At 38.8% G+C, this 137,631-nt stretch overlaps 2 protein-coding genes and 1 long non-coding RNA gene across 6 annotated transcripts; 2 read left to right on the forward strand and 1 right to left on the reverse strand.

Annotated features, from left to right (window-relative positions):
- The first annotated feature begins 4,418 nt into the window (after window positions 1–4,418).
- On the forward strand, window positions 4,419–23,051 carry LOC149806386 (uncharacterized). Of its 3 annotated transcripts, none has more exons than XM_089952497.1 (3): window positions 4,419–4,718; window positions 17,361–17,648; window positions 22,217–23,051. In XM_089952497.1, exons 2-3 carry the CDS (start codon window positions 17,421–17,423, stop codon window positions 22,538–22,540), a joined length of 552 nt encoding a protein of 183 aa, XP_089808623.1. In that variant the 5' UTR covers window positions 4,419–4,718; window positions 17,361–17,420; the 3' UTR covers window positions 22,541–23,051. The 3 variants fall into 3 exon arrangements, with proteins under 3 accessions (XP_089808623.1, XP_089808640.1, XP_089808633.1); XM_089952514.1 differs by lacking the exon at window positions 4,419–4,718 and adding an exon at window positions 6,905–6,955; XM_089952507.1 differs by lacking the exon at window positions 4,419–4,718 and adding an exon at window positions 15,660–16,204.
- Window positions 23,052–25,960: 2,909 nt separating this feature from the next.
- On the reverse strand, window positions 25,961–76,912 carry LOC149806387 (L-threonine 3-dehydrogenase, mitochondrial-like). Of its 2 annotated transcripts, XM_089952551.1 has the most exons (10): window positions 76,810–76,891; window positions 59,477–59,602; window positions 49,570–49,888; window positions 43,647–43,689; window positions 41,711–41,781; window positions 38,024–38,239; window positions 32,256–32,362; window positions 31,378–31,468; window positions 29,144–29,410; window positions 25,961–27,832 (listed from the first exon to the last, which is right to left on the reverse strand). In XM_089952551.1, exons 3-10 carry the CDS (start codon window positions 49,742–49,744, stop codon window positions 27,669–27,671), a joined length of 1,134 nt encoding a protein of 377 aa, XP_089808677.1. In that variant the 5' UTR covers window positions 49,745–49,888; window positions 59,477–59,602; window positions 76,810–76,891; the 3' UTR covers window positions 25,961–27,668. The 2 variants fall into 2 exon arrangements, with proteins under 2 accessions (XP_089808677.1, XP_089808688.1); XM_089952562.1 differs by lacking the exon at window positions 59,477–59,602 and having other exon boundaries at window positions 76,810–76,912.
- On the forward strand, window positions 51,869–53,292 carry LOC149806388 (uncharacterized). The gene is made up of 3 exons (XR_016420120.1): window positions 51,869–52,104; window positions 52,616–52,691; window positions 53,156–53,292. It is a non-coding gene; the product is annotated as an uncharacterized LOC149806388 (long non-coding RNA).
- Window positions 76,913–137,631: the final 60,719 nt, after the last annotated feature.

Consider the following 137,631-nt stretch of genomic DNA (forward strand, 5'->3'; position numbering starts at 1 on the left):
GAACTTCATGTGCATCTGGAATATGCCAGGCGCCTGTTGAATGAACTGGCCGCGGAAGCCATTGTGGAAGAAGGAAGGATGAGAGAGGAGGAGGAAAGAAGAAACAAAGAAGAGGAGGAGAGAAGATATAAAGAAGAGGAGGAAAGAAGATACAAAGAGGAGGAGAGAATAAACAAAGAAGAGGAGGAGGAGGAAAAGGAGAGAAGAAGAAGAAGAAATTTCAGAATCCCAGAGAGCGAAAATTGGGATTCTGAAGCCACATATCCTGCCTCTGCTCTCTCCCCCCAAAAGGTAAAAAGCAACTGGGGGACAAGATGTGTATGTGGCGCCAGGCCTGGAAGGTGCCACTATTAACCAGGTGTCCATGAAGTTCCAAACAAAAAAAAAACAGCCCTTTTCAGGGCTACCCAATACTCTAGAAAAGAAATAACCATCCATTTGCCAATGTGTGTAGCTAAAGTAGTGTGAATATAAACACTAACTCTTTATTGATAGTGCGAGTGTATGTGTTTGTGTGTTTGTGTTTGTAACAGTTGACGTAAGTTTGTGTGAATAGTAGCTTCTTTATTATTTCTTAGCGTATGTCGAGAGTATAGTTTTGGTTTTATTATATGAAATGAGAAAGTAGGGGATGTTTTCCTTCACGTCCGCGCGTTATTTGGTCATGATCTATGTAAGATGAATTATATGTTTTTAGGGGATGTTTTCCATCACGTCCGCGCTTTCACTATAAGAACCCACAAAGTTTGATGTTGGAACCATTCTAAGGAATAACTGAGACAAAATGACTCAAGTATCAGTTCTATTTAATCTATTGAGAGACATCTATTTCTGGATAATGGATGTAGAATATGTTTTAGGAAGAATAGAAGAGGAATGGAGGCATGGAGATATGAAAGACTTTGTAACGAGTCAAGTTCAAGGCCTAAAGACAGCAAGAGATATCATAGCAGGGATGATTGAAGAAGAAGTCAATAAGTCAAGAGGCTTCATTAACCCACCTTACTTCAGAGTGGGAAGTTTGAAGGAAGCATTGGATCATGTCATCAAAGTCCGGTGCTTCCTAGAAAAAATATTGTACTGGACAGAGTGGAGAAATGTAAAATGGGGATTGGAAAAGGTGAAGAAAGGGGAAGATCTGATGAGAAAAGTAATGGAGGAAGAAGTAGAGAAGATTAAAGAGAAATGGAGGGAAGAAAGAAAAGATGTCGAAAACAAAAAGAAAAAGGAAGAGTTTGAGCGGCTTAACAATAATTGGATGAAAATACAAGAGAAGTTCCGAGCCATGGGTCACCCGGACTGGATGCCGGAAACAGAAAAGAAGAAGAAGAAGAAAGGAATGATGGAAAAAATAAGAGGATGGTGGAAGAAGTTAAGGAGCTAGAAGAAGAAAAAAACCCAAAGGCCCTTTTCAGGGCCACCCATATTTCTCGAAAAGAGAATGACTTTTCAATTGCCTACCCCTTTTTTTAAATTTAAAGTTAAATTTAAATTTAAAAAATTTTTTTAAAAAAAATCCCATGTTCAATTCCCCTTGTCCCTAAACAAGCCCAAACTCTATTCCCCATGTTAAATTCCCCTTGAGGCTAAAACGACCCAAGACTATTTCTCCATGTTAAATTCCCCTTGAGGCTAAAACGACCCACGATTTTTCTCCATGTTAAATTTCCATTGAGGCTAAAACGACCCAGGGGTCTCTGTAATGCTAATTCCCACTGAGGCTAAAGTGACCCTATTCACTACTTACATTTTTATTCATATATGATAAAAAAAAAGTAACTTCGTATACGCAGGTCCGTGAGACTTTACCTAAAAACTTATCCATTATGTTATCATCAACATCATCCAAAGGATTAACAATTCAGATATTGATATCATACTATTTAAAGAGGTGATTGATAAAAGTTGTATATATTTTACCCATTTAACCTCAAGTATCAGTAGCATTATATTGGAACTGCACTATTTTATTATTGCTAGAAAACAAATCTTGTCATAGAAACGCCAAAACATTTATTTTGATTTTCCGCATATTAGAAATTATTAAAGTCTGATCTGTAATGTAAGACTCTTGATAAGATGTAGGTGAACCGAATTATTTTAACCACCAGAATCGGGGTCTTGACCTTTATAGATTAGACCCTGAGACATTTAAGTATCCCTTCAACGTGCAAACGGCATAACTAACAAACAGTAAATGAACGAATACTAAAGGCACAACGAATGCCAAATGAATGATAAGAAAACCCCAAACGAATGAAGGAAGAACAAACGATGCACAGTATATGCAAAACGATGCTTGTTGCAAGCAACAAACGTTCACCCATAAACGATATGCGGTGAATGATAAGTGTTGATAGATAAACAGTAACGATGAAGGAAATGGGATATTGAATACAGACTTTTCTTTTTGCTCCGAAATTGGTTGTACAACCTTTGTAAATAAAATGATAATAATAGAAGAAGAAAAATCCATAAATAAAAACGTTGTTGTTGTTGTTCTAGGGTTTAACGCCATTTTTCAGCACAAGATAGGCTATACATGACGGCCAGTATAACTTTTTTACTGATGTCGTAAAGGGTTGTTTGTTGTACCGTCCACTTTGTTTACTGATGTCGTAAAAGGTTGTTTTGTTGTACCGTCCACCTTTATTACTGATGTCATAAACGGTGGTATGTAGAAGCACGATATTTATCGAAACAAACTGCTAAAAGATTAAAAATATTAAATTAAACCGCTAAAATAAAATACCCAAAAAATATGTCATTCTGTTTTTAAAATGATCTTTCGCCTCTGATTGGTACGAATCGGAGTAAATCGAATCTCTTAAACACGTTTGCAAATGCATTTTTAAACGCACTCATAAATGTAAGTAAACAAGAGATGCCATAAACGATCAGTCTATGAACGGAAGACGATTATAAAGTTGAATTGAAAACACTGAGGGAAAAGAAATGACATTTCAAAAGCATTTCAAACGTATTTTAGTGTGGTAGAATGATTCAGCGTCTACAAAATTATCGATTGAGAGACAAAACAAAAGAGATAGATTGAATGCAGCTCAATGCATTAGATGTAAATAATCTACTTGACATAAATAATCTAACAATAATATTGATTTTAACTCTTTGTTTCTCTTGTTTTCGATGGGGATGCATAAGCGTGGGAGATTAAGGGGGTGGGGTAGAGTGGAGTGGGAGACAACTAATTTTGACGGAAACGTGCCGTGTCGCGTGTTAAGAAGGTTGGACAAACAGCAAAAATATCGGAAGAGTCTTAAATCATAAACCTATTCATTTGCTAGTCGCATCATTAACTTACATAAAGCTAACACTGGACAAACTAGTTAATAATAGCTCCGACGTTAACATATCCATGTTAAGACGTCATGCAACACGTGTGAGGTCGCATCGGAGTTATTCTACATCTCCAGTCCTGCAGGCGGGTAGAAACTACCCAACCGAAACGCACATTCCTGTATACTATCAAATGGGAAATCCCACCACCACCACCACGAGGGATTTTTAGCGTTTGCCTGATACACATAATAACACGGCGTTGATATTCTGTTCAGGACGCACGGTACTAATGGTATGGAAAAATGGAAACAAGCCTGGAAATGAGTGAACCTAAAATAGAGTATATATGGGTTTGGCTGACCAGGATGATTGTTGTTGTTGTTGTTCTAGGGTTTACCGCCATTTTCAGCACAAGATAGGCTATACATGGCGGCCAGTATAACTGGTGGAGGAAAAAACCCTGGAAAACCCAGGGAAGAACCACCGACCCACGAGAAGCTACTGGCAGGCTTTCCCACGTACCCATGCTAGCCGAGTCTTGGACTCGAACCCACGCAGACAGAGGTGATATGGCAGTGATCCGGAACGGTGAGCCCTTTAGACCACTCGGTCACTCGGGGCCGCCTGACCAGGATCGGTTAATAATGTAAGTTATGTTGTAGGAAAAAGAATCTTTTGAGAGCTTATCCTGGTTGTAAGTGAAACAAAATAGAGACATTGTTTTATTGATGTAACTTCAGTCCTTTAACAGTCTTGAGTTCGGAACACTCATTACTAAATTTAGCACCTGACTCTTTTGTGCGGAATCGAAAGCACATGTTTCAAACACATGCAGGTCCAGAAAATGCCGCGCCTCATATCCTTTCCTCTACACAGAAGCTGAAATCCAGGTTTCATCTATACTGATAAATATAGGTTTGATCATCAGCACTCAAAATAATTTAGTTATTTAATTTTTATTATCATGGTGTTTGCATAGGTTTACTATGGGAACTGAATTAGTACCGTGAGTTCTATACCCCACGTATGACCTTCACTCTCATTTTCCGAAACGAAGGTCCTAGGGTAACCCCATTTTCAGATTACATACACATGCACGTGACCTCACAAATCTTAGACCTGACGAAGTTAGCAGCACTAAATGGCTGGTTGCGGCAACATGCCCAACTCTTTGATTGATTTACAAGATGCCGTTTTCGTTTTGAGAAAATTACATTCTTTTGAAAGCCAGTGCTATTCGTGGTTGACACTATCGAGTAGAATATCCAACGGATTGCAAATTTATATTCGCCTTATCAATATCAAGCTCGAAAGTCTGACGTTCTGGCAGTTTCTCTTGTTAATGGGGATTTACCTTTCACAGAAAGGGGTGAAATGTGATCTACGGGTGAACGTTTAATACTTAGATCCGCACACAGGTAAGATATGAAAATTATTCACTTGTACCAATAATACACTGCATTAGTTTTGTTACATTCTCTTATTTCTTGGTCATAATTAGGCTGCAGAATATTCCTGTACTCGTGTATTTTTAAATAATTACTCTTTCTTTCATGTTGTCCACTATTTTGCCGACATATTTCATTATTAATATGCTAGTGTTTTGTTTTGTTTCTAATTTTCATAATATTGTTCTTCACCTTATAACAGTTTTACTCGTCATGCTTAAATTGAATCATGCAATTTTTTTATGAAAGGAAATAAAGACAGCGATACTGTTAACGTATAATATATAGATACACTATAATAGATATGCTCTCTCTCTCTCTCTCTCTCTCTCTCTCTCTCTCTCTCTCTCTATATATATATATATATATATATATATATATATATATATATATATATATATATATATATATATATATATATATATATATACACACACTGCTGTCGGGCATTTCTGCGCACCTAAGGGTTTCGTTTCCAATATTGAAGCAAAACGCATACCGAATTCGAGCGATTGACAAAAATAAAATACAGCGATGCTTACCATTTGAAAAGATGCAATTGTCACCAGAATATTCTGTTCAAAATAATATTAATTTTGGACACAGGGGATACCACCCCGATGTTTTCCTGACTCGCGATATGTCGGCATATTCTGCGCATAGCTTTGAAAAGGTGTAATATTTATCCATCGAGCTACAGAAATGAAATATATTACTTTGGACTGTTTCTGTCAGCACTTCAGTCGAGTAATTAGGTCAGGTTTATAGCTAGTTTTACAAAATTCAACGTTAAATTTCCATTAAATGGCAAGAGATATTAAGCAAACTAAACCGATCTTGTAAAAAAGTTAGTAAAGTTAAGCATTTTATGAAAAATAAGCTATTACGTGGAAAAGAAACAACAATAAATAGGATGTAATGTGATTACAACATCTTGTTGATGGGGAAAAATTACTACAGAATTTAGAAACAGACTATATGCCGGGGAATTTGTTGAAAATTTATGTTCTAGCGGCAAGTAGAGACGTTGGGTAGCAGATGATTTTGTACGTGTGAGACAACTTCTTGCAAAATTGGAAAATTGGATTAAAATACAGTTTTGTTTTAAGGTACACTTTTCCATATTTTATATAATGTATTTATTTGTATGATTCTTAAAGATGCATAGTAAATAGAATTTTCTGGGTTACAGGTTCAAGAAGGTCATGGAGTGGGTCTTCACGTTGCCATTTATAAATCACATTTTTATGTGCATTTCGAGTCTAAATGTGGGATATTTTTGTATACTTTATGAATATCACTTTTGTTAATTAATGTACGATTGTTCTTTCTGGATACAAAATGGATTTTTGACCCAAAATAGCACGTGATACAATGTTTACAGAAATGACGTATCGTTGCGCAGAATTACCCAACGCGCAGAATTGGCCGACATGGCGATATATATATATATATATATATATATATATATATATATATATATATATATATATATATATATATATATATATAAGCTGTATACATTTACTATACACTGCTGTCGGGCATTTCTGCGCACCTAAGGTTTTCGTTTCCAGTAATGATGCAAAACGAATACTGAATTCGACCGATTGACAAAAATAAAACACAGCAATGCATACCATTTGGAAAGATGCAATTGTCACCAGAATATTCTGTTCAAAATAATATTAATTTCGGACACAGAGGATACCACCACCCTGTTTTCCTGACCCGCGATATGTCGGCCTATTCTGCGCACAGCTTTGAAAAGATGTAATATTTATCTATCGTGCTATAAAAATGAAATGTATTACTTTGGACTGTCTTTGTCAGCAGTTCAGTCGAGTAATTAGGTCAGGTTTAGAGCTAGTTTTACAAAATTCAACGTACAAATGCCAATAAATGGCAAGAGATATTAAGTTAACTAAACCGATCTTGTAAAAATGTTAAGAAAGTTCAACATTTTATGAAAAATAAGCTATTACGCGGAAGATAAACAACAATGAATAGGATGTAATTTTGATTACAACGTCTTGTTGATGGCGAAAAATTACTTCAGAATTTAGAAACAGACTATACGCTGGTGAATTTGTTAAGGATTTATGTTCTAGCGGCAAGTAGACACGTTGGGTAGCAGACGATTTTTTACATGTGGGACAACTTCTTGCAAAATTGGAAACTTGGATTAAAATACAGTTTTGTTTAAGGTACACATTTCCATCTTTTATATAACGTATTTATTTCTATGATTCTAAAAGATGCATACTAAATCGAATTTTCTGGGTTACAGGTTCAAGAAGGTCATGGAGTGGGTCTTCACGTTGCCATTTAGAAATCATATTTTTATGTGCATTTCGAGTCTAAATTTGGGATATTTTTGTACAGTTTATGAATATCACTTTCCTTAATTAAAGTACGATCGTTCTTTCTTGATACAAAATGGATTTTTGAACCAAAATAACACGCGATCCAATGTTTACAGAAATGACGTATCATTGCGCAGAATTACCCGACGCGCAGAAATGGCCGACATGGCGGTATAGATATACCCTAATAGATATGCTATATACATAATATACTATATAGATATAATATATACATAATATACCATATAGATATACTCTCAACAGACGTTAAATACTTTAGGTATTTCAGCGACAATGGGTATTATATTTACATATTTACGGGAACATATTTAAAAAACAACAACACGGCCTTAAAGTGTTAGTTGATGGGATGAGGGACGGGGAGTAAAATCGATCATTATTGATCAATTGATAATTAGGGAGTTCTTTAATTATGCTGGCAATTGTACTGTGTCCCAATCTTTTCAAATTTAATTCTTATTATTCCAGTAGAAGACGCTTTCCAGTTCGTGTTCACTAAAATTACCATATAATCTGGAGGCAAAGGATTAATGTGTGCAAACAAAATCACACCTGACATAAAGCTAAAATGACACCCTATTAAGTATACGTGCAATGGTTTTAGCTATAACTTTCAGATAATTGAATGTAAACATTAAATCTCTTTACCATTCAAGTCATTTGTTAACATATTGGTAGTAGATATACAAAAGGAGAAATTCGTCGACTGTTTAGACTTCGGGAGTCTTTTGAAAATGAGAAACTTATTGCAGTGAGCTTATGATGTATACTGCCATGACAATTTTCAACATTTAACATACGCCCTAATTATTATCGATTTTTTTCTATAGAGATAAGAAAATTTCTTTCAATAAAATAGTGTAGTCCAACTTGTCAATTCCGAATCTGTTCCAAACCTAAGCATACAGTTCTGTCCCTGCAATCAAGTTGGTAAGTAATCATTTCTATTGACGGTAATGCGCTTCTGTAAAATGAACACTTATATGCAGCACAGACTGACGTGATCATTACTTTATGACTTCGTCGATTTGACGTGATCATTACTTTATGACGTTGTCGATATGACGTGATCATTACTTTATGACGTCGTCGATATGACCAATAGCAAAATTCTCATATCTTTCCGATGTGAGGCGAATAACTTCTACACTCTGATACAGAATTATAAATAATCGTAGCAACATTTGCACATTTTATTAGTGTTTGGTGGACGAGCATCATGTTTTACGTGCGAACAACAAATTCTTGTGAAATGATGGGCGTTGAAAATAACATTCTTCTATCAATTTAATACACATATTTTCAATTTTAAATATTTATTACTTTTACATTTTTTTAGAAGAAAAAAAAGTATGTTTCATTAGTTTCAAACTAATGCTTAAGCTGGTTTTAGTGATGTCGGCCATGAAATCTGGTAACGTCAATTAAGTTATTTTAACGTAGTAACACAAGGGATTTTGGGCCCGTTAAAAATAGCTAACAGTTTACAAACAAGGTCTTGTTCTTGCTTGCGACGGTGAAGGCCAAGGACGCTCCGATTGTAATATGATGTCACTCTTGAATTTTTCGGAACATAATAGTCTCCGTTTAATGCAACTCGAAGCTTTTCGACTCTCTGTAAGAGAATTGGAGGTTATCCTAGTGATACTTCCCTGTCTGGTATGTTTATGACTGACGAACAACCGACTAGATATGTGAAGAATAGATAATTATGAAATGACGGATCATGAAAAAAAGACACACAGGCGTTTCAACCATCAGTGAAATACCGGCAATTTAAATTTTTAATTTTAGATGAATAATTGTACATATCATTCAGTTGAATAACATCAAATTACTGATAACGTTGTATCAGTGATGACTTGTCACAGAGTTTCTCTGACGTCATGAAGTTATTATAACGTAATAACAACCACGGGCTTGACGGCAGTTCATAATGGCCACAATTTACATCCGATGCTTTCTTCTTGCATGCGACAGAAAAGACAAAGGACGTTCCGATTGCTCTTGCCTAGAATATCGTTGGCTGGAACCCTATGTAAAGTAAAACCAATTTCAAATGAGGAGTGTTTTCCTGAAACAATATGACCAGTCGATATGTGTGATACAACACTATTAACTCAGGTAATGACATGGCTGAAATTTCTGTCTCGTAATGAACAGTAAATTCTTTAACAATTGTAATAATCGTAGTAACAGTCCTACGACAGAAAGGAAAATAAAGTCAACGAAAAGTATACGATACCTTTGGAAATCTTCAGCGATATATGGATGTACGACCTGTCGAAAATCGGCCACGCATGCCTTCCGTTGCGGAAATTGATGTGATCTCCCTAATTGTGTCATATCGAAAAGGAATTCTTCAACAAGCACGTTTATTTGTGTAGTTGATAAAAAAAATACTTTAATCTTTAACTGTTGCAAATTTATTGAAGTTTTCAATTACTCAGTCAGCTGTTATTTTATGGACATTTAATAACAGACTATCTCCCGAAATTATTCTCTGTAAAGGCATTTAATGAAGACTGATATTAAATTGAGAGCTGCTGAAGAAATCACACATTAATATATAAGTTTTGAAATTATTCTGGATTGCTTCTACCATTATCAACTCAAAAATACTTTTGCTTAAAAAAACCCACCCCAAAATACCCCAACATTTCAGCAATTATTATTTATCTAAAGGGTGATATCAAAGGGTGTGGACCGCCCTCGAGCAAGGGTCTTGAAAATTAGGTTGATATACCCAAAGCAAAGGCTGCAAAAGGGACTTTTTTTAAATTGAATAATTTTAACGCGACAAAACAGTACATTCAAATCTTCAACTTGATGTATCTCAGGCATAATATTGACCGGTCCATATTTGATCTAGACCTGTCCGGGCCATGTGTTCGGACTGCCAAAGCAACTAGTTTATAGTCTGTGCCATCCGAGCCCTTTTAACCAAATGAAAGCAACTTTGACATTTGTGATCCCAGTAATTATCATTTTGAGCACACACAACCATGCTATATGACAATGTTTGTAAAAGTGAATAAAAGCTAAAAGTACGCGAGTTGTTTGAACCGATCGATTCCTCGTATCTCATAAATTTAATATCAAAAGGCGCTACTCCACAAGTTTGAAGTGGTTACAAGTTTAATTGGCGACATAGCTGTGTTACCAGGAATTGATGGAATGCGAAATATGCTAGTGTGGTTTACATTTACCCTGGGAGAAATTCGTTGCCCAGTGTAATTGTTTGTAAGAAAGATAAGTCTTTGAAGCTCAGAAGAGCTACTCTCGGGTTTCGAATGAGAAATAGGTCCCCTGTGGAGGGTTGATTAACGAACAGAACCTTTCAAAAAAAGAGAAACATGTCCGAAATGACGTCAACTAAATTATATAGTTTTACTGATTAAGCCTTCAAACGTTGCACTCCATCATACTTCTTGACTTTAAAAAGATATACCGTTTCACGGTATCACTGCTATGTATCAGGGAATGAGGTACTCGGGCGATGAGATTACTTCAACTCAACGTAAAGTAAAGGTTCTGCTCTCAGAAAACTTCTCAACCTTGAGTAAAAACTCCGCCCAGCGCTTTACATTATCATCATTGTCGAGTCTGAGACTCATGTCACCAAGAACAGGTTTTTTAAAACCTTCTTCTCGAAACAAGCTTATGATGCCTGATCTAGTATTTAAACATTTACCTTAAAATTGTCTTGTTGAAAACTCTTTGGTGGGCTAAAACTTAGCGTTGAGTACCTGCTCAAATTGAGAAGTTTTATATAAGCGGGCACATACCCCGATTTCATTCAACGTCTCAAAATGTATTTCGGGGTTTTCTCTCGATCTGTATAATAGTTAAATTAAAGAAAGGTCGTCAGAGTTTTTCCCGCATTTCTTTATTCTAAGTATGTGAGCAGGATCCTACTTAATATCCTGCTTGGCGTTCATAGTACCAAACTGTGTCTGTTTGAAATTATGAACGATATCTGGAACATCAGTATACTAAAAATATCAGATTGTCCCTCTTTATGCGAATAGTAAAAACATATAGCCCGTCTTGCAGTTGCTAATTTGCCTGTATGAGGGCCTCAGTATCTAGCCTCGTGATCCCCACTGCGTCCCTCACATTGCCAACTTTTACCCTGGCCTCTCACGATGCTCGAGGGTAGGCACACACCGTCGAATGGCCGATACCAATGGAGAAACTCAAGAAGGCGAAAGTAATGCAAAAAAATGCGTTAGCAATAAAGAACTAGTACATACCGTATCTCTCTCCCCCAACTCACACATAATGGCTAAAAATAACAGTACTGCCTAGTGAAACTTAAACATTCAACACTTATTTAATTAACGTAGTTTTGACTAATACAACAAAAACGCTGGGGGCGATACAGATGGAAATAGCTTCTTTAATGATATTTCTTTATTGCCAACACATTTTTGTATTACTTTCGTCATTTTGAATTTCTCCATTGGTACCGGCCATTCGACGGTGTGTGTCTGGCCTCGTGTGCGGGGCATCACGGAAGGCCAGAGTACTAGGCTACAATTTACTTCTCAGTCTGACCCGCCTTGTCATGCTCACAGTGACCTTTAATGTTCTCAATGTGCCTAACTTTCTGGGTCAAGAATGATTTCATCCAGACCGCATAAATGGCTCCGTCACATCTCCGCTGTGTGAGGGGTCTGGTAAATAAAAATACTTTTCTTGGTAACGGTAGAAAGGGGTTTTCCAAAATATGTAAAGGTGATTTGATTTGTTTCAGAAATGAGTACGTAATATGTCATGGTAAGCTAAGTTTGACTGGTACCGGCACAAACTGGCAAGCCTTTCGAGCACCGGAAGTATGACACAGTTGAGATGGCGTCAGGTTTCGCGTACTCAGTCACAGGTTCGTTGGCTGATTGAGACACGCCTTCTAGACTGAGTGTTTCATTTACAAAGTGATGTTAAATAATATAATTTAAAGCTGTCGATTATTTTCGCATCAGTGAATGCAGAAGTATGGTATGTATATGTGGAGGAAAAAATTGAGATAGAATTATTCTTTAAGCACAGTTCAAATAAACTCGTTGTTACAGAATAGAATTATGTTGGGAAGAGACTGACATTAAAACCATGTGGAATAACACACCGTCTCCTCCTGTCAGTTCGATTTTCATGGCTATATCCGTTTGTTCCATGATATCCAGCAAACAATCAGATGTGCCTTTCGCTCATTCGCTCATTTGAAAATCTCGATTTCTTTGATCATATGACTCGACTCAATAAACACTACCCTGCACATTGTTGGGGGTATTGTCAAATCACGCGTTAAATGAACTGAACGAGACATCCACTACAACGGGAAATTATTAAATAGTCTTACCTTTTTTATATAGATGATTGTGTCCTACGTGCATGTAACAGTCACGTGGTATATTCACAAACGCTCGAATTGAGTTACATGACCAAGGAAGGGAAACTTTGAAATGAACGAATGAGCAAAAGTCGGATCTGATTGGTTGCTGGATCTGATGCAACACCTGAATATAAGTATGAAGTTCGAAATGGTGACAGAAGGTGGAATTTTATTATTCCACGCGGATTTACAAGCTGACGAGCAGACGCTTTAATACGGAAATGCTATGTACATATCGCCAGAATGCCCATACTACTGACACTAACTAAGGAAATACCGACAGGTCTCTGTAATGTACACTGATATATTACTGATCGATCTGTCTACTTCGTATGCATGATTTCTTGACCGATCTGTTCGACTGCATGATTTCGTGACCGATCTGTCTACTTCGACTGCATGATTTCATGACCGATCTGTCTACTTCGACTGCATGATTTCATGACCGACCTGTCTACTTCGACTGCGTGATTTCATGACCGATCTGTTTACTTCGACTGCATGATTTCCTGACCGATCTGGCTACTTCGATTGCATGATTTCATGACCAATCTGTCTATTTCGACTGCATGATTTCATGACCGATCTATCTACTTCGACTGCATGATTTCATGACTGATCTGTCTACTTCGACTGCATGATTTCATGACCGATCTGTCTACTTCGACTGCATAATTTCATGACTGATCTGTCTACTTCGACTGCATGATTTCATGACCGATCTGTCTACTTCGACTGCATGATTTCATGACTGATCTGTCTACTTCGACTGCATGATTTCAAGACCGTTCTGTCTACTTCGACTGCATGATTTCATGAAGAGTTGAGATCTGACCCGAAACTCGCCTGTCAGAGTCAGTACAGGTCGGGGAACTGATTTCTTGAACTATGTTCCTGATGTGTATATAATAGAATATAGATTAATAACATTTCTTTTGAATAATGTTTAGCTGGTTATGTACAAAGCTAAGGTGTTAGAATAATGAATAGTTTGCTAGGGCCTGAGGATCGCAGTGTAACTGAGTACTTACTTTTGCTAGATGAGTATTTCAGAATTGATTTTGACTTATACGTTTACGATTGTGTAGCATTCAAATCCACCTTATACACACAGTTAAGTATTCAAAAAAGTACCACTTCACCCGTAATTGTCAAAACGTCTCTCAGCTGGGACGAGTTGTATATTTAAATGTATTTCGAGGGGTAGTTGTTACAAATTAAAAGTTATTTGATAGAGTGATTATTAATTTAGTTGATTGCAATTTTACTTATACTTTAAACAATATATGTAGGTCGATTTTTTTAAAGAACAGGTATTTTTCAGAAATAAATAATGCTTTATTAAATCCAAAAATTGTGTGTTTTGATGGCAAAGTGGTTTACTCAAGAAAGTGATAAAATGCTGAAATCATAGGAAGAAATGTCAAGCGTATATTAGGGTTCTTGAATGTAAATAATTTGTATACTAATGATGGAAGTCGAAAAAGGATGTCAGAAAGTGTCCGTAAGCCTATATTTGAATTAAAGAAACAACTAATCAACCTAGTGAAGAAAAAAAAAGAGTGAACATAAGAAGTTTTTCTCAGATCATCACTGCATCCAACGAAGAGCGGAACACATTTTAAACTTTTTAAATGCGTGTTTCAAATAATGAAATGATGAACGTTTAAATTTTCTACACGAGGAGGTTGAAAATTATATTCATGACATTTATGATAATTCTGTTTGTATCAGTCTTAATATACTATTGTATCAATCTTAATATACTATTGTATCAATCTTAATATACTATTGTATCAATCTTAATATACTATTGTATCAATCTTAATATACTATTGTATCAATCTTAATATACTATTGTATCAATCTTAATATACTATTGTATCAATCTTAATATACTATTGTATCAATCTTAATATACTATTGGAAGAATGAGATGATGATATATAAACTGAAGAAATTAAAAAGGTTATTCCAGAAACGACGAGGAAACGATGATTTAAGCAATAAACATATTGTTACAATCCAGGGGTTTTACTTGACCGAGCAGTGTCAAACCCTGGCGCGATTCCGCTAGAAGTTATAAGTTTCCCCTTAATTCCAAAGGCTTCCATTCAACTACCGTTGTAAACTAGAAGGTCCAACGTGTCCATTCTATAATAATTTTACTCCAATGAATACAATACCCCAGATCTCACAACTTCCAATTGTCTATCTACCGCACATATGCATGGTTTCTCTTTACTAACTTTTCGCAACGTTCCGTCAGCATTCCATGCCGTAAAACTGTACAACTTCCCCTAATACATGGAACTATTTTCTACTACGCCACCTTATACCAGTGATATCATGGTTTTAAGCCACATTTCGCCTGTAAAACTGCATCACATTTGCCACCATGGCAACATAAATAGTACCTGCCGACGATGGAACAGTCCCTTCTCGTTTATTCCACTGTGTAATATACCAGTTTCCAATCTTAAATACTGCACCTGGAGTCACACGATCAATGTACACAACCAGATTTTAATAGGGACTATGGAACTCCATCGACACTTATGCGACTCTGACCTGAATTCACCAAAATTAAACCATGGCATCATGGGAACTCATTAACACTTCACTCCGTGACGTTTGCTGATAGTAACTGGCTAATGATTTCGAGCTGAGGAATATATCCCCAGCAGCGACTTCCCATAATCAAACAAGTGGTCACAAAAATCTAAGAATTCCTTAAAACGAAGCGCTATAAACAAATGCACATACTCCAAATTTATTACAATATTATACATGCAAATTATGTTCTATCGCAACACCTAGTGGTAATTTTTCATTCTATCTCTCCTCATTGTCAGTCGCGTTTGGACTGAAATTATCATTGTTCATATTTTGAAGAAGGTAAAGCGTGAGGATCCGAAATATCAAAGAAGCAGTATTTTAGTCAACTGAATAAGTTGTTTTGCAAGTGTGGCGTAAAAAAGGGTCTGTGATAGAACACACATAAAAAGATCACGCTACAAAAAAGAAATTAATTTAATTCTTGTTACGTTCCAAAGTAAATACACAAGAGTAGTTAAATAAATACACACAGTATTTATGCGCACGTAGAACCGCCAAGCGGTCATTGAACTAAGTAATGTACCGCGCTTAGTCATTCGTTTAAACAGTCTCATTTTGGGCTATTTAAAATTACAATTTAGAGTCATGTTGTGAATGAAATCGCCTTGGAACACCTTTTCCAGTTGGCTTGGAATGGAGGGATTTTGTTTTCCTGTTGATCCAACTAAATTCTGCTTATCTAGTTGTGACGGACCGTAGTTATTAGCTGGATAGATCCCGTTTAATGGGCATGTGGCTGGAGGGACTGGTCTTTGAAGCAAGCTTCACATGTGTTTTTGTTCTGTCATTGATAGTTTGGAATCATAAGGTGGAAATACGTGAAATTATTTTAATTAGAATTCTCAAGAAGATGCAGCATTAATTATTGTTTGGTAGGGAACATCAAATATATTTTGGTTTGGAGTGCAGTAAATTCTCCTTTAGAATGCGATTTATGTTTCTAGATTGCATTACACAACACAATTTTGTGCTGTGGATTAATTTTTGGAAACGTAATTCTGATTAGCAGAAATAACTAAGAAAGTACATTATTAGGAAACTCAGTCTGCAGCAAGGTAAGTACATTTATTGTCATTGTTATTACATCTATAGATGAAATTTGTATTCCCTGTCACTTGCATACTCCTTGCCGGAGAGACCCCACCTACATGACCTGTATGACTTGTAGCATAAATCCAAACATTTTCTCAAATAAGTAAAAACGGGAAAATCGCAAAGCAGCTGGGGTGTGAGAGCCCATTCGCCAGCTGAAAATGCTTGTTCGTCATCTTGGGTTATAGACTTTGAGGCTCTTGCCTTTCTATCCAAACCAGCCTTCTTCATTTGCATTGTTTTTTAAAACTTAGTGCTTGGACTGACTTGTGAGACGTCTCTGTGAGCGACAAGGTAGCCCTTGGCCTTGCTATATTTTAACGACTTTAATGATTCTAACATAAGGAACATTTACTTTTATCAATCTCTTTGCATTTCTTTTCTCTATCAGTATGTTTAATAAATCATAGCTGATCATTTATTTCACTATTCCATCCTCTGACTAACATGTACTTATTATTAATCTGGGTTTCCAGAAAGTATTTGCACTTTTTGAAAGTTTCTGTGATTTTTAATAGTTGGATATATTTTCCAATATTTCTAACAGCTAAAAATAGGAAGCAATGAAAAACAATCAGTTTTGTGGTGTATAATAAAGAATATGGTTACACGGAGATAAAGAACTGGACGGAACACATTATTATATTTCACATTTTATACTTTACATTTTCACTGAAAGTGTGGAAGGTTCTCTTTGTGCCTCTAAGGGAATTCGGGCAAAATTAGATGGAGCACATTACACGTATCTCACCCCACCCCCCACACAAATTCCAGTACCTCTTTAACACACACACACGAGCACACACACACACACACACACACACACACACACACACACACTTGTTATACTTCATTTGTCGAAGATGATGAAATGTGGTGTGACATAAAAAGTGCTGCCATTGAGCAACTTTTCTCGTAAAATTATTTAAATTAGACACGCATATGATCATAAATTCCATAATTCATTTATCCTGCATCATCAGTGTCTCCATGTGAATGAAACTTAATTAGCTTCATGTTTTTTAATGTGTTTTTTAAGTTAAAATTTTCAAACACGTAAATGTTCACACACTCAAATATTGTAAACTTATAAGTGTTGATTCATATTTACATTACCAGAATAAACAAAAGGTCGCCCTGCCTAGTCTTTCGAACTTTTGTACTGATGAACCGTGCCGGATGGAGAAGGGTATAATTCCCCTCCGATATGGCAGTTTGCCGGGAGCGATTCGCCTGCCAAAGCGTTACGAACAGCTGAGTAACCGGAAGGGTAACAAATCCTCGTCGCTCAAGCGCGCAGAGGATGTGCACGTGCAGTCTTCAGCTGGGGACGAGGGAGAGAGCGCTTGTCTGACGGAGAGATTGGATGATCTCATGCAAGCCATAATCTGGGTCAAACAGGAGCTGGTAAGTGTGAGTCTCTAAATAATGTTTTGTTTCTGTTTCAGATATTTTTTGTATAAAAGTATCTACCCCATTCCTTACATTTAGTTGCGAAAAAGTAATTGTCTTAATGTTAACTAGCAGCACGTATTTATGTGATTTTCCAATTTACCCTCTAATCTACACCATATTTTAACATTATACATAGATTTGTTCCATAGCTTGAAAGAAGGACTCGGTCAGCGTGATATAACTGCTCTAACTGACTTCTAGCTTTTGATTAAGCTGTCAATGCATTTTGTTGTAAAGGAAAAATAAACGTTCAAAGAGGGAATTGTCGTTGTTTAAAACAGCTAGATCTGAATCAGAGAGAGAAAACAACATGCAACTTTATGCGTTAAATTAAAAGGATCAAATTACCTACTGACAATTTTTTTAGTTCAAAACGTATGTCCAGCAGAATATGTACCACAGAATGGCACAAGAGCCGTTCCAACATAAACATTTTAATGAGGCAGAAAAAGTCTATACAAATTATATCTTTGACTTGTGGTAGCTTGTTAAACCGACTGAGTTTTTCTAAAGTAAAGCGTATTAATGCCAATTAAAAGACAGAAACCGGCGAAAGCATCTGTGATATTGGCACCACACTATGATCATACAGTCTCATTTGTAAATCTGGAGTTTAATCGAGTATGTTTATAAGCATGTAAGCTCTTGACTTTATTCGCCTGTTTGGTTGGAAGATTTCCAGCAATACGATTATTTTTAATTTATTTATAGGAATATCTCAAGAACCTTTTTTTCAGTTTCGGTTTTACGCCATCTAAATTACATACTTTCCAGAATCTATATCAGCAAGAATTTTTTTTGGTCTCAATTGTTTTCGGGAGGGTGGGGGCAAAATTTAATAATTCCGTGTTTCCATATTTCGCAGTCCATGTTAGTGTGTGTTTGTGCGTGGGTGTGTCAGATTTGGATTTTTAACGTAGCTTTAACAATTTTTCAGTCATATCGCTACGATGTCCGGAGTGTGGCAGTTCATAGTGATGCCTAGCACTGGGGCATCACGTCGTAGATATGTAACATGATGTTCCACCCAGTCACATTATCCTGACACCAGACCGACCAGTCCTAACACTAACCTTTTAAAGCTGAGCGCCAAGCGAGGCAGCTGTGAGTACCATTTTTGTAAGTCTTTGGTATGACTCGGCCGGCGATCGAACCAACGACCTCCCGCATCCGAGGCGGACGCTCAAACCACTAGGCCACAGGAGCGGTACGTTAATAAAATGCTATGTCAAAGACAATGAGTGCGGAGATGAACATTCTCAACAAAAACGTATAATCTGATAAATAGGTATGATAAAGCTAAACATAAGAATATCAAATAAAAAGATGATACACCCCACCCCGAAATTTATACATGCCATATATGAGAACACATGCCATATATGAGAACACGTGATGCTCACAGTACAAAACAAGTCCATTCCCAAGGTGATAATTTTGAAAAACATTGTGTACTTATTAATAGCTTAGACCGTTCCGGTGGTCTAGTGGTTAGGGCGTCCGCCTCGGATGCGGGAGATCGCGGGTTCCAAGCCCGGCCGAGTCATACCAAATACTTATAAAAATGGTACTTACAGCTGCCTCGCTAGGCACTCAGCATTGATAGAGTAGTGTTAGGACTGGTCGGCCTGGTGTCAAGATAATGTGTCAAGATAATGTAACTGTATTGGACATCATGCTACATGTCTGCGGCATGATTCCCCAGCAGTTCTAGACATCACTATAAAGTACCAAAATGCAGACAGCTTAGCTATATGACTGAAAAAGTTTAAAGCTACGTGAAAAATACAAATCTCTCTCTCTCTCTCTCTCTCACACACACACACACACACACACACTTAAAAGCTTGATGCAGTACAAAATAGTTGTCATCTAGGCAGTTTGTGAGATATTCTACTTGAACTAACGTATCAGCTGCTATAAGTGGCTAGCTCTGCTTTCGAGCCGACTATTGGTATTTCACTGGCTACACAATGTGCAGTGATATGAGGTTTACATGCCTCGCGTGAATTTCAAGAACAGCAAAGCAGGAAATACCAAATTCACAAATATATCCATATCTTTTATTATTACACAGTAATAGCTGTAAAAGTCACACCATAACCTAAAGTTAGGAAACTTGACAGGAGCAAATTTACGAAACTATCCCCTGCCACCTTAGCGCTGTCATTTCCAACTTTGGTTCACCAACCCAGTCTTCGCTGTGTCCTTTCACTTACCACAGTAGAGACGTCACCAAAAGCAGTATCGTAACTACCATGGTAGCAGGTACAGCCGTGCTGTGGGGCCAGTACATGCTGGGATCCCGGCCCAACCAGGAAAAAAGTAAAAACTTAAAGTGACAGTAAGGGGATGGGGCGGTACAAACAAATTTGCTGTGGGGCCCGTGGTGAGATAGTTACGCCACTGACTAAAGGGTTATCCATAACATTCTGTCAGGGGAGTTTCACGAACTTGCTGTAATGCTCGTTACAACTCTGATGGAACGAGCCGAATTTTGTATCCATAGCAAGCGACATTGTCTCTAGGCATAACGTACATGTTTTTTTTATGAATTAATGTACACACGGCCTGCTTTATGATGTTGTGTATAAATAAATGTTCAAAATGAGTGAAGCGCAAAGGAACCAACAAATTCGAGAAATTTAACAGGATAGAAAAGCTGTCGCTATAGTTTTTTTTCACTAAAGAGTTCAACAAACCTCTTAATGCAGCATTTGCACATGTTATGTAATTGGTGCTAATGCGTTCACTCATTCTAATACATCTTTTATATATATATATATATATATATATATATATATATATATATATATATATATATATATATTGTGGGTGTGTTGAATATTTTCTTTTCCTTCGTTAATACCAAGATAATCCGTCGTGTGGTACCAAAAACATATTTTAACGAGTGGCAAAGCCATTAGTTAAAATATAGTTTTTGGTACCACAAGATGAAATATATTCGGTATTCCGGTATTAACGTAGGAAAAGAAAAATTTCATTTTATAATATATCAAACTTCCTCCAGAATGGAAGTTTAGAATATTCTGCACAACACGCTCCCCTACCCACTCTTCGTAAATTCACCTCACTCTCATGGCCTGATCATATAAATGACGTGACTTAAGAAAGCGGTAGGATCCGGTTGATAATATCTGTCACAATAAATTATGTTTTTGTCATTTTGTAAACTATTTTACCTTATCTGAAAACAATGCAAGTCCGAAGGAAGTAAAGGGAAATAACTTCAGCGAGACGCGAACGGTGTCTGGTCAAATTTCATTATAAAATATTAATTTTCATGTCGGAAATGTAAGGCACTTTCTATTTATTGATAATTTTTAAGCTCACAATGTACTATCTCTTTATCATTGCAGGTACAACTTTTGTAGGCACACGCAATCAAGCGTCGCATAGCATGATGGGAAATCTTATATTTTCACATGTGAAAAAAAAGTTTTTCATATGTGAAAATATAAGGATATATTTTTCTCAGATGAAAATATATAAATGAAATAAAGAATTATTTCATCAGTAAGACTCTGTATATCACACTATTTTGTATATGTGTCAACGTTTAAATTTTGGAGAATGCATCAATCTTTTGGTTTCGTTTGTAAATTTGCTAACCAGAGAAATCAGAAATAGGTCAATGGAAAACCCCTTTGTTGCTTTCGAATATCAATATGATCAAAATCAAGCACTTCTAACATAGCATGTATTAGAAAAGGGAAACTATAAAAGTCCATATGCAATAGCTATCACTGGAGAAATCTTGCATTGATACAGAATTCAGTTTTAAATGTATAACTCAGCTAAACGTTTGGCCTTGGGAGGATGATTGCACAATGATCAAGGTGCTGTATATATGGACTGAAGAGGCAGTCCGAGCAAGAATTACTTGACCATCGTCTTGGGTGAAAGACGCAGTCCGAACAATAATAACTTGATCATCGTCTTGGATGAAAGAGGCAGTCCCAACAAGGATAACTTGACCAACTGACTGAAGAGGCAGTCTGAACAATAATTACTTGACCATCGTCTTGGGTGAAAGACGCAGTCCCAACAAGAATAACTTGATCATCGTCTTGGATGAATTAAGAGGCAGTCCGAACATGAATAACTCGACCATCGTCTTGGGTGAAAGAGGCAGTCCCAACAAGGATAACTTGAACAACTGACTTAAGAGGCAGTCCGAACAAGAAGCCACTGTTTTGGGGCTCTTCTGCCGTTAACATTAAGCTACAAGTATGCATATATTCAAAAGACAAAGGACTGGTGGCTCATTAATTCAATATTCTAACTTACTCGAATGTTACAATTCATGCAATTTTAACATTGTTTAAGTAGATAATAATTAACAACGCGCGACTGTTTTACTGTGACAGATACCGGAACATTGAATAAGAGAGAAATAGATTACAACGGAGTTTGTTTAAAAAATAGTTTCTCTCGTTGCGTTTATCTTTCATTTATATTAAAGTATGCTATCTAATGACAAAGTTTTTTCGTTTCAGATTTTTTTAAGACAACACGATATACTCCTAAAGCGTCAGTTCTGTGATATTCAAGACACAATACACACATTACAGAAGACACGTAATGGAAAACTAAATGAGTTCTCATTGAGTACATCCGGGTTTCAAGGAATGGAAAGCTGGGATATTACACTGGACAATTATTTTTTGCGGTCGGCATCAAGCGCTACTGCCCTTAACGACGCTAATGATACAATGATTGTAGATGGTGAGGACGATTTCAGGCCGCGCACTTCCTCAATGAAAACAACGCGAGATCTCGCAGCTCTAGCTAGACGACGTGGCAGCAAGGAACTTATATAGCATATTTGTTTGTGTGCTTGTTGACGCTTGTCGTATTGATCTTCCAGTCTTGTATAAAGCCCCCCCCCCCCAAAAAAAAAAAAAGCATCGCTAACGTCGTAAACGTTACTCTCAAAGGCGATCCGATAAGTTGATATATAATTTACCTGTGAACATAAAGTTCAGGCATTAAAAACAGATGTCACACAACACCTTGTGACGTACTTTATTTACTTGCAAAACTAAGTACCTTGTATAGTCCACTGTACAAAATGGGTTTGAGGACAAAGATACCATTGGTCTTCGGACTTGTACTCACCATATTGGTAAACACATATCTGATATCAGTTTAATAAATGTGTCTGCATTTAAGCCGCTGCATGAAAAGAAAGAGCTTTTGTTATAATTATCTGCGTAAAATAACATGCTTTTAAATGTTGTTTACAAGTATCTTAGGCAGATATGCGATTATTGAATCATGGTTAAAATATTATATTTTCATTATTAAAATATTCATTGCCTATAGACAATATTTGCTCCGTTTGTCTGCTTTGTTACGGTAGGCATTGCTTTAAAAAATACAAAAACATTTAGCGAGACTGACGTCACAAAAGGCATAAAATTCATAGAGACCCGTCCTCCACAGCTCTCCGTCCTGGTTATTAAATAAGAACACTTATTGCCATTTTTGCATGCAAGTCTTTCATGAACTGTTTCATATTTTAAACAGTTTGTTTTAATCTTTGCAATATAAGTAACTCCTCGAGGATAAAAAAAAATTTTGCGATGCTCGATGCTCGGTGAAAAGAAATCATTTTCCTTTTCCATTTTTCATTGGAAAGATAGATTTTATTCAAGGCCATTTGATCCTGTTATGCTCCAGTCCGTAGGAACATGAAGGGTTTCATTGACTCCAGGCAAAGCTATGATTCTTTGGGGAACATCCTCAGTTACATATCAGTGGTCAAAATCCTGGATAAAAGAGTTGTCGTTTGTCTTCTTCACCCGATTAAAGCAGATGATTATATGAGACTCTTCAAGATCACCTCGATGCTACTGGTATCTTTGATTTGGCCTTGGTATTGTGTAAGGAAATAGATGCAAAGAGCGTTAAACTTAGACAACGGGGTAACAGGTAGATTCCTGTTGATACGTAGGTCTTTCCTTTGTTCTTCTTTGAGAATAAACTAGATAACACAAAATGAGGAATATGTTACAATTTCCAAGGATTGTGATTTGGATTTGGATTTTTAACGTAGCTTTAACAATATTTCAGTCATATCGCAACGATGGCAGTTTATAGTAATGTCTAGCACTGGGGCATCATGCCGCAGACATGTACCATGATGTCCCCCCCACCCAGTCACATTATCCTAATACCAGTCCTAACACTAACCTCTTAATGCTGAGCGCCAAGCGAGGCAGCTGTTAGTACCATTTTTGTAAGTCTTTGGTATGACTCGGCCGGGGATCGAACCCACGACCTTCCACATCCGAGGCGGACGCTCTAACCACTATGCCACCGGAGCGGTTCACTTTCCAAGGAAATATACGTCTCGTTTATTCAGTGAAAAGTCCATGACGATATGACCATCCGTTCAGGAGTAGGAGCAATAATACATTTTTTAAGTGGGCCGTGCAGTGGCCATATTGGCTGTTATATTAATAGTTTTTATGTGGGACTAGCAAGACATCATAGGTTCCGCTATGTAGTTAATAAGTACTCTGAAAGAAGGCTAAATACAAGTTGAAATTGCGTGCATCTGCAACGGGCACACTGGAGCCTTTGTTGACATAGCTCTATGATGCTTGCATGTCCTGTAAATGAATTTTTTAAATATGTAGTATTAGGAAAACGATACGCTACCTAAAACAAACAGATGATAGAAGGGAGAGAATGGATTTTCTCAGAGTAGACAATGCTAGCTTATAAAACCGTAATAAATGAATAATAAAATATAATTTATAAAAATCTAAAAATATTTATCGCCTCAGTTTTTCCAATTTACCTTTGAAGTATAAGAAGTGAAAATGACTAACCGGAGCTAGCAGTCTTCCGAATGATGCATATTTGAAGCAAGATCAAGCTCTATACACGCCCAGGAATCAAAGACTAAATCAAATTAAACGTAATTTTAACAATATCCATGATATGCAAGTTTTGTTTTAAATAGACAGGATTACCAATGAAGAAAATCTGGGAAAATCTATTCTTTTAAAATGAAACCCTGCGCAAAGGACGAAACTGCAGGGCGGATAAGTAAGTCTTTCACTAGAACCCCAATGTCATTGCAACCATCCGTTCAAGACGAGTAGTGATAACACTATTTTACCAATGATTGCCCTGACGGCCATATTGAATGTACTATTTGCAACAAAAGTTATAAGATTTTTAATGAAAACTCCATGACAATAAGACAGTCCATTTATAAAGCATACTGATAACACGACTGGATGTCCGATAGGCATAGCTTTTATTTAGAAACTACCTGACATCACAAAAAGTCTGTTAGTGAAATCTGTATGACCACCCGTTGAAAAGTAGTAGCGGTAACGCCATGTATCCTTCGTTTGATGGATACCATTCTTACCTAAGATGAACGAGACCTTGCAATAAATATGTATGTTAAGTTTGATGTCAATTCTTCCAGTAGCTTAAGTGCTAACTAACGACAGGGCATCGCACAAGTTCTTCTGGTATATGACTTGTAGAGCTAAAAAATAAATGTATGTACGTATGTGCGTACGTGTGTGTATATGTATGTATGTATGTATGTATGTATGTATGTATGTATGTATGTATGTATGTATGAATAATTTAGGTAGGTAGGTTTGTTTCCAACTATCCTTTTTTAACACCTTACACCATCTTTAAAAGAAGCAGGAAGAAATGGAAGAAAACACTTGTGATAGCTTCGAATTTATGGACATTTCCCTCATTAAAAAGCAACCCATTTTATTTGTATTTCGATAGTGAGACATAATCTGATTGTGTAAAAAAAAGATCAAAGATGTATTGACTGAGATAAACAAATTGACACGAACACGAGAAAAATACAAGATTAGAGGAGCGAACTCAACTTGTATTCTATGTGAACCGTGAAAAATAACTCAGAATAGAAGACTGAAAAAATATTACTGACTATTTCTTCATGCTGTAGCCATTGGCAGATCTCTGTAGTCTTATCACACATATTCAATCGTATATACAGTTTCTACACTTTTAAGCAGTGAATCGTCAATAGATTTAGTGAAAACAATTTTTATTTATTAAAACTTTATGTTAGCAAATCAGAAATGTTCATCTGAAATGGCCTATAGCTGGAAAGAACATGTTCAATGACGTCCATGTTTGTGAGTTCCATCTCACAAACTTCCCTCAGAAAGATATATAGATGTTGGAAACACGTGATGACAAAGAAAGGAAGAAAAAAAAAAAAATAAGATTTTTGCAGTATTTATTTTCACTCTTCTAAAAACAAGATCATAATAACACTGGCAAATACCACAGCCTCATTTCACTTGGAAACCTTAAAAATTATCAAATTCTTTATTTACATTTTTTAAAAACTTTGATTAAAAAGACACAAAATGATATTTTTGTCAGAAAAAAAAGCAAACCAGTCCTGTTATTAGTGGTCACGAAATAGGTCATTTGCTTGTATTTGTGTACTTTTCTTCTGATGACTGTGTTAAAATAGGGCATCTCACACAAAATGTCCAGTCCTGTGCAGCATATACAGGGCCCCATTTCAATAGCAAAACAATAAAAAGCACGTTAGACTTTTGATCTGTCTCTACAATGTGGAATATGGTAAAAGTTTCCACCACAATCTGGCATATGTATAATCATATTCGCAGATAAATATGTCAAATATATTAGCAATATCATTTACCCAAAAAAAGGAAAGAAACAATGTACCGTAATATAATCGCTTATAAGTCGACTTAAACTGCAAAATTCCTGATCTACCATCACGTCATGCACTTGCAGATCAGGGTCTGTTGTTTTTATATATACTGATCACTCGTAACAACCTGCACAGGCACATTATGCGACGGCAGATCTGGGTCTGTGCAGTTTGAAGCTGGACTTGTCTTATAAGCGAGTACATACGGCATTTACAAAACATGTTAGAGACATCAAATCTCACTCGATAATAAATTATTTTAATTGCCGTACCAAAAAAAAAAAAAATACGGTTATGGCATGTCACTGGTTGATAATGTATACTTCCTCCAATTTTCTCTACCATACAGAAGATCGTTTGTTAATGACTAGGACTTTAAATGATTCGTCGTATGAACTAATAACACGCATTATATTTGATGGTAACACTGTAAATAATTAATTAATAAAAAAAAAACTGCTACGTTTTATTCTCAAAGCTGATCAGCTACCTTTCTGATAAATGTAATGGTACATCATTTCAGAAACACTCATGTAATGCTAAGAAACAAGTGAATAATATATGTCGTCTGATTTGTAAAACACGGTTTCCTACAGATCTTCCACTCAAACACCTAACTTAATTCATAGTATGTCATGTTGTCAGTTTATAGCCATATTCCAAATGTCACGAACAAAGTCAAAAACAATGAATGTATCAATCTAAGTCACGAACAATGAATGTATCAATCTAAGTCACGAACAATGAATGTATCAATCTAAGTCGAAAGTATCCAATCACTGGTTGGCGACATATTTATTCTACCCTTATTATGCCAGTATCTTCATTACAAAGAGTAACCGTAATTTAGTACGGTTGTGACAAGGCACGTTCATATTTCTGTTTTTGATAATAATTAATTTGTATAATAATCCTTCAAGGATAATTATTAATTACTATTCAGAACATACCATTTCATAGATATTGACTTGTAATCAGTTTGATAAAGAATGTAAAACTCCTTGTGAATGGATGTCAGACTGCCTGTGTGTATTTTGATATTTTGACAGCGTCAGATATTGGTTGTCCGAAGTATTTGAAATTCGACTATAAATGTTCAAGTCCTATGTATGACCTTCAACAAATATTTCTAGGAACATATTTTGCAGTAAAAGATTATGGATAATTTTAGAAACTCCAATCTATAATGACAAACATCAACACTGCAGACTATGCCATCATTGCAAAGAGTCCCAGCTTTACACAGCATGTCGTGACGCACGTGCTTCTCGTTGGTCCGCCTGGAACTTTGAAGTAAGCCCTTCAAACATGACTTTGACTAGAGCCTTGAGGTCATAGCGGTGACTCCAGCCCCACTCGGCCCGTGCCCTAGTGTCGTCAAACCTCATGGGCCAGGAATCAGCTGAATTATAGTAAGACATACAAGTAAAAACTGACATTCGGTAAAATATGATTAAAGAATGTCAACAGTTCATTCTATTTTGAACTGAAGCAAGTCTTCATTCCTAACAACACTCCATCTTATGACTTATCCCATGTGATTCACATTCAACCGTTACATACAAGCATAACACTGGTTTTATATGTTTAGGCTCTCATAAACAGTAACAAGAAAAAGATTGAAGACAACAAGCTTTGTAAAATTTAACAAATAGTTTATTTCCCTAGAAAAACAAAATAAAAATGGGAAAAAAGAACTTACGGTTTTAAGAATCAAATCCAAAAATAATCCCAAAATAATCCAAGAATTAAAAATTAGCAGTCCAATTAATAAAATGTTCTAATGAATTTGAGTTCGAGTCCCAACGAAAATCCAAAATGGAAGGCGATGACGTATACTTTAGCCAGTATAGTATTAACGTGTCAACAGTTCTTTGTTGTATCACAGGAAATAATATTCCGGTATTTGAATTCCGAATAAAATTTCAATAAATGTCTTTGTCCAAGAATTCTGTATGAGCACTTAAATATTCCCAGGAAAATAATTAATCCTTTAGAATCCAAATAATTTAAAGAAAAATTAAAATGTAAATCCAACTGTTCACAGAAAAAACATCTTGATATCTAAGTGTTTAAAAGCCCAACTGAGATTATTTCTCAAAATATCAGTATTAAACCTGACTACTGTGCAATTCTGATAAGACCAGAATTTCGAAATAGAGGCTATTACATGTAAAATGTCACGTACACCCAGTACAGCCTCGATTTCACCCTAAAATCCCAGAATAAGAATGAATAAAAAATAAAAATTAAAAAAATGTTGTTTACTTCAACTGTTACTAATTTTGAATAAAAGTCAGGAACTAGGTCAGCATAAAGATACAAAGTTCTATTATTAGGTGTTTACGAAGAAAAGTAAGTTCAAACTAATTTCTGGAATGTGTCAAATTACATTAAACAAAGTTACATTACTCTAACATGTAATGGAATAAAAAAAATTAAAACTAATAAGCAAACAATTAAATTCAATCAAATATAAATTAAATCAAATATACATAGCACTAGTTGCACGCAGTTTTTATCGTTTCCTATACAGCTGTCAAATTCTGCTATAATACAATTTCCCCCTATTTATCTTACATTTAAAAAGTAATGATATATAAAGACATTGGCAAAAAATCTTAAAGGAATACATGTATTTTGCATCATCTTAAGCAATTTCAAGAGGATGACACCCTACGAATAGATCAACAAGAACGCCTGCCATACTTACCGATCTTTTGTCTCTCGTCAGGCTTGTATGTTATTTCCAATTTGGGAACGTAAAGTTTAATTTCCTCAAATAGCTCTTCAGGGGTGAAACTCATTGCCTGGACGTTGTATGTGCGCATGCCCAGATCTTGATTTGGAACCTCCATGAACTCTACCACGGATCTGAGACAATCGTCTATATACATCATCGGGAGCATTGTATCGGGTCTTAAGTAGCACTGGTATCGCCCTGTCCGCATGGCCTCATGAAATACAGCAACTGCGTAATCTAGAGGAAACAAAACCAACTGCTATAGTCTATAAATGTCAAGAACATGTCGACATTTTATGAGCATGCAAATAATGTTAAAATCAGTCAAGAATTAAGGGAACTAACCATAAACATTCTTGTGATAAAAGGTTGAAATAAATTATATTTTAAGATTCATTGTAAATTCATTGAACAGCCATTGGATGGACCGGAACTGACAGAACACACTGACATTCTGTATCGTGCATGGTTTGCTCAAAATCTGTTTCCAAAACTAGCTGCAAACTATAATCAACACAGAAGAGTACTTCACTACAGGTACTTGTTCTTTCTGTTTACTTTCGGTCAAAATCGCTCGGTGAAACAGAAGGTATATTACTATGTAGTGATCGTTTGCAGCGTGAGTAAAATGAAGACTATTCAGATAGTTTTTAGAATATCCGTTAGGCACGTATCGCCATGAGTCGCAAGCACCGAGAATCGCATAATTTCCAAAACGCTTTGGGGGCCCCGAGTGGTCTAAAGCTCTCTCCGTTACGGATCACTGCCATCTCACCTCTGTCTGCGTGGGTTCAAGTCTAGGATTCGGCCAATGTGGTTATGTGAGAAAGTTTGCCAGTAGCTTCTCGTGGGTCGGTGGTTCTTCCCGGGGTTTTCCCGGGTTCTTCCTCCACCATTAATTCTGGCCGCCATGCATAGCCTATCGTGTGCTGAAAAATGGCGTTAAACCCCACAACAACAACAACAAAACGCTTTGTCCTCTATTAGGTGCGTGACTGCACTTGTCTGTTTCGCGTTTGATAAAATGACCCAATGTTACGCTGAATCGGGAATACGAAAGGAATAGGAAATGAGAAATGAAAATAGATACAAGTTTACAGAAAAGCAAATGATTATGCAACCGAGCTGAGGATGGAGAGACATATACTTCTTCCCTAAAACATTGTGGGTGTGGCTTTGATTCTCGTTAATTATTTTCTACAAATGTTAACAAACCGTGTTTAAATTACTTAAAACAGGTTGTTTATGGAACATCGAGAGATCGTTTAATCGCATGAATTAAACTTTTTGGCTTTATAAATACAAGGAAGTTAAAGCTTCTCTCTAGAGTTCTCGAGCACCACTGAAAATGTGTCAGGCATGGCTATGATGTTTCAGACAGTATAGTGAAAGTTGGCAGATATGTACATGTATTTCACCTGTTGGGATTTACATTTATGTTTTATCACTAATATGACAATTATGTGCTGTAGGAAGTAGACAGCTGATGGAGGAAGTAGGAAGTAGACAGCTGATTCTGTGTGTTTGCTTGGGAAGTATACTTGAAATAGCACACACAGTACACTAACTTTGTGCATCCTTGAAATAGAGAAATGAGCGTTCATAGCATAGGCATTAATATTGTGTGAACAGACATTTATGAAACATACTAAGCAAATGTAAACAAAGAGTTATCAGCGTGTACATTCTTTAACCCTGAAGTTCAGAAAGTGAAATTATTCATGTAGATTTAGCCCCAGCGCTCACACACGCGCACACATAGACACACGCACGCACACACACACGTCTTTAACTAGGAAAATAAGTACGTCAAAGTCAAGAAGAACTTTTTATGATTATCAGCACGGCTCTATTTATAATATTTATCTATAAAAATCAACTTTGTGCTCTTTAAGAAATGTTTTGCTATGTAATAAAAATTCCTCAGTCTTTGAAAAACACGTCGAGAAAAATTCTCAGAGTTTGGAAGGAGATCATTTATTGCTCTGAATAATGAAATATATATTATTAGGGCTCCAAGAAGCGTAGCTTTCCTGAGAGTTCTTCACGTGTAGATCAGGAAACTTAGAAACACAATATACAGTGCGCAAGGAAGTTCCCGTCAAACTTTTGTTATGGCAAGAGTTAATTACTAGCATACTGTGTACATATCTTTAACAATCACTTTTGGTATATTTATGCTTCCAGTATATCGAAGTAGTTACCTGTAGTGCCGCCCCCAGGAAGCGAGTCATAAGAAATGATGCCTGGAAACCGTAGACTTCTGAAGTCCAATCCAAAGCGGTGATTGAAATACTGAAAAGACAGACAATGTTTGGTCAATAATTTCAGTGGCAAATTTAGAAATATTGTTTAGTTGGAGAGTTTAAACAAGTAGGCGAGAAATCTGTGGGACAGAACATCATGCAGGGGCCTGGAATAATCTGCATTGTAAGCATTTCCAAGCATTTCCAGGGCATAAATTTAAATCGTCTAATTATCAACGAAAAGTATTCGGAACTGTTCCGGTTGTTTAGCGTTAATTTATTTTTTTTTGTAGGGAGATATGGCTACGGGTTTGGGGTGGAAACCTCTTGCCGATTTTATTTCTTTTCTTTTTGTCCGATAATGCAATACATGTTCAGCCATATCATATATTTGCAGGTGATTCTAATCCGTGTAAGCCGGGTTATGAATATACATAATGTATACAGCCCAAACCCATCCACCCCAAACTTTAGCGGGGAACCCTATGATAGCGATAACGAGATCAGTCATGTGATAATGATAATGACATGATAATGATAATAAGATCGATCATATGATAATGATAATGAGATCGATCATGTGATAATGATAATGAGATCGATCATATGATGATAATAATAATAATGAAAATAATAATAATAATAATAATAATGATATGATAATAATGAGATCGACCATTAGAGGAAGAACCCTGATTAAGCGGGATTTTCTTCTTTACATCTATGAGCACTTAAAAAAATTGGTGAAATTTTGGCGCGCTCTACGTTCGATTGAAGTAAATGACCGCGCTAATAAATGTAGCCTTTCATTACTTATATCCCCACCCTATTCATACCTCGCCCAATAATTCCGCGTGTACTTTGGACACGCCGTATATCGTCCTTGGTCTTTGTATTGTAATGTCTGGGGTAGGATTCCGTGGCGAGTCAGGGCCGAAAGCACCTGTAATATAATTAATAATAATAATAATATTAATAATAATAATAATAATAATATGAAGAAGAAGAAGAAGAAGGCTTTACTACAAATAGTTGTAATGGTAACAGCAGCAGCAGTATCATATTTGTTCAAATTGTGAGAGAATGTATATGGTGAAGAGAAGGAAAAGGACAAATTATATTTTACGTGGATTGTGATAAGTACAAGTTTTCTTGTACAAAATCATAGAGTTTCTACACTAAAACAGCCTTGGCTTGTATATGTTAGTGATGATTGCCCAGCAATCTTGAAGGTCACAAGAGCGTTTGTGTAAATTTAATTCTGGAACTTTATTTGAGGACCGTAAACAACAGCGTCGTCGGCTTAGTACATGCGCTATGACGATGGTTTTGCTCATCAGCGAACGCACTTGCAAATGATTCACAGTTTCCGTTGCAATCAGCCGTGTTTGTTCCTAAGGATGTTGTCTAACAAACGGTGGTGGCTCATCTTGCGAGTCCTAATCCTGTAGTATATCTGTGTTTCGCATACCACATGATATGCTTTTTCCACGCTCTTGCGCAAATTGCTTAAGCTGATTCACAGTCGGCACGCTCGTATATAACGAAAACAAACATTATTTATTATTACACTCAAGTTCGCACTAGCCTTGTTGTGCGTGAGATACAGTTGACCTAATATCTGATCGAGTTTTTGGAAATCCCGATACAAATAACTCGTTTGCGTTGTCAGCAGATGACTTTGGAAAAAGGTACCTTGAACGTGCGAGTACAACATTGACTCAATCGATGAAGAGATACTGCGGAGTATTTCATTGATGACCAAGACTCTAAAATCAATAACAAACCCACACTCAGATTTGCCTTATAGATCGACATGTTGACATGTAGATATTAAGGAGATTGATGCAGATAAACGAATATTACGCATTGTATGCAATACCACGCCAGACATTGTGAGAATCACGACCACAATGCAAGTTAATCAAAGATATGACATCATCAGCGGCAGCAGCAGGTACCATCAGTATTGTATCTCCGGGTTACATATTATTAGGTTCTATCCGAATGTGGCTCCGGATCAACTGTTATTAAATCCGGTGGCACCGATATATCTTCCATGCCACAAACGCGGTTAAAGCACGTTCCTTTATCTCTTATTGACCTGAACCAGTGCTTATCAGATTTTCGTGGGTAAACTTAGACAATTCATTTGTAAATAAGATTTTGTTTGTTTTAGTATTTTTACGTAGCTTTAACACTTAGTCATATCTGCATTGTGGCAGTTATAGTGATGTCTGGCTCTGGGACATCATACCAATGACACAAAGCACCATGTCCGACCCAGTCACATTATCCTGACACCAACCCAACCAGTTAGAGTTAGGACTAATTCTAACCTCTCTATGCTGAGAGCCAAGCGAGGCAACCATTTTTATAAGTCTTTGGTATCCGAGGCGGACGCTCTCACCACTTAGGTTATCGGATCGGTCACTGTCAGCTCGATCTGCCATTTAATACGATGATAGTGAATGCGAGAAAACCCGTTCACGTGACTTATACGGAAATTGTCTTGGTGCCGATGTCAGGGGATTGTTTAAAGACGCGTCTAAGATAGTCGCAACCCTGATCTCACGCACTGAACCGATCGCTAAGCAAGTTACGACGAAGTCGTTGTTATCATCAAAAGTTATGCTGGGGATAGGTTGAAGAATCTTGCATCGCTTGGAATTCAAATGAATCGAGGTCGACTACGACGATTAGTGATTCAACAACCAAAGACGGTTGCGCTTCCCGAGACGTTACACAACATGAATGGTAACAATGCCATCCCCGGTTCGTAAAATCATCAATGAAGCCGCTCAACAACATCTGACCAATTCGATAAATACAAATATGGCATTGGGGACTGGATTACGGTTGTGCTGTAGAAGTAAAAGATAATAGATGAAACCTGTAAAGTATAAATGATGGAAGAATTTAAAGTTTTTCCTGATCGTCTTTTGACATGGGTGTGCCTGAGATGGTAGATCGCATCGTCAGGTAGTTTGTTTTATTTGTTTCGGGTTAGAGATCTCAAACCATTAAAAACAGAATCGTGAGTGAAGGATACATCGAGATTTTTGTCTTCCGTGTGAGGCTTTCTTAAAAATATATGGTAACAATTATGCCCCCAGTGCCAATATTGTCCAACAGCGCACGTTATTCCATCAACAGAAAGGAAATTGAAGCAATTCTCAACAACGTTGACATTGCCACGACGATTATTGGACTCGCCAGAAGTAGCACTGTTTATGCGAGATCCGCTGACCCATCTGTTTCCCAGGGATAGATAGGATAATGCAGATCCGCCCCCATATACGCATAGGCAACTTCAAAATTATGCAGGCAACGCTACCGCAGATGTAAACAATATGATTATTGACGTAAACTGAAATTTCAGCCTTGGATTTCAACAGCGCCAAGGACATCTTTATGGGACCTCATTGATGTATTCGTGTACGATTCCTCTCATTCATTTTGGGGGGTTTGCAGTGATATACGCCGAGTCCAAAACGTTGACACGGGTCTGATGATGTCCCCATAAGACTTGACTTGGTTATACCCAATATATTACTTGTCACTGGAACACCAGGTGTTGTTTAAGAAGTCCCTGGTTGACATGTGCTTTCATGCACGTATTAATCAGGCTGGTGCCAATTACATATGCCTGGCAGTGATACTCTCAGACAAGACCGTGTGATGGAGAGAACACGTGGCGAAAGAGGGTCATTCACATGCCCATGGAAAACTAGTTTTTCCATAACTGAATAACACCATGAAAATACTGTCATATCACAAAGCTGAGTTTGGTCTAAGCCAAAACATGCTTACGAAAATAATGAGCGAAATAAGAAACAGCTGCGAGATCACGCTAAATCTCCAGCAATGGTTAGCTCAATGCGGCTAAAAAAAAGTACACCTTGGAGACATTAAAGGTATCAAAGTAGGAGGTGACGCAAATGCAAAAGAACCGTGGGATATTTCCATTTCTCGTGGCGATTCCAGACAGAACTGTATCTAGTATGGCTCTGACATGGGCGATTGCTGAACGCATAGTGTCTCGTAGAAGAATTAAAAAAAAGTTCTTTGACTACTTGGGACGATTAGCACTATACCATTAATATAAGGTCTTCAGTTGTAGTTTTAATTTACTCATGATGTCGAATCCAGGGACGCATTTCTGTGGTGTCTTTATGCTTGGTGAACTTGTGTCGATTATCCCGTACATAAGAAAACGGAATCGTTGACCTTGATTCAACAGCAAGACGTGGAACGCACTGTGTTGCTTATATGGTAACTCCTCGACAGCTTTCATGTTTTGATTCATACGGGTTTGCACCGCTACGTGTAGTTGTTCATTATTTACACAGACAATATAGTTGTGTACCCTTGTTTTCTTCAACTCTGCAAACAAGGAATGGACAACCCAATATGCTGACATATCGGTGTTAAATGCACTCATGGTACGCCTGGCCCCGCAAGTACTTACTGTTTTTGCATTGTCACTTAGAAGCCAAGTTTGACAATACATGAATAAGTCTGATAGTACATGAAATGCTAGTTGACATTTTCGGACACCGAAGCCCAGCGACCAAACCTGGTGCTGATGTGGCTTTTACCAGGTATGCTACCAATCCGATATGACCGCATTAACCAGTCAGATTGTCGTTGATGTCGACCCAGGCGAGCTCGTGATTTAGCAAGATCACACTGGAAAGTTGCATAGTTAACGTAGACATCCGTGACGTTTTAAAGCCATGAAGTACCATCTTAAAAAACGGACTGAAATCAGATATGTCGGCGTGTCGACTGGTTTCATCAAAGACTACGTTGATGGGATGAAAAAGCCACTGAGGTGCTATCGACCGTGCACTCACATGCGTGGTAACTTCGTATACCTTAGTTCAAGCTACATTAATCAGCGAAGAACAGGGAAAAAAGGACAGGATATAAAATGGTCGATTTGTTTTTCTTCCTCTTATAAATGGTTTGGAAGACCTAAACTTCATATCTTAAAGGTACGAGTCCGTATCATATACTCACTAATGTTAACTTGAACTCAAATGGGTGGGGGTAAAGTGACAATATTAATAAATAATCTGCGGCATCTTGGTTTAACATCAATAACGCGCATCAAAAAGAAGGCACTATTACAGACTGTTTATATAATGAATATCGGTGCAGCTGGTCGTCGGAGATGAACCGACGTTTGTCCGATCCCGACGTTTAGTTAATCATCTTTGGTGTTTGTGTTTAAGATTTATCATTTCATATACTTATTGGATTCTGAACAGTTACGCGATGATGATTTTGCGAACTTTACCAGCAGACAGAGAAAGCTAACAGTGATGGCGATTTTGTGCCGCTTCTCAACCAATATCTTTGTGACAGTGGCATTAACAGACCTTTGCATACAATGAAATATAATCTTGTCATGGGTTAAATAGAAACCGTTTGTACCACAACAGTGCTATGCTAATACCAAGTCGAGACCAGCTTGGAATTATTGCATTAGCACGCGAGAGCGCCCAGACGCAGACTATGCCGCGAAGCGAAAAAAGCACCTACGGAATGTTTCTACACTGAATGAGTGCAATTCACCGACAAATTCATCCCGGTTCCATTTCCCGTTAATGAACCAACCAACATTGACTAAACCAAACATAGAATGACTTCGACTGTTATTCAACAAAGCGTCCTTGTTCATATAAGAGTTCTTGTGGGAAAGTGAAAAGAAATGTTTCTGACAACAAGCACGGGAGAAATTGCGTGTTTCTTAATGAATGTGGTGCTAAAACCCAGGAAAACACAATCACCAGAGACATACATATTTCCAAGAAAGATATTTTCTTTATTTGTATGGCCTTTGTACCAAAACAGAAAGGCATATAATAGATTCGAGGCGCGTTTGTGTCTTACAGCCGAACAAAGCCATTTTGTTAAGCATTTATGTTTCACAATAAAAATAATAATAGAACACTTGAGATGGACCCTCAGAGTTACCGACGCGAGAAAATAATCAAAGTGAACCAACAACTATGGGATGAAATCACCAAGAAAACTGTTTTATTCGCAAGATACAATGTACTGTATGTGGTTATAGACGGTGTTTGTGGAAACACCGGCACACCACCGATGACCTTGGCGAATCGGGGCCCCGAGTGGCCGAGTGGTCTAAAGCTCTCACCGTTACGGATCACTGCCATCTCACCTCTGTCTGTGTGGGTTCGAGTCTCGGATTCGGCCAATGTGGGTGTGCGAGAAAGCTTGCTGGTAGCTTCTTGTGGGTCGGTGATACGTTCCGGGGTTTTCCCGGGTTCTTCCTCCACCATTAATACTGGCCACCTATCGTGTGATGAAAAATGGCGTCAAACCCTACAACAACAACAATCTTGGCGAATCTACGTCCACATTGTTCAACTAATCAGTTGTGGTCGATTGTTAAGTATCAACTATGAGCGACACGATTTCATAGACTACTTTCACTTACGAAGAATTAGCTGCTGCTGCTGCTGATGATGATGATGATTGTGATGAGGAAACGAGGAACAGAAAACATGGGAATGATGAAGGGAGAATGGATGGAGGGAAGAAGGGAAAGAAAGACTAAATAAACATATACCGATAGTGCTGGGAACAAAGAGCTTGATCCCGTATTGGCGGGAAAGTTCCAAAATGTTGTGCAAGCCTTCTATGTTGACTCTCATGGCTAGCGTCACGTTCTGCTCTCCCACCGCACTCAAAAGGGCGCTGAAGTGAATGATCCAGTCCACGTTATAATTAACCACGATCTCCTGCAGGTTATTAAAGTCCAGAATATCCGCATAGACGTATGGACCTAGAATGAAGAAGAGATTCATACTACAAAAAGTTGACTTAAACAAGACAATGCTGGATAATGTAAAAACATTGCACGAAAGATTTGATCACCATGGATTTAATCCTGGCAAAGTGGAGCAATGCTAATATTATATTTCCCCTAATGCTTTACCGTTTAACCCAAACTTTCGAGTTTTTAAAAAAAATTATTATTATTATTATTATTATTATTATTATTATTATTATTATTGTTGTTGTTGTTGTTGTTGTTGTTGCAAAATGTACGGTTATGTCGTATAATAGCTACATAAAATGAACTCTTTGTTATGTTTATAAACAATAGGTTAGTATGAGAGATTGGTCAATACGGTTAATGCAAAATATATCAAGTATACAGCTGACTGAAAGACAAATATTACCCGAACAATAATGACAAAGAACGAAAAGAAAAATATGCAACCCCCTAAAAAAAAAACACCCCGTCCCCCCCCCCCCAAAAAAAAAAACAACAGCAACAACAACAAGGGTCTCATGGAACACTGTCTCGGCGCAGGCGAGCAGAATCATATGGATCATCGGGAATGCACACCAATCGGCATGCAAGCTTACAAGGATTCGTAATTGTGGATTAGTAATTGTCTCTATTTTGGCTAGAAACGATTGCATAGACCCATCCATGACTAGTACTTTTAGTAATTGTCTCTATTTTGGCTAGAAACGATTGCATAGACCCATCGATGACTATTTTGGCTAGAAACCATTGCATAGACCCATCGCTGACTAGTACTTTTCGTAATTGTCTCTTTTTTGGCCAGAAACGATTGCATAGACCCATCGATGACTAGTAAGTTTCGTAATTGTCTCTATTTTGGCTAGAAATGATTGCATATACCCATCGATGACTAGTGAATTTTGTTACTTGTGATGAAAGAAAATTTAAGAACCTACACTTCATGGTGTAATTGACAGTTATTACGGGCTTTGAAAGATAGATTGGAGGCCATTTTCAGTAAAAGGACTGACGTGAGAACTTTTTCATTATAAGCTGGCTGGAATGAAGAGAGACAAACCCACCCACCCACCCACTCCCAAAAAACAACCAAAACAAACAAACAAAAAAGTTGTTCCCCTAAGGGAATCGTGTAAACCACTGTGCGACTGAACTTTATTCAAATATTTTTCTTCTATTTTTGGATATTTATATCACAGCTATAGTATGCCTATTCGATACATAAGCACAATGTTTTGCTATAATCGAGGGTATAGAAAAAAGCTCGTCACCTATAATGACAACCTTATAATTTACTGTGGAAACTTATTCAAACTGTGGATCAGTGTTAAGACTATATGGTCTTAAAGTAATTAACAGGAAGAAGCGAAATCAAAAAGTTGAGCGAACTTAACAACTAATTTTTTTCTCTAAGTTACAATGTGAAAATTCAAGAGGGGCGTACAGTATTGTGAATTAAGTCCACAGTAAACCTAAATATTCTATCACAAGTCCAAACGTATAGAATGTTTCGAATCAATTTCAATATTGAATGTGCTAATGTGCCAGTAGTTTCGAATGTGCAATACTCTTGATGTATCGCAATACTATAATCCAGAATGTATTTGAACGAGTTCACAATAATTCAAAAGTAGTGTTTTAGTCCCAAAAAAGTCAAAAAGCACTTTGCAATTCCAATGAATAATTTAAATAAAATGATTCCTCTCAAATTATATCTGAACATAATATTAACTGGTTCCTCAATTCCTCAAAATGATTTTAAAATAGGAATGAATAATTGTTTGCCTCATCATTCATATATATGTTGGCATAATGAGGTTTGAGGTTGGGGAAATCAGAAAATCTGGAGAAAAACGCCAATCTGTGATGAGGGACCATGCACTTTTGCACATACTGATCCTGAGAACACAATCGTGAAAATCAATCGTGTTATCACTGCGCAATATGGGTGAATAAAAATTGACGCGGCACGAAGAGAAACATTTTCATTTTGCAGGATTCATACAATAATAATAATAATAATAATAATAAGAAGAAGAAGAACAAAAAGAAGAAGAAGAAAAATGAGGACATTGTATAGCGCTTACTCTTTAGAAGCTCTAAGCGCTTTACAACATTAGACAACACCTATAACATAAAAAACATATCTAATGATATGATTTAAAAAAAAAAACAGCATGAAATTAGAAAACATAAAAAACATGTTGGAATATTTAAGGTAGGAAACATTATTAGGTCTTTAAGTTTGTTCTTGCAGTCGAAATAAGTGAGTTTTAAGAGCACTCTTGAATGGGATCACTGTGTATTTGTGTCAAAGTTCAGTGGGCAATTCATTCCACGTTGCTGGGCCCTGGATTGCAAAAGAACGTTGTCCATATGACTTCGTTTTCATGTGTGAATATTGAGTATACGATTTTCAGAAGAGGAGTGTAAGTATCTTGCTGGTGTGTATACAAGAGTGAGGTTGAATAGGTATATTGGACTGGAGTCCGTCAGTGAAACGTAGCACAGAGAACAAATTTTATATTTGATTCTGGATTGAATGGATAGCCAGTGTAGGATACAGAGCAGCGGGAAGGTGCGCTCTGATCGTAGTACTCTAAGTATGATCCGAGCAGCTGTTTTTTGAACTTTTTAAGTTACTGGAGTAGAAAATGAGATGAACCAGACAGAGCTGAGTTACAATAGTCCAGTCTTGAAAGTACTAATGAACATACAAGTGTTTTAGTGGCATCAAATGAAATATACTTGCGAAAGGAGCTGATGCGTCTCAGCTCAAGATATGCAGCCTTGCATATGTTCATGACATGTTGGTGCAATGTGAGAGTACTGTCCAGAGTAACAAATAGGTTTCATACTGACTGTGTGAATTTAATGTTGGTGTTGCTGATATTTATTATTTGAGGTAAAGGATGTGAATGAGAAAGTATTTTGTGTTGTGACCAGAATGGACTCAGTTTTATCATCATTCATCTGCAGCTTGTTACATGTCATCCATGATTTCACATCGGATATGCACCTCTCTACACCTTGGATGGTAGCATCAACTTCCGTTGGGTGGCAATATTTGTATATTTGGGTATCGTCAGCGTACAATTGGTGAGACACTGGATGATATATGACACTTGAGAGCTGCTGAGCGTATATATTGAACAGAACAGGTCCAAGAACAGACCCCTGTGGAAGGAGCACCATAACATAGATTAACTGGGCTGGAGTTTATTCCATTTGCAAACACCATCTGTGTCCTGTTGACCAAGTATGACTTGAACCACATTATGGCTAAATCATGAATGCCAAATACATGCTGGAGACGGTGAAGTAATATATCATGGTCTATTGTGTCAAATGCTGCAGACAAATGAATATATATATATATATATATATATATATATATATATATATATATATATATATATATATATATATATATATACCACACACACACACACAAATATGCGTACACAAACTCTAGCTTACCACTTTTGTGCACAGGTTCTCTGGGTTTGACAATATCAGACATGATCACATTGTTCTTGCCATATCTGGCCCTGGAAGAACAGAAGGTCATGAAATGTAGGCCCGCACGAGCTTCTGTTCAGAACGCTGATTGCAATAGACAAGTTTCATGATGATACATTTCAAATTTTTCAAAATCTTTAATTCTTGGTAAAATTGTAACATAATATACGCAAGAAATCTAAAATGGAAGAGAAACTAATTACCAAGATTGTAAATGCCCAACATTCCGAAATGGCACAAATGTTTAACATTGTTTTACAAGAATCTCCAGATCAACGTTTAGTAAAACACTGAGGTATTGAGTAAGCTTTGTACATATAAGGGTATAATACTTCAGGGTGTCAGGATGTGTCTGTCTATCTGTCGGTGAGTCTGGATAGATAGATTGATAGACAGACAGTGAGATGATAGACAGACAGATGATAGATTGGTTTATAGATCTCAAATGTTCCGCTAAAAGTTTAGCAAAAAATGATAATATGGTGGGTATGTACATTTAATTATGTATGTATATGTGGAGCTAGATAGGTATGTAGGTAAGTCTAATATTTATTTCCATCGTACCACTGGTTCTAACCTCTAAAACAATATATTCTGGATGGCTCAGTTGTTATCATGAGAAAATCTATGAGTTGGAGGAAACCTACCTCCTTCAACAACTTACCATACATATGTTGAAACCAGTTAAAGAACTTGGACTGTATAATGTACCAAGCTATCGTACAGTATTCGGGTCCTTTTAAAGTTAGGTAAAAAGGTTAAAGTTTACCAAACATACTTCGCTGTCATGGTTCTTTTATTTTAATTTTTCGCTCATTATTCATAGCTGTTGGTTCCATTATCTCTGTTAGGGTTAGAAGGATTTAGGAAAACTTCTGCCTGAGATCTAAATATGTTTAAAATAATACTCTCGTATTGAGCCCTGAATCTCCTACGTGTAGCGATGAAGGATATCTTAACACAACAGACACTACCTACGTATAGTATGAAGGATATTTTAATACAGTGTAGATGACCTACGTGTAGCCATAGATATCTTAACACAACATAAATAATTTACGAGTAACCATGAAGGATATCTTAACACATCATAAATAACATGTGTAACCATGAAGGATATCTTAACACATCATAAATAACATGTGTAACCATGAAGGATATCTTAACACATCATAAATAACCTACGCGTAATCGTGAAGGATACATTTACACAACATAAATCTGTCCTACTTGTTGCAATAATCAAGATATTAAGTTATTTACAATCCTGGTCGAGATATTATTCCAAATATTTTTTGTGGTGTGTGTGTGTGTGTGTATGATTTAGATATTTAACGTAGCTTTAAAAAATGTTCAGCCATATCGCTATGATGTCTGCAGTCTAGCAGTTTATAGTAATGTCTAGCACTGGGGCATCATGCCGAAGACATGTAGCACATGTCTCACCCAATCACATTATCTTAACACCAGGCAGACCAGTCCTAACACTAACTTCTTACTGCTGAGCGCCTAGCGAGGCAGTTATTAGTACCATTTGTATAAGTCTTTCGTTATGACAGAACCAAGAGTTGAACCCGCAACCTCCTGCACCCGAGGCGGACGCTCTCACCTTAAGGCCACTGGAGCAGTCCCCACTATATATGGAATTTGTCAGACTATTTTACTGGTATGGGGGTCATTATTATATCATCATTAGGCTACTAATGATAGTATCCTGCCACCTTCCCCCACACCCACACACAAAATCTTTACTATTGCCGGTAGCCAACTGATGATAAGAGCATTAATAAAATGATATTAAAAAATAAAAGATAGGGAGATAGAAGAGAATTTATTAGAAAATAAAATGGATGAATGATATAGATTTTCAATTACTGACATGTGACAAATTTACCTGAGCATTCGCGCCAGTCCGGTTCCAAGTTGTCCCTGGCTGCCTGTAAGAATCAAAGACATATGGGATTACCCAGAAACTGTTCGATAAAGCTGGGCTGCAGTTTCAGCTGAGGACATGAAAGGACAGATTCGTGACCACATATGTCACCTTCTCCGTCAGTCCATGTAATGAATAAAAAAACGTACAATTTAATCATAGAAAACACAGAGGCTGCAGTTGAATTTTTCTATTAGGGTCTAAAAAAATCATCTGTAAAACTTTGCATGTGTCTTTGTTAGATTAACGCACATTCCGGTCTAAGCGTTGACAGTAATCATTCGCACAGCGGACAGGGGTAATACGGTATTATTCTTCTACATTCGTCGATGGACATATTTCTAGTACCAGATATAGAAATTTGCTTAAGAAAGTAGTTCATTAAAATATGCTTCATAAATATGTTCTCGTCCATTATGGTTTAATGTATTTTTTATATGGTGAAAAATGCGCAGCAGGCATGTAAGGTTGATAAAAAAAAACCCAGTTATTATACAGATGCGTCAGATCAATATAGTTTATTTGGCAGGTATCCTCTATTACCTGACCCAGTTAGTATAATCTATTTCTCTTTTTCTCGCATACTTAATTACCTTATGCTAATCTGAAATAAGGCTCAAAAACTCACTTATTCATAGAGATAAACTTACTTCACCCGACACTTATCCATCAGAGCTAAACTTACTTCACCCGACACTTATTCATAGAGATAAATTTACTTCACCCGACACTTATTCATAGTGATAAACTTACTTCACCCGACACTTATTCGCATTATGTCCAGATAATGATGTATTATAGTATTATATATTGCCTAAATTTACATGAATTTCGCTGAGGGTATGTTTGAATCACTTCTGATAATGTGGATTATCTGCAAGGTATTCCTATTTTTACTTTTACCTGACCACACACAGTAAATGACATAACATATATTCATGTAAACAGAGTAAATCAGTTGTCGGTTGCAGTTTTATTTATTAATTTCTTTAGCTTTAAAACTTAAATCACTCATGTCATGCATCTCAATATCCAGCCCCCCCCCCCCCCCCCGTCTTTTACACTGGAAACACAACGTGCATATGCAGTGTTAAATTAATGTCCATTTTCGTTATATACAATTCAATTCATATTAGAGTACAATATATATATATATATATATATATATATATATATATATATATATATATATATATATATATATATATATATATATATATATAGATATATAGTCATTCCAAACTTGAATAAATGGGTATTATGAAAGAAAAAGGGGTTGGGGGGAATCGGAATTATTGACATAAAGTTACATGGCCAAGCCGGTTTGGAACGTTTGTGCCATATTTGGTTTCATCACTGATTGCACATATAATACATTTATTAAGACCACTCGTCCCCATCCCAGCCCCGCCAGACAAAAAATAAATATTTGAATCGAGAACTACTTATAACAGATCAATGTAACGTGTACACCGATGCAAGGTCACTGACATTTTGATTCACCAATGAAATTACAGCTTTCATATTTATGAAATCTAGAATCTGTATTTGGAACCAACGATAACCTCCCACTAGAAATGCAACGCTTCATGTAAGTGGGACAAGAATTACAAGGTCAGCAGACCATGACAATTTATTGGTGCCAGTCGAATCTTCTTTATGAGGAATATCTTGGGTTTAGTCATAGATGCAAAACAACAAATACTGATTTAATGTTTTGTTTTATGGGTTTACCGCTATTTTTCAGCAAATGGTGGCCAGTAGATTTTGGTGGAGGAAAAATCGTGAATAACCAACATCCCACGGGAAGTGACGGGCAAGTTTTCTCGCATATCCACGTTTGATTCGAACCCATGCGGACAGGTGAGATGCGAATGATATGTAAAGGCGAGCGCCGTAGACCACTCCCTAGTGATTTAAGGTCAACGTGCACATGTTATGTTAAAAATGATCCTTATATAGTGCAGGCTTTTATAGCAAATAAATATGTTTCGGTTGACCTTTAATTGGGGCTCGTAAATAAAATACTAGCGTAGACAATTGAGTTGATTAGACATGCCACATACAACAGGCCTGTGGCTACATATACTTCCCAGAGGTTTTGACAGAGCCGCTCACCTACCTTTATTAATTTCCTCATTTATCACGATATCCAAATAATTTGACACAACAGCGTTGATATTTGGGTTTTATCTGGGTCATTCTAGACTTTTTATAATAAAATTTAAAAGACCATTTCTCTTAATCACAAATTATACCTGAATAAAAATAAAATTTATGATTATCAGAGGATATAGACATATGCAAAGCAACCGAATTGATCGTTAAATCAAAGACCGAATGGATAGCACACTTTCTGTTATCGCAATGTCCACCCGTTGTTAACAATTCATAGTTTGTGCTAATATAGCCGATTCAGTTTTCCGCCTCTATTTCCCTTAATAAAAATTTCATCTTTAATATCAGTTCCAGTTGGCTTTTGTAGGTAATGATAATTCTGGGGTAATTATAAACCAACTGAATTATGAATTTCGCTTGCGTTTTAATTAATATCAATTAGTTCATATACGGTAAATTCTAGATGTCTGCAGCGAGATTCACACGATTAAGGTCAATACGTAGTTTAATGCAGTTCATAAGATTTAGTTTCAGGTGATATATAAATGTGTGACATTAATTTATACGAATTATCTAAATATTACCAAACATTTTGTGAATTTCGGCAGCAATAATTAACTTTTTGGTAGCAGGTAATGCACTTGCTTGTCTGCTTATTTATTGTAACTTTATCACTAGGCGTAAAAAAACAACCCAAAAAAGAACAACCTGGCAAGCATGGCTAACTTATTGATGCGATTTACGAACCAAAACCACATTTAAAACAAATACTGCTAGTTCATAAAATGGGGACGTTTTACCTGGGACTGATCACTAATCAAGCCACGCGTTTTGCTAGAGTGTTTCGTACACCTTAAACTCAAGCTGACTTCCCCGTGATAAATCTAGATAAGTAACTAATTTTGACGTATGTAGGGCAAATAAAATTGATTTATTTTGGTCACGTATTTGGCCTTGTGATCAGCCTTGCATGTCGTAATTACCGTACTGCCTCAAACTAGTCTCTTGGTGGGTAGGTGTCCAATATAAAAGTTTGTCATTTATTTCGATGCCACTCAGAATATTTGGACAGATTATATCTTGCCTAAACTAATTAATGATAATTGTCTGTCTGCAATGTTATAATGACTGTAAGGACGGTGGTTCCAAAGTAATCCAGAAAATAACATCGTTGGAAATCCAGCCTGAAAAAATTTAATTTTACATAACATATGTATGTATGGCATTTTTTCCACCTTTAACATTCTATCGTGTTATTACTACACTACTTGATTTTATAAGGCCTGTGGTCAAAAACTATGTTTCCTTGCTGATATGCGTGCCGTCATTTTATATGTATACATAAAATAAATGTGCTGGTTGTATCTATATAAAAATTGAGGAAGGATTTTAAGTATTCCATTCAAACATCGATATGAATTTGCCATGATTGATGATCAAATGAAAGGAATCACGTTATCTTAACTGTAGAAGTACATAATATCCATGTTTGAAGATTTAAGAAAACACATACGTTAATACCCGATAATTAAAGAAATTTTGTGATTTTTTCGCTTTCATAAATTAATTTGTGTACTATTTTTGTAAATGGAATACCAATGATTACCAGGAAAGTTCTGAGGAAGCATGGGCAATGCTTTAGGACTTTATTGTTGGTTGTTACAAATGGACGGAGAAGGAAGGTACGCGTTACGTTTTAAATAAAAAACGTCGGAGAACCCTTCTAATACAAAACTGAATGTATGCTTTCCTTCATGGGGTCAGGTATATGTGTCGTTTCTTCTCTTCGTTCGATGATAACTTGCATAAATATAAACGCGATTTTATATGGAATTTTGAAAATGATTTTTCTCATGACATGACAAAGATTATTTATCAAAACATTACTGGCTTTTTATTTTCCATTCATCCGTTGTCACAGCAAGGAACGACACAATCTGTAATTTCCATCTAGTCAGAGGAATGGCGATTGTTCAGTGGTTAGCTTGCCGGACTTGTGACCAAAAACGTGTGGGCTGGAATCCCATTATTTGATCGGCCTGGGTTGGTTACAATGGTGCATCATTGTGGATGGAATTTTATTCTGTTTGTAAAGGCACTATATAGTGTTCACCTTGATTGCATTCACTCAACTTATCATTGTCTACCATGATGCCATTCATAGTTTTAACATTGTTCACCATGATGCCATTCACACAGTTTTAACATTGTCCACCATGATGCCATTCATAGTTTTAACATTGTTCACCATGATGCCATTCACACAGCTTATCATTGTCTACCATGATGCCATTCATAGTTTTAACATTGTTCACCATGATGCCGTTCACACAGTTTTAACATTGTTCACCATGATGCCATTCATAGTTTTAACATTGTTCACCATGATGCCATTCACACAGATTTAACATTATTCACCATGATGCCATTCACAGTTTTAACATTGTTCACCATGATGCCGTTCACACAGTTTTAACATTATTCACCATGATGCCATTCATAGTTTTAACATTATTCACCATGATGCCATTCACACAGATTTAACATTATTCACCATGATGCCATTCACACAGATTAAACATTGTTCACCATGATGCCATTCACAGTTTTAACATTGTTCACCATGATGCTATTCACACTGTTTTAACATTATTCACCATGATGCCTAAGTAAGCTAGTCAGGCAATACATGATCAACTTGCTTATCAGCGTATAACCGTTAGACCTATAGTAAGATTATCAAAGAGTTTCTGTAACTAATACAGTAACTAATGCTGAAGATATGTTATTTCCAAATTTTAACAAAAACACTTTATAACACTGTTCACAAACAAACGAGACAGAGACTTCAAGCAAAGCACAGCATAAAAACAAAATTTGACTTAAAATGCAAATACAGTATTTCAACATTCGTTATTACCGAAACCGCTGAAAAAGTGACTACTATACATACATACATACATATATATATATATATATATATATATATATATATATATATATATATATATATATATATATATATATATATATATATATATATCTGTGTGTGTGTGTGTGTGTGTGTGTGTGTGTGTCTAGCACTGGGGCATCATGCCGCAGACATGTACCATGATGTCCCACCCAGTCACATTATCCTGACACCAGTCCTAACACTAACCTCTTAATGCTGAGCGACAAGCGAGGCATCTGTTAGTACCATTTTATTAAAGTCTTTGGTATAACTCAGCTGGGGATCGAACCCATAACCTCCTATATCCGCTGCGGACGCTCTAACCACTAGGCCACTGGAGCGGTTCGACTATTATATATGTATCTCAACATGCTCACGCAGATGAGAAAAAATTACTGCTACACAAATTTCTTTATAATCCGGGAAGTAATCTTCAAGTTCAACATATTGGCCGTGAACATGATGGGTAATCGAGTCCATATAGATGGCGTTCTAGATAGGCAGCGCATTTCTTGTGTAAGTCGTCTTAATCAGCATGATCAATAAATACATACAGCTTGACTTTTCAATCAGCGTGTTAATTTAGGGCTTGACTGCAGCACAATGCCATATTACCCTTTACACCTTTCTATTAACATTTTTTCCATTAAATTTGCTTGCTAAAATATTATTTCCTTGTTTAATAATCATTGTTTTAGAGAGAGAGAGAGAGAGAGAGAGAGAGAGAGAGAGAGAGAGAGAACAAAGAAACATTGAGACGGATGCCAACACATTGGCTCTAGGAAAAAATATTCTGGACAACGTTTACTTTACCTGTGATTAATACGACCGGATGCTGTTCTTGGTGTTGCACGTCCGCGGGATTGTGGATGCATCTGCGGGACGTCAGTGTCATTAATCCCACCGGAATCTGACATTCCGTTGTTTGATGGGGCAAAAATGGTGCGGTTCTTGAAAAAACATTCTTCACGAAAGTTCTTAAAGCCATGCCAATCAGTTTTTAATTTTTGTTGTTGAAATAAGTGATGATATATTACGAGCCAAGAACAATTCCTGTTGTATATGGACGTGACTGTAAATCAGCAACGAGTAGATCAGCTCTGTTGCCGTCTGGATTTTGGAGACGGATTTTCTATAAAAAGAAAACAATACAGGAAATGTAATTCAAAAGTGATGAAGTGCATACATTGTATTATATATCCATATATGCATACATAAATACATACATTATATATATATATATATATATATATAATTTACCATATAGATTGCCTCTGGTAGTTTAAATATTGTATTCTAGTATAAGTGTGTGTGTGTGTGTGTGCGTGTGTGCGTGATTTGAATTTTTAACGAAGCTTTGACAATTTTGCATCCGTATCGCTACGATGTCTGCAGTGTGACAGTTTATAGTGTGTGTGTGTGTGTGTGTGTGTGTGTGTGTGTGTGTGTGTTCAACAATCAGTCAATTAGTTTGATAATCTGCCTATCGCATAATATTTCATGCAAAACTGATCGAGTAATGATGGATTAACTTGAAACTTTCTGAGCCGTTGTGACCTTCAGATGTATGTACATTTATCCTGAAATATTAAACCCAGAACGCCAGAAACATATACTCAAAGACGTTGGCACCAGATCGATTTCACCAAACATTTGAAGTACATATTTCAAAAACTTTATGACTGCGTACATTGTATCCAATAGTCTCAGGGACCGTTTGTGACGTGTCAAGATAACTTTGGACAAAACAACAGCTTCTGCCGAATATATCTGAGAGACAAGCACGTCCTAAATTTTTAAAGTTATGACCGATACAAAATCGTTCTGAATTTTGGCGTCACCTGCTAAATATAGTATCAGTCAGAAGTAAGGATGTTGAGCCTAAAATACAGTTTATCTCCAGTCATGCAGAAAATGTTCAATTCAAAATGTGGGCAAAACCGTCGATTGTAGAAAACGAATAAATAACCACAAAAGTCATAATCGCAATAAAATCAGTGCGAAATTCGCTAACTACTTCAACTCAGCTTGACGTTCAGTTGGGTCAGTGAGATGATATTGATTAAGTCTAACCAGGAGTGGACCGATCGAGAACGCCGCGTAAGCAATCATACTATATACACTGCACAGGAAAACTCTTGGGGAATTTGGTGTCAATTAAAAGAAATCTACTCATGTGGTGCGGTCTTATCCAAATTCCAGCCAATCATCAGTATATCACCCGTACGCAATACCTGCGACAATATTTATCCAAATAAATGTTCCTAAACTCCTTCATTTTTTTCTTCTTCTTCATTATCCCGCAGCATCATTTTCATTACACATTTCCTCGCTGCTTCCTCCACATATAACTTTAACAGATTATAACATCTTTAGTACATGTTGTAGACTATAACATTCAGTTGTTGTTCTAGGGCTTAACGCCATGGAGGAAGAACCCTGGAAAACCCCGGGAAGAACCACCGACCTACGAGAACCTACTGGGAGGCTTTCCCACGTACCCGCGCCAGCCGAACCTTGGAGTCGAACCCACGCAGACAGAGGCGAGCTGGCAGTGATCCTGAACGATGAGCGCTTTAGACCACTCGGCCACTCATGTTGAATCTATATCATTACATAAATCATGACCTTTATATTTAGATAACACATCGTATAGTGACTAGGTCATAACTTTAAACTCAATCATAATTTAATTTCATTAACCATTAATCGAACCAAAACTTTACATTTACATAGATTGGATTGTTGACAGGCTCTTGAATAGTGTCCATACAAAGGATATACATCAGTTTTAGGAATATTATTGTTCACGGATTTGCGTGGGACAAACCCAGGTTCATCAGAGCAGAATTTGGAACACTATTAACCAATCAAGAACTTGTTGTACACGCACCTTATTTACAATAGGAAGTGGCTCTTAACTTTAAATGCATGAAGCAAACGCAGTACCCACAAGAGGGACTTGATCGCTAATATATATATATATATATATATATATATATATATATATATATATATATATATCGAGAGAGAGAGGGACAGATAGAGAGAGACAGAGTGGATTTTTATTGCTCAATCGGAAATCATTAATATATTCATACTGTATAGACCATTCTTAATGAGATCCTCATGAATATTAATGTATCGCGAAAACGAGGCTACAGTAGGCAGACTGAGAAAAAAATATGGCGTCTTACTGTACATCGAGTAACGATCTGAGCTGTTTGCCAGATATTTCTTTTACATTCGTTGAGAATTTCATCACGGGTGTCTCCAGCAGTTCAAGGAATGAACAGATGACAAAAGGATTCAAGTATTACAGTGAGGGATATGTCCATTCTCTTAAAGGTAAGTTGATTTACGTCCTATCTTGAGTGTACTTTTTCTCTACTGCACACAAAACACAAGTTAACGATATAGAAATGAAACTATTTAAAGCATATTTTTTTTTCTGAGTAGGTCTGATTTAGATGTACAGCTGTCAGTCAGTACTGTGGTCAAAACACGCGGTCAAAATAAAACATTTACAAAACGTGCATAGTGACACAAACTGCCCTTTTAACCAACCACGCCCCCTTCCTCACCAATAGAGACTTTGTGGTGCGCTTTAAATAGTTTTGGGTGCATACCTTGCATTTTAATATGTATCAAAAGTACACAACCTGACATTTTTATATTTACCCATTTTTTTGGTAGATGGATGAATTTAACACCCAGTATGTAACTGCACACATTAGATCAAGTAAACATAATAGGGAATAATCGTGTCTAAACAATATAACATTTTGTCATTTTATGTATGGGATATTATGTTAATCTGTTTGTTAAACTGAGTTTCTCTTTTATTTTCATTTTATAGAGATGGAAATGAATGCCTTGTCAAGGGACGGTGTTTTAGATCACAAAAGAAGAACGAGTCACCACATGTTGTTGAGGTAAACCTGTCATTTTCATTCATATTTATATTATAAATTATTAAAATTATATTCAACATGCACAGATATTTTTAATATTTCAACACTTAAAATATTATCGAAATTCAGATCTTGCATAAATGCTGTCTACGATACAGTTTGGCCATATCATATTTCTTCAAATAAACTTTCCAGGACTGTCTATTTTCCTAAATTAGGATTGCTTTTGGAATACAAAATGAGTATGCTGTAAAGAAAAGAAGAAAAGAAAATTATCCGATTTGTATCCTTTTTAAAAGAAATTTCAACAACAAAAATTTGTAAAACCTGCTTAAGAAATCAAGGAAAATAATTTGTATTGCATAAATGACACCCCAGTGTGTAGGAACATTTTATTTGAATAAGAAACAAAATCACCTTTTAAATTATTGCGATTTATGATTTTGGTTTGTTTTTATATAAAAAAAATAACTTTTTTCTTCTAGAGAATGAATGACAATGTCAATCTGTACCCAAGTGGCATAATTGTGAGCCCATTTTGTCATTGGCTTGCTGCAACTCCTGATCGTAAAGTCTACAACCCCAACATGACCCCCCCTTATGGTTTGTTGGAGATTAAATGTCCAGTTGCAGACACTTTACTATCTCTGAAGTACCTTGCGGTCTCTAATGATGCCTTGAAATTGAAGACAAACCACAACTACTACTACCAAGTTCAAATGCAGTTGGCAGTTACAGGACTGGAATGGTGTGATTTCTGTGTGTGGTTGGAAAATGACTTTCATGTTGAGACTATTCTGTTTGACAGGGAATTTTGGCAAGCTGTCAAGGACAAGCTTGATCTCTTCTGTTATAGATTCTACCTCATTTAGTACGTTCTCCTGTTTGTATATATGCATATGAATGTTTTGTAAGATATATTAAAATGAATTTTCTATGCCTTTACATTATTAAATCATTCTGACAACTCCAAGCAAAATGGCTGCAAGTCATTTGCCAATGTGGACTTTGTTGCATTGCTTTTAAAATCTACTTACATAAATTGTCAATTTTAAATTCAGCGTAGCTGGTTTTGCTTACTATATATGTATATAGGCCGGAACAGTCACCCATAGATGCATTATAGAATTGTGTATCATTTTCACATGAACCCTTTGAATAATTGTGTGTGTGTGTGTATATATATATATATATATATATATATATATATATATATATATATATATATATATATATATATATATCGACATACACACATCTTACCAAAGGTATTTGCATGAAATTCAAGATGTCATTGAAATATTACACGATGTTACTAAAGGTGTTTTAAAAAAACTTGTATATTACTGAAATGTTAATAAAATGAACAAGATTCACACATCTAAAAGGTATTTGCATGACAAGATGCCAATGAAATGTGGCATGATTTTAAGGTCTAAAAATAAACTACTGAAATGTCAATAAAATGAACCTTATGTGGTACTTTCATAATGTCTCAGTATCTTTGTTTTCATTCACAAGTTCTACATGATACTTCCATGTCACAAAATGCTATTTCTTTTGTTTAATTAGTGGTCATTTGAACAAAGTCAGTACATTTGCTACTGTCCACAACTGATTTATTGACCCAGAAATTGTCAAAGGCACCACAGACTGTAATAACTTTGTATTCTTTCACCCTCTTAATGTATCTTTACACATGTATCCTCAGGCTTGCAATTTTTTGATTGGTTTCCACCTGGGAAGCTGTGAACTACCCATAACTACACCGAAAGTGTGGTGTTGCAATGGAAACACCAGTACCTTCTAAAACTTTATGTAAAACAAAACCTTTATCTGCCATGATTTGGTCCCCTGGTTCTAACAAATCTATAAGCCCTGACAGCTTTGTGATCTCCACATCACTCATGCATCCAGAGTACAAGGAAGACACACGTGATTGCACCGTGTGGGGCTATCCCTACCAAACCTTTTCAGGTGTTGTGAGTTTTGTAGTTTGAATAAGTCTTTGATGCAAGCACTAGAGATGAGGGTCTTTCTGTAAATATTTCTGTGCAGTCAATAATAATTCTACTTCCTGGGTAGGACAGTTGAAAATCGAGAGGCATATTTGCTTGAACCTGCTCACAACTTGGTAAGAAATACAAATAATTTGTCCACATGATTATTTTCCGACTTACAGAATACCTGTGAATATTAAATCGAACAGACATATCTTCAATCGGAAATCCACATCTAAATCTACACAAAAACATGAAAAGTTCATCCACTGGGTCCATTGCCTTTTGCCGTCCCCTGATGTTGATGTCATTCCCTGTGCTGTAATATAAGCTCTTCATTCTAATTGCAGTAGGTTTGGTGCTATTGAAGAAGGTTATAAAAACCTCATATGTGGGAAAACCAGTGTAAAATTCTATCATTTCATCATCATCTGTAAATCTGTTCAATCCAAATTTCTCCATGTTTATTTTTGTTTATTCAAATCTTGCAGTTGCCTTTCCTTCTCTTCCAATTCTGTTACTGCTTTCCTCAGTCTCTTCTCCAGCTCTGTAATTTTACTTTTGCATGCTATATGCAACTCACAGGATCTGAAGAAGATAAAATAATAATGTAGCTTTTCATCAACATTTGTTAACTATAATGGAGACAAAAAAATATAACTAGTAAAGTTACCAGCTTCACTATAATTTAAAATTATACAAGAGTTTTAACAGAGGCTGCTTTCCACTGATTGTCTGCTCTCTCTCTCTCTCTCTCTCTCTCTCTCATACACATAAGCACTGTGTCATGCACACACCATGAAATAAATGTGTAAAACAAAAGTTACAAAGCTATGGTTTGATTAAATATCAGTGCCATCTGGAGGAGAACAGCAAACAAAATAAACCCCACATAAATCAGGTCTTTTCAGAGTAAATAAGAGAAATTATGCAGTGATGTTTTATCAACAGCTTCATTAATTCTTATCCACTCTCTCTCTCTCTCTCTCGTAATTTCATTCAACTTGTACTCTCATCATTTTCATTGTACTGGTGCTATCTCTCTTCTCTATCGTGGTCATTTACATTCTACTTGTATTTTTAACGAGGTAATAACTTTACTTTTTCTGTACTTACTACTCCTACGCAAAATTCATAATTTCTTATAAAAATGCGCTGCTTGGAGGTACGCCCAGTTTTCGATGACCCCGTTATGTGGAATGGGACTAGGGGTAACATTTTTAGAAACCTGTCATTATAAAACACACATACATACAATCATTTACTTCATCGACAGAATCTATTTTGCGTTTGGAATTCTTATTCTTACATCATTCATTTGCAAGAAAATATAAACACACCAACAATCATCCAGTTTCTTACCTTAAAATTCAGCCCCTCATCACGACGTATTGCAACAATCCATTTTCTACGAAGCTCCATCTTCTTCACTGATGGGATATGGTGGAAGCTTAAATCTATGTGAATTCTAGCATTCCCATTGCACAACGGAACACAACAATAATTGTCACAATAATTGTCACGATTTTTTCTGTTGCCGGTATCAACTGTGGCAGCCATGGTTGCGAGGTAAAATGAAGCTGGTGCCTATATTAGCCTCGTTTTGGATTCGCTGACCCAGGGTCACATGAATATATGAATACATTCTAAGAATGGTCTATACTTCAAGCTGTTTCGCGTCATAATCGTGGATGCTCTTCTGGTAGGTACATACTTCCAAATTCAGGAACATTAAAGTTGTTTAAAATTTTACAAAATTACATAGTTTGAAAGTAAAATGTAACTACTCAAACAGAACTAATAACGATGATATAAAAGCGTTTTAAGGGATAAGGTATAGATATATTATTGATTTCCTGTTGAACTAACAATTTTTTTCTATAAATGAACCATTGCATGGACATATTCTTTTTTTTTTTCTTCATATATATACGGTTAGTCAATCAGTTCAATAATTGGTAGACGCAAGATTTTTGGCACTGCGCCAATAATCAGTAAATATACCATTCTAGTCCCAGCCAGTAATTGCTCGTGAAGGGTATGAATATGGTAGTGACGAATCAAATATCAATGGCAGTAACGAAGAACCATCTCCATGCGAAAAATTAAGTTTTAAATATATAAATTTTAAGTTTTTAAAATTGCACTTGCAATATTACAGAATTTTACTAATTTTCATCCATTGATAATAATATCTGGTTTATATCAAATGTCACTAGACAGAATTTTATCTCCAAAAGTGCTTAAACAAAATTAGATTGATTACACGACGATTATATATATGATCATAAACCCGTCAATTAATCTATCAAATTCTCGAAAACCTTTGTCACAGGAATTTAATCTCACTCCTAAGAAATCTGTATCTCGTGAATTTATAGGTCATGAATCATATCTTGAATAGGAAACGTACAAAAATAATTAGCTGCCACACTACAGTGTCTTTGCTTTGATCTTTTACTTTAGTGCTGATTGGGAAATGTAGTGCCTGGGCAAAACAAAACAAGCAAATGATAATCTACCCTGCTTCGTTAAACTATCGGAACAAGCGTAACTTAGAAACATATTTTCCATATTTCGCGACGTATGCTCGGGTAAAGGCGTTCTTTTGAAACGTCAGTAGTTGTTTGTTGTGACCGTTACGAAGGTGATCTCATCCGATACTGTCTTTACCGGTCCTGACACAATTACGACAGAAAAAATTAAGTCATTATACTTAATCTTCATATTCCAAAATCAACCCCCATCCCACCCACCCCCCACAAAAAATTAAAATTTTTATTAAAAAAATAACCACCAACACATTATTTAAGTGTGTAAATAGGTTAATACTGCTGAATGGGGTTATGAATAAAATGATTGCATGAACGATATAGACCCAGTTTTCACATAAGCTAATTGCGATATCATTTCGAACTACCGGATCTATAAGGGCCGTTATCGAACCGTGTGGCCATCCTGTAACTCACTCTACTATACTTTTTAATATTTTCATGTTGAATGATGACTATGCAGCAAACATTGAATTATATTATAAGTACAGGGATCCAGTCCTTTCAAATACATATACTTCTCCCAAAGTCATATCCATGTCAATAATTGCTTAGCCCGCCCCCTTGCAAAAAAAAAAAAAATACTTGTGACATGTACAAACAAGTGATATATGGGTTTCATCCTAAAGTTAGCATTCCACCGGCAAATATTAAAACGCACTCTTTGACACTAAGCTCAAGGTAATTGAAGTTTCTTTTTTGGGACAAGCGTGACGTAGGAGATTTGTGCTTTTTGACTTTGCATATGCGGGTTTGCGTAAATAGTACATAGTGTCACAAAATCGTAATCATTTACCGTTTTTACTTCTATTATCGAACGGTTTACACTGAAAATTTAGCTATGAAATAGTAAATATGTAAATCATTAGAACTATGTCTAGTTCAGTTGTTTAACCTTTTCAAATGTATGTACTTCCCACTAAGCCATATATATTTCATCACCTTTCATAGACCGTAGCGCGTGACGATGTATTGCACTTGCACAATGTTCTCTTTTCATTTCAGCGGGTCTGATCTGAGTGTATTTATGTGTCCATATGTTGCTTTTTAAAAAATATATATATCTTAATCTATGTTTGTTTTATATTTCAACCAAAATAAGACAGCACACAAAATCAAAATTCTATTGGTAGACATCTTTGAACATGCTAATTATTTTGATTTTAAATTGTAATGCCATTCTTCTTATAAAATTTGAATATTGAGATGTAATACATTTATGAAACGGTTGTTACCAGATACCTTGAATTACATATATTTATTATTCCTTGGGTTGACATTTAGGTTGTGGCGAAAGTTGCTAAACATCTAAGCCAACACGTACAGGAAATAATCACTCCGGTGGCCTTGTGGTTAAAGCGTCCGCCTCGGATGCGGAAGGTCGCGGCTTCGAACCCCGGTCGAGTCATACCAAAGACTTATAAAAATGGTACTAACATCTGCCTCGCTAGGCGCTCAGCGTTAAGAGGTTAGTGTTAGTTACTGGGTGGGCCTGGGTTCAGGATAATCATGCCAAATGTATGTGGCAAGATGCCCCAGTGCTAATGCATCACTATAAACTGCCACACTGCATATATCGTAGCGATATGACTGAAAAATTGTTCAAGCTACGCTAAAAATACAAATATCACACACACACACACATGCAGGAAATAGGAGAATTATTAAGAATTTTTGGTCCCAGATAAGTCGAGTAATCAATGATTTTAACAAGTGAAATATCGAAATACCACCTACATGTGTTTGTAATTATTACATCTATTCAATATGTATTCATTTTTTACCGATTTGCACTGGTTGGACAGCTCACCTATATACAGACATCATTATCGTTTGTATCACGATTAATTAATTGCAAAATGAACTGCATTTCCTTCTGTAAGTTACAACATACACTGTGTTGCTTTACTTGGAGGTTAGCGCACATGTAAGGAGGCGTGTTTCTATACCAAAGCTTGTAAGGTTGTCTAAACGGTATGCCCACAAAATATATTTGTTAATAATAATTACATTCGTATATATAAGGACAATTTAACGATTTTGTTAACCAGAGATGCGGCACGGTATTTATTTCAAACATATGTTCTTTAATTTGCGGGTCATGTGAAGTTCGGAGCTGTATGACTGACGGGAAATTAAGAGTCACCGCTGAGTGAACACTCACAATCAACAGCAACATTAAGTATGAATAAATAGTAATCTTCGCTCGTTTCTCAGTTGTAATAAAAATAAGAGTAATTACAAAGTTACTTACCAAACGTTCCCCAGGAGAAAACTATACATATGGAAACACTAGTGCCACCACGTTGTCCAACAACCGTACCGTCTGAAGCGAGAAGGTGAGCCCTTCCCTCCGACCTCCTTATTGTCCAATCAGATTCTAAAACCGGAAGGTGTGTTTCTGATTATTTTTTATGCGGAGGTTATTTATTCAGTAAACTTAAACTTGTAAATGGTCAAGCCAAGGAAGTAACATATTTGTAAGGATTGAAAATATAGATAAACGTTCATGTTGTCCTGGATCGAAGAAAAAACTGATCTTGTATATAAAAAAATTCTTGAATGGGACTTTGATTCGTTCGGATTGAAACAAAAAAGGGATGAACATACCCTCCAATTACGAAACTTAAAATCCACCAACAATGTAACTTTTTGATACACTCAGAGACAATATGTTTAAGAATTGTACAACTGACATTAAATGTGTTGAAATCGTTAACATCAACGTCAGGATCTGTGTTAAGAAGAGTCACATCATAACATTTATAAATTTGTGTTGCTGTTGCCATAGGGTTTAACGCCTTTTTCAGCACAAAATAGGCTATACACGGCGGTCAGTATAAATAGTGGAGGAAGAACCCGGGAAAACCCATGAGAAAACTACCGATCCACGAGAAACTACCTGCAAGCTTTCTCACATATCCACATTGGCTGAGCCTGAGACTTGAACCCACGCAGACAAAGGTGAGATGGTAGTGAACCATAACAGTGAGCACTTTAGACCACTCGGCCACTCGGGGCCTCATACATTTGTGTTGGTAATACTCGTGGAGTGATGTGTATCGTCATTGTCTGTTTTCAAAGTCTCTGTAAAGATATAAAGTAAACTTAGCGGAGGTTACTATGCGTGTACTTTTCGATCATTCCTTTTAGACGCGCCTTTGTTTTGTTTTGTCTTGTAAGTTCTTGTTGTTTACAATTTTTTGATTTCGAGAATGTTTTCCTTCAGTAATTGATATTATGAAGAACGAGGTTACTTTCATTCTTTACTTGCTTTTAGTCACTATTTAAAGAATAAAGTTCATTTATTTACCGTTCGTTGCACGACAAATTTAAAATGCGCTCTCAAGGGTTTAACCTTGGTCGTGGTGGGTTGTTCAAGATAAAGGAAAATGGAAAACTCAGAGGAAACCACTATTATTGAATGGTTGAGTATGAACCATTACTTGTGCCGGAATGGAAAATCGCACACAGGTACAAAGCAGTACCAATCGAGCGCTTAACTGGGTAACATAAATAGTCCTTCATACGTTAAAGATTAGCAGAGTATTTGAACATGTTCACAAAAAAGGTACAGTGTATACTTTCATGATATTCGGATTAACAGATGGTACAAATGCTTTGGCACAATGACCGCTGGTTAAAGTATTCCTATTGATAATATATTTATCTTCAAATAACAGTACGGTATACATGGGATGGGTATTTATAACATTAGTAGCTGGTAATAGAAACATCTTCATATCTGCAATTCAATTCAAGATATTTGAAAACAGGGGTTGGGTGGGGGTGAGTTAGGGGCTTACAAGAAAGATGACAAATCCTTTACCAGACCGTCCTTTTCTTTCACAGAGCGAGGTCCAATTATCGAAAACTTTTTATGTGAAAATGTAACACAACGTATCAACCAAAACACACACAATGCTTATAATCGTTAAACAAAATGATAAAAATACAAGCAAGTAAATATTTGCATTTTGAAATTAGTATATTATTAACTAGAAGATATTATGGAATGCCGAGAATCATAAGTAAATTGTAAAGCAAAATTATATCATGACAAGGTTTTCAAACTCATCCAGATGTGTAACGGAATCTTTGATTCCCGACAGAAACTGACCATATTCATTGAAGTACTATCGACAGCGTCGGTAGTAAAATTGGATTTGGTGTAGGTGTAGGCAAACTTATTATGCTTACGGTAGGTATCTACATTACCATCTAAATATTTATCTATACTCTGTTTATATGTCTGTCTGGCACATTGCCGTCAATCCCTCGGTGGACACTATTTTCAGTATTTTTGCTCTCTTCGTCTATTGGATATGTATCTGATTTCGTGTGCACTGTGCATTCCTTTATTTATCTACTGAACGTCTGCAAACGCACGTGTACCGCATTTGGAAAAGAGCGTTGGTGCTTAGACGTTTTGTGGGGATAACCACGAGGCAATTGTTCTCAACGATTAATCAATTAGTCAGGGTTCCTAAACAAAATACAATTAAAGATACATATATTAAGGTAATTGTCTTAAGATCTTAACAGGTTTTATGTCGAAGTTTTCTGTATAATGATATTTAATGCAATCATTTGGTATGATGCCAGGAAGAATGCCAATACTTGCATAATCTCCATTTGATATTGCGTCATGTACTTATTTATATCGATTTGGTTTGGTTTTGTACGGTTTTTGGCGGGTCATTAGTTCCCACATAATTTCTATGTCTTAGTGATAACCCACGCCCTGCCCTCTCATATTAACTGAGACTGAGTGGTTTATGTTCAGCATTTGCCCTTGAATAACCTTCAGATATAACGCCATTGCAGTGTTTTCTGCAATGTCTGCAAAGGTAAAACTATACTGTAATAAACGCCTGTAATATACTTCTATTTAATTAAATGCTTGCTTTTGAGTAAGAAGACCAACAAATATATAAAAAAAGAAAAAGGAAAAGATAAAAACAAAATATAAAACAAAACATTAGTATATTAGCCAGAGAAATCCACTAACTATGAATTACCAAACAATAATCTATACCCATTTTTTTGCCCATGCCAAGTTTTCAACCTGGTCCTAGCCACTTTGTAAATCTTTCTACCCAAGTGCAAATCGATATATTAATGCGACTTTCTTTCAAAACACGGCATGGAATAGCCTGCGTCATGGAAACATATATAGAGATAGTATTGATATACCATGGGTGGGCGCCATTTAGATTCATTAAAACAAAATAACAACAGAAACACCCGAAAATATTTGGAGAAATTCATCCTACGATAAAATGACTGAAAAGTCTTCTGTCCTGGTGCCTATTTTCCCCCAAAAATGATTTGCATTCTTAAATTAGCGACGACTGTACAGCGCAGGGTACGTATCTGAATGTGTACACACACACACACACACACACACACACACACACACACACACACACACACATATACATATATACTTTTTCTTCTTCTTCCGAATCCATGTCTAATGTTTGTATATGAGCACAGTCAGGTTTATGTTTGTATCTGAACACATGTCTATATGTGTATCTGAATGCACGTCTATGTGTGTATTTGAATACATGTCTATGTATGTATCTAAATGCATGTATATGTGTGTATCTGAATGCATGTATATGTGTGCATCTGAATGCATGTATATGTGTGCATCTGAATGCATGTATATGTGTGCATCTGAATGAACATCTATGCGTGTATCTGAATGCATGTCTTTGTATGTATCTGAATGCACGTCTAGGTATGTATTTTAATGAATGTATATATGTGTATCTAAATGCATGTATATGTAGATATATCTAAATGAATGTATATGTGTGTATATGAATGCATTCCTATGTATTTATCTGAATGCATGTATATGTGTGCATCTGAATGCATGTATATGTATGTATCTGAATGCATGTACATTTATGTATCTGAATGCATGTACATTTATGTATCTGAATGCATTCCTATGTATTTATCTGAATGCATGTCTATGAGTGTATCTGAATGCATGTATATGTATGTATCTGAATGCATGTATATGTGTGTATCTAAATGCAGGCCTATCTATTTATCTGAATGCATGTGTATGTATGTTTCTGAATGCATGTCAATGTGTGTATCTGAATGCATGTATGTGTATCTGAATCCATGTCTGTGTATGCATCTGAATGCATGTCTATGTGTGCATCCGAATGCATGCATATGTATGTAATTGAATGCATGTATATGTAAGTATCTGAATGTATGTCTACGTGTGTATCTGAATGCATGTCTTTGTGTGTATCTGAATGCATGTCTATGTGTGTATATGAATGCATGTCTACGTGTATCTGAATGCATGTCTATGTGTGTATCTGAATGCATGTCTATGTGTGTATCTGAATGCATGTCTATCAGTGTATCTGAATGCATGTCTATGTGTGTATCTGAATGCAGGTCTATATGCGTATCTGAATCAATGTCTACGTGTATATCTGAATGCATGTGTATGTGTATTTGAACGCATGTCTGTGTGTGTATCTGAATGCATGTCTATGTGTATCTGAATACATGTCTATGTGTATCTGAATACATGTCTATGTATATCTGAATTCATGTCTATCAGTGCATCTGAATGCATGTATACGTGTGTAACTGAATGCATGTCTACGTGTATCTGAATGCATGTCTATATGTGTATCTGAATGCATGTCTGTGTGTGTATCTGAATGCAGGTTTACGTGTGTATCTGAATGCATGTCTACGTGTGTATCTGAATGCATGTCTAGGTGTGCGTCTGAATGCATATCTATGTGTGTATCTGAATGCATGTCTATATGAGTATATGAATGCATGCATATGTATGTATCTGAATGCATGTATATATTTGTATCTGAATGTATGTTTATGTTTGTATCTGAATGCATGTTTATGTTTGTATCTGAATGCATGAATATGTATAAATGTGAATGCATGTCTATGCATGTATCTGAATGCATGTCTAGGTGTGTATCTGAATGCATGCATATGTATGTATCTGAATGCATGTATATGTTTGTATCTGAATGCATGTCTATGCATGTATCTGAATGCATGTCTATGAGTGTGTCTGAATGCATGCATATGTATGTATCTGAATGCATGTATATGTTTGTATCTGAATGCATGTCTATGTATGTATCTGAATACATGTATATGTATCTGAATGCAGGCCTATCTATGTATCTGAATGCATGTATGTGTATGTATCTGAATGTATGTCTATGTTTGTATCTGAATGCATGTATATGTATGTATCTGAATGCATGTCTATGTATGTATCTGAATACATGTATATGTATCTGAATGCAGGCCTATCTATGTATCTGAATGCATGTATGTGTATGTATCTGAATGTATGTCTATGTTTGTATCTGAATGCATGTATATGTATGTATCTGAATGCATGTCTATGTATGTATCTGAATGCATGTATATGTATCTGAATGCAGGCCTATCTATGTATCTGAATGCATGTATGTGTATATCTGAATGTATGTCTATGTGTGCATCTGAATACATGTATTATGTGTGCATTTAAATGCATGCATATGTATGTATCTGAATGCATGCATATGTGTGTCTGAATGCATGTCCATGTATGTATCCGAATGCATGTATATGTGTGTATCTGAACGTATGCCTACGTATCTGAATTTCTCAACTTTATGGATTTTGTTTATTTTAAACCACGTTACACGACTGCATGTTGTCATCTGAGTTACCGCGACTTTGATTATTTCGCTTAATCGGTTAGTAACAGAGATGGTATTAGTGAGTTTATAATATGCTATTGGTTGCAAAGAAATATTAACTAAAGGCGCGAATACATATTTTCAAAGCTTCAACTATAAGGCATCTAAACATGACACTAGTTTATCTTTTCTGTTAGTAATATAGCGAGTTAGTTTTTCTTTTCTTGTGTCATTTGAGTGGGGACCTCATCCAAATGCATTAAGTGCAAAAAATTCAAAGCAAAGGAGGACAACCACGACTCCTGTATCGTGTGTACAAAATGTACATCGTCGACGCTATAGAGCGTATGCAATGCATGGTTAGAGAAAGACTGGGCTTTAAGGAAGTAAAGACCCAGTAAGTCGAGGAAGGAGAGCGTTAACGTCTTCATTATACATCCTAAGACAAACTCTGTTGTGAGTCTTTTAGGAAACGCTGCCCCCACACCCACAGTTCATTCTTTGCAACCGTCGTCCACAGTCACATCAGCGGCAAGGGAGGAGACGACGACGACGCAACTCCTAACAGCAGGAATTTTTTTTACCCCTTTTTCCTCGCTTACTTTCGCACCTTTTTCTGACTCATTGGGGGAGTATTCCCCCAATTTTAGGCAGCCCAGTGGGCGTAAACCCCCTCCCCCTTCGCATGTCAGAGCATGGTCTTGTGTCCTGCAAGTCAGGGCGCATGGTGGCTTGTACCGGATACACTGGATCCAATTCATAATAACACTCACCATTACGGCTGTCCAGCCGTCTCAGCCTGGGGACCTTTTAGTTGATACATGGGGATCTTAGTGAAAGATCTGTCCGTCTAGCCGCAACGTTGGCAACTTACTTACCATTACTATTCTGAAGATGCCAGTGAGAAATATGTCCGTCCAGCCAGACCTTTGGAGAGGCCGGTACCATTGATAGCAGGACCATCTTCTATACCAGCATCATCCGGGCGACATTTTCGGCAAAGCCGGACTTAAGAATGTTCACTGTTTATCCACAAGAGACAGCTAGTGACATCTTCAAAGACGACCAACCGGGGTCATCGGTGCCACCCGGCATGACCTTATTCAAAGCAGCAATCGGACCCAGAAAGGGTCTCAACACAGTGAGTGTGACGAACCTCCGTCAAATCAATCATATCCTGATTCGATCATGGAATGACTGAATTCATTATTAAAGCCGTAGTCGAGACAATGTATCAGGTGTTGGCCACTTCAGAATGACTTCCACCCCCTATCGCTACTTGAGACGATAAAGTTAAAGCATCGGTATATTTCAGCGAAGAGGTAGAGACGCCGTCCTTCCGACTCTACCCTGAATCGGCCAAAATTAAAGAGATCAATGATGCGATATTGGGCAAGATCTGATTCTCTAGCCAATTTTGATCTCAAATCTCTAACTCTGTTCCCATAATGGAATCTGTTCTGGATTTTTAACATGGCTTGATTAAAAGAAATTTGAAATTTTACCCTGCTCTTCGCTAAATTCACTCTCATACAAAACATATTTCCTGAAAGCTTTAGCTTCTGCAGGCAGGGTTGCGAGATACATGCTCTTTCAGTCGACTCTAACTATCTTCATTTCAACTCGGATGGTTCGATGGTCTTCTAGACACAGCCAGGTTTTGTAGACAAAAATAGGTTATCGTTTGTCGGTAACCAAAGAGTAATCATTCGCTGTCTCTCTTCCATCGATATATCGAGAGCAACAACCATGCAGGATCCTGTTTACGCACTCAAGCTCTACTTGAAACTTGCAAAGTCAGGCCATGGTACGGGCAAACCCCTCTTTCTTCGGGTGAAAGCCGGAAAATATATCACCCCTCAAGCCCTTGTCTCGTGGTTGAATGGGATTATGCGCTCGGAGTACTCAGGGTCGCCTCATGAAGATTACCGCTCATGAGATTCGAGTGATCTCAATGAGCCTCACGTTCAAACGTAACATTGCTGTTGGCCGGCATGCAGAGTCAACCTTCTCGAGTTCTTATCTGGCAGGTCCAGTGGCGGCAGCACAGACAGCCACCAGACCCAATTAAAAAAATAAACATTCGTCAGTAAAATTTTGTAGGTAAGACTTCAATATTTATCTTCTCAACCGTATGTAAGGGCACAGATCATGTGACCCTAGGCGGTGTTGCTTATGTAGTTAGGAGAACGGATTTTCGCTCGCATGGGGAATCCAACAATCATTCCCTAGAAGGATGCCCGATGTCTTCGTCGGATGCTCAGCATTCCGTCCTCTCATTACCCATTTTCCTAATATAATGTGATTGGGGAGCGTATTTGAAGGAAAAAGGAAATATTTCAGTAAATTATGTTTCTCCTATAACACTGGTCAACAGTGAAATCATTACTGACTTGAAAAGGCCCTAATCTGTAGTATTTTGGTGTGCCGAACACGAATATAACCGTGAAAAATTTGTATTGGCTCTCGTTTTGAAGATATTCATATACCTCATTTTCTATGTTTCACTGTGTAAATTTCTCCAGTAGGACTGCAGCAACATCCGGAATAATGATGTAACATTGCATAATACCATCATGCTCACATCATCCACAGTTGATTGCATCATTTTCTGATGCAATGCAATACTAATGCCATGCGGCTGCTGAAGTAAGTTGACGTCAGCAGTGTACTATACATGTGTAGGCCTATTATACTAATGCCAGGCGGCTGCTGAAGCTGACGTAAGCAGTGTACTATATAAAGCCCAATCAGATAGGTTCAGCATTTAAAATATTTTAGACGTTGTGCGCGACAGTTCAAGCTACTGTTACATAAAACTTATTATTTTATCCATTTACGTACAATAAAGAACAGTAATGCCTCGAAAGTGTGTTAATACCGCGGACAATTTTTGCTATATTTGTGGGGAAGTGACATTTGCCAACCAGAAGAAAAGTATCAATTCTCAAGTGAAGAAGGCATATCATCTTTACTTCGGATGCAAGGTTGGTGACCAAGACAAGCCTTGGGCTCCGCATATATGCTGTGCTACATGTACAACACAGCTTTCACAGTGGTTGAATTGCAAAAGGTCATCAATGCCGTTTGCAGTCCCAATGGTGTGGAGAGAGCCAAGCAACCACCTAAATGACTGTTACTTCTGCTTGGTTCCTCCTCTTTCCGGCGGAATAACGAAGCGAAAGAAGTCGAGAATAGTCTACCCAAACATTCCGTCTGCATTGAGACCAGTTCCACATGGTGAGGGACTTCCTATTCCAGAACCTCCAGCAGAATATTCTCTTGATTCATCTGACGAAGACAAAGGTGAGTCGACCTGTTCTTCTCCTGGTCCATCAGCATGCAGTGATCCAGATTTTCACTGTGGTGCATCATCAACCCCACACAGAATAACACAGGAAGAACTAAATGACCTGATTCGTGATTTAGACTTATCAAAGAACAAGGCAGAATTGCTAGGATCAAGACTCCAACAATGGAATCTTCTAGAAGAAGATGTCACAATTACTGCATATCGAAAGCGCCACCAGCAATTGGAGCCTTTCTTCAGAAAGGAAAGTAATCTGATATTCTGTTCCGATATTGAGGGCCTCATGAATGCTTTAAAAATCACTCATGACCCACAAGAATGGAGACTATTTGTGGACTCTTCGAAACTGAGTCTCAAGGCTGTGCTTTTGCACAATGGAAACATTCTTCCATCAATTCCAGTAGCGTATGCTGTCCACATGAAAGAGACATACGATAACTTAAGGCAGCTACTGAATTCCATTGAGTATAACAAGTACAGCTGGCACCTCTGTGGTGATTTGAAGGTAGTTGCCCTTTTAATGGGACTGCAGCAAGGATATACAAAATACATGTGTTTCTTATGCGAGTGGGATAGCCGAGCAAGGGAAATGCACTACATGAGGAAGGAATGGACTCACAGGCAGAATGTAGCCATTGGAGAGAAGAATATCCAACACCCAGCTCTGGTTGAGGCTCAGAAAATCTTGCTACCACCCCTTCACATCAAACTAGGTTTGATGAAGAACTTCGTGAAAGCCATTGACCGGACTTTGCCAGCATTCCGATACCTGCATGAAAAATTCCCTCGACTCAGCGAAGCAAAGATTAAAGAGGGAGTTTTTGTGGGTCCTCAGATTCGAGAGCTTTTCAAAGATGACCGGTTCAACAACTTGCTGGAAGGTGACGCGAAACAAGCATGGAATGCTTTTCGCCTAGTTTCTACAAACTTCCTCGGAAATGTTAGGGCAGAAAACTATAAGGAACTAGTAGAAGACATGTTGATGAAGTATAAGAAACTTGGCTGCAATATGTCTCTAAAGATTCACTTCCTTCATTCCCATTTGGATTTCTTTCCTAGCTACTGTGGTATTGTTAGTGATGAACACGGCGAACGTTTTCATCAAGATATCGCAACAATGGAACAAAGATACCAGGGAAAATGGTCCACTACAATGCTGGCTGACTACTGCTGGACACTCCTCAGAGATGCTCCCGAACAGCTGTACAAGAGACAGGCGAAGAAATCTAAGATGTAGTCAATGACTTGATTTTTTATAGGTAGGCTATTACAGTTGACCTTTTACTATTGGAATGCATTTCGTTATGTAAACATTAATTTCTTGCAGATTACAAAAAAACTAGAGCCAATTTTGCAATTTGACTGTCATATTCGTGTTCAGCACATACAAATTGATAAGAATTGACTAATTTTATTTCAGTAACATGACTTTTGTAAAAATTTGTTGTCCAGTGTAATACTTACCCAATCACGTTACTTAGAAACCCTCCCAACATATCATCATGCGAACATCTTCGTATATCGTTCAGTTAAAAACTAGTGATACCTGGAGTTGTCAAGGGAAGGTAATTGGCAAGAATTATTTCTCTTTGTCTGTGAGATGGGAATATATTTTCGTTGGCCCGGATTCGTGACGTAGCAGGCTAATATTCCTAGCGTAATGTGATTGGATAAGTATTCTCGGAGAAGCATAATTTACTTAAAAAGTTGCTTCTTTCTGGGCGGAGAAATCTTCATGCAACAAATTATGATTTTTTTCTGTAGGTCACTGCGCCGACATACATCCGAGGTATATATATTTGTTTCGCAGAAATAGCCGAGGTGGTTAGGACTGGTATTTTGCTTCATTCATGCTAGTGTAAACGAGCCATCCCATTCTCAAGCATTCACAATGCATGTACATACTATATAGAAAACCTTTCCTTTTGTTCTTAAAAAAACTAAGCTATTGTTTTGTTTTGTTTGTTTGTTTGTTTGATTTTTATTTCAAGCCATTTTTAGCACACAATATGACATTGATGGCGTCAAGTATATTTTGAGTATTAAGGACTTAGTGAAAACACCAAGAAGAACCACCGACCCACGGGAAAGTACTGGCAAGATTATCACATACCAGCGTTGGCTTCGGCCAATGTGGGTATGTGAGAAAGCTTGCCAGTAGCTTCTCGAGGGTCGGTGGTTCTTTCCGGGGATTTCCTGGGTTCTTCCTCCACCATTAATACTGACCGCCATGTATAGCCTATCTTGTGCTGAAAAATGGCGTTAAAACATACAACAGCAACAACAACCAGCGTTGGCCAAGATGAGACTCGAACCCACGCAGAGAGAGGTGAGATGTCTCTGATCTGTTATGGCGAGTGCCTTAGACTCCTTGACCACCCGGGAACCCAATCTAGGGAATATTATATGGAAAGGTACTAACTCTATAACACTGGTTGATTGATAAATCAGCGATCAGTAAGCGATTCGACCATATATTTCCCTAGATTCTTTTAGGCATTATACAAAACTGTTTCAAGTCTTTCTCATCACTTTCACTCTTGCGTTGATGTCTTACAATGAAATGAGAGTTTGGTTACACGAGGTTAGGTGACGATTTCCCCCCTACCCCCCAAATTAAGCATATTTCGAAATAAAAAAAATCGCGGGAAATGTAGTATTGGGTGGAAACATTTAAAGTTGAAATAATATTGACTGTCCTTTTTACTCTTCATTCTTGTAAATAATGCGTTCAATAATGTATGACTAGAAATCAACCAAGCTTAACAAAGCAGACACCCCCCCCAAAAAAAAAATAATTAACGAAAATAAAATAAAAGCAAAACAACTCGTGCCTTCAGAAAAGGATTCTTTATTATTCTTCCATTTCTTGAACACATAGTGCTTGTTCTGATTCCCCACTTTAAAATTGATATTCTAAATTTCGAAAGCTACAGTGCTTATTCAAAAAGTGGCAAATTCTGCTGTAGATTTAATTAGGCAAACCAGATAATCAACAAACCTCATATTCTTTGTCAGCAAAATATCAAACTTCAAAGGGCGACTTTGTATAAAGTACAGTCATTCAATTCACTACTGATCAAATCAGACGTTCAAAAACAGGTCACGCTACCGTCATGTGTACCCTACTCTCACCAAAAGGTAGCTGAGTGCATAGCAACATTTGATTCACCACTCTGCCTGTTCGATTGCAGATCTTGTCACTCAAATGTGAACTTAATTCCAGACGAAGACACCCCAGTATGCCAGTGTCTTCGTGATCGTATAACCACCAAGCATTTGCGTTTCTCTAAAACAAATTTGCCAGATCTGAGTTAAACCCGCTGAGTGCTAAGTACCAAATTGAGACATTGATATATAGGGTAGCACCAATTGTTACTAAGGAAGGTTTGTGGAAAATCTGCGTGCTTGTTGCTAGACAAGTTTTATTGTTAAGATGGTAACATTTGTAACATTTTACAGGGTTAAGGAAAGACGTTTTGATGGAAAGCAATGACACGGTACCTGGAGCAGGCGTTATAAAGTTTTACAGTAACAGTCAAATACCATTTACAACAAGATAAAATATATTCAGCGTAAATTTTACAAAAGATGGAGTAGCAGTGCATGATGATGATACTCATAGGCCATGCAATATCAAGCTGGCCTGACTTTCTCTGTTTCATTTATTGTATATGTCGTGTACTGCCATCCTGACAACACGCGATATAAAGAAAACGTAAAATAATATTATTAACAACCAGTCAAATCAATGGGTGGCATTACTTTAGCATCAAGCAGGCAGATCTGCTTGGTAATAAGTTTTGAGGAAGAAAATTAACCTATTAGTTCTTAATTATGCCAATAATTAACCCTATTATCTGTATGTATTGATAACGAAGAGTTTCGCAATGGGAGATAATCTGTCGTTGTTGTCGACAAAAACACGCCAGAGACTATAAGTTCAAACTGACAAAGCGAACATTTATCAGCATTTGCAAGTTAAGTATGAAAGCAGTCATTAACTGCACTAAGCGACTGTATCTTGTTCAAGTGATGGTTTTTGGATACGGCACTGTGGTTATTTCAAACATAAGTGTATTTAATTTACGTCTGTTGAATGACCGGATGTTAAGAGTCACTGCTGACCCCACAGTCACCATCAACAGCAAGTCTGAAATAGTAAACCCTATCAGCATTCGCGATGTTACGTATGGAGTCAGACTCTAAATACATGACGCAATTGTATCCAGTCCGAATGATGATTTTCCGAAGTCCATTGTGCAAGCGGTTTACATGTAGACACTTATTTTGCTAATTATCATAAATGATATCCTCTGGAAGAAGGCAATATTTGTATGTTGAATCCATATCGTACACAAACCATGACATTTATATTTAGATAACACATATTATACTGATTATGCCATAACTTTAAACAGAATCATAATTTAATTTCATTATCCTTCTTAACCTGTAAGCGGACCTAAAGTTATTTTTCACATAAATTATATTGTTGGCATCCTCTAGAATAGTATCCTAGAAAGACGAGTACAAAGTATGTACATAATTTTTCGAGGAAATTATTGTTTCCGGATTTGCGTGGGAAAAAAATCTACTTCATCAGGGCAGAATTTGGGACACTATGAGCTGATCAAGAACTTGTTGTGTAAGAACCTCATTCTCACTATGAAGTAGCTCTTCACTTTAGATGTATATGAAGCTATGATGCAAACTTACAGGCTTACAATCTACACGCAAACTTACAGGCTTACAATCTACACGCAAACTTACAGGCCTACAATCTAATGGCAAGATTTTTGGCACTGCATCAATAATCAGTAAATATACCAGTAAATGATCAGTAATTGCCAGTAAAGGGTATGAATATAGTAGTGTGTGTGTGTGTGTGCGTGTGCGTGATTTTTAACATAGCTTCAACAATTTTTTAGTCATATCGTTAAGTTTTCTGCAGTGTGGTAGTTTATTGTGATGTCTAGCACTGGGGCATCATGCCACAGACATGTGTCATCATGTCCCACCCAATCACATTATCCTGACACCAGCCCGGCCAGTCCTAACACTAACCTATTAATGCTGAGCGCCTAGCGAGGCAGCTGTTAGTACCATTTTTGTAAGTCTTTTGGTATGACTCGGCTGGGGTTCAAACCCACGACCTCCCGCTTCCGGAATAAAGTAGTGACAAATAAAGATATCAGTATAGCGGAGAACCATCTTCGTGCGAAAAATTAAGCTATAAATAGATAAATTTAAAGTTTTAAAAACTGCATTTGTAATATTACGGAAATTTACAAACTTGCATCCATTCATAATAATAATAAAGAAACCACTCCAGTGGCTTAGTGGTTAGAGCGTTCGCCTCGGCTGCGGGAGGTCGTGGGTTCGATCCCCGGCCGAGCCATATCAAAGATGTACAAAAATGATACTAACAGCTGCCTCGCTTGGCGCTCAGCATTAAGACGTTAGTGTTAGGACTGGTTGGGCTGGTGTCAGGATAATGTGACTGGGTGGGAGATCATGTTACGTGTCTGCGGCATGATGCCCCAGTGCTAGACATCACTATAAACTGCCACACTGCAGACATCGTAGCGGTATGACTGAACTTTTTTTAAAGCTACTTTAAAAATGCAAAACACACACACACACACACAATAAGATTTGCTTTCTATTAAATGTCACTTGATATAATTGCATCACCTACAGTGCTTGACTAAAATTAGATTACAGGACGATCAAAAATCATCAGTGGATCAACCCATCAAATAAACTAATTCTCGAAAACCTTTGTTAACGGAACATTTTCTCTCCGGACAAATCTGAATTTCGTGGATTTATAGTGTTAGATAAGAAAGGTATTTTATAAAATGGCTTCCATACTAGTTTCTTTGTTGTAATCATTTATATAAGTTTTGAGTGAGAAACTTAGCAAAACAAAATAAACAAATGATATTCCACTTTGGAGAGGTGAAGCGTAAATTAGAAACATTTTTCCATATTTTGCGATGTCTTCTCGGAAATGTTTTGTTTGTGACGTCAAAGTTATTGCTTGTTGTCTCATTTAAAGCCCCAATGCCGCCGTTTTACATAAATTTCACCATTCTTTAGTTGAACTCGTGTTTTTGAAAGAAGGAAATGATTTGGTTTTTTTATATATAAAAAACTGAAATTAACTGTTAAGCTGTCAAGGAACTTTCTCTCTGGACAAATCTGGATCTTGTGAATATAATGGTCGTGTATTTTATGACGGACAAGAATAATTTAAGAAAATAACCTGTTACACTACAGTTTCTTTGTTTTAACCATTTATTTAAGTTCTGGTTGGGAATATTAGTGGTGAAATCATGAACACTAAACGAAACAAATGATACTTTACTATGCTTTTTTAGAATATCGGAACAAGTGTGAAATATAACTATTTTGCGACGTCTGTTCGGGTATAGGCGTTTTTTGTGACGTCAATATTTACCCGTTCGTTGTATCTATCACTAGGACATCATTCGAAGCTATGCTTACCGGTAATACTACCTCATTTACAACAGAAACAATTAAGGTATTGTAATTTATTGATTTCCACTTCAATGATACCTTTACAATATTACATATGCGTATAATTTAGGTTAGTAATGCAGAACAAGTACCAGACTGTATGACATGAACGATCAAGACCAAGTGCTAACTCTAGCTGAATGAAGAATCACTTCAAAGTACCCTGGTCTAAAAGTATCGTTAGGCAATATTTGTAACTCACTTAACGCTAACCATTGATCGGTAGTGTGTGTACATTGTAACATTTGTATGTAGAATGATGACTCTGCAGCAAACACTAAAATTATATTGTAACGAAGTACGGTGATCCAGTCTTTTCAAGACGGTATTCTTTTTCCCAAACACTAAAATTATATGGTAACGAAGTACAGTGATCCAGTCCTTTCAAGACAGTATTCTTTTCCCCAAACACTAAAATTATATTGTAACGAAGTACAGTGATCCAGTCTTTTCAAGACGGTATTCTTTTCCCCAAGTCATCTCTATGTCGTTTCTTTCATAGTCCTCTTTTAAGTGTGACTTTTATGCAACCAAACCCCACAAAAATTGTGAATTATACTAACAGCCGTACGTGGGCTTCCTCACAAAGTAAGCATTCCATGGGCAAATATTAAAACGCACGCATTAATTGACATTGAGCTAAAGATGACTGAGGTTTATCTTTTGGTACAAATATTTTTAGTGTAGACTTGTTCTTTTACACTTGTTCATGTGTAGTCATTAGTTTGTGTGTGCACAGTTATTACAAAGTTTCACAACTCATTAAACGCTTCCGTTTCTACTTTCATATTATCATCATGCTTGCTTTAAGCTTACCTTTGACAAAGCAAATATCACTTGCTATTTAGTACAGCTGTTTGACCTTTTCAAATGAATGTACTTCCCACAAGACACCTGTTATTTTAACACCTTTCACTGTCCATAACGTACAGTGCTCTAATACCTTTTTAGTGGCGTTTATTTGTGTTTGTACTGATGTGTACACAAGTTTTTCAAATGTTTATTATAGATCTTAACTTATATCTGGTTTATATTTCAACTGAAATAAACAACACACAAAATCAAGTTCTTTTGGTTGACATCTTTGAACAGGCCGATTATTTTATTTCTTTTTAAATGGTTACATCTTTCTTATAGAATCTGAATATTGAAATGTAATAAATTATTTACGCAAAGGTTGTTGCGAGAGACAGAATTACATATGTGTATTGTTCCCTGGGTTAACACACAGATTGTGGCGAAAGTTACAACAGATCTATGGGAGATTTAAATAAAGAACTTTGGTCGTGGATCGGTCGATTAAGCAATGCTTATAACAAATGCAATATTAATATATCACCACCTACGTGAGTAATTATTTCAAGATGTATTCACTTGAAACTGGTTTGTACCGGTTGGAGAAAAAAACGTAAACGTTCTAATTCTTCAAGTACTTAATATTTCTCTGTTGTCGAACTGCATTTTAGACTAATCACCAAAAACATTGGTTTTTTTTTTAACGATTCAGGTCAGTTCAATTCTTGTTTCTACCAGACCGCTGATATATAATTATAACTGCTTACCCGTGTGCAGATATGCTTGTATCGTTTGTTTCATGATTGATCAATTTAAAAATGAATTATTTTCTTCAGCAGTTTACAGTGCATGCTGTACTGCTGCTACTTGGCGTACATCGATCAGGTGACTAGGTATGTTTATATGCCCAAGCTTGTTAAGTTTGTCTACAAAATATATTTGTTAATAATAATTACATGCATTTTAGTATCTGTAGGAGGATAATCAAAATATTTTTAATCAGAGATACGGCATTGTAGTTGTATCAAACCTTCGTGTATTCAGCTTTGTGTGTGTACATTCGGTGTCATGTCAAGTTCAAAGCTGTACGAATTACTGAATGAAAAGGGTCACCGATGAGTGCACATACTAACAAAAGTATGGAGTCCGTAAAGTATGGGGCAAATAGCAATGCTCACTCGTTTTTCAATCTTACCAAAAAGACTAATTAGAAAATTTACTTACCAAATGTTTCCCTGGAGAATATATATTTCTAGAAACACAATCTTCACGTTGTCGAACAAATCTGAAGTGAGATTGTAACGTCACGGTCGAGCCCCCGGAATCGACCAATTAGATCCTAGAGCCCCCGGAATCGACCAATTAGATTCTAGAATTCCGGAGGTGTGTTTGTCATTAAATTGTCATTTATGTCTAGGTTATTTATTCACTACAGGCAAACTTGTACATGTTATAGTCAAGGAAAGCGCTTTTATAAGGGCTGAAAAGACAAACATTCCTGTTGACTTGGATTAAATGAAAATTGAGGATGTAATGAAACCTTAGTCAATGGGACCTTGTTTGATTTCGTACTTGATACATTCAGGGTTAATATTTTTAGAAATCGTACAGCTCTAAATTTAAATAAAATTTAAATCATATCACATATTATATATGTTTGTACTATATATATATATATATATATATATATATATATATATATATATATATATACACACACACATACATATATACACACATATATATACATATACACACACACACACACACATATATATATATATATATATATATATATATATATATATATATATATATATATATATATATATATATATATATATATATATATATATATATATATATATATATATATATATATATATATATATCAACAAGGTCTATTCACAGTCTTTGACAACATTAAAGGTAGTAGTTATGCGGTTACTATGCGTGTAAATTTGAACGTGTCCTTGTAGACGAGCCATTGCTCTGCTTTGTTTTGTAAAGTGCTTCTAGTTTAAAATCAGCTTAATCTGGAGAATTCTACCTCCGATAATAGATCTTATCAGAACGAGGTTACTACCATTATTTGCTTTTAGTAACTATTAAAAGATTTAACTTCATTTAAAGACTCTAACATATCTTGCCTGATAAATTTAAAATGCATTATCTACGGTATAAATGTGGCCGTGATGCCTTGTAAATGGCGAAGGAAACAGGAGAATCGGGAGAAAACCATTGATATCGAATGTTTGAGTATGTGACATTAGATATGCTGGAATTGAGAATCGCAACCAGGAACACAGCGGTCCCAGTCGAGTGCTCATCCGTCTTGGTATCCAGCTATCTCGAGTAGAGATTACTTGATACTAGTAATACACAACATTGACTCATATTAGATACCTAAAGCAAATTGTCCTTTAATAATAGTATAGTATACATGGGATGGGTATTTATAACATTAGTAGCTGGTAATAGGAATATCTCCATATCTACAACTCAATTTAAGACATTTAAAAACAATGGGGATGTGTTTGGGCTCAGGTGGGGGGCTTGCAATAAAGATGAAACATCCTTTGCCAAACCGTACTCTTCTAAGGCATAATGCAAAACAACTTTATCAACCCAAACACATACTGCTTATAATGTTTGAAACAAAATGATGAAAATATAACCAAACAAACATTTACATTTGTAAACTAGTATATTACTAAATGTGATACATACTGGAGTACTGAGGCAAATAAGTAAATTGTAATGCAAAAATTATACCATAAGGAGACGTTTCTTCAGAGTGTGTGAAGATGTGTAGCATGATTATATAATTAACGACAGTGTCAAACAATATTCATTTATTGATCTATTGCATGTCTGTAAACATACGTGTACTGCATTTACATAAGACGTTTGTTGGGATAAGCAAGAGGCATACTTTTCTCAATGATCTATCGATTGGCCTGGTTGTCACTGAATTGTGTTTATGAATTATATCTGAATGAAATTGTGCTTAGGTTTGGCTACCGCGTACAGTGTGATCCAAGGGTAGTTGATTTTCGTCTTTGTTTATTTCAAATACTGAGTTCGATTCATGCAGTGTTGCATGAGCGAAGTGCTTGCAATGAGAAAAGAAATTACCTTAAGGTCTATTGGTAATTATAAAAAAGGCTTAACAGGGTGGATGGGTGTGGTATAGCTAAATATCATGTAAGAAGTGAAGATTTGTACATGTCCTTTAAATTTTCAGGGACAATCTGTTTTGCGGAAAAAGTATTTATATAAGCTAAAACAGGTAATTTTTTATATTATAATTTACGGGCAATTGATCTCTTAATTGAGATAGTACTGAGATAATGAGTGGTAATTATCTTGCTGCATGAAGACTAAGTAAGAAGTAACGAATTTTGCATGTATGATACACATTGGACCTTTCGTGCAATTCACTTGGCAAACCTCACGATGCCATGTAGTGGAGACGGATACATTGGTCATCTTTCAGTCGGTTCGGTCCCTTGACTGACAGTCGTATTACATACATACCTGTAATCCGATGGCTGTCAAACGTTCCATATTAAAAGTACAGTTGTGGTCGGTACAGAAAGTATCAAAGAAAATTCGGAAACATTCCTGAATTAAATACTATAATATGACTTAATTACTTTTTAAAATTTTATTTCTTCTTCTCGTCTCTTCTTTCCCCGCGTGTGATTATAAGAGTTCGCAAAGCATTAATCCACCAAAATTAATATGTTCGGGTATCATCGGTTTTTCGTCCTTATTACCCGTCTAAAGACAATCAAATGTTCTTGCAATTAGCCACATATCCTAAATAAACCTTACATGTATGCAAAAATGGGATGTGTATTGGATTTGCTTGTAAAGTATAAGACTAATTGAAGTTGTGGTGTGCGTTTCCGCTAACGTGTAAGAAAATGCTTACTGCAACAACACATCACTATAAACTGCCACACTGCAGACATCGTAGCGTTATGACTGAAAAATTGTTAAAGCTACGTTAAAAATCAAAATCACACACACACACACACACACACACATTAGTTATATACATATTGGTGGTGATGTGTATGTGTTTCTGATACATTGTTATTTATATCGTTTATGAGATTTAAATACAAGGTTAATGAATTAATAAAATATATAAAAACTGAATTACCAAACGTGGTAGAATAGATAGATATATGTACAGTATGCACAGAAAGACATGCGAGCAGAGAATATCAAAATATCCCAGACTGTTTAATTTAGGGGTCACCATATTGTTTGGGACAAAAAAACTGTGCCACTGTTATTATTATTAGCAATATCCATGGAGTACTGTGTTATTGTCTTGATCACAAATTGTTATTTATGGTCAGAACAGGCTTCCTACCATTTATAGGGTCTATTGTCAAGACTATTCAGGACTCACTAGAATCCATTTTATTTGGAAACAGTAGGTGTAAAAAAAGGCTCATGTTTAATTTCTCCAAGTTTTATTTTAAAAAATCAGCTTCTCCTTGCAACAAAATGGATTATTTATAAGTGTCATCGACATTTCATTTTCACTACATACAATCTTCATATTGCTGCACATTGCATTAAAGTCTGTGGACAGAATTGTGTGGACAGTAGTAATGTGGGATACCGTAGCGTCAAGGGGACTTTAACGTTAAAATAGTTGGGTTGTACCCTGGCGTCTATGTAAATTTAACATGGGGCAAATTGAGTTTGTACCCTGGCGTCAAGGGGAATTTGACATGGTGGGATGGGACTGTATAGCGTCAAGGGGAATTTAACATGGTGGGATGGGACTGTATAGCGTCAAGGGAAATTTAACATGGGAGATGGATATAACACAAACAATAGACAATAGACATTTTTTTTAAAAAAAAGAAATGTAGGCATGAAAGTCAATGTCTTTTCGGGGCATTGGAGTGGCCCTGAAAAGGGCCTTTGGGTTTTATGTTAACATACCATATTGTTAACATAGAAGGCACCGCTTAGGGCTCCTTCTTTTCCTTAAAGTCTGTCTTACTTCTGGTCCGTAGATCATCATTCTCTTTAAACAACCTTGTCTTTCTACGTATATTCTTCTTTTCCACACACAGGTATCCGTCATCTTGACAATGACCCACGAGGATCGGACGTACATTGGTTAGTCCGTTCTAAACAGCATTGAAGAGACGAGAGTAGAGGATTCTACGTCGGTCTACATCTTGGTGACGAGAACAGGTGAAGGAATGCAGCGAACTGCGATTATTTATAGGGAGAGGGAGGATTGAAACGGATTGAGTTGATTGACCAATCCAAACACGCGTTACAAAATTCAGTCACCATTCGTCCAATCGGAAAAGAGCTGTCCGTGACGTCACATTCCTTATATAGAGGCACTATCGTTTGTGCGCAGTCAATCCATGCGACACAGTTAGCATAAACATGTCGCAAGCTCAGAAGATAATGAATTGGGGTGCACCGACCGTGAAGACTACCCAAGTGAACCCGGACTTACTTCCAGAAGAAGTGAATTGGGATTTTGTGGATTTTCTTTCGCAAGAATTTGTTCCGGAACCAGTACCTCGCCACCTTCTCCTTCTTTACCACACGTGGAGAATTTTAAACAGAGACAGAAAGAAGAATTGGAGAAATTTATACAACAGCAAAGCGGAAGTGGAACAAGCTTTTCTCCTACAACAGCAGGAAGAAGAGGTAACAAAGAAACAACAAGAAGAAGCAGCAAAGAAACAAGAGGGTGAAAGTCAAACCGTTACGGTACTGTTAGACATTTTAGCGGAGTTAAGAAGTCTGAAACAAATGTATCAGACTTCTTTATTACGACCGAAGAGAAAAAGACCTTCCCGAGCTAAACAACCCAACCCTGTGACAACACCTACCATACCACCCTTAATAATTTCTACCAAATCATCATCATCGACAGTACGCAGTCCAGAAGTAGGCCTTGGCCGTGGAACAGGCTTAAGGCAGTTAAAGTTGATTGCTTCCTAAGTTTGTTATTTAGAACCAACAAATACTCATAGGCCCTTTTTAGGGCCACCCATGTCTCTCGAAAAGAGATAGTATTTCAATTGCCAACATCAATTAAAACTCAAAAACCCCTTTTTTTACCCCTATAGTACGTGTGAATGATTGAGTGCGTGAGTGTAGATTCTTATTCTAAAAATCAAAACCAAGAGACACTTACGTTTTATAGACTGTCTATTCTGGTACAAATTTTACAATTCAATTCACGACACCACATATCACTTTAAAAAGTTCATAGGCTTCTTCTTCTTCTTTTTCTGTCTTCACTCTCTCTTCTTTAAATGTCTTCACTTTCACAGCTTTTTCCTCCTCTTCATCCTCACTTTCTTCCTTCTTTTTTTCTCCTGTTTCTGTTTCTTCACCTGTCTGCTTTCTTCCTCTTCTTCCTCTCCATAACTCCCCTCTTCTTCTGCTTGCTCCTGTTGTTTCTTAGGGCAATCTGGAGACCAATGTCCTTTTTCTTGACAATGATAACAGGTATCTTGACTTTTGTCTCTTCTAACCCCTGTTTTTTTTTTTTTGACGGTCTGGACACTCTGAAGACCAATACCTTTATTCTGACAGATATAGCAAGTATCTTGACTTCTGTCTCGATAGGAGAGTGAGTAGTCCGTCGGCTGGTCTGAAGAAAATTTTCGGATGATCCTCGCAAAGCTCTGATGAAAAGTTCGACCTGTGTAGTCTCGTCCATCGTTCTGCTCAGTTTGAGAGTGAAATGAATAGTGGACGGACAAGACATACACCCTTTATATACGCTGGACTGTCATGGCTATAAAGTGACTGATGGTGTTTAAACTTTAGTCATTTGACTTTTTGCATTCAAGATGAAACGATCCAATTCATTCGTGAAGAAAGAAGAAGAAAGTAAGAGGCAGAAACGTGATCTATCGCCTCGTACCATTGCTGAAGTCTTGGCACAAATTCATGCCAGTGATTTTGAAGAGGACATGAGTGAACCAGAATCCAAACCAAGAGAACCTGCACCTAGTCCAAGTTCACTAGTTAACCCTGAAAAGTACTATCACGTTCGAGAGACGGAAAAGTGCTCCTCTAGAAAATTTAGAACCACGGCTTACACTTATAGGGTGAAGTTTAAAGATTTCAAGTCCGACGTACCCTTGGAGAAAGCAGAAGGGTTCATCATCGAGATGTGGGATTCTTTGCTCACCATACTCAAGCGACAATGTCAACCCAAAGAATACGATCGCTTGAGACTTTCCATAGAACACGACGGTTTGAAATCCCCTGTTTGGATCGAGTTTAGCAGTCCTGCAGAATTGACCCCTTCCAAAGTCATGGACAAGATTCAGCATGTCCAACAATCCAATGACCAGTTTGACATCACCGATGGAAAAGCCACACTGTCCATGACCCACGTCTCTCCTCCTCAAGGGACTGACCGTAAAAAGCTGTTATTGGTGAACGGCCTTCGCAGCCTTAAGCGTAGTCTCGTTCAAATTCACAATTTTCAAGACCAGATGTGTTTAGCCAGGGCTATCGTGGTGGGACGAACCTATGCCCATAAGAACGACACGGCAGAATGGAAAAGAGCCTGGAAAACTATTCAATAATCCGACCGAGCCAAACAACGAAATAAAGCAGAACTCCTGTTACAACAAGCCGGTCTGTCCAAAGACACACCCTGCGGCATTCCTGAGATGCAAAAATTACAAGATGTCCTAGCTCCACGATACACCTTGAAAGTGCCTCCTCAAGAAGTGCGCGAACCTCTATTGTTTCGAGGTCAAGACTTTAAGGATGGAAAATATATTCATCTCTATCATCACGATGAACATTTCGATACCATTACCAGTATCACTTCATTCCTGGGATACGGTTATTACTGTGAGAAATGTGACTATGGTTACAACAATCGAGAGCAACACAAACATTGTGGATGGAAATGCTCAGGATGGTTGGCCTCTCAACCCTGTCAGGACGAAGGACAAGGACGAGTGCATTGTTCTGCTTGTCTGCGCACGTTTGTCAGCCCTATCTGTTACCAACAACATTTGAAGACACAAGGTTCACAGAAGAAATGTGTTTGTCAACTCTTGAGAGTGTGCTCTACCTGTGGACAAGGCACACGTACCAATAATGCCAAGGCACAAGTATGTCGAGGAAAGAAAAAATGTCACATTTATCACCGAATCGTGGACTTGGAACACCAATGCTACATGCAAAGATACCAACCCCAACAAGAGAAAGAGGATGGTCACAAGAAGAAGAAAGGCAATTTCATCTTTTTCGAATTCGAATGCATGCAAGAGACCGGCATTCACATTCCTAATTTCTTCGTGGCTCATCGAGCGTGCGAGAAGTGCATTCAAGAACCTATCTTCAGTCATTGCCCTCACTGCAGCAAGATTCCTGGAGGACGTGAAAAAATCCTTCGGGGACCGAACACGCTAGCCGATTTTGCCCGATGGGTCCTAGACCCCATCGACAAGACATGGAGCCAAGGAGACATCGAACGTTACGGAGATTGTCATTGTCATGCCACGGTGATGGCTCACAATTTCTCCGGATACGATGGACAGTTTCTTCTCAGATACTATACGGAACATGGTATCGAGCGTCCTAAAGTCACTTTGAACGGAGCCAAAAAATCATTTTCATGCAAGTACAGTTTAAAGATTCGATGAGTTACTTGGCCATGCCTTTGAGTCGAATGCCTAAAACGTTTGGAATGAAAGAAATGGCTAAAGGGTACTTTCCACACTTTTTCAATACCGAAGCCATTCAACATGCCGTTCTACCCCATTTGCCTGAGGCTCACTATTACCACCCCGACAATATGCGTACCGAACAACGAGAAGCTTTCTAAGCTTGGTACCAGGCTCACGCCTCGGACCCTTTTGACTTTCAGGAAGAAATGTTAAAGTATTGTCGTTCCGACGTGGACATTTTACGACGTTGCTGTGGAAAATTTCGAGAACTGTTCATGGAACACGGAGGGGTCGATCCTTTGAAAGAAGCTTGCGCCATTGCCAAAGCATGTTCCTTAGTGTACAGAAAACAATTCATGCCTAAAAACACCGTGGCTGTCATCAGTCCTCAAACGACCAACTCTGTCAAACGTCAATATTCGGTCAAAGCCCTGCGCTGGTTACATTACTTGTGCGACAAGGAAGACAAATTGATTCAGCATGCCCGCAACGGAGGGGGCGAAAAGACCATCGGAACGTATTCGGTCGATGGCTGGGAACTAGAACACCCCAAGATTGTGTACGAGTTTAACGGTTGCTTATTTCACGGATGTCCCGTCTGTTACCCTGATCGTAACACTAAAAATCAGTTTTTACATCGAACCATGGAAGACTTGTACCAGGCCACTTGTCAGCGACGCTTGAAGTTAGAACAGCAGGGATACCAAGTGGTGGAAATGTGGGAACACAAATACGATCACCGTTTGAAAACCGATCCCGAGTTTAAACGCATCGTGGAAAGTTACCAGTTCATGGACCCTCTGAATCCGAGGGATAGTTTGTACGAAGGAGGAACCAATGCCACCTGTTTGCTGTACCAAGCCGACGAAGAGAAAGGAGAAGAAATCAAATACTTGGACTTGTGTTCGCTGTATCCCTACGTGTGCAAATATTGTCACTTTCCTGCAGGGCACCCGCGATTGCTAACGGAACACATCGACCTGAAAAACATTCGACAATACGAAGGCTTGATTGAATGTAAAGTTTTACCTCCTACGGACTTGTACCATCCCGTGTTACCTCACCATTGTCAAGGCAAGCTGATGTTTCCCTTGTGCCGTACTTGTGCCGAAACGTGTAACCAAGATCAACCTTGTCAGCACACCCAGGAAGAACGTGCCTTGACGGGGACGTGGGTTAGCGTGGAATTGTTCAAAGCTCTGGACATTGGATACCAACTGTTAGAAGTGTACGAAATTTGTCACTTTCCCAAGACACAACAATACCACAAGGGTGACCAAACTCAGAAAGGCATTTTCGCAGACTACGTGGATGCTTTTTGGAAACTGAAACAAGAAGCCAGTGGCTATCCTTCCTGGTGTCAAACTCCCGAAGACCAAAAGACATTCAAAGAGAAATACTGGGCACAAGAAGGCATCACTTTAGATCACATCGAGAAAAACGAAGGCAGGAGATCGTTTGCCAAAGTGATGTTAAATTGCTTGTGGGGTAAAATGACACAACGACCGTGTTTACCCAAGAAGGAATATTTGACAGAACCTTCCCGCTACTTTCAGATGATTCACGACAAAACCAAACACATGAAACACGTGGAAACACGTGGACATCGTTCGCGAGGATTTGATCTTAGTCACTTACGAAGAAGATCTGGGCTTTGTACAAGCCGATGAATTTGGAAATGTCATCATTGCGGCTTACGTGACAGCTCATGCTCGCTTAAAATTGTACGAAGCTTTAGAACTGTTAGGGGAACGTGTCCTGTACTTTGACACGGACAGTTGCATCTACATCTAGCGCACGGGTCAACATCACCCTGACATCGAAGGAGATCGTTTAGGAGCCTGGACAGACGAGCACCCCGACGACAAAATTTTAAGTTTCGCAAGTGGCGGTCCTAAAAATTACGGCTACGAATACCGGGACAAACAAGGAGAAGTGCACACTGAGTGTAAAGTGAAAGGATTGACTCTGAATTATCGTACCAGTCGAGTGGTGAACTTTGGCATATTGAAAGAAGCCTTGCAGTCTGGAAAAGATGAAAACTTTAAAGTGACCACCTATCAGCCAAACAAGACTGTACGTTTACCCACTCACAAAATCATCAGTCGACCCTTGGAAAAAGTCTATCAAATCGTGTATCAGAAGCGAGTGCGACTTCCGAATCACTTTACTTTGCCGTATGGACATGTTGGTATAAAACATTGGTTGTAAGAGGATAGCCGCTCACCAGAAGGATGACTTCGCCACAGCAAGAATCGAGTGAGAAACCCAATGAGAACTCCAACCATTTTCCGGTCTTCTTGCCTGACTATTGTAATTGTGCCCGTCGATTGGAAACGTTTCAAAAATGGCCTACGGATAGGGAAGGATTACCTACTTCGAATGTATTAGATAGAACAGGATTTGTCTACTTGGGACCTGAGACTGGATTGGGATACGAAATACAGTGTTTCAGTTGTGGCTTGAAGTTACGAATGGATGTATGTATCTATAAACATTCAGCTATTCTGGAACATACTCGATGATCTCCGCACTGTCCTTACCTTTCTATGGCCTTTCCACCCATTACACTACGGTACAATTATGACGGTACCTTAGAGAAGGTAGTACCGTTGTCCAAGAAGAAAAAAAGGAAGGCTTCCAAAACTAGACATAAAAGCGGAACGATGTATAAGCTTGAGACTTCATTGCGACTAGTATAAAAAGGAACCATAGGCAAAATCGATAGTTCATTGTGACTACCAAGACCACGCGAACAAGATGAATACTTTCAGAGAAACACAAAACAAGTTAAGACAGGCACAATTCAAGTTTGGGGCCTCTGAAGTGGAATGCGATTGTGAGCCTTGCGATGGGAGCGATGCTGTACGCTGTGACCATAGCGATGCCGTAAAGCATCATGGGAACTTTGTTCTCACTACCCCTATCATGGAAAGTGATGCTGTGCGTGTCAAACCTGATGGATGCGAAAGCGATGCCACTCGTCCTCTTGGACACTTTACTGGGTTTCATTTTAAATGTGGATGTCAACCTTCACGTCTACCACCCTACGGATGTCATCCAGCCCTGAGCAAGCTCCTGTCGATGTCACCCTGCTCTCATCGAAACGAACTTGTGAAAGACGAATATTCGTTCCCTGTGCGTTGTCTGAATACTGCAACTTTGAAAATCGTTTTCAATCGTTCAAAGGAAAATGGTCTAAGTATCTGGGAGTACCAACCCCCGAAGAATTAGCCAGAACCGGGTTTTTCTACTTGGGAGAGTGTCAAAAAAAGTGTCACCCTGGAGTACCACAAAGTAGCTCATCGCTTCCTGATAAAATTTCCTGGGGGGGGGGGGTAAAATCATGTCGATTTTATTTTGTCCTGAATTGTTTGACATGTTGGGCGGAGACATGGAGATGAGAATGGCCGTGATGAAGAAAAGGAATTACCAGTCATTTCCTACAACGATTCTTGTACCAAGTTATTTCGTTCCCCGGTAGAATTAAACCAAGGACTGAATTTGATCTTTGTGTACTCCGATGTGGTGGAGTATAACGTGGTGGGACACACCTCCGTACCGTTACTGCGTGTCATTCCTTTCAAAGTGGATTCTGCCACGAACGCTGACGAGAAAGGTGGAAACACTTATCACGTACACCGCGAATTTGTACATCCTCACTATTTGCCTGTCAGTAAGTCTTATTTGGACACGGTCAACATTGCTATAAAAGGAGATCTGGGACAAAATATTTCATTCACCAAAGGGAAAGTCACGGTGAAACTCCATTTTCGAAAACGGTTCTCTAACGACTCGTAAGTCATGTATCCAGTGTACCGAGGCGTTGCTCGACAGCGAGGACATGGTTTAGGAGACATGCTAAAATCAGCTTTTCGTTCGGTAGCCCCCGTGTTGAAACCGATGCTGACACGAGGATTGCACGCCTTGAAAGATGCGGCATTGACAGACGGTAAAGAATTTCTCAGAAATGTTATCATCGACAAACTAAACCCTAAAGAAGCCTTCTTGAGAGCAGGTAAAAATGTCTTGTTGCAAACGGGCAAAGATATTTTGGGTCGACGAGAAACACCTATAAATCCCAGAAAGAGACGACGAAGAAAATACCCTTTCACGAGACTTCATACGTCTAAAGCTAGATAGACAAAGAAAAGAAAAACCGTTCGAGACTTAGACGTTTTCGATTATAAAAGTATTGAGAAACAGAAAAAATGATGCACAGAGAGTCTTGCGCTTGTTCCAAGTCGGAACTGGATCTGTTTGCCATGCCACCCACTATGATGACGATGCAAGAATCCCAATGGGTGGAATTTCGTCCCGTCTCCTCTTTGACAGATTCAGCTCCAATCGAGTTTGAAATCAAAGGACAGCCCGAAGATTGATTTGAATAGCAGTTACTTGTACTTGAAAGTCAAAGTTGTAGATAAGACTGGAGGTGATATAGACACTGAAGCAGTAGCTCCCGTCAACAATTTCATGCATTCCTTGTTCAATGGAGTGGACTTGTACTTGAATAACTAACTAGTCAGTAGCAGCATGGATACTTACTTTTATCGTGCCTACCTGGAAAATCTCTTGACGTACGGATCAGACGCCAAGAACACCCATCTCAATGCCTGTGTTGTATGGGAACCTGACGATGCGGACGAGTTTGAAGAATTGGAAATTGATACAAAGAAAGACCACAATGAGGGATTTTGTAGAACGAAGAGACAAAATCAAAGATGGAAAGAGTTTAGAACTGATGGATCGTTTGCATTTGGACATGTGGTTGCAAGAAAAGTATTTGATGAACGGAGTGGATATCCGCCTGAGACTGAATCGTAGCAGTATCGCTTTCCATTTAATGGCTGCAACTGGCGATTACAAAACCAAAATCCAAGAAGCCAGACTGTACGTACGACGCGTGGAAGTGTTACCTAAAGTGGGAAACGACATCAGTCACACGTAGAGCAGAACGACCGCTAAGTATCCAATACGGCGTGTGGAAGTGAAAACCTTCACCATTCCCAGGGCTTAGCGATCCATGATCGAAGATCATCTGTTCCAATGACAGTTACCCAAACTTTTGATCATTGGTATCGTCGAGAATACAGCCTTCAATGGAGCCATCGCTAAAAATCCTTTCCATTTTCATCACTTTGGCGTGTCCAAGATTGAAGCCAGTCCCGATGGCAAGACATTGTGTACCCGACCTTTCGAACCTGACTTTACCCAGAAGAATTACTTGAGGTCGTACTTGTCCCTGTACGAAGCCACGGGACAATTAGGAACCAACACCAGTCACGGCATTACGTACGAGGATTATGCAGCAGGCTACCCATTGTGGGCTTTTGATTCACTCCCGACCAAGGCAGCGACGAGGGACATTTCCACCCTATAAAATCCGGCTAGATTCGTGTGGAAATTCAGTTTGCAAACCGAAACCCTGATGAAACGGTGAACGTCATCCTGTATGCAGAATTTGATAATACGATAGAAATCAACAGTTTGAGAGAAGTCATTCTAGATTATTAGAAGTCATGGAAGACTGTTATCCCTCTTTACCTAGTGAAGAAACTTTGGACATGGAATGTGAGGAGATCATGAAAGAAGAATCCCAAGACAAAGACGACGAAGTTATGATGAAGTCACGATGGCTAGAACAAGAAGCCCATTTAGTCTCCTGTTTTGCTACAGTGCTGGGAGATAAAATGAAGGAATTGATCAAGAAAAATTGCTATGGATGTCAAAACGACCATCCCAGTCAAATTCAACACGATAAATGTCTGATGTTGTGTCAAGAAGAAAAATTGGACGAGTATCTGGACGAAGCTTGGGGTCTCATCGAGATAGAATTCGTGTTTGATCAGTGGTATAAAGGCTTGCGTGAATATTCTTGTCCTCCATTAACGCCTCTGGAGATCCGTCGCATCGAAACTCTAGTGGATCAGGGTAAGAAGTCGGAGCTAAACGCCGTTTACTTGTCAGACATTTTCAAAAAGAAAATCAGGATCGAATTGATCACTTATTATCACCTGTGAAGAAAAAAACAACACAAACATGAATACCTGGGAACTTTATTATCTTTTGAACCACAGTTCGTACACTGCTTCTTGGAAGCCTGTCGTATGTGCTAAAGATGAACATCGCAAACCTCAAGACCATCAAGCTTATGTGATCAACACGGACGACAGTCATCTCCCAGGAACCCACTGGGTAGCTGTCTACTTTCCTCAAGAAGGATGTGTGGAATATTTTGATTCGTATGGATTGCCCCCTTTGGAATACGATATCATTGACTTTATGCTCAGACCACACGATTCAATAATGTGAAATTACAAGGCACAGATTCCTTGTTGTGTGGACAATATTGTGTGTATATTTTCTGCATCATCGCAGCCTGGGATATTCTTTAGAACATTTAGTGACTTATTTTGATCGTCATTCTTCTAGAAACGATGTGAAAGTAGATCGATGGTTTTGTGACCATTATGATTATCTTTTGTCTTTAGCTAGGAAACGTAGTGTCCATCAATGGCCTAATGACTTCCAACAGTGGAAATCACAATTTCATTCACAATGTTGTCAGCCCTGTCCAAAATAGAGTGTTATTTGAGAAAAAATGTTTGTCATTTGAAAAAAAAGTTTAAAGGAGACTAGAAATCAAAATTTTCCTTTTGCGTATGTAATTCTCTACAGATTTTAATTCGACTGCAATGTTTATAAATTAAATATCGTAAGCGGGTAGTGATTATATTGCGTGGAAGATACCACGATTCCGTAAATTGCCGAGTTTTTCCGAGTTTTGATGAGACAACAGATCACGTGGTACCGTGACGCTATACTAGCCAGTCCTCGAATACAAACATTAACATCGGCGAGCGAGGTAGACAGGAGACCACATTTGGGTTGCACATTCAAAAGTTAAATCTACAGTCTGATATAATAGTTTATGTACTGTACTGGTAAGTGCTAAAAGAAATTTGTAAGGCACAGGCCCCGGGCATGTGACTTAAATAAACTAAATTCCTGAATGAAATTCCACAAGCCCAGACAGTTCATACCTGTCAACTCTCAATCCGGGAGAAAAACCTCCCGATTTTGGGGGTATATCCTCATCTACCTCCCGATCTCGTAATATCTCTCAATTTTGCGCAGCGAAGTCCCGATTATTACATTATGTCTTTCAATTTTCATTTGTCAGAAAATAAAAACCCAACCCCAAACCATTTTTAAATATAACGTATGCAATCCACAGTCTAAACTGCCACACTGCAGACATCGTAGCGATATGACTGAAAAATTGTTAAAGCTACATTAAAATTTCAAATCACACGCACACACGTCTAAACCCGGCGCTGGACGAAATAATTAATATCATACAACAGTTTTTTTCTTTTTTTTTTTATTCTTCAGTAAATAGAACGTGAAGATTAAACATTATTCAAGTAAATTTCAGATTTTTTTAAAACAACTACAACAGTACTATAGTACAAAAAAATTAAAAGAATAAAATTGTCACCAATTAGCTTAAATGAATGATCACTTTGAAATTTTCTCTGCAAACAAAATCACATCTCCATTTCCGCCAAAGAAACTCGGCCAGTTAACACCTGACATTCCTCTACCGTATATGAAAAGTTTAATTACCATGATTAAATTACAAGGAATAAAACAAAATATACCATGCAGTATATGTGGCCCTAAAGAACTAATTCTGAATAAATATTTTATTCAGCAAACAGTGTTACATGCATTAAGACTTAAACATTAGGAAATAAGGTGGGGCATAAAACTTGAGAAAAACAGTTGCCACATGTACGGTAACTTGTGACTGCAGATTTGAACTGTTAAAATGAAGTCCATGGCATCGTAAGTAACAACAAAATAGGCATGGTTTATTTGGTAATCAATTGCTGGTGCTTACACATACACACACTGTCGAACATGGTTTCTTTTGAAGTATGTCCGAAGGGCAGTCCTTTTCACAAGATCAATGCAAGGATAAGGATTATGTTCATTAGTCACACTGGCTTTATTGTTTGCTTACTTAAATCAAAACTTGAGCTATTTTGCAATTTAGCCAGAACTGACCAGAATATGCAAAAGGGGCTTGTCATGGGGTAATAATAAGGCGTATCACAGGGAGAAAAGGCACGTCAAATGGGCGGTCGCACATTGGGGCAAGGGGAGGGGGGGTCAGTAGTCCCCCCCCCCCGTTCTATTGTCAGACAGTTAATGTGAAACTTTGACCTCTTATTTTTTTAATCGCTGCTTTTTAAACTGCCCAAGGAGTAGTTTTATATCAGTTCCAATTATTACAGATTACTGTTTATGCATACTACATGTATATAATGCATTTTTTAAAAAATTTTAATTGTTATAAGAGTACTGAAAATTGTGTTTTCTCGAAACACGACAGGTTTAGAATCTTATTTTTAGCAAAGCTTCCATTTGATTAAAATCAAATCTAAATTTCACCTAGGACAGTGGTGATTTGATTTAGATTGTCCCGTGTTAAGGCATGTATGTCAACATCTTGAAAATACATTTACTCATTTCACCAGCGCGATCAAAGTTTCCTCAGGCAAACAATTTTTGTTTCGACAAGCCTGACGGGCACCTCACTTTGAATACAGGATGGGCCGGTACTAAAACCAGAAGGTGCCCAGGGTGTCGGGCTATCAGATTTGTTTTTAGCACTGCTGTTTTAGATAAAAGATATGTGGATTGATTGTTGCATTTTGTGGTCACTTACTCGTCCTTCTGCCTATTTTCGTATCTCACACGTTTCCCAGGATTTAAAATGTACAAAGGTATGTCTGGAACAGCGCCAACTTTTAGTCTAGGCCTAGCTTTTGCGTATCTTTGAGCTGCTATTTTTTCATGATCCCTCTCGTAACATTCCTTTGAGAAATGTAACGAGCACATAGTGCTGTATGGTGTTGCTTTGAAATCGACTTGTTTGTAATAATGGACCCATTCTTTCATTATGCCTTTATCTTTCGGAAAAGAAAAAGAAATATGTCCACAGGCTTTTCTTAATGTTCTAATACACCCGTAAGCAACGCAAAATGGTCTTGTCTTTTACTCTGGCAACTTCCACTTGGGCTGCTGGAGTCGCTACTATGACGTCACATCCCGAAAGTAACCGAATAGGTGCGGAAATTTTGCATACGAGGTCACGGAAATTCAGCTCCTAGAAGATAAGCCAATATTTAAATATTGGCATTACGGTCGCAGATGATACTTCAGAATAAGGTTTTCTGCTATAGTACTTTTATTATTATTCTATATTTCCATTGGTTTCTGGTCTCCTTTAATGTTATATTGAATGGTTATTTGTTAGTGTTAAGTGATTTTGAATAAAAATGATGTGTTTTGAAGAAAAAATGTCTTTGTGGTTTGTTTTGCTATAGGTATCATAATTCATGCCCTTTGACTTCTCTCTATCTCTCCCATGACACTATTTGAACGTTCCGACTCGAAAATCGTGTAGGGATGTTTTCCTTCACGTCCGCGCTTTTGACCATATAACCGAGAAAGTCTCCAGTCTAACCATCCAGCGAACGTAGAAGCAGCAACACGTATCAAGAACAATGGAGCTAGCGACGGATGTAATCCCAGCACAAGTCCTGAGTGCACTTCAAGGGTTAGGGCTTAAAGTTGCCACAGGATGGATCATAAGAGCGCAGTCTAAGTGAACAACTCTACTCCTAATCTGGGAAAACGACAGAGAAAAAGAAATTTACAAGACGGCCTCAAGTCGGAACTGGAGACAGAGTAAAAACGTGGTGCGAGAGTTGCCCTCGCAACCACGTGATCCCTGCCCAGCGGCTACACAGACCAACACTCAACAGCAGTCTACACCCTCTACCACTACAACCACTACTACCATTCCAGAGGCCAGGATAGAGGGAAAAACTGCTTTACTGACTACACCCGTGCAGTCAAAGAAACAACCACAACAGCAACAAAAACCAGCTGAGGAAAAGGCAAAGCAAAAAACAGGCAACACCAACAAAAACTCCCCAAACGAAGCCTCCACCTGCTAAAAAGTCTACACTGGAAGAGGATCTGGAGCTGTCTACAAGCAGCGATGAAAGCGAACAAGAAGATCTACCAACTAGTATGAAAAATTTAATCAAGGAATTGGGGTTCAGCGCAGCAGTAACAGACATAAAGAAAGCCGGAAATCTCATCAGTGCTGTTCAATATCTTAATTGGCGCTCCCTAGCAATCCAGAGACCACGACCGATCCAATGGCACTACGGCGTACGTATTCTGAGTCAGTAATACCAAGATGCCTACAACTACTACAACCTCGATCTCGTAACGAAAGCTGCTCGACACATCGCAACCATACACGGCTTCTACTTCCCTGAGACAACCAAACAGGAGCAGAGAACAGCGGAACTATGCAGAAAATATGAGGACCAGAGGGGGACGTTTGCATAAACAAAAGCCCTTCTTAGGGCTACAAAATTGCCTTTAAATGTAATAGGGAACCAGATTGGCTTAGTTCCCTCTTTGGCTAACTTTTTTCGCAACCTAATGTGATCTGAATTGGTACCACCGTCAAACTCACCTACTACTTACAAACCTAGCGTGATTCAAACTGATATAAGTCGCACAGACTTCACCGATTGGTATTAATTTTTATTTTTTATGTACACTCTGTACACGAAATTCCAACTTGTTCGTTCATATTTATTCTAAATTCTACAACTTAAATGAATTTGACTCAATTGCACAGGTGGCTTACACATTATTGGTATTAGGTATGTCCATTAGTACAACTGGACTTGATTTGATTTGGCTTGCTGAGCACCTCGTCCTCCTTTACCACGCTCGGATTTCGTACAAAAGTGGCAAGATGTGGAACGATTTCCACTTGCCACAAGCCCAGGTGTCCTAAATGTGACGTAATAGCTGGCCGTATGGCTGCTGACGTCACATACTGCTTGGTTTGACACCTGGGGCAACTAAAATAAACAAATGCAACTGAATACATGAGTATGGGTTTGCACTATTGCTACTCATGTCTTAGGCCTTACATTTAGTGACGTTTGGGCACGCCATAACTGTCTACGAACTAACGGCCCAATCAATTAGTACTCTGAGTACATAAATGCCTGAGGGGTGTGGCACCATTCCTCCCCTCAGGAGTAATCAAAAATTGCACCGTGTGCAAAGAAACCAGAGGTACATGTCTATTGCAGACGAACACCTCTATAATTCAACTCAACAACAACAAATTCTAACCATCCATCACACATTCTCATCATTAAGTCTGCAGCGAACAGAGCAACAAGCAACACAAGAAATGGAGCTAGCGAGGGAAACACTTATTCCCGCCCAGGCGTTAAGCGCAATTAAAGGCTTAGGCCTCAATATTGCCTCCGGCTGGAGCATAAGAGCGCAGTAGAAGCGAACTACGCTCTTATTAATATGGGAAAATAAAGAAGAAAAAAGAAACAGGCCCAGAACTCGACGTGGAGGGAAGAATATGCAACGTCAGCGGGAGCACAATATGCAGACCCATACAGTTAGCAGTCCCACTACAGCGAGTCAACAAAAAATATGCAGCCAACAGCAGTCAAACTCCTAACAAAGAGACCACCCCAGTGGAGTGGAGAAAGAACACAGGGCCCAGGATATTGATTTAGCTGTACTGCAACAACAAATATCGGAGCTGAAAGCAGTTTTCTCAACGCTCACTCCTCTACTGAGGCAATTCCAGCAAAAGGAAATACCACGGAAACAGCGACCGACACCCTTGCAGCCGACCTAGAAGTATCCACTTCTTCAGAAGAAGAAACTACAACTAACCCTGAAGAAGAAGAAAATGAACAAACGGAGGAAGAAGAAGGGAATATTGACCCACTCGTTGAGAGGTACACAGAAATGGGATTGGAACAGGCATTATACGACGTCAAAAAAGCAGGCCACCTCGTTAATGCAGTCCAATACATTGTATATAAATCCCTGGACGTATTTCAACCAAGACCTTCTCAATGGGGATATGGAGTCAGAATCCTCACCCAGTATTACCACCGTGCCTTCACCGGATACCCACTAAGTCAGTTGGTAGAAGCCGCTAACTACATCGCAACACATCACGGTTACTCGTTTCCAGACATCAAGAGCTTTGAATCAAGGAGTGGTGCCAAAATCGTGAGAATGGAGGAGCGCCGGGGCACCTTCTAGCTGGAAAACAGCCCTTTTTAGGGCTCACAAAATTGTCTTTTAAATCATAGGGAGCCACTTTGACTTGGTTTCCCTCCTTGGTTAACTATCTTTGCTGATACAAACTTGATCCATCGGACCACCGCATAAAACTTTTTCAACTTCTTGAAACCTAACAGTGACACAACTCTTATATGCCGCTTAGACATATAGTTAAATAGGACTACTAGGGCGATTACTATGTACACTAAGTACTAGATTAGATAGATCAGTTAGGGATAGGAAAATTATCAGACTTGTACGATTTGAACTAATTGCACAGGTGGCTTACACATTATTGGTAATATTATTGTCTACTAGCAAAACTGGACTTAATTTGAAATAAGTACGGGCTGGCGTTCCAGGGAGTAAAAACATCCATGGCTGGCTTGCCGAGTACGTTTCCTCCTTCTCCACGCTCGGATTTCGTACAAGTGGCAAGATGTGGAACGATATCCATTGCCACACGACCAGGTGTCCTAATGTGACGTCATCGCTGCGGACCAATCGCAGCGGACGTTACATACTGCTTGGGTTGACACCTAGGACAGTTTAATGCAAATTCTACTAACATGAGTGCGTGCTTTAACTGTTCCAACTCATGTAAGGTGCCTGTTGCATCAGTAAAGAGTGGTACATGGTCAATGCGAGCGAACACCACTATAATCCAACTCAACAACAACAAAAGTCTAACCATCCATTATCGATTCATCCTCCTACGAAGATGTGCTCAAAACTAGCCAATGGCACCTTCTTGATTACTCCTGTTGGGAAGGAATGGTGCCACATCCCCCAGGCATTTATGTACTCACAGAGTACTTCTTGATTACAGCCGTTAGATTGTAGAAACTTTATGTTCTTAACAACCTAAATGTAAGGTTCATACATGAGTGGGAACAGTGAAAGCACGCACTCATCTTAGTAAAGATTTGCATTAAATTGCCCCAGGTGTCAACCCAAGCAGTATGTAACGTCCGCTGCGATTGGTCGGCAGCGATGACGTCACATTAGGACACCTGGTCGTGTGGCAAGTGGAAATCGTTTTACATCTTGCCACGTGTACGATATCCGAGCGTGGTGAAGGACGAAAAAAGGCACTCGGCAAGCCAGCCATGGATGTTGTGTACTTCCTGAAACGCTAGCCCGCACTTATTTCAAATTAAGTCCAATTGTACTAATGGACAATAAAAATACCAATAATGTGTAAGCCACCTCTGCAATTAATCAAATAAAAAGAGTTATCAATTTTGAATAAATATTTATGGACAAGTTTGAATTTAGTGTACAAAGGGTACATGAATTATGAAATAAGAACCAATCGGTCAAGTCTAAAATGACTTATATCAGTTTGAGTCACGCATGGTTTAAGACTGAGTATCGGAATTTAGACGGCGGTACCACAATAAATCAAATTAGGTAAATTATGAAATAGATATTATCAAATTGTTTCTCTAGCCAAAATGAGAACTCAGCATTCAACCAGGCAATTTGATACGTTGCTCGACCTTTTCAAATCGAGTTCGGGAACGTCACCATGTCCGGTTTGGTCTCCACTGAGTATTTGTTCAGCTCCGACACTTTCCGGCATCAGCGTTAATACTGTGCTAATCCGCTTGTTTCTGGTTTTCCGTTATGTTGAACGGTTGAGAAAGGCTGGGTCGTTAGGTTACCGTGAGCTGCAGGCTCCGTGTATATGGTCGTGCCCCCTTTTTGCTTATTTTATGATGGATAGTCACGGTCCACGTGTCGCAGCTATGTCCACTCCTCACTTCCTCCTTTTCTCTAAAATTCCTAGTATCAAATGGTCCGGTTTCTTTTCTGTGTCATTCTGTCTTCCAGTGTAACTCCATGCTGCAATGCCCTTTGTGCTCCGTGTTGAATTACCTATGCTGCAATGCACTTTTTGCAGCATGTCGAATCTATTGTGGCTAGCGGCACGGCGGTAGGCTGCACTGCACTGCTTCGTAGCACCTGGTCGGTTGCCTTGCACTGCTCACGATGTTCACCTGTCGACTTTCCCTGGTTGAATGATGTGAATGTGTGAGATAATGTGTCTGAGATCTAAGTAATATAAGTTTTGTGTCTTAGGGGATGTTTTCCATCACGTCCGCGCTTTCATATCAAATACGGAAACACTCGGCAGTCTGGTTACCCTTGTTGATTGATCAACACTGAAAAAAATGAACACGAGACTAGCAAAACTGTTAGAACTCCAGATGCACCTGGAATATGCCAGGCACTTATTGAATGAACTGGCCGCAGAGGCTATTGTGGAAGAGGGAAGGATAAAGAAGGAGGAGGAGAGAAGACAGAAGGAAGAGGAGGAAAAAAAGAGTGGGATTAGGTCTCACATAATGATGACACCTGTGTGCAAGGTGAAGTCATTGGCATCTCCACAGGTAGCACCGGTACCAGCACAACAGCCACAATCACAGGTACCAGCACAACAGCCGCAACTACACCATCCTAGGGTCTGGCAGCGCAGGAGAATACAGGGGGAACAACAAGTGTTCCAAATCCCAGAAAGTGAAGATTGGAGTGCTGGGGCTAACCATCCAGCCTCTGCACTCCCAACCACAACTCTAAATTGGGAAGGAGACTGGAGTAGGAGATGTATCTGCGGTGCCAGACCTGGGAGATGCCAGCATTAACCAGGTGGCCTGGAGTTCTAAAAAACACAGCCCTTTTCAGGGCTAACCAAAACTCTAGAAAAGGTATAGTAATCAATTTGCCCAATGTGAGAATGTGAAGTAGCGTGAATATAAACACTCACTCCTTTCCTGGTGTGATTGTATGTGTTTATGTGTTTGTAAGCGCTCAAGTACGTTTGTGTGAATGGTAAAGTGAGTGGGTATTAAACCTTCCCTTCTTTGTGAATGGTATTGTTTGGGTTTTTTTACTGCTTGGCGTGTGTGAATAGTAGATTATGACTTTGGTTTCTTTTATGCTTTGGGGTATTTGGATAGTATATTTTGGGTTTGATTTTGCTGTTTACCGTGTGTGAATAGTATTTTTGGGGTTTGATTTTGATGCATTTCGTGTGTGAATAGTAGATTGTGGATATGTTATTTGTCTAGTCATTACTGTGTGGATAGTAAATAATATGAGAAGAGAAAAGTGGGGATGTTTTCCATCACGTCCGCGCTTTTCATATAAGAACTTACAGCGTTCGTCGTTCGCACCATTCCACGGAATAAACAGACGAAATGGAAGTGTCAAAATTGTTTAACGATTTAAGGAATATTTACTTTTGGATGGTGGACGGAGAATATGCTATAGAAAGGATAGAAAGAGAATGGAAGTTAAGAAAAAGTCTTGACTATGTCAACGCAATGAAATTAGCCAGGGAAATGATAGAGGGACTAATAGAAGAAGAAGTCAAGAGATTGAGAGGGTTGATAAATCCCCACTATGTCAGAGTGGGGACAATAAAAGAGGCCATGGAGAAGGTAACAGAAGCAAGACACTATTTGGAAGAGATAGAACAACGGTCAGAGTGGTCATTTGTCAAAAGGGGTAGTGAAAAAGTGAAGAAAGTGGAAGAACAGATGAGATGTGTCTTAGATGAGGAAGTGAAGAAGATGAAGGACAGGTGGAGAAAAGAGAGGAAAGAAGAAGAAAATAGAAAGAAAAAGGAAGAACTAGAGAGGCTGAACCTTAACTGGATGAAAATCCAGAACAAGTTCAGAGCCATGGGTCACCCTGACTGGATACCGGAAAATGAAAAGAGGAAGAAGAAAGGAATTTTGGGAAAGATAAGGGGATGGCTGAAGAAATGGAGGAAATAAAAGAAGAAGAAGAAACGCAAAGGCCCTTTTCAGGGCCACTTCTATGTCTCGAAAAGAAATTCACTTTCATGCCTAATTTTTTTTATTTTTTTAAAAAATGTCTATTGTCTGTGTTCTATACAGTTCCACCATGTTCAATTCCCCTTGAGGCTATATAGGCCCACCATGTTCAATTTCCCTTGAGGCTATAGTACAAAGTAACATTTTCCCCATGTTCAATTTCCCTTGAGGATATACAGTCCCATATCCCCATGTTCAATTCCCCTTGAGGCTATAGTACAAAGTCACATTTTCCCCATGTTCAATTTCCCTTGAGGCTATACAGACCCATATTCCCATGTTCAATTTCCCTTGAGGCTATAGTACAAAGTCACATTTTCCCCATGTTCAATTCCCCTTGAGGCTATACAGACCCATATTCCCATGTTAAATTTCCCCTTGAGGCTATACAGACCCATATTCCCATGTTCAATTCCCCTTGAGGCTATAGTACAAAGTCACATTTTCCCCATGTTCAATTTCCCTTGAGGCTATACAGACCCATATTCCCATGTTCAATTTCCCTTGAGGCTATAGTACAAAATCACATTTTCCCCATGTTCAATTCCCCTTGAGGCCATAAGGCATCCAACATTTCTCCATGTTAAATTTCCATTGAGGCTATACTGCCACACTACTATTTTAACATTAAAGTCCCCTTGAGGCTACATTGCCCCTATTCACTACTAACATATTCAAACATTCACCCTGTTCCCCTCCCCTCCTTCTTGGCAAGATTTGATATATCTGAATATGTGTTTAATATCGCACTGAAAGTCACTCTGTGGTTTACGAAAGGTATTAATTTTGCTTGTTATCCACTGTGGCTGTCAATATGACTCACGGTACTAACTCAATTCCCATAGCAAACCTATGCAAACACCATGATATTAAAATTTCAATAACTTAAAATTTCTGAGTGCTCATGATCAAACCTATATTTATCAGTATAGATGAAACCTGGATGTCAGCTTCTGTGTAGAGAAAAGGATATGTGCCGAGGCATTTTCTGGACCTGCATGTGTTTGAAACATGTGCTTTCAATTCCGCACCAAAGAGTCAAGTACTAATTTTTGTAATGAGTGTTCCAAACTCAAGACTGTTAAAGGACAGAAACTCCATCAATAAAACAATGTCTTTAATTTTTTCACTTACAACTAGGATATGGTTTCTAAAGATTCTTTTCCTAAAACATAACTTACATTATTAAACAATCCTGGCAACCCAAACCCATATATACTAAGTACTTTAGTACAAGGTAGGAAAATTACTAAGCCTGCGGGCAATTAAAACTCTGTGATGTTTACATCTCCCTATAATATATTTTACCTTACTTATACTAAATTCCGTATCTACTCATTTTGCCGCCTATTCTCTTAAACAATCTCTAGAAACCATACTAGAACCGACTGGACTGAATCCACACATGATAAAAGTACCAAATATCATTTTGTGATTTTCAATCATAGAGAATAAATACGACAAATTACACAACTAACCACTACCTTTTTCTCATAATAACAACTCTAGCTGTTAGCACTGTTCCCGAAAACAGGCACTAGGAAACACCCTAGTACCACGCCTGGTCAGAATCCTCACAAGTTACAAGTACAAGCTAACCGCTGTGAGATGATTTTCCGATACACGGAACGTAACAGAATCTCCCCTCTCCTTGTTTCTTCCTAACCACAACTGCTATTAACAACAATAACTAACCTAAACCTTATTCAAAACCAAAGTAGGAATGTCTCAATCAATCACAAACAAACTTAACTTTAACACTAGAAAACAAATTCAGAGAAACAATAGGCTTGAAAAGGAAATGAAATCACATAAACCCCGCACCCCTATGACACCAAACCCACAAATGATCATGGGGAAGTTGGATCTCAGTGCAAACTCCAAGCACCTTGAACTTTGCGAGAAGAAACTCAACTTCTCATCCACTTCTGAAAGGAATGATTTAACAACACCGCATCTAACCACCTCTGAGAGAAATGAACTAATTCAAACATCAGCAGCCGACTTAAGTATCAACTCAACTGTAAGTTTCAAAAACTTACTAGATCCATCGGCAAACAAGGAACTGGACGATACAATACCTATAGAAACACCAATATCGCCACTCCAAAAACAAGACCAGCCAGCCACCCCTAATTACATGGCCATTGCAGAAACCCCGAAAAAAAACTATAACCATGATAATAGGAAACCCACCGAAAATAGGGCCCGACTCATGTAACAAAGGAAAAACTACACCCAAAATGGTGCCCAAGGGGACGATAACTCCATTCCCACCCATTCATATCAGTAACAACAAACCGAAATATCATAACAGTCAGACCCCTGGACCATCAAAACCCTTAACTGAAGAACAATTACTCAGCAGCCAAAACAAAACACAAGCTAACCCAACCACCCCAGCTACTAAATCAAAACCTAACGTGTGGGATGGCAAGGGTAAAGGGAAGGGACCCATGTTTACCAAAAACAAACCTGCCCCCCAAAATAATTCAAACTCACCCACCCCCAAAGAACCAAAGAACCAGGACAAATTTTCATACCACCCCATAGAACAAACACTTTATATCAGTAGCAACTCCAATAAACTGATAAACTTAACTGTTAACAGTCTCACACAGGCCCTCCTTAGGGTTCATCAAGGACAATTCAAAATATTTAGGCCAAACACAAGATACATAATAGTACACTGCAGCACTCGCAGTCAAATGGCCAAATTGCTAGAAATTGAAATTATTAACAACATTAGGGTTAAAGTCGAAAGACACAAACAAATAGGGACAAAGAATAAAATAACCAAAACACACAATAGCAACCAGACCCTCATAGCAATAAACAATAACACACGAAAAAATGACCTAGCCACACACACCCGCACGAACAACCCCACATTTAAAGCAGTTCTAAAACTCACAAGACAAAATAAAGGGATAAACAATGAAACCTTCACTGCATAACTAAAGACAGTGGTACCCCCATAAATAGGGCGTATAAACTCAAAAATCATTTAGGACAGGAAACCAATACAGCGATACTAGAATCAAACTCTCCACTCTCAACCATGATAAGACTAGGTCACTCTGGGGCACCCACCGCCTTGAGACCTACATAAACAAACCCAGGTTCTGCAGCAACTACCAACACTGGGGACGTTTCTCTAACAGATGTACATATACCCAACTATGTTCCAAATGCGGGGGAAACCACACAGGTGTATGTCGTAGAACCACACCCAAATGTACAAACTGCAGGGGCCCCCACCTACCTAAATCCCACGAATGCCCCAACACTATCAAGGAATATCAAACCATAGATATCATGAACAGCAAGCAAATCCCGTATCGTGCGGCGAAAAAACTAACCCCCAGTATTAAAAATCACCACCATATCATGACCCCAAACAAACCAGCAACTGAAGCAACCACAGCCCAAACACCCAACCAACCAAGGTCAAACAAGATCAAACAAGATTAAATAAACAAGATACATTCTTAATCAAATCCGACAAAGACTCACAACTCCACCCCGAAGAATCAGATAACTCTAACACCCAAAACAAATCACTGTCAAACCCGACAATAGAAAAGTTACTGATAGAGATCAAAGCCGAACTTATCCACAACCACCACTCCATCGTGGATAAAATAACACAGATAATAAGCAAAATCGAATCAAATTTAAAGTTAACATCATAACCCTCAACACAAAACAATCAATAAAGGACCACCCCAATAACAAACCGCAACATGATAATATGGCAATGGAATGCTAGACGGCTAGTAAGTAATAACAGTGAACTCAAAGCCAAATTACAAAACTTAGAACACAAACCAGATATTATATGCATTCAAGAAACAAAAATAACAAGTAGAACCAAATAAATACCCAAACTCCCAGGATACGCCCCAGGTCACTTCAAAAATCGAACCACGGGACAAGGAGGTGGGGGTTTAGCCATCTATATAGCAGATAACATCCCGAATGTAACAACATTAACCATAACACGAACCCCAGGTAGCAACGAAGCATTCGAAATTCAGTCCCTCATAATTCATACAGGCAAGGGTCAAATACAAATATTCAACATTTATGACCCGTGGGAACATCAGGCACAGCCAACTTAATTACTTACAAACAAATAAATGATCACAAACGAGTAGATCAGGTCGTCATCTGTGGAGATTTCAATGCCCATAACGAGCTATGGGGGGGGGGGGGGACGGTGTGACGGACAAAAGAGGCAAATTAATTGAAGAATGGACCGCAGAATCTAACTTAACCATCTTAAATGACGGTACAAAAACACGCCTCAACCCAGAAAACGGTCTCATGTCCGCCATCGACCTCACCATTTGCTCGCCATCAATAACCCAAGTGGCGGACTGGAGAGTGGATCAAACTGACCCCTTGGACAGTGACCAATTCCAGTAATAGTCACCTTGCAATGGAAAATTAACATGGAGAAAAATCGTGGGCAAATATACCGACAAGGGGAATTAACATGGCGATAAATTATGGGCCACTTTACCGACAAGGGAATTTAACATGGAACTAAAGTGTGGGTCTGTTTAACGACAAGGGGAATTTAACATGGGATTTTTTTTTAAAAAAAATAAAATAAAATAAAATAAAATAAAATAAAATAAAATAAAAAATAAAATAAAAAAAGGGGTAGGCAATGGAAAGGCTATCTCTTTTCGAGAAATATGGCTGGCCCTGAAAAGGGCCTTTGGGTTTTCTTCTTCTGCTTCTAATTTCTTCTTTTCCTCCACCAACTTCTTATTTTATCTCCAACACTCTTTCTCTTCTTTTCTTTCTTTTTTTTCTCCTCCTCTTCTTCTTTCTTCTCTTCCTCCTCTTCTTCTTTCTTCCTCTTCTCATTTTCTTCTTCTTTTTCAATTTTTTCGTTCCATGTTCTTATTCTTATCTTTTCCTCTTCATCCTCCTTCTCCTCCTTTATTTCCTTCATCACACCACTGATCATGTCCTTTGCTTTTCTTAAGTTGTTAATTTCCATTTTTACTCTATGCGGACTATAAGAATAGTGGTCTTCAACGAGTCGTACGAGCATTTGTTCTATCATGCCCAAATTGTCAAGGACGTCTTGCAATGATTGAAATTTATCCAGGTGGTTTGAAGCCATCTTCTATGTAGAATGGTTTGAACGACGAATACTGTGGGTTCTTATACTTAAAGCGCGTACGTGAAGGAAAACATCCCCCTAAAAACATACAATGGATCTTACCTAGATCATGACCAAACAACGCGCGGACGTGAAGGAAAACATCCCCCTACTTTTTCATTTCATATAATATAACCCAAACTATACTCTCCACATTTGCTAAGAAACAATAAAGAAACCCATAATCTACTATTTGCACAAACATACCTTTACTCTTACAAACACAAACACACAAACACATACCCTCACACGATCTTAAAAAAGAGTTAGTGTTTATATACACACTACTCTACCTACACACATTGGCAAATTAATAGTTATTTCTTTTCTAGAGTATTGAGTAGCCCTGAAAAGGGCTGTTGGTTTTTTTTTTTGAACTCCAGATGCACCTATCTAATGGTTGCACCTTCCTGGCCTTGCGCCACACACGCATCTTCTTCCCCAGTCTTCTTTCACCTTTCTTCTGGCGAGCGCAGAGGGAGGATGATTCGCTTCAGCACCCCAATCCTCTGTCTCGGGAATGTTGTACGACATCCTCTCTTCTCTTTTCTTTTCCTCTTCTTCCCTCTCTCTTCTCTCCTCCTCTTCCTTCTTTATTCTTGCTTCTTCTACGATAGCCTCCGCTGATAGTTCGTTTACTATGCGCCTGGCATATTCCAGGTGCATCTGGAGTTCTAGCAGCTTCACAATCCTTGTATTCATTGTCTTGCTGTTAACAGGTCGACGATGGGCCCAACTGACGATTAGTTTTTAATTTATACTGAAAGCGCGGACGTGATGGAAAACATCCCCCTAAAAAACATAAAATTCATCTTACCTAGATCATGACCAAAAAAAAAAAAAACAACGCGCGGACCTAAAAGAAACACTCACTCACTTTTTTATGCTACCCATGTCTATTGTAAAATTTTTTATAAATCACTTCAATAGACTATTTACATACGTAAAGCAATCCAATCTAACCTCAAATATACACCTCAAACACCAAAAAAACTAACATCATTTTAATCTACTATTAACCCAAACTTACTTAAACTGTTACTAACACCAACACACAAACACATACATTCTCACTATCAATAAAGAGTTAGTGTTTATTTTCACACTACTCTACCTACACACATTGGCAAATCGATCGTTATTTCTTTTCTAGAGTATTGGGTAGCCCTGAAAAGGGCTGTTTTTTTGTTTTGCTATGGCATTCTTTTTTAGTTTCTAAGAATGCGATGTCCTCTGAGGATAGATTTTCTGGCGATAGGTCTGCTTCTTCGGAAAGAGAAGAAGAACTCTTTGGTGTCGATACGGCAATCGACAAAGCCTCTGTCAGCTTCAGGTTGCTGCTGCTGCTGCTGTTGCTGCTGTCCCTGAAGTTTGAACTTCTCTGTCCATTCTTCTTTTTCCCTGTTCATTTCTTCTCTGAAGAGTTCTTCTATCAGGTCTTCAGTGATTTTTAACATTCTCACATTCTCTATTTCTTCTGGCTTTGGTATCAGACTGTGTCTGACCCTATGCAAATTCACGTAGGCTTCGTTGAGCTTAGCTAGTTTGGAGCACATCTTCCTAGGAGGATGAGTCGACAATGGATGGTTAGACTGGAAACAACCCCGGTTCTTAAAGTCAAAGCGCGGACGTGAAGGAAAACATCCCCCACACGGTTTTCGAGTCGCAACGTTCAGTGAGTGTCATGAGAGGGATAGTAAGAAATGAAAGAGCATCAATCCAACATTCTTATAGCTAAACAAACCACAAAGGCATTTTTTTCAAAACACAACATTTTTTATTCAAAAATCACTTAACACTAAACAACAACTCTAACATTTTTAACAATAATCCAACACTATAACATCAAACAATTTTTTTCCAATCACAAACATTTTTTTTCAATTGACCATCTACTTTAAACAGGGCTGACAACGTTGTGAATGAAATTGTGATTTCCATTGTTGGAAATCATTAGGCCATTGATTGACACTACGTTTCCTAGCTTGAGACAAAAGATAAGCATAATGGTCACAAAACCATCCATCTACTTTCACATCGTTTCTAGCAGAAGAACGAGGATCGAAATGAGTCACTAAATGTTCTAAGGAATAGCCCAGGCTGCGATGATGCAGAAAATACACACAGTACTGTCCACACACCAAGGAATCTGTGCCTTGTAATTTCACGTTATTGAATCGGGTGGTTTGAGCATTTCTTCTCATAAAGTCGATGATATCGTCTTCCAAAGGGGGCAATCCGTACGAATCGAAATATTCCACACAGCCTTCTTGAGGAAAGTAGACGGCTACCCAGTGGGTTCCTGGGAGATGACTGTCATCCGTGTTGATCACGTAAGCTTGATGGTCTTTAGGTTTGCGATGAGGGAGTTCATCTTTAGCACAGACGACAGGATTCCAAGAAGCCGTATACGAACTGTGGTTCAAAAGGTAATAAAGTTCCCAGGTATCCATTGATTTGTGTGTGCTTTTTTCTTCTTCACAGGTAATAATACGTCGTCAATTCGATCCTGACTTTTTGATTGAAAATGTTTGACGAATAAACGGTTATTCGTTCTGTTTCCTCACTCTGATTCAGGAGAGCTTCGATACGATGGATCTCTTGAGTGGTTAATGGTGGAAAAGAATGTTCACGCAAGTCTTTATACCACTGGTGTAACACGTCTTTGTTCGAGATGAGACTCCAAGCTTCGTCCAGATACTCGTCCAATTTTTCTTCTTGACTCAACATCAGGCATTTATCGTGTTGAATTTGACTGGGATGATCGTTTTGACATCCATAGCAATTTTTCTTGATCAATTCCGTCATTTTGTCGACCAAGTGTTTGGCAAAACAGGAGACTAAATGGGCTTCTTGTTCTGGCTATCTTGACTTCATCATGATCACTTCTTCTTCCACAGTCTCCTTACATTTCATGTCCAAAGTTTCTCCACTAGGTAAAGAGGGATAACAGTCTTCCATGACTTCTAGTAATCTAGAATGACTTCTCTCAAACTGTTGATTTCTATCGCATTATCGAATTCTGCATACAGGATGACGTTCACTGTGTTCCCTGCATCCAGTGGACTCGCAAACTGAATTTCCACACGAATCTGGCCTGATTTTATAGGGTGGAAATGTCCCTCGTCGCTGCCTTGGTCTGGAGTGAAATCGAAAGCCCACAAAGCGTAGCCTCCTGCATAATCGTCGTACGTAATGCCGTGACTGGTGTTGGTTCCTAACTGTCCGGTAGCTTCGTACAGGGACAAGTACGATCTCAAATAATTCTTTGCTGCACCAAAGTTAGGCTCGAAAGGTCGGGTACACAAGGTCTTGCCATCGCGACTGACTTCGATCTTGGACACATTGTAATGCTTAAACTCAAAAGGATTTTCGTTGTAGACACCATTGAAAGCTGAATTCTTGACGATACCAACAATCAAACGTTTGGGTAACTGTCCTTGGAACAGATGATCTTCGATCATGGATCGCTGTCCAGCAGGAATGGTGAACGTTTTCACTTCTACGCGTCGTATCGGATACTTGGCGGTTGTTCTGCTCAATGTCTGACTGATGTCGTTACCTACTTTAGGTAACACTTCCGCACGACGCACGTAGAGTCTGGCTTCTTGGATGATGGCTTTGTAAGTGGCATCAGCAGCAGCCATCAAATGGAAAGCAGCACTACTGCGATTCAGTCTCAGGCGGACATCCACCCCGTTCAGCAAATACTTTTCTTGTAACCACATGTCCAAATGCAAACGATCCATCAGTTCTAAACTACGACTTCCAGCAATTTTCTTTTGTCGTTCTACAAATCCCGTTGGATTTGAAGCATCCGCAGCAAGTGTAATGCCGTTGAACTTAGTCGCTTGGTCAGGTTTCCATACCACGCAAGCATCCAGATGAGTGTTCTTGGCTTCTTTTCCGTACGTCAAGAGATTTTCCAGGTACGCTCGATAAGGGTAAGTATCCATGCTGCTGCTGACCAGTTTGTTATTCAAGTACAAGTCCACTTCGCTGAACAAGGAATGCATGAAATTGTTGACGGGAGCTACTGCTTCATCAGCGTCTATGTTAGCGGGAGGTGTTCCTTCCATCACTTTCACTTTCAAGTACAAGTAACTGCTATTCAGATCGATGTAATCTTCGGGCTGTCCTTTGATTTCAAACTCGATGGGAGCGGAATCGGTCAATGAGGAGACCGGGTGAAATTCCACCCACTGGGATTCTTGCATCGTCATCATGGTGGGGGGCATGGCAAACATATCCAGTTCCGTCTTGGAACAAGCACATGACTCTCGGTGCATCATTTTTTTTGTTGCTGTGTCTCAATAATCGAAAACGTCTAAGTCTCGAACGGTTCTTCTTTTCTTGGCCTTTCTCGCTTGAAGTCTGGTGAAAGGGTGTTTTCTTCTTCGTCGTCTCTTTCTGCCTTGTCCTTGCTGAATGCCTGACTCGGTAGCGTGCAGGGCATTTATAGGTGTGTCTCGTCGGCCCAAAATGTCTTTGCCCGTTTGCAGCAAGACATTTTTGCCTGCCCTCATGAAGGCTTCTTTAGGGTTTTGTTTGTCGATGATGACATTTTGGAGAAATTCTTTGCCTTGCGTCAGTGCCGCATCTTTCAAGGCGTGCAATCCGCGTGTCACCATCGGTTTCAACACCGGGGCCACCGAACGAAAGGCCGATTTTAACATATCTCCTAAACCGTGTCCTCGCTGTCGAGCCACCCCTCGGTACACTGGATACATGACTTACTTACGAGTCGTGAGAGAACCGTTTTCGAAAATGGAGTTTCACCGTAACTTTTCCTTTGGTGAATGCAATATTTTGTCCCAAATCTCCTTTTATAGTAATATTGACCGTGTCCAAATACGACTTGCTGACAGGCAAATAGTGAGGATGGACAAATTCGCGGTGGACGTGGTAAGTGTTTCCACCTTCCTCGTCAGCGTTCGCGGCAGAATCCACTTTGAAAGGAATGACACGCAGTAACGGCACAGAGGTGTGTCCCACCACGTTATACTCCACCACATCGGAGTACACGAACATCAAATTCAGTCCTTGGTTCAGTTCTACCCGGGTACGAAAATACTTGGCAAAAGTATCATTGTCAGAAATGACTAGTAATTCGCCTTTTTGTTGTTCTACTATCTTCTTCAGGTTCATGTCACCGCCCAACATGTCAAACAATTCAGGACAAAATAAGAAAGATATTATTTTAGGCCCCTCAGGAAATTTTATCAGGAAGCGACGAGCTGTTTAGTGGTACTCCAGGGTGACACTTTTTTTGGTACTTTCTAAAGCTTTCAGAAACACACCATTAAACCTGGTGGCTATGGTGTTGACCAAATGTTGACCACTAAAATAATAACCTGGGGGAATGAACAAGTGATAGTCGGTCCAGTTTGAATTTTCTTTGTTACGGGTTTTCTTGTCATATTTGCTATGGGTATCCATCCACTGTTGCACTTGCTCGTCATGAACTTGCACCGTAAAAAAATTTTGATTGGGAAGGACATTGAGGACTTGGGTCGGGTGAATCATTTCTACCAAAGCCACTTCCCAATGGGCTTCGTGATCTAAGGGGATGGCTTGAGGTAATTTGGCCGTGTAACAGCACAACGTGTTATTGGGAAACACCTCCATGGAACTGTCACTGGGTAAGGTCAAGTAAAATTGGTTTTGGTGACTCATAATTCTAGAGTTCTGTGGCTGTCCGAGGGGATATTACTGGACGTCAGAGGCGTGTCTCCGCCCAAAATGGGGTTCTGATTGTGGTTGGACTGGTGACTGGCACTGACACTGGCACTGGACACAAGGTTCCCGTTCGAGGAGAATTTCAGGGAGGGATTGGGAAGCAGGTAACCGATGCAACTGCTCAACAAAATGGTCCACAATTGTTTGTCTCCTTGTTGCAAACTCAAATTGGCGATGGCTGCCCCGATGACACAATACACCACGAAGATTTGGCAGAAAAAGACGATTTGCGTTTTAGGCACACGTTCTCCACACCACACCCACAAGGGTTGTTTTTGTAAATCTTGCACAGAAGAACTAGGTGAAGAAGGAGTGGTCGACGTAGCTGCGTCTGATGTGTGAAAGGGCATGATGGTCACTTCTTTTTATAGTCGATGACTTGCGAAGCGTCGATCCAAGAATCGAAACTGGGTGGATATCCTTTCCAACGTACTTTGACTTCTTTGATACGTCGTTTGCCCACTTTACGGGTTCTGCGTTCGAGAATGATTTCGATGTCGTACACGTCGTCTTCTTTTTTGGTCACACGTTGTAACTCGGGCAAATAAAACGTTCCTTTGAGCACTTCTCCGTTCATGTCTTCCAATTTATAGACGGTAGGATGACGACCATGCACTCGTCCAGTGACGCGAAACAATTCGGTCGTCCAGTTAGGTAAGTAACCTTTGTCGAAAGTGCGTTTGGTTTTGCCAATGCGCACCCAATCTCCTACGGTCAACTCTCCACTTTTCTTGGGGACAGCCCTCGTCGGGGACGTACCAAACAGACGCTCAAACACCAACACTTCGTTGTCGGGAGTCACGTCTTGCGGGGCACGTCCGATGCTTCGATGGTAAGATTGGTTGTACGCTTGCACCAGGTGCGGTAAGATGTCGATGTACTTCAGAGTGTGGTGATGCGTAAAATATTTCCACATGCGTTCTTTCAAAGTGCGTTGAAAACGTTCCACGATGCTGGCTTTGGTTTCAGGATTCTCGGTGGTAAAAAAATGAATGTCACGTTTCTTTAATTCTTTTTGGAAAGCTTGGTTCAGAAATTCGGTGCCTTTGTCCGTTTGCCATCGAAGAGGGTGACGACCGCTTTGTTTCAACACTCGTTGCAGGGCTCGCACTAACTCGCTGCTGGATTTGGAAGTCAAGGGCACGACCCAGGCAAATTTGGAAAAGACGTCGATGACACAAAACAAATATTTGTAGCCACGATTGTAGCTGGCCAAATGAGAGACATCGGCTAAATCGGCTTGCCATTGATGATCGATGCCTTCCACTCGGGTGCGACTTCTGGCGAACTTGCGTCGAATGGGTTTGTGTAAAGTGTAGGTAGCTTGTTCTTGTAACCATCGTTGCACTTGAGGTAAACGGAGACTTTTCAGTCGCGTTTTGGCAGCACGATACAATTTTTGAACTCCTGCGTAACCTGCAGGATGGGAGGGATCGTAGTAAATGCTGGCTAAGACTTTTTCCATTTTTTGTGTTGGTTGGTGTGTTAATAAGACACCCACTCTTGGAGGATGCTACTCTTTTTCTCTTGGGGTACTTTCTTGGATTGCAATGCTTTGCGTGTGCGGCCGGCAATAGGTGTCGAAGAGGAGAAGGGTGTCTGAGCGGGGGATATCGGTTCTTGTTTCACTTCTGTCTTCACTTTCTTTTTCTCTTGTGAGGAAGAAGGGGTGGCCATCATCTTTTTAATCCATCCAATTCTGGAGGTAGGTGGTGTTGTTAACTTGCGTACTTTTTCTGGTGGAGTTTGAAACCCTTCCTCTTCTTCTCCTTTTTCTGTCTTGGCCACGGGTACTGGTACTGGTACTGGTGATGGTGCTGGACTTTTCATCAAGGTCTTAAAATCTTTCAGAGTGGGTAGAGCTGTTTCGTCTAAAGCTTTCTGGTGAAAGAGTTGCAGTCGTTGCAAGAGTTGACCGTACTTTTGCGATTTTTCTGTTTCGGACAAATCTTGGCGATCCATCAAGGACTGCAATTCGTGTTGTAACTGGGACATTTCGCTCAAATTGGGATTGGGAGGTAAATGCGGGGTGCGTTGTTCTTGCCACCGATGGTATTCCATCCATCGTTTGTAAGGCACTAAAGCTAGTTTTCGTCCTTCCATGGGGTTGTCAGGGGTCGATTCTGAGATCTTGGGACTTCCGAAGGCCTTTTTATCTTGCTCCCACCAGTCCTCCCAACATGGTTCCCAAGACTCCTTTCAGTATGGGGCCTAACAAGAGAGGCAAAATGCCTCCACGTTGGACCAACATCTTCTTTTTTTGACGAATGGGAATTTTCTTTCGAACCATTTGGCGAAGAACGTGACGATGCTTGCTTAAGCATTGTTTCTGGTGTTTGGACAAAGGGATCGTGCCTTTCAAAACGTTCAAACAACATTCGCACACGGTATCGATGACCTCTTTGGAGGCCGTTTGAATGAGCTTTTTTCGTAGGGGTGGAGAAGCTTTGGACAGGACAGATAACAGGTCCCCATGTTTGGCTAAACGTGGTGGCAGTCCTTTCCTTTTCTTTCCTTGGGGTTTTCTGGAGGGTGACATCTTTGAGTCTTCAGCACCAAAAACACTGATACCCTACTCGGTCACAGGCCTTTTTTATACTGGAACGCGTCGCCACTGATTGTCTTTACGGCGTATTAGTTTGAGGACAGGCATGACACGTCGTGCAGGGGTACGTAACGGACTAAATCGAACCAGTTCTTGCTTGGACAAATCCAGTAAACTTTGTAACATACCCGATCTTTCATGGACTTTGATTTTGGGAGAAGGTACTTTGTGAGCAGCAGCCACTGCCGCTAAATTGGAGGGTCCTGCCACTGGGGAAATTCTTTTGGGGGTCATCAACGGAGAAGTTCTTGGTGTGATCAACGTCTCCAAGTACTCTTCAGTTCCTGGTGACATCAACGGAGAAGTGGACAAACGTGAGGCTGCCGGAGGCGCAGTCACCGCTGTGGCATGTCGTGGTTTGCGAGTATAAGGTTGCGTCCTGGCCGAAGTGCCTCTCTTGCGACTAGTTTTCTTCTGTGGACTTTTCTTTTTCTGAGGACTTTTTCTCTGTTTCTTTTTCTGGGGGCTTCTTTTCTTTTTCCGGGGTGGTGTCTGGTAAGAGGAGGGTCCTGCCACTGGAGAAGTTATTCTTCTTGGGGACCTGGTCTTTTTCTTTTTCTTCTTGGGGCTTCGTTGGACTTTTGTCTTGGGGAGAACTTTGGGGGCATTAGGATCCCATCTTAAGAGTGAGCGAATGATGACCCCTCCTAGAGTACCGCTCCCTCCAGGTTTCAAAATGATTTGTTTTTTTGGTTTGAGTGTCGATGCGGGCATCGGCCAGTTGGACCAAAGCAACTTTGTTTCGATCGAAAAAGCGTTGGGTTTGATGAGGAATCTGAATGATTCCTTGGAGTAATTGACGTGCCGTCACCGTGAACCATCGTAAGACTTCTTTGAGACTAGCTTCTCAGACACGAGCTCGTGTTTGTGGATTTTTTTCTCGACTGATGCCATACAAGGCACGAATCAATTTGACGGGAAGATGCGACTGAAGGGACGTCATGTTCGCACTGAGAGTGAGACAGACGAAAAAGGGTCTGAGGTTTTTATAGATTTTTTTTTATGGGGAGTGAAATGAAGTCGAGGACGGAGACGTGTACAGGACAGGCCCTCCGTCTTGGCACCAGTGGTGAAACAAGTGGGTACGAAATCGCAAATCCTCGGGGGTCGTAGGTTTCAAATCGACGAGCAAATAGGCGTGTGGCGTTTGAGTGGCATCGTCGTACGCCTGAGTCAGCCAAGGCGTTCCTAACTGTTTGGCTAAGACTTGCACTTGCGATTTATCTCGAGGGCTTTTAAACAAGACCACGTAATGCGCATTGAGACTGATGGTGCGATGGGCTTTACTTTGTTGAAACAAATTTTGGGTGATGTAAACGACACTGGCATTACGGTGATGCCCTTTGCGCGTAAACCACAATTTAATTTCTTCTTCGTCTTCTCCTAACATGTCGTCGAAAATGACCAAATGGGTTTGACGGGAGTCAGAGACGATACCGTCGTCTTCTTTAGGAATGCCTTCCACAAACACGATGGAATCGCCTTGACTTTCTCGCAAGAGGCTGTACGCCGATTGCCACTCTTTGTAACACCACACGATCCGTTGAGGTGGCCGATCGATCAAATGATGTTTATGTTCGATCAAACGTTTGACGAATTCGGTTTTGCCTGAACCGCTAGATCCAGCAATGAGCATGTTAAAGGGATGGCGAAGATTCAAAGCCTCCCAACTGGCACGATCTAAGTGTTCGTCGATGACTTTGACAGTAGAGGAAGAGGGAGCAGAGACAGCAGAGGTAGCCATGGTGTGAGAAATGTCACTTGTGACACGAAAACAAACAAGACAAGAGTTTATATACTTTTTCAGAACACGTTTATTGAATGTTTTTTTATCAAACATGAATACGAAAGACAAAAATACATAAAAGCCGAAGGCTTAAGTACAAGGATAAAAGGCACATGATAACGATGAACGTGGAATAAAAACAAGTGTCTGTACAACATGTTTTGGGTAATGTTCTAACCAGTTCTATAGTAGGGGGTAAGGTCACACAAGTGTCCTCCCGAAACGGTCTTTCAGGTCTGTCCACGACAGTCCTGTCCTGGGTGACGGGTTCTTCTGGCACCGTCACTAACACGGGTTGAAAAGTAACTTTTTTCCTTGAACAACTCTCGTGCATACTGGGCCACTTCTTGGGTCCAAGCCTCAAAACCCCATTCTTTCCAGGCACGGACATCTGTCCAATGGGGATGTAAGTCACAAGCTACACACACATCGTCATACACGTCTTGGGTAGCTAAAAGTTGACGAATCTTTTTTTCCTGTTGAGGTCGAGAAGTATCCAGATGAAAACGCAAGGCTTTGAGCAAAAGGAGTTTTTCGTGACCATTTAAGGCCATGGAGGTGGTAAGTACTGATCGTAAAGAGTCCACAAAGAATCGGCTGGTAAACGAAATCCCAAAAAACAAGTCACTAAGACACACACCACTTGTCGTCCCAAATTGAATGGATAAAGTTCTTGTAATAATTGATGGTAATGATCCACGGTTTGAATATGGTCATTGAGTTCCTTCCACGGAATCTGTTGGATGACATGTGACATAAACCGTGGCATGGAAGCCTGTTTTTATATTCTCTTTTTTTTGGATGCAATACACGTACTTTCTAGCCAGAGATCTTCGTTCTCCAGTAGGGAATCTAAATCTTGCATACTGTAACCGAAACGTCAGAGTTCGTTTAGGTGTTTCCTCTTCCGCTAAGCAGATTCCACGTAACAAATGTTTGTAATCCTTTAACTTGTCTTCCTCAATGCGTTGCACTAGGTGAATCTCGAAGTAACCATAATTATGAACATGTCGATCATTAGCGACCTCAAAGTTTTGAACAATGTCTGACCATTGAAAGAATTTCTGACGAATCAGTTCTCTTATACCATTCAGGTGCCAGTGGTTAAAGATCTGGTGACGTAACGGATGCAATTGTTCTTTACGTTTCACTGGTATTTTCACCAGCTCTCGGTAAATCCTTTCTCTCAACTCCACAGGCAAAGCACGAATGTTCTCTAGCAAAGTATCCATGAATAGGTCATACTAAATCCTCTTTGGTCTGACACAAGAAATGTACTGTTTGCACAAACATGGTTTTACTTCAGTGTCGAATTTAAATCGTTGAGTCACTAATCTACACATTACAATTCGTTCAGAAGTTTCCTCTTTCACCAAGTTGACATTGTTTTCAAGATGTTGGAATTCGATGCAGTACGTTTACAATGATGTAGGTAGAATCGTCCATACCAAACCAATCCTTTTTAAAACTAGACGATCGTTCATCAATGTCTGTCCGATGAAACACTTTCAATTGAATCAATCGTTGTATAGCCTTCAGGTACCAGTGGTTCAAACACCGGTGACGCAACGGATGCAATTGTTCTTTACGTTTCACTTATATTTTGACCAGCTCTCGATAAATGCGTTCTCTCAACTCCACAGGCAAAGCACGAATGTTCTCTTGTAAAGTATCCATGAACAGATTATTATGGTAAAAAGTTACTTCAATGTCTCGGTCCCACTAAGGGTAAGTAATGACAATTCGGTGACCATCGAGCATGTTCTACGTAGGCCGAATCTTGCGGTTCCCAGTGGTGAAGTGACACACCGCAACTGAAACACTTGACTTTATCTCCTTCGCCCAAGTAGAAAAATCCGGCTCTGGCTAATCCTTCGGGGGTCGGTCCTCCCAGATACTTTGGCCATTTTCCTTTGAACGATTGAAGACGATTTTCAAAGTCGCAGTATTCCGACAAACGCACAGGAAACGAATATTCGTTTTTCACAGGTTCGTTTCGATGAGGGTTGGGTGACATGAACAGGAGTTTGCTCAGGGCTGGATGACATCCGTAGGGGGGTAGACGTGAAGGTGAACATTCCCCTTTAAAACGAAACCCAGTAAAATGTCCAAGAGGACGAGCGGCATCACTTTCGCATCCCACAGGTTTGACACGCACAGCATCACTTTCCATGATAGGGGTAGGGACACTAAAGTTCCCATGATGCTTTACGGCATCGCTCAGGTCACAAGGTACAGCATCGTATCCATCGCAAGGCTCACAATCGCACTCGTCTGCAAACTCCGTTACGCAATTACAATGGTAACCACATGGACAATCGCAGTTTCCTTCCGGACATTTTCCGTCGCAATGTCTGGGTCTTATCCATCCAATATTAGTCACACTAGAGGAAGATACAACTTTTTTACAATCCCCAAACTGGAACGATGTCTCTTTCAAAGTATTCATCTTGTTAGCTCGGTCTTGGTAGTCACAATGAACTATGGATCTTAACCATAGCCCCCTTTTTATACTAGTCTCAATGCAGTCTCCATGTTGTACATCTTTCCTTTTTTACGTTTTTTATGTCTTGTTCTGGAAGGTACCGTCTCTAAGGTACCGTCAACATTGTACCGTAGTGTGATGGGTGGAAAGGCCATAGAAAGGTAAGGGCAGTGCGGAGACCATCGAGTATGTTCAGAATAGCTGAATCTTTATAGATACATAGATCCATTCGTAACTTCAGTCCGCAAGCAAAACACTGTACCTCGTATCCCAATCCTGACTCAGGTCCCAAGTAGACAAATCCTGTTCTAGCTAAAACATGCGAAGAAGGTAATCCTTCCCTATCCGTAGGCCATTTCTGAAACGTGTCCAATCGACGGGCACAATCACAATAGTCAGGTAAGAAGACTGGAAAATGGTAGGGTTTGAACTTGGAGTTCTCATCGGGTTTCTCACTCGATTCTTGCTGTGGCGAAGTCATCTTTCTGGTGGGGTAACTATCCTCTTACAACCAATGTTTTATACCAACGTGTCCATACGGTAAGGTGAAATGATTGGGAAGTCGAACTCGCTTCTGGTACACGATTTGATAGACTTTTTCCAAGGGTCGACTGACGATGTGGTGAGTGGGTAAACGTACAATCTTGTTCGGTTGATAGGTGGTCACTTTAAAGTTTCCATCCTCTCCCGATTGCAAGGCTTCTTTCAATACCCCAAAGTTGACCACTCGACTGGTACAATAATTCAGAGTCAGTCCTTTCACTTTGCACGTCGTGTGCACTTCTCCTTGTTTGTCACGGTATTCGTAGCCGTAATTTTTGGGACCGCCACTGACGAAACTTAAAATCTTGTCGTCGGGATGCTCGTCTGTCCAGGCTCCTAAACGGTCTCCTTCGATGTTGGGGTGATGTTGAATCGGGTGATGGATGTAAATGCAACTGTCCGTGTCAAAGTACAGAACGCGTTCCCCTAACAGTTCTAAAGCTTCGTACAATTTTAAGCGAGCATGGGCTGTCACGTAAGCCGCAATGATGACATTTCCAAAAGGGTCGTCTTGTACAAAGTCCAGATCTTCTTCGTAATTGACCAAGATCAAATTCTCTCGAACGACGTCCACGTGTTTCATGTATTTGGTTTTGTCGTGAATCATCTGGAAGTAGCGGGAAGGTTCTGTCAAATATTCCGTCTTGGCTAAACACGGTCGTTGTGCCATTTTACCCCACAAGCAATTTAACATCACTTTGGCAAACGATCGCCTGCCTTCGTTTTTCTCAATGTGGTCTAAAGAGATGCCTTCTTGTTCATAGTATTTCTCTTTGAATTGTATTTGGTCTTCGGGAGTGTGACACCAGGAAGGATAGCCGCTGGCTTCTTGTTTCAGTTTCAAAAAGGCATCCACGTAGTCTGCGAAAATGCCTTTCTGAGTAGGGTCACCCTTGCGGTATTGTTGTGTCTTGGGAAAGTGGCAAATTTCGTACACTTCTAACAGTTGGTATCCCATGTCCAGAGCTTTGAACAATTCTACGCTGACCCAGGTTCCCGTCAAGGCCCGTTCTTCCTGGGTGTGCTGACAAGGTTGGTCTTGGTTGCACGTTTCGGCACAAGTACGGCACAAGGGAAACATCAGTTTGCCTTGACAATGGTGAGGTAAGACGGGATGGTATAGGTTCGTGGGAGGCAAAACTTTACACTTGATCAAGCCTTCGTATTGTCGAATGTTTTTCAGGTCGATGTGTTCCGTCAGCAATTGCGGGTGCCCTACAGGAAAGCGACAATATCTGCACACGTAGGGATACAGCGAACACACGTCCAAGTATTTGATTTCTTCTCCTTTCTCTTCGTCGGCTTGGTACAGCAAACAGGTGGCATTGGTCCTTCCTCCGTACAAACTATCCCTCGGGTTCAGCGGGTCCATGAACTGGTAACTTTCCACGAGGCGTTTAAACTCGGGATCGGTTTTCATACGGTGATCGTACTCGTGTTCCCACATTTCCACCACTTGGTATCCTTGCTGTTCTAACTTCTAGCGTCGCTGACAAGTGTGCTGGTACAAGTCTTCCATGGTCCGTTGTAAAAACTGATTTTTAGTGCCACGGTCAGGGTAGCAGACGGGACATCCGTGAAATAAGCAACCGTTAAACTCGTACACGATCTTGGGGTTTTCTAAGTTCCAGCCATCGACCGAATACGTTCCGATGGTCTTTTCGCCCCCTCCGTTGCGGGCATGCTGAATCCACTTGTCTTCCTTGTCGCACAAGTAATGTAACCAACGTAGGGCTTTGACCGAGTATTGACGTTTGACAAAGTGGGTCGTTTGAGGGCTGATGACAGCCACGGTGTTTTCAGGCATGAATCGTTGTCGATACACTAAGGAACACGCTTTGGCAATGGTGCAAGCTTCTTTCAAAGGATCGACCCCTCCGTGTTCCATGAACAGTTCTCGAAATTTTCCACAGCAACGCCGTAAAATGTCCACGTCGGAACGACAATACTTTAGCATTTCTTCCTGAAAGTCGAAAGGGTCCGAGGCGTGAGCCTGGTACCAAGCGTAGAAAGCTTCTCGTTGTTCGGTACGCATGTTGTCGGGGTCGTAATAGTGAGCCTCAGGTAAATGGGGTAGAACGGCGTGTTGATTGGCTTCCGTATTGAAAAAGTGAGGAAAGTACCCTTTAGCCATTTCTGTCATTCCAAACGTTTTAGGCATTCGACTCAAAGGCATGGCCAAATAGCTCATCGAATCTTTAAACTGTACTTGTCCCACTTGCATGAAAATGATTTTGGCTCCGTTCAAAGTCACTTCAGGACGCTTGGTGCCTTGTTCCGTATAGTATCTGAGAAGAAACTGTCCATCGTATCCGGAGAAATTGTGAGCCATCACCGTGGCATGACGATGACAATCTCCGTAACGTTCGATGTCCTCTTGGCTCCACGTCTTGTCGATGGGGTCTAAGACCCATTGGGCAAAATCGGCTAACGTGTTGGGTCCCCGAAAGATTTTTTCACGCCCTCCGGGAATCTTGCTGCAGTGAGGGCAATGACTGAAGATAGGTTCTTGAATGCACTTCTCGCACGCTCGATGAGCCACGCAGAAATTAGGAATGTGAATGCGTCTCTTGCATGCATTCGAAATCGAAAAAGATGAAATTGCCTTTCTTCTTGTGACCGTCCTCTTTCTGTGGTGGGGGTTGGTATTTTTGCACGTAACATTGGTGTTCCAAGTCCACGATGTGGTGACAAATGTGACATTTTTTCTTTCCTGAACATACGTGTGCCTTGGTATTATTGGTACGTATGACTTGTTCACACGTAGAGCACAATCTCAGCAGTTGACAAGCGCATTTCTTCTGTGAACCTTGCGTCTTCAAATGTTGTTGGTAACAGGTAGGACTGACAAACGTGCGCTGACAAGTCGAACAAGGCACTGGTTCTTCGCTCAGACAGGGTGAAGAGGCCAAACATCCTGTGCATTTCGATCCACAATGCTTGTGTTGCTCTCGATTGTTATAACCATGGTCACATTTCTCACAGTAATAACTGTATCCCAGGAATCCAGTGATACTGGTAATGGTATCGAAATGTTCATCGTGATAATAGATATGAATGTATTTTCCGTCCTTAAAGTCTTGCCCTCGAAACAACAGAGGTCCGCGCACTTCTTGAGGGTGCACTTTCAAGGTGTAGCGTGGAGCTAGGGCATCTTGCAATTTTTGCATCTCAGGAATGCCACAGGGTGTGTCTTTGGACAGGCCAGCTTGTTGCAACAGGAGTTCTGCTTCGTTTCGTTGTTTGGCTCGATCAGATCGTTGAATAGTTTTCCAGGTTCTTTTCCATTCTACCGTGTCGTTCTTGTTGGCATAGGTTCGTCCCACCACGATGGCACGGGCTAAACACATCTGGTCATGAGGGTTGTGAATTTGGACGAGACTCCTTTTGGTGCTGCGAAGGTCGTCCACCAATAACATCTTTTTGCGTCCAGTCCCTTGAGGAGGAGAGACGTGGGTCATGTCCAGTGTGGCTTTACCATCGGTGATGTCAAACTGATCATTAGATTGTTGTACGTGTTGAATCTTGTCCATGACTTTGGAAGCAGTCAATTCTGCAGGGGTGCTAAACTCGATCCAAACAGGGGATTTCAAACCGTCGTGTTGTATGGAAAGTCTCAAGCGATCGTCTTCTTTGGGTTGACATTGTCGCTTGAGTGCAGTGAGCAAAGAATCCCACACCTCAGTGATGAACACTTCTGCTTTCTCTAACGGCACTTCAGCCTTGAAATCTTTAAACTTCACCGTGTATTTGTAAGCCGTGGTTCTAAATTTTCTAGAGGAGCGCTTTTCCGTCTCTCGAATGGAATAGTATTTTTCAGGGTTGACTAAGGGTGGTGAACTTGGTTTAGAGGTTTCAAATTCTGGTTCACTCATGTCCTCTTCAAAATCACTGGCATGGATTTGTGCCAAGATTTCAGCCCTGGTACGAGGCGATAGATCACGTTTCTGCCTCTTACTTTCTTCTTCTTCTTTCTTCTCGAATGAATAGGATCGTTTCATCTTGAATGCAAAACGTCAAATGACTCAAGTTTAAACACCATAGACTAATTTATAGTCATGGCAGACCAGCGTATATAAAAGGGTGTGTGTCTTGTTCTTTCACTATTCATTTCACTCTCAAGCCGAGCACAACGATGGAAGAGACTAACCAGATGGAACGTTTCGTCAGAGCTTTGCGAGGGGTCATTAGAAAATTCTCTTCAGACCAGCCCACGGACTACTCTCCTTCCTTTAGAGATAAAAGTCAGGATACTTGCTATATCTGTCAGAAGAAAGGGCATTGGTCTTCAGAGTGTCCAGACCGTCAAAAAAAGAAAGAAAACAGGGGTTAAAAAGGACAAAAGTCAAGATACCTGTTATTATTGTAGAGAAAAAGGACATTGGTCTCCAGATTGCCCAAAAAAGAAACAAGAGGAATCAGAAGAAAAGAGGAATTCTTCAGAAGAAGAGAGGGATTCTTCAGAGGAAGAGAGGGATTCTTCTGAGGAAGAAAGAAGACAGGTGAAGAAAAAGAAACAGGAGAAAAAAAGAAGAAGGGAAGAAAGCGAGGAAGAAGAAGAAGAGGAAAAGAGTGTGACGGTGAAGAAATTCAAAAAACAGAGAGACTAAACAAGGAGAAAGAAGAAGTCAATGAACTTTTTATTAAAGTGTTGTGTTGTGAATTGTGAATTGGATTGTAAAAAATGGATAAAAGAATAAATTAATGATATAAGGTAAGTGTCTTTGAGTTTTGATTTTAAAATAAGAACGTACACTCACGCACTCATACAAAGAAACGTACTATAAGGGTAAAATGGGTGGGTTTTTTTTTTTGAGTTATTGGCAAATTGAAATTGTATTTCTTTTCGAGAAATGTGGGTGGCCCTGAAAAGGGCCTTTTTTTCTTCATGGTGCAGGGGTGAGTTTAAGCAATCAACTTTAACTGCCTTAAGCCTTTGCCACGGCCAAGGCCTACTTCTGGACTGCGTAATGTTGATGATGATGATTGGGTTGAAATCACTAAGGGTGGTACGGTAGGCTTAGTCACAGGGTTGACGTGTTTAGCTCGGGAAGGTCGTATTCTCTTCGGTCGTAATAAAGAAGTCTGATACATTTGTTTCAGACTTCTTAACTCCGCTAAAATGTCCAACAGTACCGTGACCGTTTGATTTTCACCCTCTTGTTTCTTTGCTGCTGCTGCTACTTCTTCTTGATGTTGTTGCTGTTGTTTTTTTCTTACCTCTTCTTCTTGCTGCTGTTGATGTAGGAGAAAAGCTTGTTCCGCTTCCTTTTGTCGTTGTATAAATTTCTCCAATTCTTCTTTCTGTCTCTGTCTAAAATTCTCCACTTGCGGTAATGAAGAAGGTAACGAAGGTTCCGGAACAAATTCTTGCGAGGAGAGAAAATCCACAAAATCCCAATTCACCTCTTCTGAAAGTAAGTCCGAGTTCCCTTGGGCAGTCTCCCCTGTTGGTGCACCCCAATGGATCGTTTTCTGAGTTTCCGTCATGTTGAATCACTGTCGCATAGACTGACTGCACACAAGTGCTAGCAAATCTATATTGACTACGTGACGTCACAGACTGCTCTCTTCGGATTGGATGCGGCTGGCTGAATTTTGTAACGCGTGTTCGGATTGGTGAATGAACTCAATCCGTTTCAATCCTACCTCTGCCTATAAATAAGCGCAGTTCACTGCATTGATTCACCTGTTCTCGGAGCCTCAAGATGTGGACCGACGTTCAATCTTCAACCCTTGTGTCAACAATGATGTTCAGGACGGACATGCTCATGTATGTCCGGTCCAAGTGGACTGTTGTTGATAGGACAGATACTAGTCTATGGATGAGGAGAGTTTATATAGAAAGACAAGGATGTCTCAAGAGGGTACTTGTGTATGGACCGGCAGTTAGAAGGAGTTTAAGAAGAAGAAGATGTGACAGATGCCGTCTATGTTAATATTAATATTAACATAAACCCAAAGGCCCTTTTCAGGGCCAGCCATATTTCTCGAAAAGAGATAGCCTTTCCATTGCCTACCCCTTTTTTATTTTATTTTTTATTTTATTTTATTTTATTTTATTTTATTTTATTTTAAAAAAAAAAAAAATCCCATGTTAAATTCCCCTTGTCGTTAAACAGACCCACACTTTAGTTCCATGTTAAATTCCCTTGTCGGTAAAGTGGCCCACAATTTATCGCCATGTTAATTCCCTTTGTCGGTATATTTGCCCACGATTTTTCTCCATGTTAATTTTCCATTGTCGGTATATTTGCCCAAGGGGTCTTGTAATGCTAATTCCCATTGTCGGTATAGTGCCCCCCTTCACTACTAGTGGTAACCCAAATAAACAAGCAGTCTCATGGTGGAATGATAAATGCAAACAAGCCATCACTGATAAGAAAAAAGCCATCAATAAATTCAAACGCACCAAAAACTCTATTGATTTCACTATATATAAACAAAAGGAGAAAAACCTTAAAAACATAATTAAACAGGCAAAGGAATCAACTTGGCATAATTACTGCACGAATATCAATATCACAACTAGTACCAAACAAGTCTGGGATAAGATTAGATCAATTAGAGGGAAGACAACTAACACCACCCCAAAAATAGCTGGAGCCATTACTAATAAAGAAAAAGCAGACCGACTAGCTCAGCATTTCTCAAATATGAGTAGCAACACCAACCACACCCCAGCATTTCAATTACATAGGGACAAAGTAGAAAGAACCCATAGTAATCTCTTTAAAGACCTCGGTCCCAAAGTCTCGAACCTAAATAAAGACATTACAACTTACGAATGGGACCTAGCACTGAAAACCAAAAACGAAACTAGCCCAGGGGAAGATCAAATAGGATACACAATATACAAAAATATTCCAAATAACATTAAACAAACAATTATTAAATTACTAAACCAAATATGGACCTCAGGCAAACTACCCGAGAAATGGAAGCACTCAATAGTAATTCCAATACCCAAGCAAGGAAAAGGCTCTAACGATATTAGCTCCTACAGACCCATTTCCCTAACAAACAACATTTGTAAGATCATGGAAACCATAGTCACCAACCGACTCAAACACCACCTAGAGAGCAATAATTTAATCTCCAATAATCAACGCGGATTTAGAAACAAAAGATCCACCACGGATCAACTAATACGATTGGAAACCGCAATCAAATTAGCGTTCAACTCCAAACGCAAAGTTGATAGGAATTTAATTGCAGTATTTATTAACCTCGAAAACCATTCGACCTTTTATGGACCAAAGGCTTATTAGACAAACTCAACCACTACGCCATCACATGTCGAATGTTTAAATTCATTGAAAACTTCCTCGCTGACCGTAAAATATCAACCAGAGTCGGCGACACCTACTCTGAACCACACACACTTGAAAACGGTACACCACAAGGGAGCGTACTCAGCCCAACCCTTTTCAACATCATGATTAATGACTTGGACACCAACTTAACATCAAAACTGATTGAACTCTCACAATTTGCTGATGATAGTGGATTATGGAGAGCAGGAAACCCCTCCAACCACAAAGTAATCAGCAATATTCCAACAAATTTAAACAAAATAGGGAAATGGGCTGATAAATGGGGTTTCAAATTATCCCATGAAAAAACCATAGCAGTATTATTCACCACCAAACGTAAATTACAAAATCAGTTTCCAAAACTCACCATCCAAAATCAAGAAATTAAATTCGTAAAAGTAGCACGATTTTTAGGAATGCATTATGACTCCAAGCTAAACTGGGGACACCACATAAACGAACTAGTCAGAAGGTGCAATAAAGACCTTAACCTCCTTACAAACCTTAAAGGAACCACCTGGGGATCCAATCAAGAAACCTTACTAGCATTATATAAATCGTTAATTAGATCTAAACTAAATTACGGATGCCAAATTTACAACTCGGCACCCCAAAATAACCTCAAGAAACTAGATAGCATACAAAGAAAGGCCCTAATTATTTGCACTGGAGCACTACCATCCACATCACTAGTGGAAATTCAAATCTTAACTGGAGAACTGCCGCTCCACCTTAGAAGACAAGAACTCACCCTCAGATATGCAGCCAGGCTAACAACACACCCCGACACACACCCCACCCGGCTAGCTATAAATAAATGCAACATACCTTTTAGAACTAAATTGACACAAAACATACCAGCAGGGAAATTAGTCCATCAATTACTTGAACAACTTCCTATAGACAACCTCCAAGCAGAAATTGCAAATCACTATGACAAAAAACCATGAATAAATATCAACCCCTCAGTTAACACCCTCATTACGAAATATGGCAATAAAAACGAACAGGAACTCAAAGTAAACACAATCTGTACAGAAGAAATCAACTCAAAATATTGCAACTACATTAAGGTTTGCACTGATGGATCCAAAATAAAAGAACCACCCAGAACAGCAGCAGCTTACGTAATCCCCGAACTTAACATTAAAGTAGGACGAAGACTACCTAACCTCTGCTCCATATACACAGCTGAATTCTGGGCCATACTTGAAGCACTCAAATGGATCAAAGAGAACAAAATACCCCAAGCGCTAATAATAAGTGACTCGCTAAGCGTCATAAACTCAATACTTAATAACAACACCAAATCAAGAGGAAACTATCTTAGGCAAACCAATTTATTGTTAAAAAAAACCTGAGCAATAATAACTTACAAGTAGAATTTATGTGGATACCATCCCATATTAACATACCAGGTAACGATATGGCAGATATAACAGCTAAACAAAAACTAAACGAAACCACTCACATCAACCTAGATTATAGCATATGCGAACTCAATAGCATATCTAAAACCCTCATTGACAATAAATGGCAGGAATTATGGAACACAAGCACTCAAGGCAGGAAACTAAACACCATCATTAAAGAAGTCTGTAGAAATAGGAAACCACCCAAAACAAAAGGCAATGAACAAAAATTCATAAATAGAATTCTCACGGGCAGAACCAAGCTGGCTAACAGCTTCGGACAGTACATAGGACCACAACCACATAACCCTAACTGCTACCACTGCAGGGTCCCAGAAGACCTAGAGCATATTTTTCACAACTGCTACACACTTGAAAAAGAAAGGGCTAAGTTTAAACAGCATAATATTGGATCCCCTGCAACATTTCCAGAATTATTGATGGACACAAACCACAATATTAATCTAACATTCGAAAATATCATAAGTTTTATACACGAATCCAATCTAATCAAAAAATTCTAAGAAAGTAAATCAAAGACCAGTCAAAAATATTACAAATCACTGTTTGGGAAGTATGACGGCCTGCTCGGTCTCGTGGGTTCACAGACTGACACAGACGTCCATAGCCCGAATAATAAAAACCAATTAAGGACGAATATTACAAAATCACTGTTTGGGAATTATGACGGCCTGCTAGGTCTCGTGGGTTCACAGACTGACACAGCCGTTCATGGCCCGAATAAAAAAACAAAAACAATTAAGGCCACAAAAATTAAATAGGAAAATAGGAATTAATTAAAACAGGACTACATAATAATAAACAAACAACCATGAAGCAAGTTTTCACTCCAAACCAATAAGATAAGGAATCAAAATAAATAAGGAATTCAAGACGAAAAAAATAAAATAAATAAAAACTATTTTTTCTTTTTTATCTATTCTGCTTTCTTGCTCTACTCTTAACCGTCTCCTAGTCTCTTAAACAACATCTGGAATGAAAATTAACACCTGCACGAACTCACTCACACAAACTCATGGTGACAGCCATCAACAATACCTAGAGTTACCGACAGGACCCAAAACCAGATTGTATAAGGTGGTCTTGAACCTAGACCATCAGGATCGTCCATACTAAAACAGATTAGGAACAAAACGACCCCAAATTATCAATATATAAGGTGGTCTAAACTCCAAAGACTATCAGATCCCGCAGCACAAGGCTGCAAAATAATAAACTCTCCGCATAAGGAAGTATAACGCCAAATTACACGTATAAGGTGGTCTAAAAGCCAAAGACCATCAGATCCAGCAGCACAAAGCTGCAACGAAAACAGCACTATATAGAATACTAAGACCCTAAAAGCCAATATCAATCAAGGTGGTCCCGAATACCCAAGACCATAAGGGCCCGCTACACAAGGTGGCAACATCAAAACCCATGGCTGTCAACCTGGCTATCTATCTTTAACCGACTCTAAAACATCACAGATTTATCATCCAAACTAAGCTAGACGACACTATAAAACTATACCCTGGAGCTTAGAAACGCCAAAAACTGTGCCACGAACCGCCTCCCGATCCATAAGCCTCTTCCTCCTCTACCATGACCAGAAATCAAACATCAAGCGTGCAGTGCACGCCCCCATAGCCAAATACACGAGTGCGCGTTGGGTCCAATCCCACTCGTCTCAATCAGCAAAGCAATGCAGCCTTAGCAATGAGTGCGTGCAGGGTCCAATCCCACTCACCTCCGCCATACATCCAGATCGCTAGGAACTAAATAGTACCTCGATCTGACGGCCTAATTAATAAGTGTTCCATGAACACATAAAAGTCTGGGGGATGTGGCTCTCTTTCCATCCCCCAGCAGTAATTGAATAGCACGCTGTGCGTGCATTAAACGGTGATACATGCTCCATTGGAGCGAAAATAACTTTAATCCAGCTAAGTAAGTAATTAAATCTGACCATCCAAGTCAGCAGCGAACATAGCAGAAGCAACAACTAACAATGGAGCTAGCGACGAAAATCATAATCCCACAACAGGCGTTGAGTGCAATCCAATGACTCGGTCTGAAGATAGCCTCCGGCTGGAATTTAAGAGCTCAACAGAAAAGAACGACGCTCTTACTAGTCTGGGAAGAAAAAGAAGAACAAAGAACAAGGCCCAAAACTCGACGTGGCGAGAAGAAAATCAAGCAACAACAGAGGGAGCAGTATATGCAGACCCAAAAAGTTAGCAGCCCCACCACAATGAGTACTACAACCACTGTTAGACAGCAGCCAACAGTCCTGAATGCTGAACCCACGCATGCGGTTAACATTAATCGGGTCCAGGACTCTGACTTAGCTGTATATCACAGCCTAACATCAATATCATCATCGGATATGTTAAAAGAGCTTACCGCCAGAATTGTACGCTCCACTGCACTGATGCCCCAGGCAATCATATCTGAAGAACTAAATACCACAACGGCCGACGTCCTAGTAGCTGACTTGGAAGTATCGACCTCGACCGAAGACGAGCATAGCTCACCTGTCAAAAACTGGGCAACTGTATTAGAAGAAAAATTGGAGGACGATATTGATCCCCTAGTTGAAAAGTATACAGAAATGGGGCTCGACCTGCCACTGCATAACACCAAAATTGCAGGTCAATTTGTCCGAGCAGTGCAGTACATCGCATTCCGGTCCCTAGATACTTTTCAAACCAGACCATTACAATGGGGATTTGGGATAAAAGTTCCCCCCCCCCCAATACTACAGACGTGCCTACAATGGATACCCCCTCTACCAACTGACTGAAGCCGCCGCATACATCGCTACCCATTATGGTTACTTATTTCCTGATGTCATCAAACATGAAAAAAGGACAGCCGAACAAATCGTGAGGGTGGATGAGCGACGTGGCACCTTCCAGGAATAACAGCCCTTCTTAGGGCTCTCATGTTGCCTATAATTTAATAGGGACCCTTTTTTGGCTTGGTGTCTCTCCTTGGCCAAACTCTCTTACCAAGCAAATTAGATCCTACTGGTACCGCCGTCTAAATTCTCACACTCAAGCTTTACCATGCGTGACTCAACTATTATAAGTCGTTTAGACTTCACCGATTGGTATTTAAATTTAACAATTATGTACACTGTGTACACGAAATTCAAACTTGTTCGTAAAAATTTATTCAAAATTGATAACTCTTTAATTTGATTAATTGCAGAGGTGGCTTACACATTATTGGTATTATTATTGTCCATTAGTAAAACTGGACTTAATTTGAAATAAGTACGGGCTAGCGTTTTAGGAAGTACACAACATCCTTGCCTGGCTTGCCGAGTGCCTTTTCCTTTTTCAACATGCTCGGACAACGTACACGTGGCAGTATGTGGAACGATTTCCACCTGCCACACGACCAGGTGTCCTAATGTGACGTCATCGCTGCCGACCAATCGCAGCGGGCCTTACATACTGCTTGGGTTGACACCTGGGACAGTTCAATCCAACTTGACTAACATGAGTGCGTGTTTCAATTCCCACTCATGTAAGAGCCTTACACTTAGGTTGTTTGGGACTAAATAGTCCTACAACATAACGGCTAAATTAAATAGTACTCTTTGAGTACATAAATGCCTGGGGCACATTATGTGCATTAAACAGTGGTACACCACTATAATCCAATTGACTTGACTTGAGTCTGACCATCGAGTGTCAACTCATCCTCCTACGAAGATGTGCTTAAGACTAGCTAAGCTAAACGAAGCCTACGTGAATTTGCATAGGGTCAGACAAAGTCTGATACCGAAGCCTGAAGAGATAGAGAATGTTAGAATGTTGAAAGTCACTGAAGACCTGATAGAAGAGCTCTTCAGAGAAGAAATTAACAAGGAGAAAGAAGAATGGACAGAGAAGTACAGACTTCAGAAACAGCAGAGAGAGCAGCAACAGCAACTGCAGCAGCAGCAGCAACCTGAACCTGACAGAGGCTTTGTCGACTGTCGTATCGACACCCAAAGAGTTCTTCTTCCCTTTCCGAAGAAGCAGACCTTATCCTGTAAGAAAGCCTGTCGTCAGAGGAGGCCGCAATCTTAGAACCTAAAAGATTGCCATAGCTTCAAGTTCACACAAAAAACAGCCCTTATCAGGGCTACCCCATACTCTAGAAAAGAAATAACAATCCATTGCCTATGATAAGATAGAAAAAATTAGAAGTGCGTGTATAAGCACATGAATTCTGTATCTTGGTTAGAAGGTGTGTGTGTGTGTGTGTGTGTGTGTGTGTGTGTGTGTGTGTGTGTGAATTTTCTTTAAATGGCTTGTTACAACTTTTTAGAATAGTGATGGGTAGTATAAAAAAGTGAGTGTTTCGTTTAGGTCCGCGCGTTTTTCGGTCATGATCTAGGTAATATAAGTTTTGTGTCTTAGGTGATGTTTTGCAGTGTACTCAGTCCCACTCTCTTCAACCTAATGATCAATGATCTTGACAAAAACCTGGCAACCACACAAATTGAAATTTCGCAATTCGCAGATGACAGCGGAATATGGAAAGCTGGAAACCCAAACAGTCAAAAAACTATCAAATACATAGAAGATAGTCTCAATAATATAGGAAAATGGGCTAACAAATGGGGATTAAAACTATCACAGGACAAAACTGAAGCAATCATATTCTCTCCCAAACACAAACGCAACAAACCACGTCCATCACTTACCCTAAACAACCATGAAATAAAATATGTTAAATTCAAAAAATTCCTGGGTATGTATTTCGACGAACATCTAAATTGGGGACACCATATACAAGAAGTAGTTAAGAGATGCAATAAGGACCTTAATCTCATACAAAGCCTCAAAGGAACGAACTGGGGGTCCAACCAAGAAACTCTGCTAGCACTATATAAGGCATTGATCAGATCAAAACTTGACTACGAGTACCAAGTTTACAACTCAGCGCCAACAAACCATCTAAAAAAATTAGATCAAGTACAAAGGAAAGCCCTAATCACAATCACTGGTGCACTACCATCAACATCGCTAGTCGAACTCCAGGTACTAACAGGATAACTACCGCTCTTTCTCAGAAGACAGGAACTAATACTGAGATATGCAGCCAGATTACAAATTCACTCCAGTACATACCCCACACTACTAGCGATTGAGAAATGCAACATACCATTCAGAACCACCCTCAAGCATCACATACCAACAGGAAAACTAGTACACGAACTAGCCAAACTACTCCCCATAGAAATAAAACAAAAAGAAACTATCAATACCTTCGACGCTGAACCTTGGTCTAGTGAAGGCCCCAATATCAATATTACCATCACCAAACACGGCAATAAAACTAATCAAGAACTTCAGCTGCGCACTATAGCAGCAGAAATAATAACTATCAATTATCAAAACCATTTACAGATATTCACAGATGGATCGAAAACCAGAGAACCTGCAAAAACAGCAGCTGCATACGTAATACCCAAACTAAATATACAAAATGGCCACCGATTACCAGACCACTGTTCCATTTATACAGCAGAATTCTGGGCCATAATAAAAGCACTAGAATGGGTAGAAAAGAATAACCCACCCCAAACACTAATAATAAGCGACTCGCTCAGCGTCCTTACATCCATCCTAAATAACAACACCAAATACAGAGAAAACTTTCTAAACCAAACAAACCTAATACTTAAAAAACTGAAAAGCAATAAACAACAAATAGAATTCCTGTGGATACCATCCCACGTAAACATACTAGGAAACAATCTAGCAGATGCATTAGCTAAACAAAAGCTAAGCGACCTAAACCAAGTACCACTGGCTTACAGTGTTAGTGAAATATACAGCCTAACCACCGCCATGGTCAACCAAAAATGGCAGAAAACTGGAACAATAACAAGAAAGGCAGAAAGCTGTATAACACACTAAATAAAATCAACAGAAACAGAAAACCACCATTACTCGAAGGAAAAGATCAAAGAGTAATAAATAGAATCTACACTGGAAAAAACAAGTTGACCAACAGCTATGGAAAACACATAGGACCACAACCTCACAACCCAAATTGCTTCTACTGTCGGGTGCCAGAGGATCTGCACCATATCTTCAATGCATGCAATAGATTAACAAAAGAAAGGGAACAATTCAAAACTGAACAACAAAAAATAGGATCGCCGAATACATACCCAGAATTCTTAAATAGCTCTAACCCCAATCTAAACATCACCTACAACAACATCATAACTTACCTTAAAAAAAAAACTGGATTATATACAAAAATATAGATAACATTTATAATTATACAATAAAAAACATTCCAAGTCTAGACCAATAGCGAAAACCCAGATTATGTTCCCTTGACATCTCTAGCCCTACGAGATCCGAGTACAATCGACAAGGACAACTTATGTGGAACTAGCTAAATACTAATAGATTTTAAACAACTTATATACAAAAATATAAATAAAATAGATAATTATAAAATAAGAACATATCAAATTTAGGCCAATTAAACAGATTAATAAAATAACGGAAAACCCAGATTAGGCTTCCTTGAACATCTCGAGCTCCAAGAGATCCGAGAACAATCGCCAAGGAATACTATCTGGACCTAGCTATATTAACCCAAATAGATTTTAAAAAAAAACAACTTCTAGTAAAAATAATAAGGAAAATATTTTTACAGACTGATAAAACTAAACAATACCAAACATAAATTAAAACCTAAACACTAAAGGTAACTTGACTAGACCAATAATCAGGAAGGAATATGCGGGGGGGGGGGGGGGAGAAATTAACAACCTGTACTCTACTACTCCTATCATACCACTCTTCTACAACGTCCTATCCTAACAGCTAAAACTTATACCGTCTCTACCGAGGTGATAGCTACAGCAAACCTAGACTTAACCATACAACCCCAAAATAGAACGTATAAGGTGGTCGCAAGACAAGACCACCAGGGACACCCAAAATAGGACCCCAAATTAGTACATATAAGGTAGTCGAAAAAAACCAACGACTATCAGGCCTTGCGGCACAAGGCTGCAAAGTAACAAAAACCACATAGAGTAATACCCTAAAAATTACATGTATAAGGTAGTCAAAAACGCAATGACTATCAGGTCCAGCAGCACAAGGCTGCAACCAAAAATCAAACCTAGGAAAATAGGACCCCAAATAAATCAAATAAGATGTTCAAACACCAACTCCATCCAGGGCCAGCAGCACAAGGCTGCAAAACAAATACCAAAAATAGATTCCACTGCTGTCACCTACGAACTAACCTGACCTCATAACCTCGATAGGCTTTCTCTTAAAAAAAAACAGCACAGAGTTTATATACCAATTTCAAAGACGGAATCTAGAACCAAACTATCCTGGATTGGAAGAGCACTACTGACCTGTGGCAAGAAACCACCTCCAGAGCCTAACCACTTCACCCTTTACCACGGACAGACACCAAACCCCTTACGTGCAGTGCACGCATCATAAATTAGCAGTAAAAGCGAACTTAGATCGGGTCCAAACCCACTAGTCGCAGCAAAATGCAACTGAAAACGGAGTGTGTGCTGGGTCCAATCCCACTCAACTTAGGCCTTACAATCAGAACGATATGTACACAAATAGTACCTCGACCTGACGGCCCAGTCAATAAGTGTTCTGTGAACACATTAAAGCCTGGAGGAAGTGGCACCATTCCTTCCCCTAGGAGTAATCAAAAAGGTGCCTGTAGCATCATAAACTAGTGGTACATGCTCAATGCGAGCGCACACCACTTTAATCCAACTAATCAATCAATCAAATCGTTCGCACCATTCTACGGAATAACTGAAAGAAGAAGATGGTGGCTGCGATGGAGCTGTTGAATAATTTGATAGGCATTTATTATTGGATAGTGGATGTTATGTTTGTAATGGAAAAGACACAGAAAGAATTTAAGTTAGAAAAGTGTCTGGACTATGCTAATAGTCTAAAGGAAGCAAAAGAATTGATACAAGGGATGATGGAAGAGGAGGAAAAGAGATTAAGAGGCTTGATTCATCCTCCCTATGTGAGAGTGGGATCACTGAAGGAGGCCATAGATCATCTCACAAGAGTCAGGGGTTTCCTGGAAAACATTTTGGCATGGAGTCAGTGGTCATTCATAAAGTGGGGACTAAGTCAGGTGAAGAAAGCTGAAGAAGAGATGACGAAAGTGATGAGCGAAGAAGTTAAGAAGATCAAAGACAACTGGACAAAAGAGAGAAAACAACGAGAAAACAACAAGGAAAAGGAAGACTTTGATAGGCTCAGTCAGAATTGGATCAAAGTCCAGGAGAAGTTCCGAGCATTGGGACATCCTGACTGGATGCCAAAGAAGGAGAAGAAGAAAGGAATGATGGAAAAAGTGAGAACTTGGTGGAAGAAGTGGAGGAAATAGAAGAAGAAGCAGAAGAAGAAGAAACCCAAAGGCCCTTTTCAGGGCCACTCCAATGCCTCGAAAAGACATTGACTTTCATGCCTACATTTCTTTTTCTTTTAAAATGTCTATTGTCTATTGTTTGTGTTATATCCATCTCCCATGTTAAATTTCCCTTGACGCTATACAGTCCCACCATGTTCAATTTCCCTTGACACTATACAGTCGCATCGCACCATGCTAAATTCCCCTTGACGCTATATAGTCCCATTCCACCATGTTAAATTCCCCTTGACGCCAGGGTACAAACTCACTTTGCCCCATATTAAATTTACATAGACGCCAGGGTACAACCCTCCTATTTTAACGTTAAAGTCCCCTTGACGCAAGGTATCCCACATTACTACTGTGGACATTTGCTTTTGGAAGATTTCAAGCTTTTGTGCTATTCTTGACGTAAGGTTCCAGGACTCAGATCGTACAGTAATCCTCCAACAATATTGTTTCGGCTTGGTCTTGAGTCCAAATTGTGGATTTCTATATGTGATTCAGCATACCAAAGGTCTGTTTTGCTTTGCTAATTCTGGTTACTGTTTCTCTCTAGGAGTCTCTTTCTGTGAACACGTTGCTTCCAAGATATATAAGTTCCTCTGCCTCCTTTTGGTTTGCTGTTCACAGTGATAAAATCGTTGGTTATGAGGTTTTTCTTCATTAATTTTGCTTCATTGCTGCTTACTTTCAGTCATACCTTTATGGCTGTCTCACTGAGTTTATCTGTCTTGAACACCAGATTTTTAAACTCTTTGACAAAATGTAGGGACATTTACTTTATAGCAGTTTTTTTAAAAAGATCAGCCATTTTTTATTTTGTTTGTAATAAAATATTGTATTATTTTACTATATCAGATGCCCTGTGTGCGTGTTATATCTAAGACTGTTGTAAAACGACCTACTTTTGTTTTGTATTGACATATAATATGCAATGTTAGATTTTGTTCAAGGGCATGCCATTTGATTTTGAATACTATTCAAATTGCGTTTGGTAACAATGTCAATCGAGTAAATAATTAAATGTAAATGCTTGAACAATAAAAGATTTGTACTGATTATACAACTGATATACAAAACTATTTAAACAAGAGACTTGCTAAAAGATCAAATATTAAATTCTCTTAGTATATATAGTGTTGAATATGTCAGTAAATAGTGAAACTTGGCATATGTTCGTTCTGTTAGTTCAAACAATTATACATAATGGAGATAATTATGGTCAGAAAAATGTGGACACTGTCTCTCCTGAAAAACTTTCTTTTTGTAAGAGAATAAAGAGTAGTAATCGTAGCTATTGTTTTGAGTTTAGCGCCATTATTCAGCACCTGACAGGCTATACATGGCGGCCAGTATATGGTCACAAAATAGTAGTAGTAGTAATACTAGTAGTTGTAGTTGTAGTAATAGTAGTAGTAGTAGTTGTTGTTGTTGTAGTAGTTGTTGTTTTTGTTGATGTTCTAAAAATGGTTTTATTAATAGTAGACATATGTATGTATGTATGTATGTATGTATGTATGTATGTATGTATGTATGTATGTATGTATGTATGTGTGTGTGTGTGTGTGTATGTATGTATGTATGTATGCATGCATCCAATAACCTAGACCCAGACCCAAATAAATATGTTTACCTCTATTAATAATGATCCTGATATTAAACCCATACTCATAGAGAAGATATTGAATATTGGCAATGTATTACATGTGTACAGAATTAAAAAAATCAACGATTCATGTCAGGAAGAAACTTGACAAGGTCAAGTCC

This window comes from Sinohyriopsis cumingii, chromosome 1, assembly GCF_028554795.1.
Source record: "Sinohyriopsis cumingii isolate HCF-2022 chromosome 1, ASM2855479v2, whole genome shotgun sequence".
Lineage (NCBI taxonomy): Eukaryota > Metazoa > Mollusca > Bivalvia > Unionida > Unionidae > Sinohyriopsis > Sinohyriopsis cumingii.

What these genes read in the sequence shown, in the direction of transcription:
- LOC149806386 (XM_089952497.1), top strand. Translation starts at nt 17,421, where the DNA reads ATGGAGAAGGGTATAATTCCCCTCCGATATGGCAGTTTGCCGGGAGCG. An exon ending in TCTGGGTCAAACAGGAGCTG is followed by an intron (nt 17,649 to 22,216) that starts GTAAGTGTGAGT and finishes TTTTCGTTTCAG; the next exon opens with ATTTTTTTAAGACAACACGA.
- LOC149806387 (XM_089952562.1), bottom strand. Translation starts at nt 49,744, where the DNA reads ATGGCTTTAAGAACTTTCGTGAAGAATGTTTTTTCAAGAACCGCACCA. An exon ending in CTTTGTTCCCAGCACTATCG is followed by an intron (nt 32,363 to 38,023) that starts GTATATGTTTAT and finishes ATTATATTACAG; the next exon opens with GTGCTTTCGGCCCTGACTCG. An exon ending in TGACGAGAGACAAAAGATCG is followed by an intron (nt 27,833 to 29,143) that starts GTAAGTATGGCA and finishes ACTATAATTCAG; the next exon opens with CTGATTCCTGGCCCATGAGG.